General features: G+C 43.3%; 5 protein-coding genes across 5 annotated transcripts in view; 3 read left to right on the top strand and 2 right to left on the bottom strand.

Annotated features, from left to right (window-relative positions):
- Positions 1-14,515: 14,515 nt before the first annotated feature.
- Positions 14,516-67,543, bottom strand: si:dkey-103g5.4 (uncharacterized). The gene is made up of 33 exons (XM_029714441.1): positions 66,704-67,543; positions 66,285-66,508; positions 65,426-65,587; positions 64,054-64,233; positions 63,235-63,355; positions 63,040-63,129; positions 61,783-61,960; positions 61,338-61,500; positions 60,945-61,133; positions 59,423-59,597; positions 53,800-53,939; positions 52,324-52,434; positions 51,836-52,041; positions 46,450-46,607; positions 45,684-45,911; positions 45,130-45,465; positions 40,213-40,611; positions 39,311-39,481; positions 39,030-39,187; positions 38,661-38,801; positions 38,213-38,360; positions 37,762-37,913; positions 37,362-37,487; positions 35,938-36,127; positions 35,768-35,842; positions 35,381-35,542; positions 35,214-35,273; positions 34,747-34,863; positions 32,820-32,971; positions 32,536-32,622; positions 32,117-32,263; positions 15,870-16,031; positions 14,516-15,643 (listed from the first exon to the last, which is right to left on the bottom strand). Exons 1-33 carry the CDS (start codon positions 66,849-66,851, stop codon positions 15,485-15,487), a joined length of 5,415 nt encoding a protein of 1,804 aa, XP_029570301.1. The 5' UTR covers positions 66,852-67,543; the 3' UTR covers positions 14,516-15,484.
- A 10,941-nt stretch (positions 67,544-78,484) lies between these two features.
- On the top strand, positions 78,485-80,257 carry zgc:162608 (apolipoprotein A1/A4/E family protein). Its single transcript, XM_029714439.1, has 3 exons — positions 78,485-78,692; positions 78,849-78,948; positions 79,178-80,257. The coding sequence occupies exons 1-3, from the start codon at positions 78,644-78,646 to the stop codon at positions 79,989-79,991; spliced, it is 963 nt and encodes a 320-aa protein (XP_029570299.1). The 5' UTR covers positions 78,485-78,643; the 3' UTR covers positions 79,992-80,257.
- A 192-nt stretch (positions 80,258-80,449) lies between these two features.
- Positions 80,450-84,698, bottom strand: LOC115162921 (zona pellucida-like domain-containing protein 1). The gene is made up of 11 exons (XM_029714438.1): positions 84,619-84,698; positions 84,225-84,332; positions 83,674-83,900; positions 83,034-83,224; positions 82,822-82,894; positions 82,454-82,551; positions 82,151-82,234; positions 81,848-82,019; positions 81,494-81,593; positions 81,277-81,303; positions 80,450-81,155 (listed from the first exon to the last, which is right to left on the bottom strand). The coding sequence occupies exons 2-11, from the start codon at positions 84,322-84,324 to the stop codon at positions 80,995-80,997; spliced, it is 1,233 nt and encodes a 410-aa protein (XP_029570298.1). The 5' UTR covers positions 84,325-84,332; positions 84,619-84,698; the 3' UTR covers positions 80,450-80,994.
- Positions 84,699-100,599: 15,901 nt separating this feature from the next.
- On the top strand, positions 100,600-106,933 carry laynb (layilin b). Its single transcript, XM_029714437.1, has 7 exons — positions 100,600-101,004; positions 101,799-102,096; positions 102,932-103,089; positions 103,643-103,687; positions 104,244-104,330; positions 104,908-105,022; positions 105,341-106,933. Exons 1-7 carry the CDS (start codon positions 100,929-100,931, stop codon positions 105,666-105,668), a joined length of 1,107 nt encoding a protein of 368 aa, XP_029570297.1. The 5' UTR covers positions 100,600-100,928; the 3' UTR covers positions 105,669-106,933.
- Positions 106,934-108,292: 1,359 nt separating this feature from the next.
- The window catches only part of sik2b (salt-inducible kinase 2b), a 61,259-nt gene continuing 36,849 nt past the window's right edge, over positions 108,293-132,702 (top strand). Inside the window, exons 1-3 of the mRNA XM_029714436.1 lie at positions 108,293-108,717; positions 118,786-118,902; positions 120,616-120,679. Coding sequence (XP_029570296.1) covers positions 108,580-108,717; positions 118,786-118,902; positions 120,616-120,679 — 319 coding nt within the window. The 5' untranslated portion in view covers positions 108,293-108,579. The remainder of the gene's footprint in view (positions 108,718-118,785; positions 118,903-120,615; positions 120,680-132,702) is intronic.

Below are 132,702 nucleotides of genomic sequence, written 5' to 3'. Positions count from 1 at the left end.
CGAGGCACCGAAGAGTTGTCCCCAGGTCTTGATTGGCACGCTCCGGCTGGCCGTTGGATTGGGGATGAAGAAAACAACCTTCAATCATTACTCATCGTCTGTATGTACAGGGGAAAATGGGGGCTCATCGAAAGTTGGCATCACCATCCTCTGGAGGATAAGAAATATAAGGGCACAAGGCGAGACCCAGCTGCAGACACGGGAGGTAGATGTTTTGAGTCTTTGATATTTATTACATCCAAAAGGGGTAGGCAAGAGAATGGTCGTGGACAGGCAAAAGGTCAAAACCAGTTCAGAGGCCAGGAGGTACAGTGTGGCAGGCAGGGTACAGAAAACAGGCAGGTGGGTACAGAGTCCAGAAAACAGGTAAGGGTCAAAACCGGAAGGACTAGTAAAAGAGAATAGAAAAGGCAGGAGCACGGGAAAAACACGCCGGTTGACTTGGAACATACAAGACAAACTGGCACAGAGAGACAGGGAACACAGGGATCACAAGCAACACCCGGAGGGGGTGGAGACTAACAAGGACAGGTGAAACTGATCAGGGTGCGACAGTACCCCCCAGGGACGCCACCTAGCGTCCTACCTGGGTGCAAACTGTACCTGATTGACCGGGGTGTAGGCGGTGGAAGTCAGTGATGAGGGCTGGATCCAGGATGTCTCTAGCGGGAACCCAGCACCTCTCCTCCGGGCCGTAATGTAGGAGACGTCTCACTGTGTATTCCGGATGGCCCTCGATGACACGGGGAGGGGGGGGGGTGGGCCTCAAGACAGAAGACAAAGGACTATGAGACACAGGCTTAATCCTAGACACATGGAGCGTTGGGTGAATACGGAGGGTACGAGGTAACAAGAGACGGACAGCAGTGGAACTAAGGACTCTCGAGATGGGAAACGGACCAATGAAATGGGGGGACAGTTTGCGGGACTCTACCCGAAGGGGCAGGTCCCGTGTGGACAGCCATACCCCCTGCCCAAATGGGGTAGCAGGGAGCCGGAGTCCGGCCCGCTTGTTGACAATACCGGGAGTTGATCTTGAGAAGCGCTACCCAAACTCTTCTCCAGGTACGTCGACAGCAGCAGACGAACATCTGGGCCGAGGGTATGTTGACTTCTGGTTTTTGTTCTGGGAAGAGCGGAGGTTGATACCCCATGGAGCACTCAAAAGGGGAGAGTCCCGTTGCTGAACAGGGAAGGGTGTTCCGGGCATACTCCACCCAGACCAGTTGTCGGCTCCAGGTAGTGGGGTTGGTTGAGACCAGGCATCTTAAGGTGGTCTCCAGGTCCTGGTCAGCTTGCACAAACTGGCCGTTCGACTGGGGGTGGAATCCGGAGGATAGGCTGGCCGACGCCCCAATTAGGGTGCAGAACGCCTTCCAAAACTGAGATGAAAATTGAGGACCCCGGTCGGAAACCATATCCACCGGGAGTCCATGGATCTGGAAGACGTGCTACACCATGAGCTGGGCCATTTCCTTGGCAGAGGGAAGTTTGGGGAGAGGGATACAATGAGTGGCTTAAGATAACTGATCCACCACTGTCAGAATGACGGTGTTGCCATCAGACGAAGGAAGCCCAGTGATGAAGTCCAGAGAGATATGGGACCAGGGACAATGAGGAACCGGTAGTGGCTGAAGAAAGCCAGAAGGAGCTTGCCTTGGAGTCTTGTTCTGGGCGCACACTGTGTATGCGGCGATGAAGGCAGAGACGTCAGGAACCATTGTGGGCCACCAGAAACGTTGTTGGAGGAGTGCTAGGGTACGGCGGGAACCTGGATGACAGGTTAGCCTGGAGGAATGAGCCCATTCCAGGACCGGACTGAGTTAGGGACAAACAGCCGGTTAGCCGGATCCCCTTCAGGTCCAGGCTGGGAGCGTTGTGCCTTGCGAACCAGGGTCTCAATACCCCAACCCACTGTGGCTGCAAGGCATGAGGTAGGGAGAACGGTTTCGGAGACTGAGGGTGTGCCAGAGGAACTGTATAGGTGGGAGAGAGCATCAGGATTAACATTTTTGGACCCTGGGCGGTAGGAAATGGTGAAGTTGAATCTCGTAAACAAGAGAGCCCACCGAGCCTGCCTGGAGTTAAGGCTCTTGGCTGTACAGGGATATTCCAAATTTCTATGGTCAGTCCAGACCAAGATTGTCTGTTCTGCTCCTTCCAGCCAGTGCCTCCACTCTTCTAACGCCATCTTGACTGCCAGGAGTTCTCGGTTGCCCACGTCGTAGTTCTTCTCTGCAGGATTAAGATGATGGGACAGGAAGGCACAGGGATGAAGCTTTTGATCCTGGGCAGGATGGCCCTCACTACAACATCAGAAGCATCAACCTCTACCACAAATTGACGAGACGGGTCCGGATGAATGAGGATGGGTGCTGTTGTGAACTGATGCTTCAGGTCCACAAAGGCTTTGTTGACAGCTGGAGACCATGTGAACGGTACTTTGGGAGAAGTGAGTGCCGAGACGGGGGCTGCCAGGGTGCTGTAACCCTGAATGAAACGGCGGTAGAAGTTAGCAAAGCCTAGGAATCATTGCTACTGCACCCTGGACGTTGGTTGAGGCCAATCCACCACTGCTTTCACCTTTCCAGGATCCATCTGGACATTACCCTCAATGACATATCCCAGAAAGGCGATTGTAGAGCGGTGAAACTCACACTTCTCAGCTTTCACAAACAATTGGTTCTCCAGGAGGCGCTGAAGGACCTGCCTGACATGAAGAACATGTTCTTGGCTGACCGGGAAAATAACAGGATGTCGTCAAGGTAGACAAACACAAAACAGTTTAGCATGTCCCGGAGCACATAGTTTACCAAAGCCTGGAAGACCAAATGGCATGATCTGGTACTCATAATGTCCGCTGGCTGTGTTGAAGGCTGTTTTCCACTCATCCCCTTCGCGTATCCGAACCAGGTGGTAGGCATTCCGAAGGTCCAGCTTGGAAAAAATGGTGGCCCCTTGGAGAGGTTCAAAAGCCAAGGAGAGGAGTGGTAGGGGGTACTGATTTTTAACCGTAATGTTATTCAGTCCCCGGTAGTCAATGCACAGACACAGGGTCATGTCGTTCTTCTCCACAAAGAAAAACCCTGCGCCGGCAGGAGATACAGATGGACGGACGGCCCCAGTAGCCTGAGACTCCTTTATGTACGCCTCCATAGCCTTTGTCTCTGGCCCGGATAGAGAATATAGCCGACCCTGAGGTGGCGTGGTGCCTGGAAGAAGATCAATGGCACAATCATAAGAACAGTGCGGGGGAAGGGAAGTAGCACGTGCCTTACTGAAAACTTCAAGGAGGTCATGGTATTCAGTGGGAATGGCAGAAACACCAAAAGCCTTGCTAACATCCTGAGGAAGACGTCTCAGGGAACGCTGTGCAGCTTGAAGACAGTGGGAATGGCAAAATGGGCTCCAACCCAGGATGGAGCTTGTGGTCCAGTCAATAACAGGGTTGTGTTTTTGGAACCATGAAAATCCCAAGACAACCGGAACATGGGGAGATGCAATGAGGAGGAACTGTATGGTCTCACTGTGGTTACCTGAAACCCGTATATGAACGGGCACAGTACTATGGGTGACTACCTATTGAGCGGCAGTCCAGTGCCCTAGCATTCCTGGGAACCAAGAGAGGTTGAGTGGGAATACCAAGCTCAGGAACAATAGTAGCATCCATAAAACTTTCATCAGCCCCAGAGTCAATGAGCACTCGGGGAGACTTAGATTGGTCTCCCCACAGCAAAGCACAAAAAAGGTGTACCAGGAAGTCAGAACAGAAGTCAGTCAGCCCTATTAAGTGAGTGTTTTCCTGCACCTTTAACAAATATCCAATAACAGGTGGGTTGTGTGTGGGTGCTGGCATGTGTGTGGCAAAAATCGTAGGATAAACACAAACAAAATGGCCAGGGCTTGCTTAATTTGGGAGGTACAGCTGGATCCTGGCACTTTTAACTGCTCTCCCAAGGCACCTGCCTCAGGAAGCCTTTCAAAGGAAGAGATACAGAATCATTGATAAACATGAAATAAAAACTAGGTAGCGGACATTCCATCAGTCCTGGAAGAAAATAAACTTGTACTTAGTTTTCACTATGCTACATTTAATCAGTCCTAAAAATTCAACTCTTGTAATCATAATATTTTTGACCTGTTGCATTGACATACAATTCTGTACAAACTGTCCCTAATTTCCCCACTGTGTCTATTGAGTTCAGTGTGTACTGGCAGCTATCTATTGTTACAAAGGAAAGTTCTCTAATCCAAACAACAGATGACTTAAACACGAGACCAGTGGACCACGCCTTGAAGAATGAGCAGCCTCTAATTTAATATCAGTCCCAATGCTCAATCCCTCTGTCTTACTCCTTAAAATTGGATTGCTATCTAAAAGCCGTCATTCACTTTGTTACTTTCACTAGTCTCTATAATCTGTTTCCTTCAACTAAAACCTTTCGACTCTTTCCAGTAGAAAAATACATTCTCAATCAGTACTCCTTGTAATGAACACGAGGGGAGACAGAGAGCTGGTTTCAAGCGCAGGGCACAGCAGGTGTTTATTGTTACCTCCTCCTGTGGTCTTTTTCAAGACCACAGGAGGAGGTAGGTAGCTGGGTCCAGGGGCACGCAGAAGGTCATACACAGGGGGTCCAAAAGGGTAACAGTACAGGCAGGGAAAAGGCTAGTAATGTAGTCCGGGAGATCAGGCAATAGGTAGGTAACGGAAAATCCGATAGGCTAAAGTACAGGCAGGGAATAGTCAAAAGTTGTTGTTAGTCGGTGATGAGGGCCGGGTCCAAGATGTCTTTAGCGGGAACCCAGCACCTCTCCTCCGGGCCATAACCCTCCCAGTCAACCAGGTACTGAAAACCCATGCCCTGTGGTCGAACCCTCAAGAAGCGTCTCACCATGTACGCTAGATGGCCCACGATGACACGGGGGGGGGTCCTAGAAACAGAAGACAAGGGGCAGTCAGACATGGTTTTGACTCTAGACACAGAAAATATAGGGAAAATATGGAGGGTACAGGGCAACAGAGGATGAACAGCAGAGGGGCTAATGATCTTGGAGCGAGGGGGACAGGTCTCGGCTTCCGGGGGTGTAGCCGCGGCCCTATAGTGTTGTGCCAGTGCCTCAGACTTGACCTTCTTGGATCCCGGTCGGTGCTGCAGAAGCGAAGTGGCTCGGGCCATACTGAATCCCTCCCGGAGGTCCTGGTACTCAGTGGAGCTGGCAGAGAGGTCCGGGGCAATTTCCAAGCCCCCAGGAAGACGTCCTAGGGCAGGCAGAGCTGACTTCAGGCAAAGAGTGTGGCAGGACGGGCTCCAGCCCACAATGGCACCCAAAGCCCAGTCAATAGTCACTTTTCTTGGGCCACTATAACTAACTATTTTGCCAACTTGGACAGGTCCCCCCTTCCACACGGAACCCCACTAACCCACAGACGGAAACGCACGAGGCGGCTAAAAACAGACCTCCCTCCCATCTTCCACCAGCTTGCTACCTATGGCCCGGCTAGCTGTCTGATTCTCACTGGACCCTTTGATCACTCGGCTAAGCATGCCTCTCCTTAATGTCAATATGAATTGTCCATTGCTGTTCTGGTTAGTGTTTATTGGCTTATTTCACTGTAGAGCCTCTAGCCCTGCTCATTATACCTTATCCAACCTCTCAGTTCCTCCACCCACACATGCTATGACATCTTCTGGCTTCAATGATGTTTCTAGAGACAATATCTCTCTCATAATCACTAAATGCCTAGGTTTACCTCCTCTGTACTCACATCCCACCATACCTTTGTCTGTACATTATACCTTGAGGCTATTTTATCGCCCCCAGAAACCTGCTCCTTTTTCTCTCTTTTCTGGACGTCACAGACGACCAATTGTTATAGCTTTTAGCCATACCCTCATACTTATTCTTCTCTGCTCCTCTGGGGATGTAGAGGTGAATCCAGGCCCTGCAGTGCCTAGCTCCACTCCTACTCCCCAGGCGCTCTCTTTTGATGACTTCTGTAACCGTAATAACCTTGGTTTCATGCATGTTAACATTAGAAGCCTCCTCCCTAAGTTTGTTTTATTCACTGCTTTAGCACACTCTGCCAACCCGGATGTCCTAGCTGTGTCTGAATCTTGGCTTAGGAAGTCCACCAAAAATTCTGAAATCTTCATCCCTAACTACAACGTTTTCAGACAAGATAGAACGACCAAAGGGGGCGGTGTTGCAATCTACTGCAGAGATAGCCTGCAGAGTTCTGTCCTGCTATCCAGGTCTGTACCCAAACAATTTAAACTTCTACTTTTAAAAATCCACCTCTCCAAAAACAAGTCTCTCACCGTTGCCGCCTGCTATAGACCCCCCTCGGCCCCTAGCTGTGCTCTGGACACCATATGTGAACTGATTGCCCCCCATCTATCTTCAGAGCTCGTGCTACTAGGTGACCTAAACTGGGACATGCTTAACACCCCAGCCATCCTACAATCCAAGCTTGATGCCCTCAATCTCACACAAATTATTAATGAACCCACCAGGTACAACCCCAAAGCCGCAAACACTGGCACACTCATAGATATCATCCTAACCAACATGCCCTCTAAATACACCTCTACTGTTTTCAACCAACTCAGCGATCACTGCCTCATTGCCTGCACCCGTAATGGGTCAGCGGTCAAACGACCTCCACTCATCACTGTCAAACGCTCCCTGAAACATTTCAACGAGCAAGCCTTTCTAATCGACCTGGCCCTGGTATCCTGGAAGGATATTGACCTCATCCCGTCAGTAGAGGATGCCTGGTTATTTTTTTAAAATGCCTTCCTCTCCATCTTAAATAAGCATGCCCCTTTCAAGAAATTTAGAACCAGGAACAGATATAGCCCTTGGTTCTCCCCAGACCTGACTGCCCTTAACCAACACAAAAATATCCTGTGGCGTTCTGCATTAGCATCGAACTGCCCCCGCGATATGCAACTTTTTAGGGAAGTTAGAAACCAATACACACAGGCAGTTAGAAACGCCAAGGCTAGCTTTTTCAAACAGAAATTTGCTTCGTGCAACTCCAACTCTAAAAAGTTCTGGGACATTGTAAAGTCCATGGAGAATAAGAACACCTCCTCCCAACTGCCCACTGCACTGAGGATAGGAAACTCTGTCACCACCGATAAGCCCACTATAATTGAGAATTTCAATAAGCATTTTTCTACGGCTGGCCATGCTTTCCACCTAACTACCCCTACTGCATTCAACAGCACTGCACCCCCCACAGCTACTCGCCCAAGCCTCCCCCATTTCTCCTTCTCCCAAATCCATTCAGCTGATGTTCTGAAAGAGCTGCAAAATCTGGACCCCTACAAATCAGCTGGGCTTGACAATCTGGACCCTTTCTTTCTAAAATGATCTGCCGAAATTATTGCAACCCCTATTACTAGCCTGTTCAACCTCTCTTTCGTGTCGTCTGAGATTCCCATAGATTGGAAAGCAGCTGCTGTCATCCCCCTCTTCAAAGGAGGTGACACTCTTGACCCAAGTTGCTACAGACCTATATCCATCCTACCCTGCCTTTCTAAGGTCTTCGAAAGCCAAGTCAACAAACAGATTACCGACTATTTTGAATCCCACCGCACCCTCTCCGCTATGCAATCTGGTTTCAGAGCTGGTCATGGGTGCACCTCAGCCACGCTCAAGGTCCTAAACGACATCATAACCGCCATCGATAAGAAACATTACTGTGCTGCCGTATTCATTGACCTGGCCAAAGCTTTTGACTCTGTTAATCACCACATCCTCATCGGCAGACTTAGTAGCCTTGGTTTCTCAAACGATTGCGTCGCCTGGTTCACCAACTACTTCTCTGACAGAGTTCAGTGTGTCAAATCGGAGGGCCTACTGTCTGGACCTCTGGCAGTCTCTATGGGGGTACCACAGGGTTCTATTCTTGGGCCAACTCTTTTCTCTGTATACATAAATGATGTCGCTCTTGCTGCTGGTGAATCTCTGATCCACCTCTACGCAGACGACACCATTCTGCATACTTCTGGCCCTTCTTTGGACACTGTGTTAACAACCCTCCAGACGAGCTTCAATGCCATTCAACTCTCCTTCCGTGGTCTCCAACTGCTCCTAAACACAAGTAAAACTAAATGCATGCTCTTCAACCGATCGCTGCCTGCACCTGCCCGCCCATCCAGCATAACTTCTCTGGACGGTTCTAACTTAGAATTTGTGGACAACTACAAATACCTAGGTGTCTGGTTAGACTGTAAACTCTCCTTCCAGACTCACATCAATCATCTCCAATCCAAAGTGAAATCTAGAATTGGCTTCCTATTTCGCAACAAAGCATCCTTCACTCATGCTGCCAAACATACCCTCGTAAAACTGACCATCCTACCAATCCTCGACTTCGGCGATGTCATTTACAAAATAGCCTCCAATACCCTACTCAACAAGCTGGATGCAGTCTATCACAGTGCCATCCGTTTTGTCACCAAAGCCCCATATACAACCCACCACTGCGACCTGTATGCTCTCGTTGGCTGGCCTTCAATTCATCATCGTCGCCAAACACATTGGCTCCAGGTCATCTACAAGACCCTGCTAGGTAAAGTCCCCCCTTATCTCCACTCACTGGTCACCATAGCAGCACCCACCTGTAGCACGCGCTCCAGCAGGTATATCTCTCTGGTCACCCCTAAAGCCAACTCCTCCTTTGGTCGTCTCTCCTTCCAGTTCTCAGCTGCCAATGATTGGAACGAACTACAAAAATCTCTAAAACTGGAAACACTTATCTCCCTCACTAGCTTTAAGCACCAGCTGTCAGAGCAGCTCACAGATCTCTGCACCTGTACATAGCCCATCTATAATTGAGCCCAAACTACTACCTTTTCCCCTACTGTATTTATTTATTTTATTTATTTTGCTCCTTTGCACCATATTATTTATATTTTAACTTTTAACTTTCTTCAAACTACAAATCTACCATTCCAGTGTTTTTTCTTGCCATACTTTATTTACTTTGCCACCATGGCATTTTTTGCCTTTACCTCCATTATCTCACATCATTTGCTCACATTGTATATAGTCTTATTTTTTTCTACTGCATCATTGATTGTATGTTGTTTTACTCCATGTGTAACTCTGTGTTTTTGTATGTTGTCGAACTGCTTTGCTTTATCTTGGCCAGGTCGCAATTGTAAATGAGAACTTGTTCTCAACTTGCCTACCTGGTTAAATAAAGGTGAAATAAAATAAATAAATAAAAAATAGAGGGATTGTGTCACTGGAGCCAAGAGAATCACAATACCATGGGAATCTACGGAGACTCCACCAGCAGGAATTGGATAGCCTCGCTGTGGTTCCCCGACACTCGTAGGCTGACGGGGGTGGTCTGGTGGGTGACCTGGCCTATAGAGCACCCGTCCAGTGCTCTAGGGGTTGAGGGGTTGAGTGGGGATGCCCAGCTCTGACGCCAGGGTAATGTCCATGAAACTCACATCGGCCCCCGAGTCGATGAGTACCTGGAGAGACTTGGACTGGTCACCCCACAGCAGGGTGGCATAGAGATGGGGGCGAATAAGGGGAGAAAAACTATTATCTTTCAGTGTACTCACTGCAACGAATGAGCTAGCTCTCTTGAAGGGACAAGTAGACACAAAATGACCGGCAATACCGCAATACAGACAACTCTGGGTCTCGAATCTGCGTATGCGTTCGGCTGCATCGGCTCAGGAAGAGGTGAATCGGCAGTCTCTGGAGGCTCTTGGAGGGACTCGAGTAGGCACAGATCCTTTCTGGGATGTAGATTCCGGGGACTTCCTGAGTTTATCAGCTGCAAGGAGGGATCCCTGAGTGAACGATTGGTACCGCAATCGAACCTCTTCTCCCTCATACGTTCCGATAGCCAAGCATCAATCCGGATGGTTAAAGCAATGAGTGAGTCGAGATCCGTCGGTAGTTCTCGTGCTGCCAGCTCATCCTTTACCTTCTCCGATAAGCCATGCAGGAACGTGTCGAACAGCGCTTCTGGGTTCCAGGTGCTGCTAGCGTGTGGAACTCCACCGCATAGTTTGCCACACTGAGGGTGTCCTGCCGAAGCTGGAGTAGCTTCCAGGCAGCCTCTCTCCCGGACACCGGAGCTTCTCTCCTGAACACCTTTCTCACATCCGCCACGATTACCTCCAGACTGAGGCAGATGGCAGATTGTTACTCCCACACCGCCGTGGCCCAGGCGAGTGCCCTCCCAGACATCAGTGTAATGGGGTTCCCGGTAAAACAGGGTTGACGGCGCTGCTACCAGCCGGGTTACAGAGGGGCTGGGAGGTTACCGTCATGGTCGGCTGCCTAGTAAGCAACCCACGGACTTGCTCCCGCAAAATGTCCACAACTTGCCGCGAAACAACTCCTTGTGCCTACCAATGGTGGCTCCTTGGGAGAAGATGGCATAGCGGGGCTGGGTCAGTCATGGCTGGGTCAGTCATGGCCAGTTCATACTATCAGGAATCAAGGTAAGACCCAGATGCAGACTGTCAGAGTAACACTGTTTATTGTATGAACAGGGTCAGGCCCTGTACCCGCCCGCCTGACCTCTCTGCCTGATGCTAAGCCTGCCTGCCGCCCTGTACCTTTGCTCCACCTCTGGATAACTGAACCCTGCTTGTCCCTGTCCCTGAGTCCACCTGCCATCCTGTACCTTTGCCTTTCCCTGGATTTTCGACTCCTGCCTGCCTTGACCTGTCTGAGGCAGATGGCAGATTGTTGCTCCCACACCGCCGTGGCAAAGATCAAAACCGGGAGGACTTGCAAAGAGAGGCTGGGAAACAATAGGAGCTGACAGGGAAAATGCTGGTAAGCTTGAACGAGCAAGACGAACTGGCAACAAATTGACAGAGAACACAGGTATAAGTCCACATCTGTCACATCCTGACCATAGCAAGAGGTTATTTTCTATGGTAGAGTAGGTCAGGGCGTGACAGGGGGTGTTTTGGGTGGTTTTCTATGTTTTCTATTTCTATGTTTTAGGTCTAGTTTTTTAATTTCTATGCTGGGTTTTTTGAGGATGATCTCCAATTGGAGGCAGCTGGTCCTCGTTGTCTCTAATTGGAGATCATATTTAATTAGGCGTTTTTCTTCCTGGGTTTTTGTGGGTTATTACATTTTCAGTAGTGTTTGTTTCTCTCTGCGTCACGGTTTGTTGTTTTGTCAATTTAGTTATTTATGTATTGCAAAGTTTCACGCATTTAATAAAATGTGGGACTACAACCACGCTGCACTTTGGTCCGATCCTTTCGACAGCTGTGACAGAATAACCCACCACAAAAGGACCAAGCAGCATGGTAAGGAATGAAGAGAAGAGATTCTGGACGGTAAAGGACCCGGGAGGCAGGCTGGGGAGTATTGCCGCCCGAGGGAGGAGATTGAGGCAGCTAAAGCAGAGCGGCGTCATTATGAGGCGCTGTACCAACAACGAGGCAAGTACGAGAGACAGCCCCCCAAAGAAATTGGGGGGGGGGGGGCACACGGGGAGATTGGCAGAGTTAGGTTGGAGACCTGAGCCAACTCCCCGTGCTTTCTGTGGGGGGCGAGTGATCGAGCAAGCACCATGTTATGCTGAGATACGCACTGTGTCGCCAGTGTGCAGCTACAGCCTGGTGCGCTCGGTGCAAGCTCCTCACAGGTGCCGTGCTAGAGTTGGCATTGAGCCAGGAAGGAGTATGCCTGCTCAGCGTTCCTGGTCTCCGGTGCGTCTTCTCGGCCCAGGTTATCCTGCGCCAGCTCTACGCACGGTACCCCCAGTTCGCCAACACAAACCTGTGCAACCTGTCACAACGCCTCATGCTTGTCGGGCTACGGAGGTTATCCAGCCAGGACGGGTTGTGCCAGCCATAAGCTCCAGACCTCCAGTGCGTCTCCACGGCCCAGTATACCCTGTGCCTGCTCCGCTCACCCGGCCTCCAGTGACGTTCCCTAGTCCAGAAGTCTCAGCGACGTTCTCTAGTCCGGTGAGACCTATTCCAGCTCCACGAAAGAAGCCTCCAGTGATGATTTATGGTCTGAAGCCTGTAGGGATGATCCATGGCACAAAGCCTCCAGTGATGATTTATGGTCTGAAGCCTGTAGGGATGATCCATGGCACAAAGCCTCCAGTGATGATCCATGGCCCGGAGCCTGTAGGGATGATCCATGGCACGAAGCCTCCAGAGATAATCCATGGCCCGGAGTCTGTAGGGATAATCCATGGCAAGAAACCTGTAGGGATGATCCATGGCCCGGAGCCTGTAGAGATGATCTATGGCACGAAGCCTCCAGTGATAATCCATGGCCCGGAGCCTCCAGTGATGATCCATGGCACAAAGCCTCCAGTGATGATCCATGGCGCGGAACATGTAGTGATGATCCATGGCTCGGAGCCTGCAGCAACGGTCCCCAGTCCAGAACCTCCTGAGACGCTCCCCAGTCCGGAGCCTCCAGCGACGCTCCCCAGTCCGGAGTCTCCACTGACGCTCCCCAGTCCGGAGCCTCCAGCGACGCTCCCAAGTCCGGAGCCTCCAGCAACGCTCCCCAGTCCGGAACCTCCAGCGACGCTCCCCAGTCCGGAGCCTCCAGCGACGCTCCCTAGTACGAAACCTCCAGCGACGGCCTGCAGCCCAGAGCCTCCAGCGGCGGTCTGCAGCCCAGAACCTCCAGTGGCGGCCTGCAGCCCAGAACCTCCAGCAATGATCTACAGTCCGGTTCTTTCGACGACGATCCACGGTCAGGTGGTAATAAAGCAGAAGGATCAGCGGGTGGAGCCGGGAGTACGCCCCGAACCGGAGCCGCCTCCTCTGCTGGAGGTTAAGGTTACGTGGACTGCATTTGAGCCGCCATAGATAGGAGTAACCCACCCACCCACCCACCCAACCCTCCCTTTTGTTTTTGTTTATGTTTTGTTTGGTAGCATTCGGAGTCTGCACCTTTGGGGGGGGGGTACTGTTATGTCTTGACCATAGTAAGAGGTTATTTTCTATGGTAGAGTAGGTTAGGGCGTGACAGGGGGTGTTTTGGGTGGTTTTCTATTTCTATGTTTTAGTTCTAGTTTTTCTATTTCTATGTTGTTTTTTGGGGGTTGATCTCCAATTGGAGGTAGCTGGTCCTCGTTTTCTCTAATTGGAGATCATATTTAAGTAGGTGTCACACCCTGACCTGAGAGAGATGGTTTGTTTCTCTATTTGGTTAGGTCAGGGTGTGGGGTGGGCATTCTATGGTGTCTATTTCTTTGTTTTGAGCCGAGTATGGTTCCTAATCAGAGGCAGCTGTCTATCGTTGTCTCTGATGAGGAATCATACTTAGGCAGCCTTTCCCCACCTGTAGTTGTGGGATCTTATTTTTGTACTGTTTGTTAAGCCTACAAGACGTTATGGTCGTGTTCATTGTTTATTCCTCATGTTTGTAGTGTTCTGAGGTAAATAAATTCAACGATGAACACTTACCATGCTGCGCTTTGGTCCACTCCTTTTGACAGTCGTGACAGTAGGGTTTTTTGTTCCTGGGTTTTTGTGGGTTATTATATTTTGAGTAGTGTTTGTTTCTCTCTGCATCACGGTTTGTTTTGTCAATTTAGTTATTTATGTATTGCAAAGTTTTACGGATTTAATAAAATGTGGAACTACAACCACGCTGCACTTTGGTCCGATCCTTTCGACAGCCGTGACAACATCCCACAGTCCACACCCCCTCAATAAAGATCTGTTGCTCCCCAACCCCCATCACTTATTTGGGACAGGCCAGCTCCAGCTCCAACTTGGTTCACTATAGTACGTCCAACTACATAAAAACAGAGACAATGGAAGGAACCCAAGCCTGCACCACAGTGCCATCTTACCTGGGATGGTCTATTTTCAACACTTTATGCTGCTGTCTCCCAATTGGAATTGCGGCAATAGTTTGCTCATGCAGGGTAAGATATCCAAAATTCAGACTCAAACAATTATTCAACAATTATAAAGGTATTTACAAACGCATCTGCTGATTAACTATTGAATAGCTTGTGTGATTTTTGAGATGGATTCTATGGTTATCTAAGTGAAAGTGGGATAATGCATTGATTATCCCCCATTGTGTGTTTGAAGGCGGATAATGCAAACGCAGTTGGAGAGGCAACAGTGGCTGCAGAGGCGTCCAGGATGGCCAAGATCCTCAATATCGTTGGATTTGTTGTTGGGATTGTGTTGCTCATCATTGTTGTTGCACTGAAACTCACTATTCGGGAGTGAAAAAGGAGAATATGGTTTTGTACCATCTTTTGCCCTTTGCATTCCTTTTTACGACTTCATACAACACACCAGCCCAGAAATACCCTGATGAGGACAAGCTGTGCTCTAACTGAGCCCCAGTGTTAACAAATGCCTTGAAAGCAATTAACTAACCAGCTCTTGCGCTCCATGCTCAGAGACATCTAGGTAGAACTTGACTGTGGATGTTGCAGTTGCTGGTTTGAGAAAATATATGAAGCTTCCTGACTGTCAAATGTAATAATAAACACATGAATCCGCCATAATTCATCGTCTTTGTTTATTTCCTTCCAAGCACTTCTGAGACATAGAATTGTTGATACAAGCAATACAGGCATAACGGTTTACATCAAAAGTACAGACTGATCATTGCAAAAAGTTGATAAATCAGTCTTAGATTTTTGAAACATTTTTAATACTTATCTGTCCTCCTACAGTGTCCTGTGTCAATACTGTGTATACCAATTTTCTAAAACTCAAAACCTCTACTACAATCTAGATTTGAACACCACAATGTTTCAGCCCCACAGCAGCCGCTGCCATTTAAGCAGGGAGGTGGAACTGAAGAAATTCAACCACTGTCAAATTCATACACTCAGCTATGGATACAAGGGTTATCAAAAAGATTGATATGATAGTTTTAAACATACACATTTCTTTAAATTATACAATTAATAACAAAAACTAAGATGACAAAAAAAAGCAAAAACATGGACCATTGCAACCTATATTTTGGATTATGATACTAAGTTCATAAGGCATTTATAAGTTATATTCCTCAAGAACCAATGGGTATTCATTGATATGACCATTGAACAGCAGGAAATATCACAGATTGTGCCTGCAACTGACTACAGCAACTGATGATCCTAAAAATAATCTCAACACACAAAGGGTTGAAGGACACCTCCTGTGCCACCCTCCCAGCATTCTAGTCCCAGTGGGTAAACCTGATTGCAGTGATGTCAGTCTGATCTTTTTTATGACGTCATGGTCAGTTTGTATACAAATTGTAAAATGATAGGTGTGTGTGTGTGCATGAAAAACCTCTCCGTCACACTTCCAAGGAGAAAGTTTTGGTCTTTCATCAGTTGCCAGTTCATACACAACTGTGTTTTTTCCAAGCAGATCAGCCATCCTTAATTGTACTCAGTACTGTATGTGATGGGCTCTCAACATTTTCCACTCCGACGCTTACTAAAATGCTTTCCCAAAATCCGGGGACCCCTAAATCATGTCATAGGCCCCCCTGGTTGAGAATCAGTATTTTCCTCCTGGGCTTTGTGACGCACTTCCATGGTTCGGAGCCCCAAACTCTTCTCTCTCAACAGCCTTTCAACATGGAGGAACACCAAATCCTCCCTGTGCTTCTGCAGGAGTCCCTCCACCTCCTGCTCAAGAAAAAGACACCAAACAGGAATGGAACATGATAATTGCCAAAGACAGTTGTTTTCCATCACCATCGTGTGGAATACTTTAGAAATAAACTCCGCATCACTTTATTTTAAAAGACCAAAATATATGGTTTCTTTATTGTTTCTAGCTATCATAATCGTTGAGGTGAAACGCCAGCAAGACATTGTGCTAATGTCGATTCCCCGGAGAGGAAGAACGTACTTCCTGTGAAAGGAGCCCCCGACTGGGCCTCTGAAGCCCCTCCAGCAGGGAGGTGGGGTGGGAGTCCCATGGCATGGAGCTCTGTGGAGCAGCACATTCCATACCCATTGAGGAACTCCGTAGTCGGGCCTGGAATAGCTCACCCAGACATGCTTGCAGCAGCTAAGAAAGAAAAACAGTAACATATTACATATAATGCTTTATAACTTCTTATACGCACAAATTAGTCTTTAAAAAAGTATTATAACTTGCGGTATCACTTTACTTGACGCACCTTCTTATGAAGACTTAGATATCCTTGTAAACATATTCATACTGTAGGACCTTATAGATGCAGTCATAGAGCATTATGAAACTATGATAAATCTAATTGTCTTGAGTGTGTATAATCCCTCTATAATGTCTTATAATAACCTTATAATGATCATAACATATTATAAGCCTTGTTATAATAGAATGAGGAATTGGCGTGCTCCTGTGGCGGTCGGCGTCATTTAAGATGAGCATGGTCTTATTTCTATTACAGCATATTGGATGACTGTCATTCATATTCCATTCACCCAGCTCAATGTAACATCAATAAGTTTAGGCTACTACATGATGCTCAAATGTTCCCTATACCCATCATGAGGTTGTGTCACGTCCTGACCAGTGAAAAGGGTCATTTGCCATAGTAGTATGGTCAGGGCGTGGCAGGGGGGTTGTTTTGTGTGTTTTGGGGTTTTTGGTTCTAGGGGAATTTGTTCTAGTTTTCTATTTTCTATGTTTCGTTTTCCATGTTTGGCCGAGTATGGTTTCCAATCAGAGGCAGGTGTCTTTCGTTGTCTCTGATTGGAAGCCATACTTAGGCAGCCTGTTTTCCTTTGGGTTTTGTGGGTGGTTGCTTTCTGTTTAGTTTGTTAGCATACCTGACAGAACTGTTTGGCTGTCGTTTGTTTTTTCTTTATTAAGTGTTTTCATTAAAAGTAAAAGATGAGCACTCAACACGCTGCGCCTTGGTCTCTTCAATACGACGCCTGTGACAGGTTGCTTACAACCTAGCCTATAAATTAAAGTTTACAACGTAGGTGGACAGGTCTGGATAAATTTGAGTAACCAAGGTGACAGACATTGACACATTCAGTACTGCATTGCACACTCTTGCCTGCATCTACAGTAGGCGATCTAGGATGTAATTATTAGTCCAACAGTTGCAAACAAGAGTTTCTATTGGACAAATGTAGGTATTTTTAATCCCTGTTTTTTTCTGTTTGCTTCCGTTTAAGAAACATTTTTTCAACAGAATCGGTGGAATGAATACACCCTTAATCACATGCAAACACAGTTCACTTTCATAGCAGCCACACACAACAATAAAGGGGTTCATGCTGTTTGTATTCGTTCTCGCATCTACATGCTCCCCTCCTTCCACCTTTTCCCCTTCGCTTGTGAACTTCAGTGCACAACACATCAGCTTTCAGTGACCAAGCGAAAAAACCTTTCGAAGCCAAACCTTCATATCATAACCGTTAACCGCAAAACACAGCCCACATCGTTGTCACCATATTAACATCATTGTCAACATAGCTAGCTACTAGAACTAATGCATTAGTAAACCTGTTACAATCATGCAGTACAGTGTACAGCCAGCAGTTTAGCAGCTACACCGGTGGGCCAATGTGGCAATAAATTAATAATCATCTCATATTGCTCAAATAAACAGCATACCTGCTTTCAAAAAACAGATAAAGCAACACCTCACAGCACAACGCCTCTCCCCTATTTGACCTAGATAGCTTGTGTGTATGCATTGATATGTAGGCTATGTGCTGTGATAGAAAAATTACTTATTTACCTGGTTTGTTTATATTAATAGTTAGCAATTAATACTTAACAAACAGGACATTTCTGTTCTGTTTAATTCTGTGTTTTCATGTGCTCCACTCTAGATCCCTGCTGCTAATCTGGGCGTATGGTCACTGGAGATGGCTTGAGCTGACAAATGAGTTAAAGACTGCATTACATAGACAAGAATGTGTTTTACTAGAGATAGCTTAGGAGTAGAACAATCCTTCATTGTCTCAAAATCAAACAGCTCTCCAAACAGGTCAGGGACAAAGTTGTGGAGAAGTACAGATCACAGTTGGGTGATAAAAAAATATCAGAAACTGAACATCACACAGAGAACCATTAAATCCATTATTAAAAATGGAAAGAATATGTCACCACAACAAACATGCCAAGAGAGGGCCACCCACTAAAACTCAAGGACCAGGCAAGGAGGGCATTAACCAGAGAGGCAACAAAGAGACCAAAGATAACCCTGAAGGAGCTGCAAAGCTCCACAGCGGAGATTGAAGTATCTGTCCATAGAACTGCTTTAAGCCGTACACTCCACAGAGCTGGGCTTTACGGAAGAGGGACCAGAAAAAAGCCATTGCTTAAATAAATAAATAAGCAAACACATTTGGTGTTCACCAAAAGGCATGTGGGAGACTCCCCAAACATATGGAAGAAGGTACTCTGGTTAGATGAGACTAAAATTGAGCTTTTTGGCCATCAAGGAAAATGCTATATCTGGCGCAAACCCAACACTTCTCATCACCCCGAGAACAACATCCCCACAGTGAAGCATGGTGGTGGCAGGATCATGCTGTGGGTATGTTTTTCATCGGCAGGGACTGAGAAACTGGTCAGAATTGAAGGAATGATCGATGGCGCTAATACAGGGAAATTCTTGAGGGAAACCTGTTTCAGTCTTCCAGAGATTTGAGACTGAAGTTCACCTTCCAGCAGGACAATGACCCTGAGCATACTGTTAAAGCAACACTCGATTGGTTTAAGGGGAAACATTTAAATGTCTTGGAATGGCCTAGTCAAAGCCCAGACCTCAATCCAATTGAGAATCTGTGGTATGACTTAAAGATGTCTGTACACCAGCGGAACCCATCCAACTTGAAAGAGCTGGAGCAGTTTTGCCTTTAAGAATGGGCAAAAATACCAGTGACTAGATGTGCCAAGTGTAACCGATGTGAAATGGCTAGTTAGTTAGCGGTGGTGCGCGCTAATAGCATTTCAATCAGTGACGTCACTCGCTCTGAGACTTGAAGTAGGGTTTCCCCTTGCGTTGCAAGGGCCGCGGCTTTTGTGGCGCGATGGGTAACGATGCTTCATGGGTGTCAGTTGTTGATGTGTGCAAGGGTCCCTGGTTCAAGCCCAGGTTGGGGCGAAGAGAGGGACGGAACCTACACTGTTACATTGATGCTGTTGACCTGGATCATTGGTTGCTGCGGAAAAGGAGGAGGTCAAAAGGGGGGTGAGTGTAACCGATGTGAAATGGCTAGTTAGTTAGCGGTGGTGCGCGCTAATAGCATTTCAATCAGGGACATCACTCGCTCTGAGACTTGAAGTAGGGTTTCCCCTTGCGTTGCAAGGGCCGCGGCTTTTGTGGCACGATGGGTAACGATGCTTCGTGGGTGTCAGTTGTTGATGTGTGCAAGGGTCCCTGGTTCGAGCCCAGGTTGGGGTGAAGAGAGGGACGGAACCTACACTGTTACACAAGCTTATAGAGACATACACAAAGAGACTGTAATTGCTGCAAAAGAATACATTTACATATATACGTCATTTAGCAGACGCTCTTATCCAGAGCGACTTATAAATTGGTGCATTCACCTTATGATATCCAGTGGAACAACCACTTTACAATAGTACATCTATATCTTTTTTGGGGGGAGGGTAGGGGGGGTTAGAAGGATTACTTAATCCTATCCCAGGTATTTAAAGAGGTGGGGTTTCAGGCGTCTCCGGAAGGTGGTGATTGACTCCGCTGTCCTGGCGTCGTGAGGGAGCTTGTTCCACCATTGGGGTGCCAGAGCAGCGAACAGTTTTGACTGGGCTGAGCGGGAATTGTGCTTCCGCAGAGGTAGGGAGGCGAGCAGGCCAGAGGTGGATGAACGCAGTGCCCTTCTTTGGGTGTAGGGACTGATCAGAGCCTGAAGGTACGGAGGTGCCGTTCCCCTCACAGCTCCGTAGGCAAGCACCATGGTCTTGTAGCATATGCGAGCTTCAACTGGAAGCCAGTGGAGTGTGCGGAGGAGCGGGGTGATGAATAGTTATGCACGCTCAAGTTCAGTTTTTTGTCTTATTTCTTGTTTGTTTCACAATAAAAAATATTTTGCATCTTCAAAATGGTAGGCATGTTGTGTAAATCAAATGATACAAACCGCCAAAAAAATCTATTTTAAGTCCAGGTTGTAAGGCAACAAAATAGGAAAAATGTGAAGGAAGGTGAATACTTTCGCAAGCCACTGTATATATAGTACTCTGCATTTGTGTAAAGGTTAGGTTACTTGGTCCAACACTCAAGGGTGGGGTGGTCGACCAGCCTCATTATTGCAATAATTAATCAATATTAAATAAGATTAAATAAGAAATGACCAAGTCTCTCGCAGTACTGATTTTCCACAACAGTGTGGAAAATTCACGCGCACCATAATACTAGAGTCCTTCTGAGTGACACTTAGAAAGAATATGAATACTTCTTAATTTAAAAAAAAACATTGAACAATTTCTAGACTGTTGACATCTAGTGGAAGCCATAGGAATCTGGGTCCTAATAATTCGGCTTTCCCATAGAAAAGCATTGGAAAGTCAATTGCCTTAAAAAACTTTTTCCTGGATGGATTGTCCTCAGGGTTTCGCCTGCCGAATCTGTTCTGTTATACTCACAGACATTATTTTAACAGTTTTAGAAACTTTAGAGTGTTTTCTATCCAATACTACCATATGCATATCCTAGCTTCTGGGCTTGAGTAACAGGCAGTTTACTTTGGGCATCTCAGTCATCCAAACTTCCGAATACTGCCCCCTATCCCAAAAAGTAAAAAATGTATGTAGTTCTGTCTTTGAGCTGTTCTTATCTATTGATGTTCTGTATTATGTCATTCTGTATTATGTTTCATGTTTTGTGTGGATCCCAGGAAAAGTAGCTGCTGCTTTTGCAACAGCTAATGGGGATCCTAATAAAATACCAAATAACAAATAAAACCAAAAGCTTACCTTGGCTTGGAAGAGTTCCAGTGTTGAATAGCCATAACCAGCTAGCTAACATAGCATCCCTCTCTGTTTGAGCCAGTTTGAGCCAGGTGTTTGAGTTGGCTAAACTAGCTGCATTCACTAGCCAAGTAAGTGAAAGTGAAAAGAAATCTCTCTCTCTCTCGCTTCTTTAATTAATTAAACTGTTCAACTATTGTCTTTCTCTCTCTTTGAGTCAGCTACTCACCACAATTTATGCACTGCAGTGCTAGCTAGCTGTAGCTTATGCTTTCAGTACTAGATTCATTCTCTGATCCTTTGATTTGGTGGACAACATGTCAGTTCATGTTGCAAGAGCTCTGATAGGTTGGAGGACGTCCTCCGGAAGTTGTCATAATTACTGTGCGAGTCTATGGAAGGGAGTGAGAACCACAAGCCTCTAAGGTTTTGTATTGAAGTCAATGTACCCACCAAGAGGAGAACGGAAAGCAATTGTATCCAGCTACACCATTGTGCTACCCTACAGTACTGGTGAGGCTACTGTAGACCTTCATTGCAAAACAATGTGTTTTAATAAATTATTTAGTGACGTGAATATATTTAGTATGTTTTATATAAAAAGGATAACTTTAGAGCCTCCACTGGCGTGCTTAACTCAAGAGTTTATAGTAACAAAAAGTATTTGAGTGCCAGGTTCAAAAGGCATATATACTGGGGAAAAGGGAAAACCCACAATCACTGAAACATTCTTCAAGTTTAAATGTGTTTTTAAGCAGCAGAGGTCAGAGCAAACGGACATGTTTTGGCGACAGCCTTCATCAGCATTTGGAGAACAATAGGCATTTACCCACAGCCTTCAGAAAGTATTCACACCCCTTGACTTTTTCAACATTTTGTTGTGTTACAGCCTGAATTTTAAATTGATTCATTTGAGATTATGGGTCACTAACCTACACTCCATAATGTCAAATATTAATTATGTTTTTTGAAATGCTTACAAATTAAGAAGAACAATTAAAAGCTGAAATGTCTTGAGTCAATAAGTATTCAACCCCTTTGTTATGGCAAGTGTCATGACTCTTCTGTGAAGATCTGAAGGATCGGTTTACAGTGGGTCTGCTCTTCAGCGCCTTCTCTCTCCGGCAGAGGGGGAGAAAGGGGTGAAGTTGGCAATTTTATGATGGTTGTAAATACCAGCAGGAACTCGCTTTCTCCCACCCAATGAAAAGGGAAGTTAAAAATCCCTTTGTTACAACAGAGAGAGATTTTGTAGTACTGTGACATCCAGGTATGGATAATTAAACAATATGTCTGTAATCCAAACAGTTGGAAGAGTCCGTGGGTACTTAAAGAACAATTATGTCAGATCAGTTGTTGTTTTGGGATCTCATTAAGGCCGGTATAACAATGTCACTGTATCTCTGAATGTGTACATTTCACAGTTGTCAGGTTCACAGCTAAATGTTCAGGAACTTATATAATTAAATATGAAGCTATTTGTGAGATGTAATGTGATGTTAGCCTTCTAAATGAGAGAATTGTTTTTCATTTGAAGTCTTAACCAGTCAGTCAGTGACCACACCCACGTGAACACAGACATTATGTTAACGTCATGGAACGACCCCTTTTTCCAGAATGCATACCCCCCCCCATCGTGACCCAATTCACATTAGACCATAAAGCTGTGGCTACATGTTGAAATGGTTGGCAATTTAAATACAGACCAGTTACGTGCAGTGCCAGCTGTACACGTTGAAATGGTTAAGAAAACTACAAGACTACACATTCACAGTCTGCAGCTGTGCATGTACAATAGTCTAGTAAACTCGACCGAAAACGAGAGACAAAGAACAATTTGCTCTCACCACTCTATTCTAACGAACAGAACCCGCTGAACAAGCTACAACTACGAAAGACTTCGAGACTTCTGTCGAATTACTCCCCAGACAGACCGCCGATTTCAACAAAAAGACAACAAAGACATACAAGCGTAAATATGTGTTGCATTTCAAAATCCGAATGAGCGGTTGTTAGGGTGCTAAATATCCATATTTACGGTGGGCGTATTTTCACATGTACGTACAATAAGCCCACTCTGTCTCTCCCACTCTGTCTCTCCCACTCTGTCTCTCCCACTCTGTCTTTCCCACTCTGTCTCTCCCACTCTGTCTCTCCCACTCTGTCTTTCCCGCTCTGTCTCTCCCACTCTGTCTCTCCCGCTCTGTCTTTCCCGCTCTGTCTCTCCCGCTCTTTATCTGTCCACACCCCTTTCCATTGTCTACCAAGGCATCATATCGGGTTAGTCCACCAGGGATCCTGTTTGTGTGTTTATGTAATTCTGTGTGATTATTTTGTTAGTTAGTAAATAAATAAGCCAATTTGTATATCGCTGATTCATAATTTATGCTACAGTTCGTGCAGATATCCAAGAGTTTTGCGACATTCAGAATGAGACTGATAGAAGGTAACAATTCATGAATGACTGTTTGATGACTGAAATGTAAGAGATCTTTATATCTTTAAGAGTTAATTCGGAAAACGGTAACTCGTTAAATAAACTTTTTCCGTGATGCCCCAAGATTGCTAATGAGTTAATTGTTACAGGATTAATTGAATCATTGTAATAATTACACATAGTTAATTGATTTGATCAAATAATCGTCATCGCATAATGATTATAAAGACACAAGCCTAAATAAGTTCAGGAGTAACAATTTGCTTAACAAGTCACATAATAAGTTTCATGGACTCACACTGTGTGCAATAATAGTGTCCTGAATGACTACCTCATCTCTGTAACACACAAATAAAATTATCTGTAAGGTCCCTCAAGCGAGCAGTGATTTTGAAGCACAGCTTGAACCACAAAGAACAGGGAGGTTTTCCAATGCCTTGCAAAGAAGGACACCTATTGATAAAATAATTACACTTTGGATGGTGTATCAATACACCCAGTCACTACAACGATACAGGTGTCCTTTGTAACTCAGTTGCCGGAGAGGAAGGGGATTTCACCATGAAGCCAATGGTGACTTTCAAAAAAAAGAGTTTAATGGCTGTGATATGGGAAAACTGAGGATGGATCAACAACATTGTAGTTACTCCACAATACTAACCTAAATGGCAGTTCATTTCGCAAGGAAGCCTGTACAGAATGAAAATATTTCAAAACTAGCATCTTGTTTGCAATAATGCACTAAAGTAAACCTGCAAAAAAAATCCAGAATACAAAGCATTATCTTTGGGGCAAATCCAACACAACACATCACTGAGTACCACTATTCATACTATCAAGAATAGTGATGGCTGCATCATGTTATGGGTATGCTTGTTATCGGCAAGGACTATGGAGTTTTCTGGGGATAAAAATAAACGTAATAGAGCTAAGCACAGTCAAATTCTTAGAGGACAACTTGGTTCAGTTTGCTTTCCAACTGACACTGGGAGACAAATTCACCTTTCAGCAGGACAATAACCTAAAACACAAGATCAAATATATATTGGAGTTGCATACCAAGACCATGTTGAATGTTCCTGAGTGGCTTAGTTACAGTTTTGAATTAAATCCACTTTGGCAAGACTTGAAAATGGCTATCTAGCAATGATCAACAACCAACTTGACAGAGCTTGAAGAATTTAAAAAATAATAATGTACAAAAATAGTGTACAATCCAGGTGTGCAAAGCTCTTAGAGAGTTACCCAGAAAGATTCACAGCTGTAATCACTGCCAAAGGTGTTTCTAACATGTCATGACATGTGAATACTTATGTCAATTAGATATTTCTGTGTTTTATTTTCAATACATTTTCAAAAATGTTTAAACACATGTTTTCACTTTGTCATAATGGGGTATTGTGTGTTGATGGGTGAGATTTTTTTTATTGAATCCATTTTGAATTCAGGCTGTAACACAATAAAATGTGGAATAAGTGAAGGGGTATGAATACTTTCTGAAGGCACCGTAGATGACGTCACAATGTAGTACTGCTTCTTTCTTTTTCACAATCCTTATTTACACAAATAATTTATATACTGTTTTGTATATTGTTTTACTTGTTTTTTTACAAAAAAAGAAATGCACACCTGTTGCTCACAGGAAGTAACCTAACAGAAATGTTTCATTCAGGCCTCTAGGGCTCTGTTTGTAGTGCACGGATATAATATGCCTCTCTGCAACAGCAATTTCTCTCTATCACCTCCTCTCTTAGGTGGCTGTACAACTTCTATGCCAAAAAAAACTTAGTTGGCACACATAATGTCCCACAGCATTAACACTAGAACCCACCCAGCCTGGAAACGTCTTTCTAAAATCTAAGGATCCAAATCACGTTCTGCGCATATGTTATTTTACACACACATTCAAATATCGCTCTTTACTCACCCTCTTCTGAACCCTCAACCAATTTGATCAATATGATGATGTAGCCTATGTCTGTGCCTCATATTTCTGAACAGCTGCGATTTGAATGAACATTAAAAAAATATATATGAAGGCTACGACTATGTCTGTGGTAACGGATAACGCCGTAGGCACAAGCAAGACGCAGTCTACACATTGTGTTGGGGCAAAACAATTAGTGTTTTGTGTGATGATTATGGTGCGATATAGCCTCCTGTTTAGCCAATGTTTGCAATGATGAAGAAAAAAATAACATTACATCGTTGTTGATTGCCTGTCTGTGTCTTGCTTGTTTGATATGCTGTGCAGGCTACATACTGTAGCTGCATCTAAATACCTGCGTGTAACTCCCTTCCTGAAAAAATAACATAAAATTGCTAGACAACCTCTTTATGTTGTGCTTATGTTTGCAATAGCCTACTTTTACAACAGACAGAGAACTAAGTTTGTTCGAAATGTAACTGTCGTTGTGGACTATTTGTATAATTGCTTTAAGAGAGAGTGGCCTTGCCTGTCTTCCCTGACTATTTAAGGAACCTTACTTGGCCCCAGTCTTAGTGTGTCATCTATAGTTTGAAAGGTGATGAACTCTTACAAGAGCAGCAAGTATATTTTTTGATTCAATAAGTAGCAGTTGGTGTTGTTAGGCCCATTGAAATTAAGTGCTGTCTTTTCCCTAGTAGCCTAGTTAATCACTGCTGTTTGAACTGTCTGATTGCTCAGTAACTGTGATTGTCATTGTGGCCTTGGATTAGTTTCAGGCCAATTTGTGTATGCCAATTTTCTGTGTCCTGGCACCCCAATGGTGGAACAAGCTCCCACTAAAGTCAGGACAGCGGAGTCCCTGCCCATCTTTCGAAGATGTCTGAAACCCTACCTCTTTGAAGAGTATCTTAACTCTCACGCGCCCCCAACGCTGAATAAAACATACAGCGTGGGTTGCTCACAATGGCAATCCCAAACAAACAAATGGACAAAGAATTTAGATGAGCTGGAGTCGGATGGAGATCGGATATTGAGCTTGAAAGCAGCATTGCTGATGAAGAGTCTTCACCTGATTCTGATGTTGACTTCAAGCCTCCGCCTCCGGTACCTGAGTTTTGCCAACTGAGACGGTAATCCCAACTGCCACGGTGGAAACAGAAGTCTGGGAGGGATGGCATGGTTTGGGTAGAAAGAGTGACCAGAACGCAACAGGAAGGCGGCTTTTCCGGAATATTCTCACAGAGAGAGCAGGCTCTACACCTCACGCAAAGAGACAAATTGCCAGCGCACTCCACAGATGTCTTTGCTTATGTGACATTCAGATGTTGTAGCACATCAGAGATTGCACTGTCACTCATGCGCACAGGAAAGTAAACAGTATGTGGGTGGGACATGCCTTTATTGCACTCTTGTATATCTGTGGGGCATACGGCGGAAAAAGCAGGGCTGTGGAGTCATTTTTGTCTGATAGGTGTGCAACCGCTTCAGAAGCCCTGTTTATACCTGGTCCTAACCTGCTTCCTTTGCCCTGTTCTTGTCCACATTCTGATTGTGCCCAGAATTTTTGACAGGTGTAGACGATTAAAAGACACATTGTGATCTGATTGTGATCAGATCTTACTGACCACCTACAGAGGTAGTCAGGGATGCATTGTGCCCAGAAGTTTGGACAGGTGTAGACAATTAAAAGACAAATTGTGATCTGATCTTCCTGACCACCTCCAGAGGTAGTCAGGGATGCATTGTGTCTGGATATCTTACAAGTGTACATGGATCTGGACAGTGAAACCATGTAAATCATAATTATCCTGCCCTCCAAATGAAATCACAGGTGGCACCATTGACTTATGGCATCAATATTTGTCTTAAAATACATTGATGAATATGCATCCCATGGAAAATGGCGCCGACAGAGATGGTCACCTCACTTCAGGTCCTTAGAAAACTATGCAGTTATTTGTTTTTTATGTATTATTTCTAACATTGTTAACCCAGAAAATCTCAAGTGTTATTACATTCAGGGATATAAAAGCGAACTTACCATCATTACGACCAGGAATGCGTCTTTCCCGAAGCAGATCCTTTGTTCGGACCTCCACCCTGGTCATGCGATCTTATCCCAGAGGCCGACCCAAAACAACGCAGTCGCCGCAGGAGAGGCAGACGGAGCGGCCTACTGGTCTGACTCAGAAGGCGAGCACACCATCCACCACTTCCGAGCATATTACTCGCCAATGTCCTGTTCTCTAGATATCAAGGTGGACGAAATTAGGACACAAGTTGCCTCCCAGAGAGACATCAGAGATTGTAACATTCTCTGTTTCACGGAAACATGGCTCACTTGGGATATGTTGTTAGAGTCGGAACAGCCACCCGGTTTCTTCATGCATCGCGCTGACAGAAACAAACATCTATCTGGTAAGAAGAAGTGCAGGGTGTATGCCTTATGATTAACGACTCAAAGTGTAATCACAACAACATACAGGAACTCAAGTCCTTTTGTTCACCTGACCTAGAATTCCTTACAATCAAATGCCGTCCGCATTATCTTCCAAGAGATCTCCCTTCGATTATAGTCACAGCCGTGTATACCCCCCCCCCCCCCCCCCCATCCTGAGGCTGCATAAATTGTAGATGGGGATTTTAACAAAGCTAACCTAAGAACAATACTTCCTAAATTCTATCAGCATATCGAATGCGCGACACGAGCTGGTAGTATTCTGGATCATTGCCACTCAAACTTCCGCGATGCATACAAAACAGTCCCCCGCCCTGCCTTCGGCAAGTCTGACCATGACTCCATTTTGTTGCTCCCAGCCTATAGACAGTAACTAAAACAAGAAACGCCCGTGCTCAGGTCAATACAACGCTGGTCTGACCAATCGGATTCCACGCTTCAAGATTGCTTCGATCACGTGGACTGGGATATGTTCCGGATAGCCGCAGACAACAACATTGAGGAATACGCTGACTCGGTGAGCGAGTTTATTAGCAAGTGATGTCGTACCCTCTGTGACTATTAAAACCTTCCCTAACCAGAAACCGTAGATTGATGGCAGCATTTGCACAAAACTGAAAGCGCAAACCACCGCTTTTAATCATGGCAGGTGACCAGAAACATGACCTGAATACAAGCAGTGCAGCTATTCCCTCCGCAAGGCAATCAAACAAGCAAAGGGTCAGTATAGAGACAATATACAGTCACAATTCAACGGCTCAAACACGAGACGTATGTGGCAGGGTCTACAATCAATCCCAGACAAATTAAACAACTTCTTTGCTCACTTTGAGGACAATACAGTGCCACTGACACGGCCCGCTACCAAAGCCTGTGGGCTCTCGTTCTCCGTGGCCAACATGAGTAAAACATTTAAATCGTGTTAGGTCCCGTGTGGCTCAGTTGGTAGAGCACGGTGTTTGCAACGCCAGGGTTGTGGGTTCGATTCCCACGGGGGACCAGTACAAAAAATAAAAAATGTATGCATTCACTACTGTAAGTCGCTTTGGATAAGAGTGTCTGCTAAATGACTAAAATGTAAAAATAAATTGTTAAACCCCGTAAGACTGCCGGCCCAGATGGCATCCCTAGCTGCGTCCTGGCTGGTGTGTTGATGGACATATTCAACCTATCCCAGTCTGATGTCCCCAAGAAAGCTAAGGTTACTAAACTAAATGACTATTGCCCCATTGCACTCAATTCTGTCATCAATTCTGCTTTGAGAGACTAGTCAAGGATCATATCACCTCCATCTTACCTGATACCCTAGACGCACTCCAATTGCTTACCGCTCCAATAGGTCCACTGATGATGCAATTGCCATCATACTGCACACTGCCCTATCCCATCTGGACAAGAGGAATACCTATGTAAGAATGCTGTTTATTGACTACAGCTCAGCATTTAACACCATAGTACCCTCCAGACTCGTCATTAAGCTCGAGACCCTGGGTCTTGACCCCGCCCTGTGCAACTGGGTCCTGGACTTTCTGACGTGTCACTTTAAATAACGCCACTTTAATAATGTTCACATATCCTACATCACTCATCTCATATGTATATACTGTATTCTACACCATCTACTGCATCTTGCCTATAACGCATACCATCGCTCATCCATATATTCATATGTACATATTCATATTCATCCCTTTACATGTCTGTATTTGTGTGTGTAAGGTAGTTGTTGTGAATTTGTTAGATTACTTGTTAGATATTACTGCATAGTCGGAACTAGAAGCACAAGCATTTCGCAACACTCGCATTAACATCTGCTAACCCTGTGTATGTGACCAATAAAATTTGATTTGAATATTATTTTGAAAAACTATATCTGTCAAATGATTTGCATACAGGGAAATTTGATCACAGTGCGGACACGGTGGATGGGTAAGAGACATTTTAATACCATGTGTAGATGCAACGGTTTATACGTGGGCACAATCAGAATATGGACAAGATCAGGACAAAGGACGCATGCTAGCCGCAGGTATAAACGGGACTAGAGAGATTATTCTAGTTTTGATGACAAGGAGACAAGACCAATATGTGTGCAGACAGACAGGTTCGCCGCTCTCAGACATCTGGACAAGTTCTGTAAAGAATTGCATTACTTGTTACAAGCCAGGAGAGAACATAACTGTTGATGAGCAACTGTTCCCAACCAAAGCTTGTGCCGTTTTACCCAATACATGGCCAACAAACCAGACAAATGTGTATTTAAGTTATGGTTATGCCAAAACCAAGTACTTGCTCAATGGCTTTCCATATCTGGGGAAAGATTAAACCAGGCCAGCGGGTGAGCGACGGTCTGAGACTGTGGTTTTGAGACTTGTGGAGCCTTACATAGGCAAAGGCAGAAATGTGTCTATGGACAACTTCTTTACATCAATTTCCCTGGCAGCCAAGTTGATTCATAAAGAAGACCTGCTCGGAAGAGTGAACAAACAGATGGGAGCTGCATGGTCCTCAGCACCATGCATCCCACTGTTGCCATTGGCATTGACCAGAAGAAGAAACCGGAGACGGTGACAGATTACAATCGCACAAAGGTAGACTATATGACCAAAATCCCAAATCATGGGCATTAATAGGGAGTTGATTCCCTTTGCTACTATATCAGCCACCACTGTTCTGGGAAGGCTTTCCCCTACATGTTGGAACATTACTGCGGGGACTTGCTTCCATTCAGCCACAAGAGCATTAGTGAGGTCGGGCACTGATGTTGGACGATTAGGCCTGGTTTACATTCGGCTTGCCAATTCATCCTACAGGTGGGGTTGAGGTCAAGGCTCTGTGCAGGCCAGTCAAGTTCTTACACACCGATCTTTACAAACCATTTCTGTATGGACCTCGCTTTGTGCACGGGGGAATTGTCATGCTGAAACAGTAAAGGGCCTTCCCCAAACTGTTGCCACAAAGTTGGAAGCACAGAATCGTCTAGAATGTCATTGTATGCTGTAGCATTAAGATTGCCCTTCACTGACACTAAGGGATCTAGCCCGAACCATGAAAAACAGCTGCAGACCATTATTCCTCCTCCACCAAACTTTACAGTTGGCGCTATGCATTGGGGCATCCGCCAAACCCAGATTCATCTGTCGGACTGCCAGATGGTGAAGCGTGATTCCATTCTCGAGAGAACACCTTTTAACTGCTCCAGAGTCCAATAGCGAAGAGATTTACACCACTCCATTGCTCATGGTGATCATAGGCTTGTGTAAAGCTGCTCGGCCATGGAAGTCCCTTTCATGAAGCTCCCGACTAACAGTTCTTGTGCTGATGTTGCTTTCAGAGGCAGTTTGGAACTTGGTAGTGAGTGTTGCAACCGAGGACAGACTATTTTTACACTCTGCATTCCTGTTCTGTGAGCTTGTGTGGCCTACCACTTTGCGGCTGTGCCGGTGTTACTCCTAGACGTTTCCACGTCACAATAACAGCACTTCTAGTTGACCGGGGCAGCCCAAGCAGGGCAGAAATTTGACGAACTGGAAAGGTGGCATCCTATGACAGTGCCACGTTGAAAGTCACTGAGCTCTTCAGTATGGCCATTCTACTACCAATGTTTGTCTATGGAGATTGCATGGCTGTGTGCTCAATTTTATACACCTGTCAGCAACAGATGTGGCTGAAATTGCCGAATCCACTATTTTCAAGGGGTGTCCACATACTAATGGACAATAAAGTTGTAGTGTTTCCACTGAAACTAGAGATCCTTTTGACACAAAGAATCACATAAATTCTGCGAGGATTCAGTTCTCAGTATGTGGCGGGCTGACTTTTTTAGGGGAGAAAACAATTCTGTGGAAAGCAACTAAGCAGTTTTTGAGATTTCAAAATAGATAGATTAAAACAGACAGGAACAGCTTCCATTCACACTGAAAGGTCCCTTCTGAGCAGTGTGGCTCAGCACAGCTTTCAAACATCTGCCATTTCCGTATGTTTGAGGCAAACACCTGCAGCTCACATCTTGACATTAGAAGTCATGCAAAATATATTCAGTTGTGTTTAAGAATGTAACGGAAATCTAAATACATGTTTTAAAATGTAAATTGGGGCTGATTACAGTTATTTAATTTTTGTAATGTGATTACCTAATCCCTGTTACAGGTTATCCGTTACTACCCAACCCTGTTCACGATACAGTCACACTTGTCACACACAAACAAAGACATTATGTCATCTCCAGACAGTTTTTTGGGATATGACAGAGGTTGCGTCTCAAATGACACCCTATTCCCTAATATAATGAACTCTTTTTGACCAGGGCCCATACGGCTCTGGTCATAAGTAGTGCACTATGTTGGAAATAGGTTGCTTTCTGGGACGCAGACAGAGTTTGGCAGCACCTTGAAGAAAGCCCGTTGGAAGGCAGGACTTGAGTCGACGGTCATGTCCCCAACAGCGACATGTGACAGACAGTGCAAGAGGAGCAGAGAGAATCCTCCCACTGACTGCAGTCTCTGGCGACGCACAAACACCGTCTTCTCAGCCTCCTACCAACACACGACATCAGTTAGTAGCAAACAGATGTGGCACAGATGTTAACATCACAAACATCAGATGCTAAACTGCAAGATTCAGAGCTGTCATTCAATCCTAAAGGGAAATAGATTTTATTGATGTTGATTATCGTGTCAACATGCACACGGTTCCCCAATGCATATTTTATTCCAAAATAGAAATGTAGTCTCTCTCCATCCCTTCATCCCTCCCTCCCTCCCTCTCTCTCTAGCTCATGCACACACAGCGGAAATTGGGACATCACCTGATAAAAGAAGGAATTTCGGAAGGCATTGTATTTGTAGTTATTGGATGGAAGACTAGTTGCTATCTGGAGTGACACTGCTGGAGTCTATGGAAGTAATAGTATTAACAATTGGTGCTAAGAACATTCACACTGACAAAGAAAAATACTTTTAGACAGACAGTAAAGACCACATGTGATTAATTCATCTCCTTTTGATAGGAAAGACGAGTTAAACAATGCTTTGAACTATGACTCCTTCACAAACCTCTCTCAGTATGTGGGAGAGAAAGTGAGTGACTAACCAGTTCGAGAGTATGTAGTGTTTGCAGTAGGAATAGCCCATGGTGGTAGACCAGGAACTCTCTGGGATTAAGACAATCTGTGTCAAGAAGGAGCAGCTCTCCTTCACACTCCCACTGTGCATCCAGATAGTCAATAAAAGAGCTCGCTCTGCCTGAAATACAGAAAGAATCTATAAATCCAGTTGCCCATTTCTGCTTGCTGGGTTATCAATTCACACTTCACGTAGCACAAGTAGTCTCGGAACTCTAAAAAGGCTGTGTATTATCACAATTGAAAGCATACATTTTAGGTCAAGTAAAGTTGTATTGAGTGTTGTGGGTGTGACATTTGGTAATAATTATCAAAGCACCAAAGCAGTCGTTAACAGGGGATTGTATTTTTGGCAACGGCTATTTTGTCTTTTTTACTTTTGTCTTTTGCTTGTTTTCACTTTGATTCAGATCTTTTTCTAGTTCCTTCACAACCACAGCTGGTAGAGATTTTCCCTGAACAAGTGGTCCGGTTTTGGCCTTTTAGTTGCATTTTGGTTGTGTAATTTTGTGACTAATTTCAGAGTCAGACTGAAACAAATCATATTATTATGAATTCTATGTATTTTCTATGGTTTTCTCACCTTGTCTCACATAGCGATCTTAAGATGAATGCCCCAACTGTAAGTCGCTCTGGATAAGAGAGTCTGCCAAATGACTCAAATGTAAATGTAAACAACGAGGGCCAAAGGGAGGGGAATTATGACTCCCGGTGTTGCGAAACCTCGGAGGATAAGAAGCAGCTGTGGTGTTATATGTCAGCCATCTTAGCTGCTTTTTTCCCGTGATGGTGGGGTGATTTGATTATGATGGATGGTCAGTGTTAGGGAAGCTACTCTGAAAATATAGTTTACCAAGCTACCAATTACTTCACACTGGAAGAAGTTAAGCTACGCTAATGCTACCCTTAAACAAAAAGTATACTTTACTTAACTAAAGTTACTTTCAGAAAGTAGTTCACTTCATCTAAACTACAGTACTTAGTGAAAAATGATCATATGTAAATCATCAGACTACAAATTCCAAGAACAGATCACTTTGGGGTCAAATGGTAACATACTGTAATGTGTAATTTAGCTTATTAATCACAAAAACAATGATTCAAGTGAGAATAACGCAGGCCTGATGGCGAAAAAGAAAGACAATTATTACATAGCTCCAGTAGTTAGCTACACCGCAACATGGGAAAAAAAGTAATTAACTAAGTTGAAGTTAGTTCAAATACCAGCAAGATACTGCAAAATGTAGTTAAATTACTAGTTGAAATACATGTAGTTCACTACTTCCCAACACTGTGGATGGTAATCCTTATCTAAGAATTACGTTATTTGTATAGTGCATACCATGACAGTTTGTTTCAAAGTGCTCCTCACAAAAATTATATCTAATCTCTAATCTCCCAACTGCCTTCCTTCCTGTCCCGTTTCTCTGTTTAGACTTTTACTGTTTCTGAAATAGTCTTCTTAATGATTCCTTATTGAACGTCAGAGTTGGTCTCAAATATTAACTACTACCGTGTCAAATTGCATTTGTGTTGAACAAGGACTGGCTGAAAGAGTCCCTCACAAAGCCTTTTAGTTCAAAGAGGTGGTACACTATGTTCTTACTCAGATCTTTCTCCATGCCAATGTCATCCTTTACTTCCTCTTTGGGGGGTTTGGTTATTGATTTTGGTACAAACTATTTGGTGACTAAAGGTTTGCCACAAGAGAAGTACATATAAAAATAAACATTGTTCGGTTTGTTATTGTGTATTGTTCGGTTATTATATATTGTGGTACGTGGTGGAGCAATCGTGTGTGTCAGGGTCCTCTTTAATCTCTACAATTCTTGGCGCAAACACATCACAGGACGTTTGTAATCTGCGTTTTACTCTACAGGCTATTGCGTAACCCACCGTCGAGCTCCCCCCTCAGGAGCCCTGCATCTCGCGCTGGGCCCCTCAGCTTCCTCTCCACACCCTTTAGCAGCTGGAAGAGTGGGGAGAGCTCCAGCAGTTTATCCCACTCCACCTCTGTATGGGAAACATCATCACAGACTTATACCGTACACACACACTGTACACATAGAGCAGGTCACACATAAACATTTACATGCCATTATGAGACACTCATAACTTATCTCAGAGCTACTTTTACAACAAGTCATCCTTGTGATCTTGTTTGAGAAGTTCTGAAATTCGTCCAAACACTATATGTAGTCAATGTGTTACCCACAAGGTGGAGACATAGTCAAAGCACTTGAGTAGAATTGAAACGAGATGAGATTACAATTTCTCTGCACACAGTTATAGTGAAAACAAAAGAATAGTCTTGTTAAATCTTTATTTTGTAATAAAGAGCACATTTCAATGTTGTTCTTTACCTGACAGTGTGGGGACACAGACATGTGACTGCTGAACAGATTCTTTCATAGGCTGGCCCTCTGTGAAGGAATGGGACATCATTAGGACTCTTCATAAATATGATCAGCAGAGCCTATGATGAAGTAAAGGTAATTAATTTATTAAATCATTAATCAATTAATCTTACCTTGTGAGTGTATGTCAGAGATTGCAGTTTTTCTGTGAGCTGTCTGTGAATGAGTAGGACTGGGCTGGGGGACACTGGGGCCCTTAGAATCCTGGTCCTGAGGCTGAGCCTTCATTGGTTCTCTCAGAGACTGGGTGGAGATTCCTTCATAGATATCTCTCACTGTTAACAACAGTAACTCATCAAAAATAGATCCCTTTTTACTAGATAAGGCAGTGTTATGAACAACGAGCAACCGCAGTAGAATGGTTCTATCACATAGAACAGTGTGATCATTTAGCAGAGTCTAAGTCTATCTGTGACAACCCACAACACTAGTGTCGCCAGTACCATGCTCCAACCAACCGAGCCATCTGAACCACTAGGACCACTGTCTATTGCGCCTACCTTTAACCACAGGCACGGACTCTGTCCATGCACGAGAACATGTCTCCAATCCAAACGTCTGTTTTGTTGACAAACCTACAAACACACATTTGACAAAAAAGCTATATAAACAACATTCTTATCAGAAAAAAACAAGACTGAAAAATGCAACGTAATGCTTGCTGAGGTACCAGAGATGCGCTGGCGGTAGGTGCTCGGGGAGAGACTTGGCTGTTTGTTCTCCTCCAGTAGCTGAATGAGTCGCTCCAGGAGAGGCACAGCTTTCTGCTGGGTCAATGACACCACCTTTAGAGGGTTACTGGGGACCATCAGCCTGGCCAGCCCAAACTCCTTGTACCAGAAGGAACCTGATAACACAGACTGGATAGAAAGATACGCTCATTGGCAACACTAGTCGACTATATTAAAGGGATAGTTCATTCAATAACAAATATGCAGTGAGCTCCAAAAGTATTGGGAACCTGAACAATTGTTTGTGAAATTATACAATGACTATTAGGTCAAAGAAATTACAGCACTTTTTGTACATAGTCCCCACAATACCAAAGGTATTGCTAGACATTCACTTACAGTATACACTACTGGTCAAAAGTTTTGGAAAACCTACTCATTCAAGGGTAAAGCTGGTTGAGAGAATGCCAAGAGTTAAGTATTTGTTCCAATATGCATAGCACGCAATGACTACATCAAGGATGTGACTCTTCAAATTGTTTGGATAGATTTGCTGTTTGTTTTGGTTGTGTTCAATTGCTTTTGTACCCAATAGAAATGAATGGTAAATAATGCATTATTGTGTCATTTTGGAGTCACTTTTATTGTAAATAAGAATATAATTTGTTTCCAAACACTTCTACATTAATGTGGATGCTACCAAGACTAAGGGCAATCCTGAATGAATCGTGAATAATGATGAGTGAGAAAGTTAGACGTACAAATACCATGCCCCCAAGACATGCTAACCTATTTATTACAATAAAAGTGGAGGATAATTTTTGGGGGGGTGTATGATATTTGTGCTTCTGTAACTTTCTCACTCATCATTATCCGTAATCATGGTAGCATCCATATTAATGTAGAAGTGTTTAGAAACATATTCTATTCTTGTTTACAATAAAAGTGACTCCAAAATGACAATACATTATTTAACATGAATTTCTATTGGGCACAAAATCATCTGAAACGCAACCACAACAAACAGCAAATGCATCCGACCAATTTGTAGTCACAAGCTTGATGTTGTCATTGCATGCTGTGAATATGGGACCAAATACTTAACTTTTACTACTTTAATACCCAATCCTTTTGGTCCCCTAAAATGGGGGGGGTGGGGGGGAGGTACTGTAATTTCTAAATGGTTTACCCGATATGGATGAAAATAAAGCTGACAGTTTGCACTTTAACCTCATAGTCATGGTATCAAATCCAAAGTTCTGGAGTACATAGCCAAAACAACAAAACATTTGTCACCTTCCCAATTGGGCTCCCGAGTGGCGCAGTGCATCTCAGTGCTTGAGGCATCACTACAGACACCCTGGTTCGAATCCAGGCTGTATCACAACTGACCGTGATTGTATTGCTTTCTGCCTGTGCTTACCTGCGCTGTATCTGCACGGAGCTGGCAGAGTTCTCGGACACAGCGCAGCTCTATAAGAGCAGCATCTAGTTCTGCCTGCCTGGAGTTTAGCTGCTCCCATATTTCTCTCTGTCTCAGTTTCCCATCCTGGGAGACATACAAGAGAGACTCAAAACAACACATTTCTATATTTGTGAGTCACATTCATTTCTTGTACATTAACATGCTTTCATCTGCAGATTACAATCCATCTCCCCTTAATAAATTATACAATTCATCTTCACCGTAAAAGGATTTTGTTTTTCTAGTGAGCAAGCTTTTTAGTCTAGGACTAAGCTTAATCTTTGTCCGGGAAACCGGCCCCTTGTGTTTACTTGATCTATATGTTTGTGTAATCGGATTGAACTATGCTAGATCTGACCATGACATGGATTGATGCGGTCTGCTCTCCTCTCTGTGCTGTCCATCTTTCCTGGTCCTGCTGCAGTTTCTCCACGCACACGTTCACCCTGTCCAGCCCAGCCACCAGCTCTGTCTGCCAGCAGCACTGCTGCTCCCACTCCTTATCATCACCTAAACACAGTAAGACACACATAGACACGTGCTGAGTTGTGGTAACACAGTATAAGCCACATTTATGATTCCCCACCGGAGACCGGGGCTCAATCCCAGCCATCACTTTTTCCACTGTTACTCTCCTCCTCTGAATTCCTTATTCTAAATAAAGTTAAAATCCATAAAATATACACACGCATCACAAGGTAGCCTAATATGCAATCAAAAGTATATTACAATATAGCTTTGAGCTATGGATAAGCCTATCCAAATCCACTCTCTAACGATTAACTGAAGTTATGCCAGACTTGCAATACCTTGAGTGAGGATGAGCAGAACGCGAGGAGGCAGGAGCAGAGACAGGTCTGAGAGCTGGGATGCTCTCCTCTGGGCTTCTGACTGGCCAGCCTCATGAAGCTCCGCTACAGCCTCCCTCAGCTGCCTCTCGGTGTCCACCCAGTGGGCCTACAGTGCACGCACACACACACACACACACACACACACACACACACACACACACACACACACACACACACACACACACACACACACACACACACACACACACACACACACACACACACACACACACACATACAAAGAATGGATAAGGATCTCCATTATACAGTAATGCCACTAGGGAGATGAACATAAATCAAAATGACATGTATGCATTCAAACAATTCAGCAGAAGACAAATCCTTTCCTGTTTGTTGAGGACTGAGCAGCCCCATCCATCTGCCTGCCCAGCCTAGTTCAGCGTACCTGCTCAGAGTCCTCCTGAGTGGCCACAAGGACACAGTGCTGCAGAGCTGCATCCAGATCCCCAAGAAGCTCCTCCTCCTTCTGTTTCTCCTCTTTCCAGTACCTGTTCCTCAGACACCACTCCTTCCGCAGGGCCTCCACCTGGCATGCACAACAAGTCAACAAGAGATACGTGTGATTTATCCTATGGAACTCAGTCACTGTGTGTTGATGATGTTAGTTGTTTGAACAAGGGACGGAAAAGCACTCAAACGCAACATGTTGGAGCCATTGTGTGCTTAACCTGTCATTTTGGGAACATGTATATTGACAATGGCCAAGTTGAACGTGTTGAAAAGAAAAGCAACCAATGTAATTTATCTTTCTTACCAGCACACTGTCAGTATTATCTCCCAGAGCCAGGCAGTATGAAGCCGTAACAGGCACAACAGTCTGTCTGGACACATCCAGGCGAACCCCCACAACAGGAGCCAGCACCTCTGTTACAGGGTCCACTGTCAGGGCCCCAAAACGAATCGCAACTAGTCCTGTCGAATAACATACAGTAGCACAGAAATACTGATATGATACACTATAAGTGTATGGCAATCAAATATATTAAATGTACTTCTGTATCAGGCAATCAGTCAGTCCATCCATCACCCAATCACCTTTGCCATCTGGGTCCTCCATGGTTCCAGCCAGGGGGACAGTGAGTCCTGACACAGGGTCCATTTGAGCCCCCAGGACGGGGACCGTTAGGCCAGAGCCCTGTGGATCAGGATACTCCATCCCAGGCAGTGCCGGGAGGGACAGATCAGCACCAGGGAGATGGATTTCTCCTAATGTAGTAGGATACAGATGTCAGGTCCCCATAACTCTTAACCCTTTTTACCCCGAAAGCAGTGGGAATAAGGGGCGGCCAGGAAGACAGTGGCACTTTTTGACGGACAAAAACGGATTGATGTATTTTTTCAGCCGTTTTCATCCGCCACTGTCTACCCCGGCCTAAACTTGGCCTTCCATTCGCTCTATTTCTAAACATCTGGATTGGGAGTAAGGATTCAATCAGATCATCGTTAACCTGCTGTAACCGACAAACGCATCGCTTATTATTGCTCTTGTTAAGACTGTGTTGGAGCTGTCAAATCCATCAGCGGCTAATCTTGCGGTCATTGTCACAAAACCATAACCATCCCGACTCCCACTCGTGTGAGAAGTTCAGAACAAGAAAGCGTAGGCTATATAGAAAATAATGACACTTAAATTGAAAATCATTAAACAAAATAATAAGGATTTATATCAGCCTAAATGAGGTGTAGATTACATCACAAATCCCAGGGTTCAAACTGCATGGGATTTCTACTAATGCGATGGCAATGTCCACAATAGGTATAATGCTGGGTGTCGCTTGTGGATTTGATCCTTTCAATGCATTTACACCTCCGACACGCCTAAACAAAAGCAATGATAAGCAATGCATTTGTTGGTTACCGCGGGTTAAGGCTGATCTGATTGAATCCTGGACAAAAATAACTGGCAAAGTACACAAGCACGTGTGAAAACAACCTACCTTGGACGCCACCATCTTGGGCAACGCCCCAGGCCCAGTCCAGCAGGGTCTCCAGCCGGCTCAGCAGCTGCAGGTGACAGTGTAGCCCTTTCACCCAGGCCTGCTCCAACTCCTTGGCTGCAGCCTGGATCCGTCCCAGCTCAGTCTCCTTCCTCTGGGCCTGCAGACCCCGCAAACCCATCTCCCCAGAGCCCCAGTCCTCTCTGAGCCCACGCAGAAGCTCCACCAGGCGGATACGGGCAACCAGAGTCTGGCTGTTCAGTAGAGCCTGGAACCCCCCGGCATGAGGCACCAGCTTCCCAGCCCGGATGCTACCGCCACCCACCCGGACCACCATGCTGCTCAGGGGCTCGACGAAGGACTCACCCAGGAGGAGGCCGCCTACTGGAAGCACCGCTCCTAGAGAGAGGGATATGACATTATGTGTAGGGCCAGGAGTTTGTCCTTACCATTTGACCTGACCAAGAGAAACTTAGTGTCCTAGTTATAGTTTTTCCTGGTTCAGGTCAAGTGGTCAGGGAAAACTCCTGGTCCTAATTATGATTAAGTCACCAGTAGATAGGCTATTGTCTTTTTTGCAGAGCTACTTTTAACTTTCCTTCAGCTAGATCTTAAAACCCCCAAAAATTGGTATAACATTGTTTAGTATTTCAAAACACCAGTACGGTGCCCGTATTGGGACTGCATCAAACATCCATGGAAGTTGGGTAGTCCCCACATAAAAATATACTAAAGCTTACTATAGAATACTATAATACTTACTATAGAATTCTATAGAATTATGTAGTAAACTGTAGTATTCTGTAGAATCCTATACTCCACACTGGAGTATCCCTAGATAATGTAGTGCTTACTATAGACATTTGTAGTATACTTTAGAATACTATACTACACACTGTACTATCCCTTGGCCATGTGTAATACTTACTTTAGAATGTTGTAGTATACTGTAGAATACTAGACACTGTAGTATCCCTTGATTATGTAAGGCTTACTTAGAATTGTGTCGTATACTGGAGAATACTATACTACACACTGTAGTATCCCTTGATCATGTAGTGCTTTCTAGTGTTGTAGTACTCCAGACCGGTCTCGAGTCAGGTCTCAAGACCACATATTGAGTGTCTTGGTCTTGTCTCGGTGTCGGAAACATTTGTACTCGGTCTTGACTTGGTCTCGGACAGTGAGGACTCTTAATTTCTTCCCGAGACCAGAGGAGTAAAAAAATCTCAGAATCCTCAGCTTCCATTCAGTCAGCGCATAAAACCACTTCACCAGGCCAAATATATACACTCCTTTCTTGAAACATTAATACGGTACCTTAACAGCCTTTATATCTATTATAGACAAGTTTGCGCAGTGGAGAACCTATATGCCTTCAGTGTGTGACAGGTTCGTGAATCCGAAAGGACAGCAACAGGGACGTCACTTGACATTCAGAACATCGGGGCTCAGACCTGAAGACCTGACTCAGAGGGGGGTCCCTGCCCAGCCGAAATGAAGCGCCCCGTACTCTTGGCCTCCCCCCAACCAGAAGTGAACATTTTGCAGAAACAACGCGATGTCGCATATCTCACCGCTTTCTTCCATGCGCTGTGCTCTCCTGAAGCCAAACTTCCTAATATTAGTTTAATGGATTGTGGTCAGTAAACCCATGGAATATATTGTTAATAGTACAAATTACAAGTGCATAAATATTTCGTAATGTTCCATATAGACAACTTGTTGGAAAAGGTATATATTATTTTGGTTGCAATGTTTTCATAAACAATGTCCAATATTTGATTGAAAAAACAACTCATGATGTTGGTCACAACTAATGTGAGATTGTCATGCTTTGCGCACTGTGCAGTTCCAACATAATCCAAAGGGTTATGCCATCCTTTACATTAGCAGTAGGCTTGTATTACAACTGTAGAGTGGAGGGGACCCAGAAAACTTTTGCAGATAATATGTACAAACTCATGCACCAAACACTTGAAAATCATGATTTTATAATATTTGTGGTAATAAATCCGATTCCAAGGTCAATTGGCTACAGGACAATATTTCTACCTATTTAATTAAACAAAAAAATGATATATTGCCTATTTGTCCGCTGAAAACGACTTTCCTGTTGAGGGTAGCATCAAGCTATATTGCCTATTTGTCAGATTTTCCAAGCGTGTTAGTATGTATATCTACGTCAATTATCATGATGCATTCTATCTTAGGTCATTGGGCTCCTAAGCAGGTACGTAGACATCTTAATAAACTGAAAGAGCTCTCACAGCTGCAGCTGCTAACTGGAATGGTCAGCGCGGCCTGTATGATTGCCTTCAGTGATGGGAACATAAACATGACCAGTATGTGGACACGTGCTCGTCGAACATCTCATTCCAAAATCATGGGCACTATGCATTGGGGCAGGTAGTGTTCTCCTGGCATCCGCCAAACCCAGATTAATCTGTCGGCACTGCCAGATGGTGAAGCGTGATTCCATACTCCGGAAAACGCTTTTCAACTGATCCAGAGTCCAATAGCGGCGATATTTACACCACTCCATCCACCACTTGATATTGCTCATGGTGATCTTAGGCTTGTGTAAAGCTTCTCTGCCATGGAAACCCCTTTCATGAAGCTCCCGATGAACAGTTATTGTGCTGAAGTTGCTTCCAGAGGCAGTTTGGAACTTGGTAGTGAGTGTTGCAATCAAGGACAGACGATTTTTACACTCTGCATTCCTGTTCTGTGAGCTTGTGTGGCCTACCACTTTGCGGCTGTGCCGTTGTTGCTCCTAAACGTTTCCACGTCACAATAACAGCACTTATAGTTGACCGGGGCAGCCCAAGCAGGGCAGAAATTTGACAAACTGGAAAGGTGACATCCTATGACGGTGCCACGTTGAAAGTTACTGAGCTCTTCAGTAAAGCCATTCTACTACCAATGTTTGTCTATGGAGATTGCATGGCGGTGTGCTCGATTTTATACGGGTGGGTCTAATCCTGAATACGGATTTACTAAAACTGCATTCCAGCCGGTGTCTATTCTACCAGCTAAATCTGATGTTAAAATGCCTATTTACTCTGTTCCATCTGACTGCTCAATCCACTGTCTCATCAACCCAGCCAGGCACTTTATAAACTTGATCTCCACTATAAAAAGCCTCTAGTCATTATCTCACATTTCTTTTAGACTAACATTTAGTTAACAGCGGAGAATTGTATAAACCTAGCTGCCTGTCTCCGACATTTGCAACATTATAGTTAGTCAAGAACACAGTAGATAACATGTAAACAGCCTAATCAGCTCTGCTCCGGTGAGTAAAATGGTCAGAGTGAGGTGTATGGGATCAACATCATACCAAATGTATTCGCAAATTCGCAATCCACCAATATAAATCACTTTCCACAAATGTAAATCAGCAATCCACAAACGTAAATCACCAGTCCACAAATGTAAATCACCAATCCACAAATGTAAATCACTTTCCGCTGTCACGACACCTGCCGAAGTCGGCCCCTCTCCTTGTTCGGGCGGCGTTCGGCGGTCGACGTCACCGGCTTACTAGTTGCCACCGATCGATGTTTCACTGTTCGTTTGGTTTTGTCTTTATTGTGTACACCTGTTTTTGATTTCGCTAATTATGTTCATTATTTAACCTCTGCATTTCCTGTTTGTCTTGTCGGTGATTATTTCCTGTTTTGTGTGTAGTTGGAGGTGTTTCTCCAAACTGTGTATTTTCCTATGAGAAGATTTATTGATATTTTTAGTAAACACGTTTGTTTACATTTATCCCTGTGTCCTGCGCCTGACTCCTCTACTTCTCTAAAGAAAACCACTACATCCGCAAATGTAAATCGCTATCCACTGCGGTGTCTATTAATTGTCCAAACCCATGGCCGCTTTCTCACTTTCTCACTCTATATTGATTGCTATAACATTTTCACAAATGCCTTAGTATACGTAATTCCCAAACATTCTAAGAATTTATGAAAACATGAAAATGACCAAATTGGTCACTTGTCAGATTATTATTTATTTTTTTCAGTATCATATTCTTCATGGGGGTGTATATGAACAGATTTTAATACATTTTCATGTTGCTAAAATGCTGTCAGTTCCACGTTATATGCAACAATGTTTCATACACATGAGTTATTTTCAAAGAGATGGCTAACAACCGCAAGCACGCTGCAATAAAAAACACAGTCCCACTCATCAGATGATGATAATTTGAAAATTAACTTATTTTTGAAAGTTATTCTTGAAAAAGGAGAAGCTAACAAATGAGCAACAACATCCTGTTTGATAACACCTGCTGCAGCCTCTGCAAACTAGCCTGCAACAAAAGCTAGCTAGCTGGACCATAGGAAAACTACTGCTCGCTATTGCTCAGTGACTTGTTGGCCTTCAAGAAGGCAGAAGTTTCCATACGTTTTTGTAAAGTTGAATTGTAGATGCCTTTAGCTTCTGATGGCCTAGCCAATGGCTGACTTAGCTAGCTAGATGTATATCCCCAGAGACCAGCAAAGAAAAATCCTGATTTAAAAAAAAAAGATTAAATCAGAAAATCATTGAGAATAACAATAGAAATTTTAATTATTTTGATATTATTATAATCATTATTTTATGAATCCATACTGGACATTTAGAACTCTTATTATGGTGGTGATTTGACAAAATTACAATCATGGTATTGACTCAGACTCGATTTGCTCCAGTCAACAATTTCACTAGAAAACTAACCTACAACTAGACACCAATGCGCAACCAATCCATACGTTAATGACAGGCTATACGCTAATGACAGTAGGCCTATAAGGTGACCGCAAAAACACTTTAGTAAAGCCTGTAAAACACTACAGTGAATACTATATAAATATAGTAATACTACAGCATTTATGTGGGTAATTTGTTCACCCAGGCAGTACTGACCTGTTATTGGATCTAGACTGACTCCGGCAGTCAGCACCACATTTCCTGTCATGGGGTCCAACATGGGAGAGCCCACCTGGATGGGCTGGGGCAGTCGGGTGAGGGGGCACACATGCACACCTCCCAGGGGGTACACCAGCCCAGTCTGAGGGTGGATGGTCACAGCTAAAATGGGCACCAGGACGCCTGTGTCAGGGTCACACATGGGTCTCCCTAGCAGCAGTCTTTGTCCAGGGCGGAGGCCCCTCAGTTGGGTGGTCACGGGCTGGGCTGAATGGCGGGAGAGGGGGTATGGCACAAACGGCAGGAGGGGAAACTCCCACTTTCTCATATCCCCTGATAACAAGGAGCAGGACATTTTAAGTGTCTACAACCTTATCTAAATCATACATTTTGGATTTGAGTGAATATAAATCATTACTATGCCTTTTAAAAGTGAAAGAGTGTGAATTGTTTGTATGTGAACTTGTTGTACGTAAACTTACAAAGTTAAAGTCGTAATGCATGTACTATCGATCTCTAGTTGTGGTTACCACACAGCGCACTTGACTCACCTGTACATGAGTCTGTTGTGAAGACTAGGGTAGAGCTTGCTGGGTCATAGCCCACGTTGCCAGCTACGGGCAGCAGTCTTCCAGTCTGAGGGTGGAGGAAGAAGTCAGGGGGCACTGGCATACTGTGCCCGCTGGCCAGGAGCATGTGGGTGTGGGGTTTGGGTAGTATGAGACCTGTGATAGAGTCTGCATGGACCGCTCCACAGGCACGCACTGACCCGTCAGGGGCTGGAAGAAATGAAGTTGGAGAAGGATTTGATCCACCTCATAGGAAGCAATGTGTCAAACGTTATAACAATATTTCAGTAAATCTGGCTTAAGTCTCTTACCACAGCCAATGTGTCTATGAAGCAAAATTAATCTGACTTGAGCGTAGGCTGATTTACATTATATATTGTCCCTTTTGTCCCATTGACAAATACATAACATCTTTCTACCACAAGGTGGTGTCATTTCCCTCGCTACAGCTTTGGAGTGAATGAAACACAAATCAGGGTGACTCCTGTGTGTAACTACTATATATTTATCTTCATTCATATAAAATATGTATTTCTCTGAACTTCTCAAATTTAGCAGGGACAGATTATAGAGCCTAGAGTGTAACCTATTATCTGTCGTATAACCTATTATCTGTCTAGGGACAGATAATAGATTCTAGAATGACTGTTTATTGCAGTCGTGTGCCTGTACTGTAAGATACTGTATCCGTTATTTAACGATTAAGCCTTCGGTTTCAAGCCTGGTGCAGTATGGTAAGAGGTCTCACCGATGATGTCCTCCTTGCTAAGGACTGAGCCAGTGTCGGGACACAGAAGCTTCGCCCCTGTTCCCTCTCCCAGGGTCGCCCATGCCCCCTGCCGCTGGCACTCCCCCGACACCTGCTCTGCCATCTCAGATGCCAGTGACGCCACCCTCTGAACAACACTGTATTAAAGATCATAGGGCCCAGGTCACATTGTCAGGCATTGGGAAAACTCAAGGTTCTAACTGTGTACCACAAAGCATAGCAAGGTCTATCTAACTTGGCTGTATAGCTCCTGTTTTCAAGAGCTGCTGTATTCCTGATGGTTTTCATTTCTCCTTTGTTGTTAATTGATCCTAATATAACTGCTGTTAAAGGTAAGGATAAACAAGCTCATCACCGAGCTAGGGATCCTGGGACTGAACCCCTCCCTCTGCAACTGGATCCTGTACTTCCTGGCGGGCCACCCCCAGGTGGTAAGGGTAGGCAACAACACATCCTCCACGCTGACCCTCAACACGAGGGCCCCTCGGGTGTGTGCTTAGTCTCCTCCTGTACTCCCTGTTCTCCCACGACTGCATGGCTTCGCATGACTCAAACACCATCATCAAGTTTGCTGACGACACAGCGGTGGTAGGCCTGATCACCAACGGCGATGAGGTCAGAGACTTAGCAGTGTGGTGCCAGGACAACAACCTCTCCCTCAATGTCAGTAAGACCAAGGAGCTGATTGTGGACTATAGGAGAAAGAGGGGGGAGCATGCCCCCATCCACATCGATGGGGTTGTTGTGGAGCAAGTCAAGAGCTCCAAGTTCCTTGGCGTCCACATCATCACATACACCCACACAGTCGTGAAGAGGACACGGCAGCCCCTCTTCCCCCCCAGAAGGCTGAAAAGAATTGGCATGGGCCCTCAGATTCTCAAATGTCTACAGCTGCACCATCAAGAGCATCTTGAGTGGCTGCATCACCGCTTGGTATGGCAATTTCACCACATTTCACCACATACCTCGTACTGCTGGTACTGGTACTCCGTATATATACAGTACCAGTCAAAAGTTTGGACACACCTACTCATTCAAGGGTTTTTCTTTATATTTTTACAATTTTCAACATTGTAGAATAATAGTGACGACATCAAAACAAGGAAATAACACATATGGAAGGATTCATGTAGTAAACAACAGTGTTAAACAAATCAAAATATATTTTATATTTGAGATTCAACAAAGTAGTCACCTCTTGCCTTGATGACAGCTTTGCACACTCTTGGCATTCTCTCAACCATCTTCACTTGGAATGCTTTTCCAACAGTCTTGAAGGAGTTCCCACATATGCTGAGCACTTGTTGGTTGCTTTTCCTTCACTCTGCGGCCCAACTTATCCCAAACATTTCAATTGGGTTGAGGTCGGGTGATTGTGGAGGCCAGGTCATTTGATGCAGCACTCCATCACTCTCTTTCTTGGTAGAAATAGCCCTTACAAAGTCTCACAAGACACAGTGGTTGGATCCAAAAATCTCAAATATGGACTTATCAGACCAAAGGACAAATTTCCACTGATCTAATGTCCATTACTTGTGTTTCTTGGCCCAAGCAAATGTCTTCTTCATATTGGGGTCCTTTAGTAGTGGTTTCTTTGCAGCAATTTGACCATGAAGGCCTGATTCATGCGGTCTTCTCTGAATAGTTGATGTTGAGACATGTCTGTTACTTGAATTCAAGCATTTATTTGGGCTGCAATTTCTGAGGCTGGTAACTAATGAACTTATCCTCTAAAGCAAAGGTTACTCTGCATCTTCCTTTCCTGTGGCGGTCCTCACTAGAGCCAGTTTCATCATAGCGCTTGATGGTTTTTGCGACTGCACTTGAAGAAACTTTCAAAGTTCTTGACATTTTCCGCATTGACTGACCTTCATGTCTTAAAGTAATGATGGACTGTCGTTTCTCTTTGCTTCTTTGAGCTGTTCTTTCCATAATATGGACTTGGTCTTTTACCAAATAGGGCTATCTTCTGTATACCGCCCATACCTTGTCACAACACAAATGATTGGCTCAAAAGCATTAAGAAGGAAATAAATTCCACAAATTTACTTTAACAAGGCACACCTGTTAATTGAAACAAATTCCAGGTGACTACCTCATGAAGCTGGTTGAGAGAATGCCAAGAGTGAGCAAAGCTGTCATCAAGGCAAAGGGTGGCTACTTTGAAGAATCTCAAATATTAAAAATATTTAGATTTGTTTAAAAAAATGTTAGTTACTACATGATTCCATATGTGTTATTTCATAGTTTTAATGTCTTCACTATTATTCTACAATGTAGAAAATAGTAAAAAAATAAATAACAAAAACCCTTGAAGGAGGAGGTGTGTCCAAACTTTTGACTGGTACTGTCGCTCCATTCTTGTGTATTTCATTTTTGTTGGTTCCTCTTTTATTTTGTAATATTATTTTTAAACTCTGCATCATTGGGAAAGGTTCGTAAGCAAGTGTTTCACTGTAAAGTCTAGATCAGTTATATTTGACACATGTGGTAATACAATTTGATTTGATTTGTTGTGCTGCCCTCCAGGAGTCAAGCTTGACACCCCTGATCTTAACAGACCAATGAGAGGTGAGTTATTTTTTTTAAATCATATACAAGCAATTTTTGGGTCTGTATTGAAACGTATCAATAACAGAACAGCAATGATCAAATTCTTAAAATACATTTACAGAACGTCTTATTTCCTTGCCTTTGGATCTGACTTGCATATCTTAGACCAACTTTTGCTGAACTTTAAATACAAATGTAATCTAAGTGTTTTGTTGGCCGAATATTAACACATATTTTCATCGGAAGAGAAATGTGTTCACTCTTTCTGGCAATAATGTCACATCCTGACCATAGAAAGCTGTTCTTTTCTATGGTAGAGTAGGTCAGGGTGTGACGGGGGTTTTCTAGTTTAGTTTTTCTATGTTATGTTCTAGTTTTGTATTTCTGTTGAGTTTGGTTTTTGGTTTGGGTTTGGTTTTTGGTTTGTTTGATCTCCAATTAGAGGCAGCTGGTCATCGTTGTCTCTAATTGGAGATCATACTTAAGGAGGTGTTTTTCCCACCTGGGTTTGTGGGAGATTGTTTCTGAGTTAGTGTATGTTTCACCTCTGCGTCACGGTTTGTTGTTCTTTAGTTTATGTGTATCTATTGCATAGTTTCACAGTGAAAATAAAATGTGGAACAACACACACGCTGCACTTTGGTCCGCTCCTTCCTACGACAACCGTGACAGAATCTCCCACCACAATATGACCAAGCAGTGTGGTGTGGACCAGTGGACTTTTGAGGAGATTAGGAGGAGTATATCCTGGACTTTGGAAGGAATAGTGGCAGGAGACAAGAGCCTGCCAGGGAAGCAGGCAGAAGCAGCGAGGGAGGGACAGCTATGAAGTCGGGAAGGAAGGCCACAGAAACCCCAAGAAAATTTTGGGGCGGGGCACATGGAGCAGTCGGCGGAGCCGAGGAGGGAACCAGAGCCAATCCAGGAGAAGAGAGATATGGGAGAGTTGTTGAGTTGGTGGAAGATGCACAGATTTTTCCCAAAGGAACTTTTTATCAGTTTGGTGCCACCTGAGTCAGCTCCCCGTACTCGCCCTGAGGTGCGTGTTACCAGTCTGGCGCCACCTGTACCTGCTCCACGCACCTGGCCTCCAGTGAGTCTCTCCAGTCCGGTGTGTCCTGTTCCTGCTCTCCATACTCGCCCTGAGGTGCGTGTTACCAGTCTGGCGCCACCTGTGCCAGCCGCACGCATCAGGCCTCCGGCGACAGTTCCCAGTCCGGAGCTTCCGGCGACGTTTTGCAGTCCGGAACCTCCTGAGACGGCCCGCAGTCCGGAACCTCCTGAGACGGCCCGCAGTCCGGGTCATTCGGCGACGATCCGGAGTCCGGTGACACAAATGCGGAGGGATCAGCGGGCGGAGCGGGGATTATGCCCCGAACCGGAGCCGCCTCCTCTGCTGGAGGATCCGCGGGATGAGAAGGTTCTGAGTACTGCACCAGAGCCGCCATAGACATTTGTCACCCTCCCTTACCCTCCCTTTTTTTTGTGTGTTGGTGCGTTCAGAGTCCGCACCTTTGGGGGGGGGGGGGGGGGGGGTACTGTCACGTCCTGACCATAGAAAGCTATTATTTTCTATGGTAGAGTAGGTCAGGGCGTGACAGGGGGGTTTTCTACTTTAGTTTTTCTATGTTCTAGTTTTGTATTATCTCCAATTAGAGGCAGCTGGTCATCGTTGTCTCTAATTGGAGATCATACTTAAGCAGGTGTTTTTCCCCACCTGGGTTTGTGGGAGATTGTTTCTGAGTTAGTGTATGTTTCACCTCTGCGTCACGTTTTTTTTGTTGTTCTTTAGTTTATGTGTATCTATTGCATAGTTTCACAGTGAAAATAAAATGTGGAACGACACACACGCTGCACTTTGGTCCGCTCCTTCCTACGACAACCGTGACAAATAAGTAAATACTATTGCATTAGACTACTAAATTCTAAATCACGCTATCAGTGTCATACCATGTACAATATAGGGAAATATCTAGACAATAGGGACACATGTTTTTTTTGTTTTTTTTTTACAATATTGCAGACATGTATAGAATGAAGTTGGGTTACTTCTAAGTCATCATCTCCAACATTGTGACCTTCCATTTTACAGCTTTGCTTTGGTGTAGATTGAGGCCTGTACATTCATAGAAGTTGTATTCCTGCAATGCATTAACATTTCCTTATTTCTATTGTGGATTGTGTTTCTGTGTGCCAATGGAAAATCTACAAAACTATGCACTAACCAGGCTATGTATTGAATACATGGATTTGGATAGTGATGATACCAATGAATGAATCCTGCACACAATGTGCTTGTTTTTTTATTTTATGTGTATAAAATTGTTTGGTGAAATATGCATAAAAGGAGAGTAATTACCTATAATTATGCACCTTTGGATAGTTGTTCTTCCAATTTTGACCATCATGATTTAGTGACTACAAAGAAAATGTGTTAATCTACTGGAATTTTTAAAGAGACAGACTAACTTTCTCTTTTGTCTGCTTGGACTCGATAAGTATGTTTGCGTTAATCTTTTTGCAGGCAGTCGTGGTCTTTTGATGAATTTATTACCATTTTGACAGTATAATATAGTTTTGATGAATGTCTTTATGTTTTGAGTTTTGCAAAAGGACACCGCATTCCGTGTTTTGTGGACTTTGTTTTGTAAAACGACAACATTGGTCCAAGACATGCTTGTACGGGATTGAGGAAAAACTGTAACATTCTCATTAAAACCCCTGGCCAATTAAAAACAGCTGTAGTTCAAAGCTCTTTCCAGGACACACAGGCATGACAGGAAGAGACAAGGGACACAGATTCAGACATTACTGTTGTGGGTGTTCATCCCAGAGAGGGTGGTCAGTGTTGTCCACTGCTTGGCCCAGTAGCCTCACACATTCCCTGAGATGGGCCCCGAAGGTCCTGTGCACCGTCTGCTGGGCCATCAGCTCCGTCCTCAGGACCCCGAGCTGACTGTCCAGGAGATGTCTGAGCTGCTGGGCCAGGGACCTGCGTCTGATCACCTCCTGCTCCACCTGGTGATGTTTAGTGGGAGAGATGGAGGCAACAGTGGATGACAGTGGCACATGACAATGCCCTCTTATGGCAACAGGGGGATAGCATCTAGTATTGCAGTACTTTACTTACCACAATGTTAGTATAGAATGCAATGCATGTGAAACAATGAGACCTGGGTCAAATACAAGGTGCACTTAATTTAGCTTGATGTTTGCACTTCTGGGACTATTTCATTAGCTCCGTTGGTATTTGTACAGCGCAAGTAGCATGTGTTTGATTCAGGTCAGGGCAACACACACCTGCCTCCGCAGCCTCTCATAGCCCTCCTTGGTCTTCCCAACTGCAGACCAGCCCGGCTGTAGCTGGAGCCCCTTCAGCTTGCCCATCACCCCCTGATACAGGTCCTTCACCTGCAGACACACACACACACACACACACACACACACACACACACACACACACACACACACACACACACACACACACACACACACACACACAGTAGAGCATAGCACGTTTCTGTCTCCGAAACAGGGTTCACAAAGACTTGCAGGGTCCACGCTGCTCATATTACTGTACATCGTTATCAGCCCAGCTCCCCAGAGAAGTGTAATAATCTTAACCACTCTCCGATACTCTAACCACAAACAGGAAAGACCAATACGGTCAGGGTCGGCCCCAGGCATAAGCAAGATAAGTGATCGCTTAGGGCACCTTGGCACTAAGGGGCCCCAGACCCAAAAATAAATGTTCAACTTACTGTTGAGTTATAAAAGCAGAATACACAAGGTGCAATTTGGTTGTGCATAAACATACATCCGTTTTTCTCTTGTTATGTCAGTCACTGACAGTCACTCAATTGACCCATGTCAACAAAACATTTCTAGATTGGTAAATTAGTTTAGCCAGCTATCTAAACTTGTACTAATCATGGTCAAATTACCAACCAGGCATGCAGGGCACTTGCGCAGGGGCCCTGATCTCCAAAGGTTGCTGGTTCAAATACCCGAGACAACAAGGTGAAAAATGTGCTGATGTGCACTTGGGCAAGGCACTTAACCCTAATTGCTCCAGGGTTGCCGTTGATAATGGCACACCTTGGCTGTAACCCCACTCTCCGAGGAATAAAGGACATGGCATAACTCATGGAAACATTTGTAGAATTGCAGAAAATTCTTTAAAACTACAAAAATGTATCTCCACTCTATGGCAAAATGTGTAGAATTGATGGAAATGAGCGATAAAACTGCATATTTTTCTCTCTGCCCCAAAACAAAATGAGTAGAATTGCATAAAATATTTTATAAAATTGCTAAATCTTCTCCAACCCATGACAAAATCTGTGGAATTGCAGCAAACTTCTTTTAAAACGTAATTTTCTTCTCTCCAATTTTAAAAGTGGGGCCACTAAAATGTTTTGCCCATGAGGTGCTTAGGGCCCCAAAAAGGCTAGGACCGGCCCTGAATACGGTGAAAAACGGGTGTAACCCAAAAAAAACACAAGCATTCCAATATGTCATACAATATGAGAAGACTATACAATATGACATTGTCTCAATTTACTTGGACTTTACGTTCGGGATATTTGAGGCTTGGGAAGGTGAGAGTGAGAGGTTTGGTGCGAGGTTTGGCTTACCTATAGAAATACATGTACATACAGTATATGACAAATAGCTGTGTGTTTGTGAGATCATGTTGCTCAATCTATAAAAAAAATCTAATCCTATAGAGTTACATTATAATACTATTGTTATTCCATTTCTGCAAGGTTATACCTCTCCTCTGAGCTGGCTCAGTCTAGCGGTGACAGACACACTGTGTTTTAGTAGGATGCTGTAGAAGGTGTTAGTGCTGAAGGCCTCCAGGTCCACCTGATGCTCATAGTCCCAGAACTCATCTGCCTCCAAGTCCAGGGCTACCACAGAATTAAATAGAACACAGAATGTATAGCATGAAGTCTGGCTGTGGATTCGATTCCCGCTGACGCCACCCATATGTAAGTCGCTTTGGATAAAAGCATTTGCTAAATCCCACTGGGAACAGACGTCAAGTCAACGTCTATTCCACGTTGGTTTAATGTGGAAACAATGTTGATTCAACCAGTGTGTGCCCAATGGGATGGCATATATATATATATATATATATATATATATATATATATATATATATATATATATATACAAAGATAAATATTCAACAAGGGAGGTTATCCTGAATAGGTATTTTGTTTTATTAGCTTATCACTTAAGCCAAATCCTAACTTGAGATCCATGCTCTTAACTCAAATTTAGTCTCAAATTGATATTCATGTATGATATACATGAAAGTCAGAGTTACGTGCACAGATCTCCAGTTAGGATTTGGCCCACTGTGACTAACTGATATCTGTATTCAGAGGCATGTGTTCATGAGTGTCAAAGGAAGCCAGGCTTTAGTGTATCATACTTTTCCTTTTCCTTTCACATGACTGGGCTGGGGCGCAGCCAATGGGTGGACCTGTGAGAGCATAGGCCCACCCACTTGGGAACCAGGCTCACCCACTGGGGAGCCAGACCCAGCCAATTGGAATGAGTCTTTCCCCACAAAAGGGCTTTATTACAGACAGAAATACTCCTCAGCCCCCCTCCCCTTCTCAGACAATCCAGCAGGGAAATAAAAGCCAGATGTGGAAGTCCTGGGCTGGCGTGGTTACAAGGGGTCTGCGATTTTGAGGCCGGTTGTATGTGCTGCCAAATTCTCTAAAATGATGAATTATGTTGGAGGCGGTTTATGGTAGAGAAATGAACATTCAATTCTCTGGCAACAGCTCTGGTGGACATTCCTACAGTCAGCATGCCAATTGCACCCTCCCTCAAAACTTGAGACATCTGTGGCATTGTTGTGTGACAAAACTGCACATTTTAAATTGGCTTTTATTGTCCCCAGCACAGGTGCACCTGTGTAATGATCATGCTGTTTAATCAGCTTCTTGATATGCCACACCTGTCAGGTGGATGGATTATCTTGGCAAAGGAGAAATGCTCATTAACAGGGATGTAAACAAATTTGTGCACAAATTTGAGAGAAATAAGCTTTTAGTGCATATGGAACATTTCTGGGATCTTTTCTTTCAGCTCATGAAGCATGGGACCAACACTTTACAAAACAAAATGGACTACATTCTCATTCATATTATCAAGACTTGAGGTGAGTATCAAAATAGTTTTAAGATGACCTTGCCTTAAAGTTGAACCTCGGGTAGATCTTAATAGAATAATAGCCTATAGAGTCAACTCAAAATATGGTATTCTGTATTTTTGAAATAGCCTACATTTTCCATATCATAATGAGACTAAATGAAACAACATAAGCCAAATGGATTTGGTTATGTTTTCTTATTAAATGGACATATTAGATTTCAAATTTAGGGGGATGTACAGACATTTTACATAAACATTGTATTTCTGTGGCTTGAATTTCATCATTTTGTTTCCAGACGTTTTCCTTTGGTAGTCTTACCCATGTGTCTCTCCTCACTCGGAAAGCCTGCTCACTGATGTCGACACCAAAGCTCTTAATTGTGACTTGATTACATTTAAATGATGTGAATAATGATAATGAGGATGATGGTGAGAGCCCAGTATACTCTTAGAAAGAAAGGTGCCATCTGTAGAACCAAAAAGGATTCTTCAGGCTGTCCCCATAGGAAAACCCTCTGAAGAACCCATTTTGGTTCCAGGTAGAACCCTTTTGGGTTCCATGTAGAACCGTTTCCACGCAGGGTTCTACATGGAACCCAAAATGGTTCTACCTGGAACCAAAAAGGGTTCTGCCGCAGAACCATTTTGAAACCCTTTTTTCTAAGAATGTATACCCTAACTTTTTAATCATAGCCTATTGTTACTCTCTGTCTCTAAAATCACAATGTTTCAGTTTCTATAGTCATGAGACAGTATTATTTAATTGAAACGTCCAAATGTCGGCCTTTTACAGATACATTTTTTTCACATGGAATGTTCTATTTTCATAACTGATAAAAATGTGTTCTACTATAGCCTATAGATAATATTCTACTATAGCCGATAGATAATATTCTGCCCATATGAAGACATTTATTTTAGGCCATGAAAATTAGCAAACAGACAGAACATTGTTTTGCATTCAGGCAATAGGCTACAAGGAAACTCAACATATCTTGACAGACGTTGAGTGAGGAAGGGAGTCTTTGCGCTGTGTAGTACCTTCCACAAATCTAGGCCTATCTGATGCTGTCTGGTATGACGTTTCCGCCCATAGTATTGAATGCGAGGGAAGCCATTGAACTCAAGGGAAGCCAGCGAGCATTTGGCCTCCCTTGATAAAATAAAGTATAAAATAATAGCTAAACTGACTGACCTCAACTGTGAACGGTCCTGGCACACCAAAAAAAGGGTCAAGTGAAGCCAGTTTGGATTTGGCTTCACACAATTCACATTACATCGAGAGCAAAACATCAAAATACAGAAAAAAATTGAATTGTTGCATCTCATTGTGTTGTTGCCCTTTGGAGGCTAGCTAACTAGCTAAAATTGTCCCTTTCATAACTTAGGGATTTGGACTTGTGGGTTTTACTTAATTCTCCGTACTAGCCAATGATTTTAATGGTGATTCTGATCCAACCATAAAGTTATCCTTTGTGCCCCTGGCCTGAGAGGATAGAAGTTCAATATGTAGCTAGTTGTAGTACGCTAATGTTAACAAGCTAACGTTGCCCATGAAAGGAAGTTAGGCTAGCGAGCAAGCATTTTAGCCAGGTAGCCTAGGATAACAAAAACTAAAAGTGTATTGTATGACCGAGTTAGACTGTTTCGTCTCATGGAAGAGAGGGGGATGGCATTGGCGTTACTCTACAAACTGGGTGAATCAACATGTTTTTTCCTACTTGCACGCATACACAGAGAAATCAGAACCATGGACAGCCAAATCATATTTAGCTTATGCTGATTGGACTAAATAGTTTTTGGTATCTTCTAGTTGTCACTGTATTAGACTAAGCGTAGGTGATTTCATGATGTTGAAATATTGAAGTTGAAATGGTGTTGGAAAATTGGAGGCAGCTCCTGTTTTCTTTGGGACTTGCGGTAACTCTCTGTGGTTCTAAATCAATAGTTGTTTAGTGGTACGAAAATGTAGGAAACATTAACTTGCCTGACTATGCTGTAGGTCATGTAACTGTTTGTAACATGTAATATGCTTTGTGGACAGAGGTTGCTCTCCGGTTTTGTGATGAAACAAATGTGTGGTTGAATTTATTCTGCCACAGTGTCTTCTTATTGTCTCGGCCTTAGGCCTATATATCACGGTAGCAAGCCATAAGAACTACCTACCTATCTTTCCGATTTGGTCCTGCCGTACATACCTACACGTACGCTACGGTCACAAGACGCAGGCCTCCTTATTGTCCCTAGAATTTCTAAGCAAACAGCAGGAGGCAGGGCTTTCTCATATAGAGCTCCATTTTTATGGAATGGTCTGCCTATCCATGTGAGAGACGTAAGACTTGGTCTTTACCTTTAAGTCTTCATTGAAGACTCATCTCTTCACAGTAGGTCCTATGATTGAGTGTAGTCTGGCCCAGGAGTGTGAAGGTGAACGGAAAGGCACTGGAGCAACGAACCGCCCTTGCTGTCTCTGCCTGGCCGGATCCCCTCTCTCCACTGGGATTCTCTGCCTCAAACCCTATTACAGGGGCTGAGTCACTGGCTTACTGGTGCTCTTCCATGCCATACCTAGGAGGGGTGCGTGACTTGAGTGGGTTGAGTCACTGACGTGATCTTCCTGTCCGGGTTGGCGCCCCCCTTGGGTTGTGCCGTGGGGGAGATCTTCGTGGGCTATACTAGGCCTTGTCTCAGGATGGTAAGTTGGTGGTTGAAAATATCCCTCTAGTGGTGTGGGGGCTGTGCTTTGGCAAAGTGGGTGGGGTTATATCCTGCCTGTTTGGCCCTGTCCAGGGGTATCGTCGGACGGGGCCAGAGTGTCTCCCGACTCCTCCTGCCTCAGCCTCCAGTATTTATGCTGCTATAGTTTATGTGTCGGGGGGCTAGGGTCAGTCTGTTATATCTGGAGTATTTCTCCTGTCTTATCTGGTGTCCTGTGTGAATTTAAGTATGCTCTCTTTAATTCTCTCTCTTTTTCTCTCTCTCTCGGAGGACCTGAGCCCTAGGACCATGCCTGAGGCCTACCTGGCCTGATGACTCCTTGCGGTCTCAGTCCACCTGGTCGTGCTGTTACTCCAGTTTCAACTGTTCTGCCTGCGGCTATGGAACTCTGACCTGTTCACCGGACATGCTACCTGTCCCAGACCTGCTGTTTTCAACTCTCTAGAGACAGCAGGAGCGGTAAAGATACTCTGAATGATAGGCTATGAAAAGCCAACTGACATTTACTCCTGAGGTGCTGACCTGTTGCACCCTCTACAACCACTGTGATTATTATTATTTGACCCTGCTCGTCATCTATGAACATTTGAACATCTTGGCCATGTTCTGTTATAATCTCCACCCGGCACAGCCAGAAGAGGACTGGCCACCCCTCATAGGAAGAAACCTAGAGAGGAACCAGGCTATGTTCTGGCCTTTCTAGGGAGTTTTTCCTAGCCACCGTGCTTCTACACCTGCATTGCTTGCTGTTTGGGGTTTTAGGCTGGGTTTCTGTACAGCACTTTGTGACATCAGCTGATGTAAGAAGGGCTTTATAAATAAATTGGATTGATTGGTTGATTGAACTAACAGGTTATACAGCAAACAATGCGATTATCACAACACATAGGTTGTAATATGGCTTTTTTCTGGCTTGTCTTCCCCAGTGATTTTACCCACACTACTGGTATTGCTGTAACATTGTGTCCCTATTGTACTGTCTTGCACTGATTGTCCTGTCTATGATGTCATTGGTTCACATAAAACAAGCTTTCCATTCTATATTATGCTGAATCGGCTACTGAGCATATTTTTCTGTATATTGGTCTTCTTCTTACACCACTGCAATGATTTCGTTGCAATGTAAATTGAAAAAATATAAATTGCCAAAATGTAAATATAACAAATCTAAGCGTATTTGGGCTGATTGTCCAACTTGATCAAGATTGTTTCAGTTGTAGTATGTGTGGCTGTTGATATTGCGTGAGCATGCATGTGAATGGGGGTATTTTGCAAGCACCACACCAGTGTGATTGGTTGTAGCTTTTGGGTGTCTAAGGGTCAGTCTCCCTATTGTGTAAACAGGGTTGTGTAAGGTAGTAAAAGGGTACAGGTGTGAGCTGTTATACTATGGTCCGGTCCCTGGGAATGTTGTATAATAAGGTGTTTGGGTAGCTTGCTTGCCTATGGGCTATGGTGGGTGAAGAGTCAGTGGGAACGAGGAGGATATATTATACTGTACCGGGTTGTACAGAGGACTCTGTCATCCTGGCATGGAGGTTTCTGTGGTACTTCTTTAATGTCGTCACCCTGGAACCCTTCGAGGAGTAGTCTTCCATGGGGTACTGGAGCTGGAGTATACGGTACTGGGCTCCGGTGGCCACTTTCTCTGGCCAGCCATACTCCCGAAACAAGATCTACACATGGGAACACAAATCTGTCTGACTTCTGTGTAAAAAACAGAATTGTGTGTACAATGTGCATGACCTTTGCTCCACTAGAATCTAAAAGGCAGTCAACAGCAGCCCGAGAGGCTTGCAGGAAGTCAAAACAAAAAAAGGAAGTGAATTTGTCACCTGCTACAGAATCATAGTGTTCACAGAATGTCATCAATACAATAGAGCAGTGAATACTCAGTGTCCTTGTACCTCCATTCTGGCTGCAATCAACAGATATGAGAATAATCCATTACATTCAGTATCAAGGTCTAGTGACCATCAACCCGCACCTTGAGTGTCACAAATAGAACACTGAAAAATCATGTGCAATACAGAAAGGAAAGATACACTGGTGGAAAAGTAAAAGTAAAGGTACCTTAATAGAAAATTACTCAAGTTAAAGTGAAAGTCATCTATTAAAAGAATACTTCAAATTGCTTATATTAAGCAAACCAGACGGCACAAGTTTCTTGTTTTTATTTTATTTTATGGATAGCCAGGGGCACACTACAACAGGCAGACATAATTTACTAACAAAGCATTTGTGTTTAGTGAGTTCACCAGATCAGAGGCAGTAGGGATGACTAAGGATGTTCTCTTGATAAGTGCGTGAATTTGGCCATTTTCCTGTCCTACTAAACAGTCAAAATGTATTGAGAACTTTTGGGTGTCAGGGAAAATGTATGGAGTAAAAAGTACATTATTTTCATTAGGAATGTAGTGAAGTAAAAGTAAAAGTTGTCAAAAATATAAAAGTACAGATACCCCCCAAAAAACAACTTAAGTAGTACGTTAAAGTATTTTTACTTAAGTACTTTCCACCACTGCCCCACAGCAACCATTTTTACTATATTAGCCCACACAGCCACACAGATGCACTTTCATGCTTGGTTTAGGACTGCATATACTGTATAAGCTTATAGAGTCTCTAACTGTATAGAACAGTATTACAATTATCAGTTTTGGCTTAGATGCAAGCATCATGAAAGCTATAACACAATACATTAATCTGACTTTGTGAAAAACAGTTTTTTGAACCTGACTTGCTTACCACTTTTCTTTATTTTTTTATTCCTAAATATTTGGTCACATGATTCATTTTATGTATAGTTTCCTAGAAAGAGGGGGTGACTCAACTAACCCTTTGGCTCGACTGACCCCAATCTCCACTACGTTCTTAACTGTTACACATATGCACATTCTAAACTGAAATTTCCCCATTATACTTGCCAATAATGTTTATGGACGTGTGTGTGCGCTTGCAATCAAGGCATGCCTGTGAGGACGCATGTGTGTGTGCCTGTCAACGCCAAGAAGTGCTCTCACCAGCAGCGTCACACACAGGCTGAGGATGACCACAGCACCAAGCAGCAGTCCTCCTGTCACCAACCAGTCAGGGCGTAGAAGCAGGTGTCGTCTCTTGGCGATGCCCATCCTTGTCAGATGATGGGGGACAGTGGGGAAGAACGGTCCAGCCTCATAGCACTGTCCACCTGCTGGCATTACCCTCACATACTGTAAGAGGAGCACGTGAGCATATTGGCTTTAGATATTGGGAAAGTTTATGGATTTCACTTTTATCAGTTTAAAGTTACTCCATAACACAATTTTCAAAAATGAAGAGGAGCAGGGCATTACTATAGAACGATTGCATCTTTCGCCCATTTTGTTCATTAGGTAAGAACCTCTACGGCCCTGTACGAACAAACAGGGTAATACCATGTGTTTGTATTGATGGTCACTGAGTTTGAAGGCGTACACCCCAGGTTGAGTGAAGACCAAGGAGAAGAGTGTCGGTGGAGTCCTGGCCAGTGTCAGGTCCTCAGCCAGCAGCCTCAGAGAACCCCAGTCAAAGTCACTGTTGGTATTGTACAGGTTCTCTCTGGACAACAAGACAGGAAGCTTGAAGCTCAGTAGTAAAAAAGGATAAAGAAAATGCTGCTCATAGAAAGATACCCACGCAAAGGCCAAAATAATTGTTGTAGATGGTGGCTTTTCCATACTGCACTTTCAGAAGTGCGTTGGATTTGCAACGGCACCCTGTCCCAGATGAAGAGGTTTGACATTTTATAAAAAAATCTTCAAGTCCTATGCAAATTAAAAAACACATTTCTGAGAGCGAAGTGTAGAAAATCCACTATCAGGAGCAGTTTGATTGACTTACACATCATACTGAGGGTAGTGTTGTCTGGTGACAGTGAAGAGCAGTGTGTCCCCTAGGTGTAGACATGCAGTAGGGTTCAGAATCCCCACAGAGCTGGAGTTCATGGTTCCTCCCCAGATGGTCGATCTGCTGGACCAATCAGACCCAGCCCCTCCTTCCTCTCTGACACCAGAGTCACCTGGTAGAAAATAGTCATGGAGGGAGGGATGGATGGATGGTTGAATGAATTAATGAACAAATTAACAAACGAACAAAGAAACAAACGGAGGAATGGATAGATGGATGGATGGATGGATTAATGAATTAACCACAGAGATAATATTTGATCAGTAAGTGTGTTGGGACAGTAAAATTAGGATAACATGTACAGTGCCATGAAAAGGTATTTGCCCCCCTTTCTGATTTTCTCTTATTTTGCATATTTCTTTATACTGAATGTTATCAGATCTTCAACCAAAACCTAATATTAGATAAAGGGAACCTGACTTTACAAATAACAAAAACGATGCCTGGCAAAAACCAAACACTGCATTCTACAGTAAGAACCTTGTACCAATGGTCAAGCATGGTGGTGGTAGTGTGATGGTTTGGGGAGGCTTTACTGCCTCAGGACCTGGATGACTTGTTTTAATAGAAGGAACCATGAATTCTGCACCAGAGAAATCTACAGGAGAATGTCAGGCCATCCATCTGTGAGCTGAAGCTGAAATGTAGCTGGGTCATGCAGCAAGACAATGATCCCAAAACACACAATCAAGTCTACATGAAAATGGCTAAAAAGCAGCAAATTTGAAGTTTAGGAATGACCTAGTCAAAGTCCAGACTTAATCCCAATTGAGATGTTGTGACTTGAAACGAGCAGTTCATGCTTGAAAACCCACAAATGTCACTGAGTTAAAGCAGCTCTGCCTGGAGAAGTGTGCCAAAATTCCTCCACAGCGATGTGAGAGACTGATCAACAACTACAGGAAGCGTTTGGTTGGAGTCACTGCAGCTATAGGTGACACAACCAATTATTGAGTGTAAGGGGTCAATTACTTTTTCAAACCAGGGCATTGTGTGTTGCATAACTTTGTTTATGAAATAAATCAAATAAGTATATAATTGTCGTGTTATTTGTTGACTCAGGTTCCCTTTATCTAATATTAGGTTTTGGTTGAAGATCTGACAACATTCATTATAAAAAATATGCAAAAGTAGGGAAAATAATTTTTGACAGCACTGTAGGTTTTGTATCATTCTCTGATGATAGGTAACCTGTAGAGATGTGCATTCCTATGCTTTTCTCTGGAAATAACTTCTGAATCGCCGCTGGGACGTCATTGAGGAGACCAAGGAATCCTGCATCTTTAAAAAAGCAGACACACACAAAGACAGTCATTGTTATTATTGGTCCTACCGTGTATTAAGGGCCTATTGTAACTGGGCCCTCTCTGTATCCGAGGAGCTCACCATTTGTCTGCACTGTGTACACAGGAAGGGAGACATTGTGGCGACCGTCACACTGCAAGGTCCCCTGGGAGTCCCAGCGTTTGAACACGGCCTCCAGCAGCACACTCCCGGAGACGCTCACCTGTTAGAGAAAACACAGGGCCGTTTACTGATAACTATGTCGGGTTGTTACTCTACGTGGCTGTCTATGATGTCCAAGCATATGATATCCAAGTATGGGATTTCCAAGTATGTGATTTCCAAGTTTATTCATTGCATCTTCTGTGCATTGTCTGTGATTGTACAAGCTACGTTTTAACCCAAGCTAGTGTACAGTATACCCATACATTTTTCATTAAAATGGTGCTATGGATGTTGGTTAGAGTTAAGGGGACAGGATCAAGTGTTTGTAATTGAAGAGTTTCATTCCAAAATGCTATATATCCATGTTCAGAAATGTTGGTAAATTTGCTTTTATTGTTTAAAGATATTATGAAAGAGATTAGTGTGCTTTTTCACTATCTAATCATTGCATGGGGTTGTTCAACGACAGACATCGCTTGATGGTTGAATTTCAGAGAGACAAATAATCATACGTACGTGTGTGTGTGTGTGTGTGTGTGTGTGTGTGTGTGTATCAAATCCACGTTTTTATTGGTTGCATACGTGTGTGTGTGTGTGTGTGTGTGTGTGTGTGTGTGTGTGTGTGTGTGTGTGTGTGTGTGTGTGTGTGTGTGTGTGTGTGTGTGTGTGTGTGAGTGGTGCGTTGTGTGAGTATGTGCGCATAATGTTTCTGCCATGCAACTCTTTCCTACACATGCTCAAGTCATCATGGCTTACCTGGCCTTCAGAGTTGCTGTATACCAGCTGCAAGTCTACAGCAGCACACACTAAATGCAGTGCCAGCTTTGGCCTGCTCCTACACCAGCCCCCACACACAGCTCTCTCTGGGGGTTCCCTGCACAGACACAGGCCCAGAGCTCCATCAAAGCCCTGGTAGTCCCCTGGAGAGAGACACACCTGGGAGAGGAAGAGAGGAACACTTGGGATCTGTTGACCTACAGACTAAAGGAAAAGGATGGGACTGAGCGGTAGCCAGTCAAGGGAAAAAGGTTACACATTAAGTTGGACTCAATTATGTATATAAACCCTGGATTGATGATGCTATATATGGGCCAATGACATGATAATAGAATAAACGTGCCAACAAAAACGAATGTAGACATTAATAAAGGCATTTCGATGGTTTCCAAAATATTTTTTACAATGGTGGGGGAGTGTGAAGATGGAGGCGCGGTGGCTTCAAAACAGTGCCCCCTGTCATTCATGTAGTGCAGGGGTTCCCAAACCTTTTCACTCAGGCCCCTCTTCTAGCATTGGGGAACATCCCACGCCCCCACTGCGCACGTGTACATGTGCCACATTTATTTCTATGGGCACAAGCACTGTTCACACCCTCTTGTTGGTGGAGAAAACATTTTGCAGGTTTAACGCTTATTTTCTTGCAATTCTAGACATTTTGCCTATGTCTAATGTGTATTCATGTGATATGAGTGTCTCAAGCATTACAACACAATCTATGGGATAAAAAAACCTAGCTAAAAATTGTTAGCTGACAATGGCTAGTTGATCTGGACATTTCTGACAAGTTAGAAATAGCTCTCTAAGATACAGTATGCAACGACTGACAAGGAAAACAGATCATGCGCTACAGCGTTTCAAAATTGCATCTTGTGCGTTCTACTATTACAACTTTCAAGAGTAAGTTGAAAGCTGGACTGATTTCCTTAAAAAAAAAATATATTTAAACTCGCGACCGCGAGCCCCACAGTTCGGGATCCACGGATCTATTGTATAAATAAATGATTGGTTGGACTAGTACAGAGTAGACACCCATCTTGCCACAGTTCCATCTGTACATTGTCTATGATTGTACACAGAATAGAATGTAACAATGGAAACAGTTTCCACGGTTTTTGTATGCATGTCTTGGTAAAACAAATCGCGTTATTAAAAAAGTACTATCAACACACCTGTACTGCACACAGTACTTTGTTCAATGAACTACAATACGTTGTTCAATTAACCATTGACACAGAATGTAGAGTTTCTGTGTGTGTGTGTGTGTGTGTGTGTGTGTGTGTGTGTGTGTGTGTGTGTGTGTGTGTGTGTGTGTGTGTGTGCATGCATGGGTGAGTTATCTTCTCCTAACCTGCTGGGTACAGTGCTGTGCCCACTGCTGCCTGTCCAGACAGGTTCCATGTTGTGTCCTCGCTCTCCCATCTCTACAAATATCATACACACTGTGCAAACAAGTGTCCCCTTGGCCCATGAGGCGGTACCCTAGGGCACAAGGGCACTGCCCATCACTGGCCTAAATTGGCACATGCACACACCCACACACACCCACACACACACAAACACATACACACACAAATACCAACACATACACACAAACACACACATGCACACAAATAGACATTAGACCTTTTGCAAAACTCGTTTGACTCGAAGCACACACACTGGACTCTCCCCACGCACTTGTTTACGAAGCATGTGACAAATACAATTGGATTTTGATTTGATTTGACATTAAAACGCTTAGATCAACACCCAATACCTGGAAGTCATTCAGAGTACCTAGAGTCATTTCCCCTTTGAACATGAGCTGCTGAGTGGAAGGCTCAACAGTCACTGGGTGACTGACACGGACGGAAATTAGACTCCGGCTATGTTGAAACTTGATATGAAACATTCTGAGCCGCGGGCTACAGATTGAACCCATGAACCAAGTGGATATACTGCATATTGTGTTAACTGTTGCATGCAACCTGTGTGCCTGATACTACGGAAGACTGACAGGACAGAGTCATTGATACACAATACAAAACATAAAAGAAGGACTTTGCACCCACACACACACACACACACACACACACGCACACACACACAAGAACATACGTAAACACACACACACACACACACACACACACACACACACACACACACACACACACACACACACACACACACACACACACACACACACACACACACACACACACACACACCTGGAAGGTTTGCCCTTCTCCAAGACACACACATCTGTCCTGGCCAGGTAGGGGCTGCTCTGCCCAGGCTCCACAAGGTATGCCGGAGGTCAGAGCAGGTCGTGGACAGTAGTGGTTGGTTGGGCAGCTGAGACAGCTGTCCATGGAACTAGCACCAACCGTCGGCCCAAACGTACCCTTCGGACATGGCACTGGTGTGGGACTTCCCACTGGACAATAGTATCCTGTTTGAATAAATAGAGTTTTACCACAAAATGGTAGTGGTAGTGTACCACCAAGGGTTTCCATGTGCTGTCACAAGGTGACATAGTCAGGTTTTGTCTCTCATGCCACACACAGCTAAAACACAGTAGCCTCACAATAGGATCATAATTATTCTCAGGTCTATATAAGCATGCAGAGACATACAGTGTGTCTACCTTGTTCACAAAATGGCCTCTCCATCTCCCTGGTTTCCACAGTTCTGTTGTGGCCATAGACAGTGTGTTCCTCCACAAAGACGTACAGGCACCAAAGCAGCAGGGTTGGCCACCTGCAGACTCCTGGCCCTAACTTCCTTAGCATCATCCCGGTCCTGGACGATCCTGCTACTGCTGTCCTAGACTCAGTGGGGGACTGGAGACCAGCACTTTCCCTGGCCTACTGAATAGTTGAATAATTGATGGGGCCTGAGAGGTAGGGTAACATGGGAGGCTGGTGGGTTGAAAATGGCAACCCTATGCGTCCAGGTCAGATTACAGGCTTTGTCCACATCAATCCTACCATGGAACTGATATTGAATTGATAGTGATTTGGCTCTCGTCACATCATCACAACTTTGCTTTACGGTTCATTGCAATTCTCCCAAAATTCTAGAAATGTACTATTTATTTGAATTGGATGTTTAGAATTAGCAAATTGTTTTTCAGATGGTTTCTGTTTGCCGTTTTGCCCAGGTCAAAGAGTGGTCGTGAGAAATGAATACTTTGTTTTGCTGCTTATCCAGTCAAACTTTGTCCTGTGTACTGAAAGGCTGCCAGTTTGTGTTCAAAATCCAAGGTAACATCTTCACTCTTTGCTTCCTCATGATAACGGGCCTGTCCTGGCTTTTATCAAGTGGTACACACACGCATACACATGTACTAAATCAATACCACATACCAAGTAAATATCAATGAAAAAAAGTAGCAGTTTGAATATAGGTCAACCGCCTAGAAACCACAATACAAAACTAAAGTGTATAATGCAAAGCTCTGTGTGTGTGTGTGTGTGTGTGTGTGTGTGTGTGTGTGTGTGTGTGTGTGTGTGTGTGTGTGTGTGTGTGTGTGTGTGTGTGTGTGTGTGTGTGTGTGTGTGTGTGTGTGTGTGTGTGTGTACACTAGGAATGTGCATGCACATGGGTATGTGTGTGTGTGTGTGTGTGCTTGAGTGTGAATGCACTTGAGTGTGTGCCTGGGATGTGTAATATTTTATTTAATTTATTTAACTTTTATTTAACTAGGCAAGTCAGTTAAGAACAAATTCTTATTTACAATGACGGCCTACCAAAAGGCAAAAGGCCTCCGACGGGGACGGGGGCTGGGATTAGAAATAAAAATAAAGAGAGACCTAAGACAACAATATAGCATGGCAGCATCACATGACAACACAGCATGGTAGCAACACAACATGACAACAACGTGGTAGCAACAGAACATGGCAGCAGCACAACATGGTAGCAGCACAAAACAGGGTACAACAATTATTGGGTACAGACAATAGCACAAAGGGCAAGAAGATAGAGACAACAATACATCAAGCAAAGCAGCCACAACTGTCAGTTAGAGTGTCCATGATTGAGTCTTTGAATGAAAAGATTGAGATAAAACTGTCCAGTTTGAGTGTTTGTTGCAGCTTGTTCCAGTCGCTAGCTGCAGCGAACTGAAAAGACGAGTGACCCAGGGATGTGTGTGCTTTGGGGACTTTAAAAAAAATGTGACTGGCAGAACAGGTGTTGTATGTGGATGATGAGGGCTGCAGAAGATATCTCAGATAGGGGGGAGTGAATCCTAAGAGGGTTTTATAAATAAGCATTAACCAGTGGGTCTTGCGACTGGTATACAGAGGTGACCAGTTTACAGAAGAGTATAGAGTGCAGTGATGTGTCCTTTAAGGTGTCACGCCCTGATCTGTTTCACCTGTCCTTGTGATTGTCTCCACCCCCCTCCAGGTGTTGCCCATCTTCCCCATTATCCCGTGTATTTATACCTGTGTTCTCTGTTTGTCTGTTGCCAGTTCGTCTTGTTTGTTAAATCAACCAGCGGTTCCCTCAGCTCCTGCTTTTCCCCCCAGTCTCTCTTTTTCTCGCCCTCCTGGTTTTGACCCTATCCTGTCCGGACTCTGAGCCCGCCTGCCTGACCACTCTGCCTGACCCTGCCCCTACTCTGGATTACCGACCTCTGCCTGACCTGAGCCTGCCGTCCTGTACCTTTGACCCACTACTCTGGATTATCGACCCCTGCCTGTCGTTTACCTGTTGCTGTAATAAACATTGTTACTTCAACACAGTCTGCACTTGGGTTTTACCTGAAACGTTATATAAGGAGCATTGGTGGAAAATCTAATGGCCGAATGGCAAAGAACATCTAGCTACTTGAAAACACCCTTACCTGCCGATTTATAAATTACATCACCATAATCTAGCATGGGTAGGATGGTCATCTGAATCAGGGTTAGTTTGACAGCTTGGGTGAAAGAGGAGCTATTACGATAGAGGAAACCAAGTCTAGATTTAACCTTAGCCTGCAGCTTTGATATGTGCTGAGAGAAGGACAGTGTACCGTCTAGCCATACTCCCAAGTACTTCTATGAGGTGACTACCTCAAGCTCTAAACCCTCAGAGGTAGTAATCACACCTGTGGAGAGAGAGGCATTCTTCTTACCAAACCACATTACCTTTGTTTTGGAGGTCTTCAGAACAAGGTTAAAAGGGCAGAGAAAGCTTGTTGGACACTAAGAAAGCTTTGTAGTATAGCATTTAACACAAAATCCAGGGAGGGGCCAGCTGAGTATAAGACTGTATCATCTGCATATAAATGGATGAGAGAGCTTCCTACTGCCTGAGCTATGTTGTTGATGTAAATTGAGAAGAGCGTGGGACCTAGGATCGAGCCTTGGGGTACACCCTTGGAGACAGGCAGTGGCTGCGACAGCAGATGTTCTGACTTCATACACTGCACTCTTTGAGAAACCAGGCCAAAGACCCCTCAGACACCAATACCCCTTAGAATGGAATGGTCTACCGTATCAAAAGCTTTGGCCAAGTCAATAAAAATAGCAGTACAACATGGCTTAGACTCAAGGATCACTGAGGACCTTTAATAACCTGTTTGGGATAGGGGGCAGTATTTTCACAGCCGGATGAAAAACGTACCCAAATTAAACTGGTTACTACTCTTGCCCAAAACTGAGAATATGCATATTAGTAGATTTGGATAGAAAACACTCTGAAGTTTCTAAAACTGTTTGAATGGTGTCTGTGAGTATAACAGAACTCATATGGCAGGCAAAAACCTGAGGAAAATCCAACCAGGAAGTGGAAAGTCTGAGAATTGTAGTTCTTCTTTTGAATCTCTATCGAAACTACAGTGTCTGTGGGGTGACATTGCACTTCCTAAGGCTACCATTGGCTGTCAACAGCCTTCAGAAAGTTCTTTCAGCATTCTCCTGTCACTGGGCAGAGAATAGTAGCTCAGTCACTGAGTGGACTGCCTGGGGACAAAGGGATTGGATATGCGCAATCGCGCGAGCTCGCCGTTCCTTCTTTTTCTTCTTGAATGAATATGCTATTGTCCGGTTGGAATATTATCGCATTTTTACGTTAAAAATACCATAAAGATTGATTTTAAACAGCGTTTGACATGCTTCTAAGAACGGTAATAGAACATTTTGACTTTTCGTCTCTGGTACCGCGCTCGCGAGTTATGCCTTTGGATAGTGCTCTGTACGCACAAACAAAACGGAGGTATTTGGACTTAAATATGGATTATTTCGAACAAAAACAACATTTGTTGTGGAAGTAGCAGTCCTGGCAGTGCATTCTGACGAAGATCAGCAAAGGTAAGAGAATATTTATAATACTAATTCTGAGTTTAGGTGACACCGAACTTGGCGGGTGTCTGTATAGCTTGCTGTGATGGCGAGCTATGTACTCAGAATATTGAAAAATGTGCTTTCTCCGTAAAGCTATTTTAAAATCTGACACAGCGGTTAAATAAAGGAGTGCTGTATCTATAATTCTTTAAATAATTGTTATGCATTTTGTCAACGTTTATGATGAGTATTTTTGTAAATTCACCGGATGTTTTTGGTGGGAATACATTTTCTGAACATCACTCGCCAATGTAAAATGCTGTTTTTGGATATAAATATGAACTTGATTGAACAAAACATACATGTATTGTGTAACATGATGTCCTATGAGTGTCATCTGATGAAGATCGTCAAAGGTTAGTGCTTCATTTAGCTGTGTTTTGGGTTTTTGTGACATATATCCTTGCTTGGAAAATGGCTGTGTGGTTATTTTTGTCTATGTACTCTCCTAACATAATCTAATGTTTTGCTTTCGCTGTAAAGCCTTTTTGAAATCGGACAATGTGGTTGGATTAAGGAGAAGTGCATCTTTAAAATGGTGTAAAATAGTCGTATGTTTGAGAAATTGAAATTATTCGATTTTTGAGGTTTTGTATTTCGCTCCGTGCTGTTCCATTGGATGTTGGCTAGGCTGTCCTCAACAGGTTAAGGTTGCAGTGACACATCCATAATCTGAGCGGAAACCAGATTGCATACCAGAGAGAATAGTATAGACATCAAGAAAGCCAGTCAGTTGATTATTGACAAGTTTTTCCAACACTTTGGATAGGGCAAAATAGAATTAGGCCTATAACAATTAGGATCAGCTTGATCTCCCCCTTTAAATAAAGGATGGACTGTGGCTGTCTTCGAAGCAAAGGGAACCTCCCCAGAGAAGAGAGACAGGTTAAAAAGGTCAAAGATAGGCTTGGCGATTATAGGGGCAGCAACCTTAAAGAAGAAAGGGTCTAAACCATCTGACGCAGATGTTTATTGGGGGTCAAGTTTAAGGAGCTCCTTTAGCACCTCGGACTCAGTGACCGCCTGCAGGGAGAAACTTTGTAGCAGGGCAGAGGAAAAAGAGGGAGGAGCATCGGGGCTAGTCGCATTAGACCCACAGAGAGAGAACTGCTTCTTAAAGTAACTAACTTTGGCCTTCCGGATAGCCTGAGTGCACTCATTTCTCATTTGCCTGAAGGAGAGCCAGTCAGCCTGAGTATGCGTGTGCCGAGCCTTTCGCCAAATGCAATTCTTGAGTAACTCTGCCAGATCACGGTTGAACCAGGGGCTAAACCTGTTTTTACTTCTCATTTTCTTTATGTAATAACCTGCAGTATGTTCAGAAGTCAACCTTCTGCACAAGCATAAGCAGGTGGCCTTAATCCACCGCTGGTGTTTCCCCCTCCCTATAGCATATGAAGTGATGGCAACAACAAAAAAGTCGAATTACAGGAAATTAGCTTTAAAAATGCTAAATCCTCCTCCCTAGATAGCATATGAACTGATGGCAAAAAAAAGTTGAATTACAGGAAATTAGCTTTAAAAATGCGAAATTCTCTCCGCCTCATTGCAAAATGTCAATAATGACATATTGCCCAATGGCAATATGTGTAGAATTGCAGGACATTTGCTTTAAAAAAATGAGCATTTTCTCTTTGCCCAATGGGGAAATGTGTAGAATTAGAGGATGTTAGCTGTTTCCCCCCTTGCTCAGACCTTGCGATACACTGTTATCTGCTCTCGAGGACATTTCACGTAATATATTTTTCCACTTTATTTTTTAAAGAAGAATGGACTTTGGCTACATGGAATAACCTACATAATTCACCACAGAAGCTCTGGACTATGCCCTGTCAATGACAATGCCCTTTCAATGACAACTAGCTAGTTACCTAAGAGAGTTGTGGTGACCTTTTACACACATACAAGCAGGATGAGATGAGTGAAGGATGTGTCCTGGCTGCAGTCAATGGTTAAACCGTCTGTGTTGGCATGAGGTCTGCAGATCATGGACATTATGACTGGTTACACTCATTCATATTTAAATAGGTATGACTCGTGTAGAGATATTGCAACAGATGAGCTCAAACGAGGTGAGAGTAATATAGATCGGTGGGTTGTTAACCAATAAAACCAAGATATGCACAACGTTGAGGCAAAACAGACAGGCTTGGCTTACAATCAAAGGAATACTGACCAGTGGAGGCTGCTGAGGGGAGGACGATTCATAATAATGACTGGAACGGAGTAAATGGAATGGCATCAAACACATGGAATCCATAGCTGTGTTCGAATACTCATACTAACCGCACTAACCATAATAGTTGTGACGTATTTTGAGTATATAGTATGCTTACTGGTCACAGTATGGATATAGTTAGTATGCCAAAAGTTCCCGGATGTCGTACTACATTCACCAAAATACTAAGTAAACAAGCAGTGGACACTATTTCCCTGCTTTTAGGGCCCATAATGCAATTCTTTAAAAAAGGGGCGAGGCTTCACAACGTTTTAAGATTTGAAGAAAATGGCAAAAAATATGCAGCCCGAAGTCCAACAAGAGCGGATACCAATTAATTGCCTTATCTGATTATGACAAATGTTCAGAAAATGTTTAGCAATGTAATAAAGTAATGACTTTTCATTACTTACACGTTATATTGGCTGAATATGGCTGGTGTCAGCAAACGTTGGCAAAAAAGCGTAATTAAATTGTTGCCAGCAACACAGTTACAATCACCAACGCTCTGGACAACATGAAAACAGCCTAACCAGCTCTGCTAGAGCGAGTAAAATCGTCAGAGTGAGGTGTTCTCTCATTTGTGTGTGGAAGTAGCTAGCAAGTTAGCCAGTTAGCTTGGGTGCTTGACTGTCGTTGTGCGCTCTGAACGCTCCGAGAGGGAAACGCTCTGAATTTACAAACAGACAATCTGACAATGCTCTGAATTTACGAACGCCCAGAGCGCACTCTGAGCACACTTTGGCACTCCAGATTGAATTGAATAATACACCTGAAGTCGTAAAACGTCTAGCTAGTAATTTGTTAAGCTAACAAGCTAGCAAGAGGTTGCATAGCAACAGCATCAACTTCCAGTAGACAGGCAAAGCTCTAATACGCTCAACTGAAAGGATACCGTTCATTTACAGTATACTAAAATAAACTAATAGTATATAGTATATACTCATTAAGTATGTAGTATACAGTATGTTAGAATGGGTATTCGAACACAGCTCATGTTGATGTATTTGATACCATTCCACCTATTCCGCTCCAGCCATTACCACGAGCCCGTTCTCCCCAAGGTGCCGCCAAACTCCTGTGATACTGACAACATGTAAACTATATTTAGTCTGCAAATGTTTATTGAAAACATATATACATATGCCCAATAAGCACTTGTTGTCTCTCAAATACATTGTTACAGTTGTTGGTTACATAACTAGCTAATTTTAGCCATATTAGCACAGACGTGAGAAGTGTAAAAACACGTCAAAACAAGATATGGTATCAAGAACAAGAAGAGCCGGCCTTAGCCTCAGAAGGCATTTTTTATGATTATGTCTCAATAAGGCTACATTCACAGACAATAACACTAGTCTGTGAATGTAGCCTACTGCCTCCACCCACCATGATCCTGAGTGTTCCATTAAGTAATCCAGAACTGATTAGAGAACTCAAGTCAGATGGAAACATTCAACGAAGTTCAGCCGGATCCTGATAATATATACTACCATTGTTTTCAGAGGAGGAGCATATAGTGTGAGGTCTTTGACAGAAGTCTATTTTCCATGTCTGTGTACTCTTCGTGTACCCCAGACTGAGGGCATTCAAGCCAAAATCAAGAATGTTATATAATAGGTTATAGAATGAACTTCAGTATAGAGTTTTTCCAGGCTCACCCAGTTGTTGATTTGAGCCTCATGACAGGGACTGGCAGGAAGCAACCATTGAGCTTTAGCCTAGTTGGCTTCAGTATTCTATATCTGATAGTGCCGCTATGTGCCTGTCACATGTTGCCCTCCCTTGTTTTTCCCCCAATTGGAAACCAGCCCTTTTTGTGTATATTTTATATTTATTTAGAGCTTGCAGTGACCTTTATCATCATTTGTGCACTTTACTCTATGTTACATTATTTTCAATGGTTTGCTGTGCCTCCCCCTCCTTTTTTTATTTTCTGATTGATTTATTGTAGACTCCTCCCCCTTGGCTGGTCTCCTTGGATACTGAGTTGGCCCAGGTCTGCCACACCTGGGCATGATTGAAATAACGAGCTATCACACTACTGAAAAGGGAGCTTGCAGGTCCAGTTTGGAGATTGAGTGGAAATGGAGTCCCAGAAAGCAAGAACAAAATGGTCGTCAGGAGTAGTGCAGTATTATTGTCAGGAGATGTATACTTGGAAAAAGGAGGAGGGGAAAAAGAGAGGTCTAAGAGAGAGAGGGAAGAAGAGGGTGAGCTTGAGTTGGATAAAAATTGTGGAAAAAAGGGACATGGTTTGTTAAAGAATGGTGTAAGTAGAGGGAGCCGGAGACAGGAGGAGAAATGGAAGTGAATGAGGGTGACATATCGGAGGTGGTAGATGTGGTGAAGTTATCGAAGACCGAGGTATGCACCGAGGGTCAGGAAAAAGATGAGTCTGTGACAGTAGGAGTGAAGTTTATGGAAAAAGTGGACTTTTGGCTGATCCATTTGTGGTTTCATGGTGGGTGAAAAAAGAGTTGGGTAATGTGGAATCGGTGAGGGTAACCAGAAGTGGTCTAGTGATAATTATTTATGTCGGTCCGAGGGAGAAGGCGCTCGGAATAAAACAAATGGGGGCAAGAACAATGAATTGTTTCGCTCTCAATGAATGGAGTGGTAACTGGGGTAGCAGTAAATATAAAAGTTGACCAGCTGAGGGGAAAGGTTTCCGCTGTATGTGATGCTCGTAGTTTGATGCGACACAAACAGGGTGGCAAGAGTTGGGAAACCGAAGAGTCATTGTCTCTTTTGAGTTTTGAAGTTGAGTCTTTGCCCGACAAAGTGAAGCTAGGATATATAAGTTATCCTGTATGAGCGTATGTGCCGAATACATTACGTTGTTACAGGTGTCAAGCTTATGGGAGCAGTGGAACAGACTAAGGGCAGGTATCTATTCCAAGTACAGAGGAAAGTCAGGGAGGATGGCAGGAAGAGAGGAAGCTATTTTTACAAGATTAAGGATTAAATAAGACTTTAAATGTGACAGGAAAGTGTGATTATTGCCAGGAAATATAGCTACTGGAGCATGTACTAATACAGTGTGGGCAGTATGAGAGGGAAAGAGGCTGAGATCCAGTGTGAGGGAGAAGAGGATACAGGAAATTAGTTTAAAGACCTTACTAAGTAGAACATGATTAGATACTGTCTGAAATATATATAATTTAAGATTAACTGGACTGGCAGGTAGGCTTTAGTATCTCTGGCCCACACTCGTACAGTAGGTGGTGGTAATGCACAATAATGTTGGATGCCAATTGCTGATAAACCCCACTGAAGATTGTTTGGGGACTGCTTCTGTAGGGAGAACACACCAATGCTAAATCCAGTGCTTAATTTGATCCGGTACCTCTAAATTTGGAACGTTTTGTTCCGGAACCCATTTGTCAGAATCCAGTACATCTTGTGTCATGAACAAAATATTTCTACTGTTTGCAATTCTAATCAAATTCATTCAACTTGATGCCTCTAATTTTCTTGCCCCTTAAAAAAAACGTAATGTGAAACGTGCCTAATATTCTAAGAATGGATTCATGTTGGGTCAGTCCAGGTTTATGGTTTGCGCAACATTGTAGCTTATGAACAAGGTGTGGTCATTGCTCTCCAGCGTTGCACTTCATCATGCGGTACCCCTGATAAATGACAATAATTCAGAATAATACACCAGGAGTAGGCCTGTATTATTTAAAAAAAAAATAGCTTAGCTGTGGATTGTGTGTAGCCCAATCACATGGCATGCAGTTGGGAACGTGTGGTAAATATCTCAGTGAACAGAGAAGACTAATCTGTCTGTAGGCTACTAAATATGTTATCAACTTCCAAATAAGCCTATTGAGCGAACAGCATTGTTTTGCAAAAAGTATAACCGAGGCTTTAGGCAGAGCGCATCATTGGGGGAAACTGGAAAGCTGTTTTAAGACTATAATTTCCTCATGTTGTACGAGATCTCCACACACCTAGGCTATTAACGGATTCAAGACGAGGACGTTTTTATTGATCTCGGTTTGTCAGTTAAAGTATACTGTCATTTCGATCATTTGTGAGGTATTAAAAAACGATTCTGCTAAAGTCTCAAATCATCTAAAATGATGTAGAATTGCATGAAATGCTCTATGCTCTTATGCCAGCACACAAAGCAATGATAATGCATGCAATGCTGTATTATAAAGGTGACATTTTTTTAATGCATACCTCATAGGCCTCCAGATCACCCCCCCTGTCGGCTCACTTTTTGTTCCGGCACCTCTCAATTTACAAATAAAGATCTGGCGAAACCGTTGCTGCCACCACAACCAGCATTAGTCACCACGTCACATGCAGCCAGAGCGACCTGAGTCGACAACGCTCTATACTGCAGATAAGGGATGGTCGAACCCTAAACATGCGAGTGTGGTCAAAAACTTCTGTTCAGAATGTCTCATGCACGTCTTCCCCTGTCGCCAGCATGGAACGTGCCATGGGCTTGGTGCCACAGACACTTGTTGACAACGGACAAAGAGGAATGACTGGCAACCAACGACCGATAGACAAATGCTGGATGACTGACGGTGATGGCGAAGGCCATCTTGAGGACCTCTAGCAGCGTAGAGAGTATTTTGGGACTGTGTGTGTGAATAGTGTGAAGCCCCCTGATACTGTTGAAATCAAATAAAAAAAATGTTAACTATATAGCCTTGTCTGTGTGGTGGCCTGGGATCTCAGAAACCTGCAAGTTGACATACACTAAAAGTATGTGAACACCTGCTCGTCAAACATCTCATTCCAAAATCATAGGTAATAATATAGTGCTGCTTCGGGCACTGATGTTGGGTGATTAAGCCTGGCTCGCAGTTAACGTTCCAATTCATCCCAAATGTGTTCGTTGGGGTCAGGGCTCTGTGCAGGCCAGTCAAGTTCTTCCACACCAATCTCGACAAACCAATTCTGTATGGACCTCGCTTTGTGCACAGGGGCATTGTCATGCTGAAACAGGAAAGGGCCTTCCTCAAAGTTTTGCCACAAAGAAGCACAGAATCGTCTAGAATGTCATTTGTATGCTGTAACGTTAAGAATTCCCTTCACTGGAACTAAGGGGCCTAGCCCGAACCATGAAAAACAGCCCCAGAACATTATTCCTCCTCCACAAACTTTACAGCTGGCACTATGCATTGGGACAGGAAGTGTTCTCCTAGATGTTTCCACTTCACAATAACAGCACTTAGAGTTGACCAGGACAGCTTTAACAGGGCAGGAATTTGACCAACTGACTTGTTGGAAAGGTGGCATCCTACAACGGGGCCACGTTGAATGTCACTGAGCTCTTCAGTAAGGCCATTCTACTGCCAATGTTTGTCTATGGAGATTGCATGGCGGTGTGCTCGATTTTATACACCTGTCAGCAACGGGTGTGGCTGAAATAGCCTAATCCACTAATTTGAAGGGGTGTCCACATACTTTTGTGTGTATATATAGTGTACTTTTGGCCATGTAGTGCACCTAAGGGGATGAATTTAATAGTGCATTTAAATATAATTCAAAGTGTTGTTTTTTTAAATCATTTGTCCCCATGGTAGTTGAATTGATCTCTTGACCCGCAAACTCTTTCTGATATTGACCCTTTCGCCCCACATGACTCCTTTCATGACCACAACGCTTTTACAATCTTACCCTTATTACAGGATGACATCATTTGAAATTCTTTAAACCGATGTCGAAAGGAATGTTGGAGCTTGTGCGGTCTGTGACAGTGAGTGTTTTTGTGCGTTGTGTTGGGTGCTATTCGTTATCAACATGACCCTCCACGTGTTGTGTGTTGACACAGGCAGAGTTAAGGACAACCAATGATAAGAAGGACCCATCCCTTTATAAGCACGGTCTTGATGAAGAGTCATTTTGTCAAACCTAGTGCATAGGTAAGGACAGGCCACTCTCTCACTTATCGATCTTCAGCTACTTCTGTTTGTGTGGTCTATTTAGTCTGAAGATTCCTGTTAAAAATCCTAATTCATTTTCCCATTTCTCCTCAGTGTAAAAAAAACAACAACAAAAAAACATGCATCTCAAAGTAGTGATCTTCGCCTTGTCGTTTTTGACAACCACAGGTTTGTGCTTTCTTTCCTTTCCATTAAAAACATCATTGCATCTGCTGTCGAATAGTGTTTATAATATAGAGCAGACGCAACGATGTATTAAAGAGAATAATAGGATTTAAAATGAGTTAATGTATCAATGGTGTTAACTTCTATCTTCTACTGTAGCATACCCACTCCACCGTACCAGCAGAGAAGCATCACAGGTCCTACAGGACATAATGACCAATCAGGCTCATGAGAAGACAGACCTCAACAAGGATGCCAAGTATGTCCTCATACAATATATAACATAAATAATTAAATCATGAATCAGAAATGCATGTATACAGGTGAGCCTTTTAACAGCCTTCTAACAGTCCGATAAAGCCTTATAACAGTTCCATAACAGGCTTATAACAATCTTTTAACAGCTTTGTAATGGTATTATAACAGTATTTTAACAGCCTCATAACAGCCTTTATAACAATGTTTTAACTGATCCTGTATGTTAACAGTGGGATGTGGAAGAGCCATGTGGAGAGCAGCAACCTGTACACCCAGGACAGCCCCAACCCCATGGTGAGCGAGATCAGGCACAAGCTTACCCTGGAGTCCGAGAGGCTGCGCGCCCGCCTTCGCCAGGAGCTCACGAAGTTGAGGGAGAGGCTCGCCGTGTACCCTGCCCACCCCCAGTCCAGCGAGTCCACCCTGGCCAGCGTGAGAAATCGCCTGGCCCCCCTGACCAAACAGCTCCAGAGCGCCGTGAACAGCAACAGCCAGGAGCTGTGTAGCCACCTCAGGCTCTACTTTCAGGGATTGGAGGCTGCGGAAAGCCAGGCAGCGGCCGGACCCGCTCTATACCTGGAGGCCGTGCAGTGGATCAGCCAGACCTTGGATGACAGCAGTGCCAAAATGACCTCCATCATCCAGGACTTCAAAACCAAGACATCCAGCATGATCAGGGAGCTCAGTGGTACCTTCCAGGGGGACTTCTGGCAGGAGGTGAATGTACGGCTGGGACAGGATGTGCAGGCATTGAGTCTGGAGGTCCAGGGCAGGGTGGGGGTACTGAAAGCAAAGCTGGTCCGTCTCCTGCTGGCTCCACACCCCCTCAGGGCAGAGGTGTTCACCAGCATGGAGCAGTTCTGCCAGAGCGCCACCTTACAGGACCAGTTGTTCCATGCCAGAATAGAGAAGCACCTTCTGGGGCAGGAGTCACAGGCTCAGAGCCCCAGCGAGCCGCCCTCTCCACCTCTGGGCTTATTGGAGGATGACTTCACTGCAAAACTAAGCGCTCTCCTGCAGGACATTCTGCACACTGTCCAGTAAAAGCAGAACAGAACTTTCCTCATAGCAAAATGAGAGAGAAAGAACATGGTGTCCCATTATAGGGTACATTTAAACTATATCGTTGTTTCTGCTCCTTGTGCTTATATATATAAACTCCTCTACCATTGTATATACAGTACAGTAAGTAATCCATGTATATTTATGTTTTTGCTGTTTATTTCATGTGGATGATTGTTGTAAGGCATTTTATTTTGTCAACTGTAAATAAAGCTTGTGTGAAGTTTACAGAGTAAACGGCTAGTTCATATGCAGTGCTTTATTGTATTCTCATAAAAACAGACACCATTACACAACATTGAATTCATGTTCAACTTTATTTAGTATTTTTTCCAATAATGTACAGAGCAGTAGTCTGAAATTGGAGCATGATTGACACGAAAACTGGGTTGCTAAACCCAGCCCACTGGGGGCTTGCTAAACCCAGCCCCCAGCCCACCAGGTTACAAGTCAACTGTATTGAGTACAGTATATATCAAAATAAAATCACCAAAACCCATATCATATTATAGCATTGTGGAGGACTCCGTGCATATATCTATGGAGTCGTAGGCAACGCTATTATTAGTAGTCAGATAAATGCCATAGGTAATATATCAGTTCCCACATTCCAGAATAATTGTTCAAATTCAGAGAAGTATTTATGTTGCCTCATCTAGTACACTATTGCTCAAGCATTTAACATACTTTCAGAAATTCTTATATATTAGTACAAAAGGTGAAGTATTGCGATGGTTCAGGCGGTTACACATTTTCCTTCGTAACCGGTAATTGATATTGATTAACTTAATCTAGAAACAAAAGGGTAATTAGACACTAGTGTCCACTTATTTTCTTAGGACACACTCAAGGTCTTCTAGTAGTATTTGGCTACAAAATGAATGACATCATGAGAAATCTAAAACACACCCTATTAGGCGAAGCAGATTGGGTAGCTCGGAGGTGGACAGGTTGGTTGGTAGATGGTCATTGGCCAAGACACCTTTCAGTCAAAGGAGTGGGACGGACCGCCTGCCCAGTAGAACTTCTTGAGGACAAACCAGCTGCCTAGGACAACCAGGGCTATGGCTGCAGTGCCAAAAAGGATCCCTACCACCAGCCTTGTGATGTTAACCCTGTCACCTCCTGACTGTACCCCTCCGCTGCCTGGATCACACAGAGGAAAAGTAGAGCATAGTTTTGGGCGTGCTTTGAATGACAGGTTTATCCTCCCACCTAGACATATTCACTATTTGACGCTTTAATTTAGCAAAAACATTTAACTCACTATATGCCAACGCAGCAGGTCTTTCCTCTGTAGGAAAAACAACAGGGAGAGAAAACATATTATTCATCGAAATGGAATTTGAGTAGCAGTGGTACTAATAGCAATTATCTCTATAAACTCCAGTGAATGACTTGCTACCTGTGATCATTATTACTGAATATCAGAATCTCAGACATAATGTTGAACAAAATCGTTAATGGATGACTCCAGGTCTCACCATCTCTGCTAGTATAGAGTGGTCCCACAGAAACAGTGGCTGATTCCGCTGACTCGGATCCAAAAGGCTCCAGTGATCTCTTTCTCCTGCTATTACAAGCCTGTAACAAAGACAAGTTCTTATGCTTATATGAACCATTTATGGTATTGCAGCGAATTCAGGGGGTAGCGCCGACCGGAACTTGGAACCCGGGTCCAGTGACTGTCAACCCAACAAGTTAGCCACTATACCAAGAGATCCGATCTCTTGACAAGGTCACTGTGATGGGTCAAGGTCAACACTGTTTTATCGATGGTGCTAATTGTAAAGAACAAGATACTTTAAGAATGGTGTAGGTATGTGAACTCCACTTACATCAACCAGTTTCTGACACTTGCTGGGCTCACACAGTCGAAGGATGCAGTGCAGGAAGATACTGGACTTTTCCAGGTTATTGTGTGTCACAAAGCGAAATGCCTCAAAGGAGAATCGGGAATTCTTGGAAATCCCATTCTGTGTGACTGATGAGCGTGAATCAACAGTGCATCTGTGAATAAAGATTATAAGACAACGCTTTGTCATTTTGCACATACTTATTGTGATCAATATTTTGGCCTATAATTTATCACTCATATATCTCTATATTTGAAATTGACGAGAGGATGGTTTTTGTCAAACCCTGTGAAGAAGTCATGCTTCTCATTGTTTGACATGTTGTACGCTGATGGGGTTGCAAAGCAGTGGTCAAGTAAAAGATTAAAACTGTTTTAGAGAGAGAGAGAGAGAGAGAGAGAGAGTCATGTCAATTTGTTAGAAACAGAGTGTACACCATTCACAATAATGAAAATATAGAATATACAACATAAATAGGAATATAATGGATATGGCAAACTACAATGCAAAATACCGTACATGAAATGAGTGTGGACTCCTTGACATTTGAACCAGTAGATAAGTTAAGAGACAAAAAGGTTGACTTACTTCCCAGTGAGGTTGATGGCCTTGACCTCCACATAAACCTTGGAACGCAATTCAAGTCCTGTCGGTGGAACCACCAATGGGTAACCATAATCCGTGCCCTACACAACAAGCAGTAGAGAAGAGAAGGAGTTGTGAGGAAGATCACAGGTGAGATGTATTTTGTAAATATCCAAATCAAAAGACTAATAGTAGAGTAAAATAAGAGTAAGAGTAAATGAACACTTCATAATATGACGCTAAGATATAGTTACATTATGATAACATTCTATAGGCAGGTACAGTGTACTTGAGATATTCTATACTTCTCAGACAGCTCTGACCATTCGTGGAGGCTTTTTTATACATAAGGAATTGAATCCTGCACTCACATTAAAAACACTCATACTCAAGGTGTTGATGAACGTGCCATTGTTGTCACTGGTGGCCACTGAGACTGACGACCTAAGATAGAACGAGTGGGAGAACGAGTGGGAGAAAGCTGGCGTTAGAGAAGAAGGAAAAAGTGTCACTTAATATATACCTCAGTTGACCTGACGAAGATACATTTTTACTGATAAACAGTTAGAGGACCGAGACTCACGCTACAATCTGTGTGTTGTTGAGAAGATACTCCAGTGGGTAGCGACAGGAGAAGTGATAGTACAGGTCAGTAGCGTAACTGATGATCCCCACAGAGGACTTGGGGGTGTTAAGGTAGCCCGTGATGATGACCGACTGGATGCTGGAGAAAAAGTTGAAAGGACCAGAGGCATCCGGGGCCTCGTCCAAGATCTAGGCTCAATCAACACAGCGATGGATTAATGAATTGATGATTGAAAGGGAAAGGGGTAATCTAGTCCAGATTGATTGATATAGGATCAACACGTTGTTATTAGACATTTAGCTAGTACACAAACACAACCCATCAATACTAGGTTTGTTTTACATTCGATTCTATAATAATGTAAAGTAGTATCATTTTACACAATTGAACAGTTCACAGTAGGCTACACACAATTTTCCTTTTTCCATTAGCTATTTCCCAAATAACCACCAGAGGGCTAGTCTTGGACACAGTTCACATTACATACAGTAAAAAAGCCCATATCCTAATGATGTCCTAATTTACACCGTAACTAAGGCACTCTCTCATTGTGCATAAACTGTAATATGCAGATTTCCTAAAATGTACACCTTACCTAAGGCACTCTGTCACAGTGAATGTCAAGTAACCCTCTCACCTGCAGTGACTGTCGACAGGGGTTCGCCTGGCTGTGATTGACAGGCAGCTGGTAGCGGATGACAGGCGGATCCACGCTGGTGTCAATCAAGCCCTGGCACTGGCTCTTGTTGTGCTCTCCATTCAGAGCCAGAACGGCGGGGTCGAAGCCTGCCCACTGAGCCGTACACAGGTTCACCTTCAGGTTGATCATACTGGCCCCGCAGTCCACCGTCAAGTCACTGTTGTCTGAGGGGCCACAGAGGAGAGGGAGTGGAGGTTAAAACATATACAGAAAAATGACTAGATGACAGTAGCTGCTGGGGGAATCACTCAGTGATCTTACCACTGTTTTTTCAACGGGTGAGTCTAATCCTGAATGCTGATTGGTTAAAAGTGCATACCAGCCGGTGTCTATTCCACAAGTTACCACCGGCTAAATCTATGACGTTAAAATGCCTATTTACTCTGTTCCACTTGACTGCGCAATCCACTGTCTGTTGTTCCCCCTGAGATTTTCACATGGGGAATTCCACCCCTGAATAGCCACGAGGTTCAACCCTCAGGACTTACCTGGGACCCTCTTGTACAGAGCAGAACAGTTGTAGGTAATGGAGAAGGCAGGCTGGAGGAAAATAGCCATCACAGCAGAGACACAGCACAGGGAGAGCATCTTAACTACTGTGGAGAGAGGATGAGAGACACACCCAGAGGACATTCACAGAACAGAAAGAACCACAGTCGGCATCCATGATCAGAGTGCAAAGCAGATGATGATGCAGAGATGGTTGTGACACTTGCTATCCCATATAGGAAATAAACATGTAAAATGTACCACTAAAGAAAATCTGTTACATGTCTAAAATGATAAACTTCCCCCCAAAAATGATTCCCTATTCTAAATAAGTTTGGTTTGACCTTTCAAAACTAAAGCAGGAGAGCTGAGTCTCAAGTCATCCCATCCTACCTGTGAGGTTCCTGAGGAGGTGTTTGTGTGAGCAGGTGGTGGTGGGATGTGTCTCATATACTGCAGGTGTTAGACCTCCCTGACATCTAATATCACATGGGAGTGAAACACACATCCATCTCATCAACAAACACACACACACACACCAAGGTTTTTTAAAAAGTGAAAGCCATCAAACAACCACTAAGATGACTGTGTCAGTGGGGTTTGACATAGATCTCAAAGGTTAACCTGCACAGGATATTTCATATTTCTTGGAAACAAATAGGGGATATCTTAAGAACGATTGAGCGTTGTTGCTTTTCAGGGACATATTGTACACTGTATTCATATCTGTTTTAAATATCATATTGGATTCATTCCATTCAGCATCAGGATTTTTTTTTACATTATAAATGAACCCACTTGAATGCAATATTCTTCAGTGATTTGCTAATTGTGGAAACAATTAGTTCTAACTATATATCACTGTTTAATATACAGTACCAGTCAAAAGTTTGGACACACCTACTCATTCAAGGCTTTTTCTTTATTTTAACTATTTTCTACATTGTATAATAATAGTGAAGACATCAAAACTGGGAAATAACACATATGGAATCATGTAGTAAACAAAAAAGTGTTAAACAAATCAAAATATATTTTATATTTTTCAAAGTTTGTCTTGATGACAGCTTTGCACACTCTTGGCATTCTCTCAACCAGCTTCACCTTGAATGCTTTTCAACATATGTAGGAGTTCCCACATATGCTGTCCAACTCATCCCAAACCATCTCAATTGGGTTGAGGTCGGGTGATTGTGGACTCATCAGACCAAAGGACAGATTTGCACCAGTCTAATGTCCATTGCTCGTATTTCTTGGCCCAAGCAAATCTCTTCTTATTGGTGTCCTTTAGTAGTGGTTTCTTTGGAGCAATTTGACCATGAATGCCTGATTCACACAGTCTGTGAATAATTTATTTGGGCTGCAATTTCTGAGGCTGGTAACTCTAATGAACTTATTCTCTGCAGCAGAGGTAACTCTGGGTCTTCCTTTCCTGTGGCGGACCTCATGAGAGACAGTTTCATCATAGCTCTTGATGGTTTTTGCGAAGTTCGGATTGACTGACCTTCATGTCTCAAAGTAATGATGGACTGTCGTTTCTCTTCGCTTATTTGAGCTGTTCTTGCCATAATATGGACTTGGTCTTTTACCAAATAGGGCTATCTTCTGCATACCACCTCTACCTTGTCACAACACAACTGATTGGCTCAAACGCATTAATTCCCTTTTAACAAGGCACACCTGTTAATTGAAATGCATTCCAGGTGACCAGCTCATGAAGCTGGTTGAGAGAATGCCAAGAGTGTGCAAACCTGCCATCAAGGCAAAGGGTGGCTACTTTAAAGAATCTCAAATATAAAATATATTTTGATTTGTTTAACACTTTTATGGCTACTACATGATTCAAATCAAATTAAACTGTATTTGTCACATGTGCCGAATACAAGTGTAGACCTTACCGTGAAATGCTTACTTATTCCATATGTGTTATTTCATAGTTTTGATGTTTTCACAAATATTCTACATTGTAGAAAATAGTTTTAAAGAAATAAGAAAAACCCTTGAATGAGTAGGTGTGTCCAAACTTTTGACTGGTACTATAATTGTATTTTTTATTTGATAGGTTGAGATATTGTGTAGAATATGCAATAATATGAATTCTGAGCCAATGAGATGATCCAGAAAATCTATACGAAATTCTCCTTTGAGCATGGTTTTTAGCCCAGGAACAGGCTTAACCTCTGTCTAGGAAAGAGGCCCTTAGAGCTTCACGGGTTGGGCATGCATTGGCATTTCATTACAAAACCTTGTTTGGAACAAGGGTGGGTCGGTTCAAATTTTATAAACATTAATCACCACACAAAACCTATTCATCAAAATGCCATACAATCCCCGGGGTTCCTTTTGCATTTCTTATCAAACTTCCATCTAAAAGTGAGAAGTTAAGTCTATACGAGAGACAAAGCGGTCTTTGGGATGTCCTATGCAGAAGAGTGGATTCATGTCTTGAGAATGAAACACTATGAATGCTGGAAATGTGATAACGGAAGCCACAAGGTAAGAAACACACAGAATCAAAAATAGGCATTGTTAATTTCACTTGCATGTCATCCCTCTATTCTATTTTGTTCTAAGAGCTACTTTGAAAGTAGCCTTTGCTATAGGCTACAACTGCTACTGTGAATGCCTATTGTTCAGCGTGAAATATAGAATCAAAACGACCAGATATGCTTCTGCCAAAAGCCCCTTGGCGAGAGAAGAGATTTGTTACACTATACGGATGCATCACTTGGTGACAGTCCCTTCACTTTTTGTCTCTGCCCAAGATTTCTCCAATGACAATTGTTTAGTGTTCAACACGGGATGTATTTTTATGTGGTCTAATCACATTATCAGATTCCAATCATCCTAATGGCCGCTGGGGTCACTCAAAGGGACAATTCCAGATTATGCAAAACTCTGGACCCTTGTAGTTTCAAGCTAAGCTGTTTACTATTACTTAAATCAATGGATAATCAAGGTTGATTGATTCTGAAAATGAATGAAAAAACAGTATTGTACATGTGGAAATGCCATAGTAATAAAATGCATGTTGCTTGCCTTGTTATATGATGCGAAGAAAGAAATGAACAAGCTAGATAAAAGGAAACAATTTAGCATGTGTATTTTGCTATATCATTTGTGGTTTGAGAGAGGGAACACAGATATGACAAAGGAATTCAGAACAATTCACTCAAATGTAAAATGAAAAATGAATGGGTTGATAATATACTGAACAACATGTAAATACAAAAGCAATATCCCATGTTCCATGAGCTGAAATAAAAGATCCCAGAAATGTTCCATATGCACAGATGTATTTACATCCCTGTTAGTGAGCATTTCTCCATTGCCAATATAATCCATCCACCTGACAGGTGTGGCATATCCAGAAGCTGATTAAACAGCATGATCATTACACAGGTGCGCCTTTTGCTGGGGACAATAAAAGGCCACTCTAAAATGTGCTGTTTTGTCACACAACACAATGCCACAGATGTTTGAGGGAGCGTGCAATTGGCATGCTGACTGCAGGAAGGTCCACCAGAGCTGTTGCTAGAGAATTGAATGTTAATTTCGCTACCATAAGTCGCCTCCAACGTAATTTTAGAGAATTCACCTGCGGGATGGTCTGAGGGGGGAGGGGGTGTTGAGTTTTCTGTTTTTTGCCCTTTTGTGGCAAAAAAAACGAATTCTGATTGGCTGGGCTCTGGCTCCCCAGTGGGTGGGCCTGGCTACCAAGTGTGTAGACCTATGCCCTCCCAGGCCCACCCATGGCTGCACCCCTATCCAGTCATGCAAATCCATAGATTAGGGCCTAATGCATTTATTTCTATTGACTGGTTTCCTCATATGATCAGTAACTCAGTAAAGTCTTTGAAATTGTTGCATGTTGCATTTATATTTTTGTTCAGTGTAGCTGTTAAACGTGGAATCTTTCTCTATTCAGTTTTAATAATACAGGTCCAATCCATCCAATCACCAATACAGGAAACCTAACATTTCACAAAGTTAAACATTGCAACTGTAACCTTCACCACTGAAAACAAGCTAGAAAAAGTCCCAGACAGACATGACCAGTGTAAAAAACATCAAGACATGTCAGCCAGGATCATACTGTAGTGACAACATACTCCAACATTACCATTGTGCTTCTTTACAATATCCATTCTTAGGGCTCAACAAAGGTGGCAGATATTTGATCTCAGTCACAGCAATAACCAAGGGCAATTAGGGTTGTTTTAAGATGCTGATTTGAATTGGGAAAGAAAATATGCTGGGAATAGGCAAGGGAATGATACTGTAGACTTTAGAAGGTGTGACGGATCAGCTAGTCCAAAACCCCCTAACACAGGTGGGAGGCATGAAATGAACAGACCGGAGGCAGTGGTTGTGGTTCCTTATCTTTCGTATTGTCACTAAACAGGTTCTTTCGCCCGAAAAAATTGTTCCTGTACAAGGTAGCATCTAACGCTGAAACAGTGTGAAAAGCTCTCTCGCCCTCCATTTGACAAATCTGACCATAATTCTATCCTCCTGATTCCTGCTTACAAGCTCGGTCTATAAAAAAGTGGTCAGATGAAACAAATGCTAAACCATAGGACTGCTTTGCTAGCACAGTCTAGAATATGTTCCGGGATTCTTCCGATGGCATTGAGGAGTACACCACATCAGTCAATGGCTTTATCAATAAGTGCATCGAGGACGTCGTCCACACAGTGACTGTATGTACATACTCCAACCAGAAGCCATGGATTACGGGCAACATTCACACTGAGCTAAATGGTAGAGCTGACGCTTTCAAGAAGCGGGACTCTAACCCGGAAGCTTCTAAGAAATCCCGCTATGCCCTCCGACGAACCATCTAACAGGCAAAGCGTCAATACAGGACTATGATCGAATCTTACTACACCGGCTCCGATGCTTGTCGGACGTGGCAGGGAAGCACAGCCGAGAGCTGCCCAGTGACACGAGCCTACCAGACGAGCTAAATAACTTTATGCTTTCTTCGAGGCAAGTAACACTGAAACATGCATGAGAGAGTCAGCTCTTCCGGACGACTGTGTGATCACGCTCTCCGCCAGCCGATGTGAGTAAGACTTTCAAAGAGATCAACATTCACAAGGCCGCAGGGCCAGACGGATTACCAGGACGTGTACTGAAAGCATGCGCTGACCAACTGGCAGGTGTCTTCACTGACATTTTCAACCTCTCCCTGTCTGAGTCTGTAATACCAACATGTTTCAAGCAGACCACCATAGTCCCTGTGCCCAAGAACACTAAAGTAACCTGCCTAAATGACTACAGACACGTAGTACTCACATCTGTAGCTATGAAGTGCTTTCAAATGCTGGTCATGGCTCACATCAACACCATTATCCCAGAAACCCTAGACCCACTCCAATTTGCATACCGCACCAACAGATCTACAGATGATGCAATTTCTATTGCATTCCAATCTACCCTTTCACACCTGGACTAAAGGAACACCTATGTGAGAATGCTGTTCATTGACTACAGCTCAGCGTTCAACAGCATAGTGTCCTCAAAGCTCATTCTTAAAGCTAAGGACCCTGGGACTGAACACCTCCCTATGGAACTGGATCCTGGACTTCCTGACAGGCTGCCCCCAGGTGGTGAGGGTAGGTAACAACGCATCCACCCGCTGATCCTCAACACAGGGGACCCTCAGGGGTGCATGCTCAGCCCCCTCCTGTACTCCCTGTTCACTCATGACTGCACTGCCAGGCACGACTCCAACACCATCATTAAGTTTGCTGATGACACAACAGTGGTAGGCCTGATCACCGACAACGATGAGACAGTCTATAGGAAGGAGGTCAGAAACCTGACCGTGTGGTGCAAGGACAACAACCTTTCCCTCAACGTGATCAAGACAAAGGAGATGATTGTGGACTACAGGAAAAGGTGGACCGAACACGCCCCCATTCTCATCGACGGGGCTGTTGATGAACAGGTTGAGAGCTTCAAGTTCCTTTGCGTCCACGTCACCAACAAACTATTATGGTCCAAGCACACCAAAACAGTTGTGAAGAGGGCACGACAAAACCTATTCCCCCTCAGGAGACTGAAAGATTTGGCATGGGTCCTCAAAAGGTTTTACAGCTGCACCATCGAGAGCATCCTGATGGGTTGCATCACTGCCTGATATGGCAACTGCCCGGCCTCCGACCACAAAGCAATACAGAGGGTAGTGCGTATGGCCCAGTACATCGCCGGGGCCAAGCTTCCTGCCATCCAGGTCCTCTATACCTGGCGGTGTCAGAGGAGGCCCTAAATATTGTCAAAGACTCCAGCCAGCCTAGTCATAGACTGTTCTCTCTGCTACCACACAGCAAGCGGTTCCAGACCGCCAAGTCTAGGTCCAAGAGGCTCCTAAATAGGTTCTACCCCCAAGCAATAAGACTCCTGAACAGCTAATCAATTGGCTACCCAGACTATTTGCATTGCCCCTTCCTCCCTCTGGAATGCTGCTGCTACTCTCAGTTATTATCTATGCATAGTCACTTCTTTAATAACTCTTCCTACATGTACATATTGCCTCAATTACCTCGACACCGGTGCCCCCGCACATTGGCATTGACTCTGTATCGGTACCCCCTGTATATAGCCCCGCTATTGTTATTTACTGCTGCTCTTTAATTATTTGTTATTCTTGTCTCTTACATTTTTGTTGTATGTTCTTAAAACTATATTGTTGGCTAAGGGCTTGTAAGCATTTCACTGTAAGGTCCACACCTGTTGTATTCAACGCAGGTGACAAATACAATTTGATTTGATTGAAAAGAATAAATAAACTAAGCAGCTGACCAAAAGGCCGTGGCCAAAAAGGGAACGCATAACAACAAACGGCTCCCCTTGTCTTTAGACTATCGTCTTAACATCATATTTACAGGGGGAATTCTTCCCTCTATCTATAACCTGCCTTGTTTAACATAGAGCCAAGGTGCGTCAGATGAAGCCGCTTTCTCTGCGGTAGGAGAGTCCGACGTCCTCACAGGTCCCCGTGTCTGCTCCCAATCCACCCTGAGCTCCTCTCCTGTTACACCTATATAGAGGGAGACACCGAGCCAATTAGTGGGCCCAGGTGTATACTAATTGGCTTTACACTGAGTACCTATCCCCTGAGGAGGGTGCTGCCGTGTCGTCTTCCTCCGGCTGATCACTGGACTCTCACAAAGGGTATAGTGGAGAGATCAAGGATTCATTATAGTACCTGTCTATCAGAGTTGACATCCCCTGCGTCACGCAACTAGTTTATCTCTCCTTTCTCATCATGCCAGCTCGCAAGGTGGACCTATTATAGAGTACCATAGTATGAGTCATAATACCCATACAACCTAGAGGTCAAACGTGTGAATGGTTCCAATCGTATTTCCACCATTCATTTCTCCCATAGGGGATTTTAGAAACACTTAAAAGAATGGCTGTGTTTTTTGTAGGCTCACCTGGTGTGAACTTTTGATAACCATGCAAATATCTCTTGACTTTTATCAATACATTCAACTGTATTTACCCCTCCAAAATTGAAATGCTAATTATGTGGCTATCATAAAGAACTACAAATACCATGATGATCTGGACGAGACTGCTGACTCGAGGCAAGGGTAGGAATCTCTGGGTTATAACTATCTAATGTCAGCTAAATGTAGTAATTAATAAAGAGGATAGATTTCTTTAAATTGACAGAATTCTGTGAACTGTCTTGTGCAAGTTTGAAATTGACATAATACATACTAGCAAAGGTATCAAGAAAATATGAGGAGCAGGAGCTTGCAGGGATTTGTAGTTTTGCATGACGTCTACTTTGATGCTAATTAGATGTTTTTTTTTTATAATCTGAAAGTAAATAGAGACGAATATATTGATAAAAGTCACCTTGTCCGGGAGAGATTAACTTGGTTATCACAACGTCACGCCAGGGTGAGGCTACACGAAACACAGCCCTTATTTTAAGTGTGTCTAAAATGGTGGGAAAACTGTTGGAACCATTTCCCTGTTTGACCGCTAGGTTTTATGGGTATTATGACACCCCACTGTGGGGCTCTATGGCCATACAAGGGCCATTATTTAAATGTTATGGTACATGGTGTGTCCTTGAGAAGACTCTTGTGTGTTGGAGATGTTGGAGCAGAACTAGTGTGAAAGTAGAAATAGCATGATTATTGGTCACTGTCATTGCTTGAATAAGACAATGCAATGATGGTCAAGACATGGTGATGAGTAAAAAAAGATTGTCGTAAGAGTAGTAGTCTTTTGCTGTCATCTGCTGGCCAAGTTTGGGTTGTTATCAGTGCTCGTGGACCAAAGTATACAAAACATTCGGAACACCTGCTCTTTCCATTACATAGACTGGCCAGGTGAATCCAGGTGAAAGCTATGACCCCTTATTGATGTCACTTGTTAAATCCACCTCAGTCAGTGCAGATGAAGGGGAGGAGACAGGTTAAAGAAGTTGTTTTTTTTTACCCTTGAGACAATTGAGACATGGATTGTGTATGTGTGCCATTCAGAGGGTGAATGGGCAAAAAAAATATTTAAGTGCTTTTGAACGGGGTATGTCAGTAGCTGCCAGGCGCATCGGTTTGAGTGTGACAAGAACTGCAACGCTGCTGGGGTGTTTCACACTCAACAGTTTCCCTTGTGTGTCAAGAATGGTCCACCTCCCAAAGGACATCCAGCCAACTTGACCCAACTGTGCCTCTTATTATTTGGAAATACCTGCAAATTCAAATATGATTATTAAAAATGACCAAAATGCAGTCCCAAATCACAGACTTATATCAGCTTTCAGTAAGACCATATTTAACATTATATAACATACATTGTTTCCCTGTCAAAAAAATCAAATGATGAAGTGAAAAAGGCCTATTCCCTTCCTGAGTTACACCAGATGTGGACCCCCTCACAGAGAGACAGTGCATGCCTTTGCGTGACTTGAGTAACACTACCCTGGCCTCACTCAGATTACGACCCTCTCATGGGGCCAAGACTCGTGTCACTAATAAAGGGACATGATAGAGCGTTACATTCCAGGAAGACGAGTAGTGAAACTCTGGCCCAGAGCCAGCCAGACAGCACAAAAGTGCCTCACATAAAATGACTGTGTTGTGGAACACATCCCGGCTTGTCTGAGCTCTTCATTTGCTCCCAGAAAACATATGTTGCAGGGTTTACCATCTGCTGATGACTTATTGAGACAGCACGAAGAGAGGCGATGAGTCTCGGACTTGTGGCTGACTTGTGGCTGACTTCTGTGTGTGCTGGGCCAAATAGGATAGTATTTTCTATTTAGATGTAAAAAAAAAAAAAACGGATTTGTTATTTATTTGGCATAAATTCCCCTCCATTTATTGATAAAGGCACATGACTCTAGAACCAACAAAAGTCATTAAAAAAATGTGTGAATGTCCATGACTAGTCTACATGGAAATGTATCTGAAAATAAATGCATTTATTTATTTATTACAGTCTTGTCCCATCGCTACAACTCCCGTACAGACTCGGGAGAGGTGAAGGTCCTGAGGAGCCATGCGTCCTCCGAAACACGACCCCGCCAAGCCGCACTGTTTCTTAACCCGGAAGCCTGCCACACCAGTGTGTCGGAGGAAACACCGTACAGCTGGCTAAGTTAGCATGCATGCACCCGGCCCGCCACAAGGAGTCGCTAGATCGTGATTGGACAAGGACATCCCAGCCAGCCAAACCCTCCACTAACCCGGACGATGCTGGGTCAATTGTGCACCGCCTCGTGGGTCTCCCGGTGACGGCCGACTGCGTCACAGCCCGAGATCGAACTCGGGTCTGTAGTGACACCTTTACCACTGTGATGCAGTGCCTTAGACTGCTGCGCCACTCGGGAGGCCCGCTATTTGATTATTTCTCAAATCAAAAGTCTACTTTTTGTAGATAATAGGTTTTTCCATTGGCGCAGCAGTTTAAGGCACTGCATCTCAGTGGTAGAGGTGTCACTACATACCCTGGTTCGATTCTAGGCTGTATCACAACCAGCCGTGATTGGGAGTCCCATAGGTCGGAGCGCAATTTGCCCAGCGCTGTTCGTGTTAGGTTTGGCCGGGGTAGGCCGTCATTGTAGATAAGAATTTGTTCTTAACTGACTTGACTAGTTAAATAAAGGTTAAACAATAATGAAATAAAAATTCCAGGACACCGACAATGCTATATATGGTATATGAGAAAACGTATGCTACGTCTTCATTCATAGAAGATTGTATTTGTTCTTTCATGATTCTGCTTGGGCATAATCTGTCATTGACAATATTGCAAAAATTATGTTCTGACTACACTAGGCTATATGTAACTAATATTATTAGTTGAGAGATGAGCGATATTTGCTGCATGGAATGTGTATTATACTGTTATTGATTACTCTATTTTAAGCCTTTTAAAGCCTCTACATTCTTCTTCGTATTCTTCAATAGGCCTATGCATCATTTTTCTAGAGAGAAAAGGGAAATTAGTGGAAGTGCCTGAAAAACAAATGAGAAGGGACAGGGACAGGAAATATGGTGTTGAAAAAACAGCTCTTCCCTTTCCTCCTTTCTGGCTTCCTGTCCGGGACCAATGCTTTGCACACTCCTCTGAGCCCATGAACTCACTGCGATCACCTCTCCCGAGATCAGCATGATACACATGCTGCGCTTTGGTCGACTTCATCCTACGACAACCGTGACACATACACATGGTTAGCAGATGTTAATGCGAGTGTAGCGAAATGCTTGTGCTTCTAGTTCCGACCATGCAGTAATATCTAACAATTTCACAACAACTACCTTATACAAAAAGGTGTAAAGGAATGAATAAGGATATGTACATATAAATATATGGAAGCGATGGCCCAACGGCATAGGCAAGATGCAGTAGATGGTATAGAGTACAGTATATACATATGAAATGAGTAATGTAGGCTATATAAACATTATATAAAGTGGCATTGTTTAAAGTGACTAGTGATACATTTACATCCAATTTTTAATTAATAAAGTGGCTAGAGATTTGAGTCAGTATGTTGGCAGCAGCCAATCAATGTTAGTGATGGCTGTTTAACAGTCTGATGTTCTTGAGTGGAAGCTGTTTTTCAGTCTCTTGGTCCCAGCTTTGATGCACCTGTACTGACCTCACCTTCTGGATGATACCGGGGTAAACAGGCAGTGGCTCGGGTGGTTGTTGTCCTTGATGATCTTTTTGGCCTTCCTGTGACATCGGGTGGTGTAGTTGTCTTGGAGGGCAGGTAGTTTGCCTCCGGTGATGCATTGTGCAGACCTCACTACCCTCTGGAGAGCCTTGCAGTTGTGGGTGGTGCAGTTGTCGTACCAGGCGGTGATACAGCCCGACAGGATGCTCTCGATTGTGCATCTGTAAAGGTTTGAGTGTTTTTGGTGACAAGCCAAATTTCTTCAGCCTCCTGAGGTTGAAGAGGCGCTGTTGCGCCTTCTTCACCACGCTGTCTGTGTGGGTGGACCATTTCAGTTTCAGTTTGTCCGTGATATGTACACCGAGGAACTTAAAACGTTCCACCTTCTCCACTACTGTCCCGTCGATGTGGATAGGGGGTGCTCCCTCTGCTGTTTCCTGAAGTTCATGATCATCTCCTTTGTTTGTGTTGTTGACGTTGAATGTGAGGTTGTTTTCCTGACACCACACTCCAAGGGCCCTCACCTCCTCCCTGTAGGTCGTCTCGTCGTTGTTGCAGGTGCTCTGAGGATGCTAAGGATACCTTCTGGGCCAGCAGCCTTGCAAGGGTTACCACGTTTAAATGTCTTACTCACGTCGGCCACGGAGAAGGAGGGGGGGTTGCAGTCCTTGTTAGCTGGCTGCGACGGTGACACTGTATTATCCTTAAAGCGGGCAAAGAAGGTGTTTAGTTTGTCTGGAAGCGAGACGTCGGTGTCCGTAACGTGGCTGGTTTTCTTTTTGTAGTTCGTGATTTCCTGTAGACCCTGCCACATACAGTGGGGGGAAAAAGTATTTGATCCCCTGCTGATTTTGTACGTTTGCCCACTGATAAAGCAAGGATCAGTCTATAATTTTAATGGTAGGTTTATTTGAACAGTGAGAGACAGAATAACAACAAAAATTTCCAGAAAAACGCATTTAAAAAATGTTATAAATTGATTTGCATTTTAATGAGGGAAATAAGTATTTGACCCCCTCTCAATCAGAAAGATTTCTGGCTCCCAGGTGTCTTTTATACAGGTAACGAGCTGAGATTAGGAGCACACTCATAAAGGGAGTGCTTCTAACCGCAGCTTGTTACCTGTAAAAAAGACACATGTCCACAGAAGCAATCAATCAATCAGATTCCAAACTCTCCACCATGGCCAAGACCAAAGAGCTCTCCAAGGATGTCAGGGACAAGATTGTAGACCTACACAAGGCTGGAATGGGCAACAAGACCATCGCCAAGCAGCTTCGTGAGAAGGTGACAACAGTTGGTGCGATTATTTGCAAATGGAAGAAACACAAAAGAACTGTCAATCTCCCTTGGCCTGGGGCTCCATGCAAGATCTCACCTTGTGGGGTTGCAATGATCATGAGAACGGTGAGGAATCAGCCCAGAACTGCACGGGAGGATCTTGTCAATGATCTCAAGGCAGCTGGGACCATTGTCACCAAGAAAACAATTGGTAACACACTACGCCGTGAAGGACTGAAATCCTGCAGCGCCCACAAGGTCCCCCTGCTCAAGAATACATATACATGCCCGTCTGAAGTTTGCCAATGAACATCTGAATGATTCAGAGGACAACTGGTGAAAGTGTTGTGGTTAGATGAGACCAAAATGGAATTCTTTGGCATCAACTCAACTTGCCGTGTTTGGAGGAGGAGGAATGCTGCCTATGACCCCAAGAACACCATCTCCACCGTCAAACATGGAGGTGGAAACATTATGCTTTGGGGGTGTTTTTCTGCTAAGGGGACAGGACAACTTCACCGCATCATTTGACGGGGCCATGTACCCGTCAAATGATGCGTGAGAACCTCCTTCCCTCAGCCAGGGCATTGAAAATGGGTCGTGGATGGGTATTCCAGAATGACAATGACCCAAAACACATGGCCAAGGCAACAAAGGAGTAGCTCAAGAAGAAGCACATTAAGGTCCTGTAGTGGCCTAGCCAGTCTCCAGACCTTAATCCCATAGAAAATCTGTGGAGGGAGCTGAAGGTTCGAGTTGCCAAACGTCAGCCTCGAAACCTTAATGACTTGGAGAAGATCTGCAAAGAGGAGTGGGACAAAATCCCTCCTGAGATGTGTGCAAACCTGGTGGCCAACTACAAGAAACGTCTGACCTCTGTGATTGCCAACAAAGGTTTTGCCACCAAGTACTAAGTCATGTTTTGCAGAGGGGTCAAATACTTATTTCCCTCATTAAAATGGAAATAATTTTATAACATTTTTGACATGGGTTTTTCTGGATTTTTTTGTTGTTATTCTGTCTCTCACTGTTCATATAAACCTACCATTAAAATTATAGACTGATCATTTCTTTGTAAGTGGGCAAACGTACAAAATCAGCAGGGGATCAAATACTTTTTTCCCCCACTGTACGTGTCTGAGCCATTTGTCCCTATACCGACATTTTGTTTGTTTGATTGCCTTGCGGAGGGAATAACTACACTGTTTATATTCGGCCATATTCCCAGTCCTCTTTCCATGGTTAAATGCGGTGGTTCGCGCTTTCAGTTTTGCGTGAATTCCGCCATCCATCCACGGTTTCTGGTTAGGGTAGGTTTTAATTGTCACAGTGGGTACAACATCTCCAATGCACTTCCTTTTAAACTCACTCACACAGTCAGCGAATAGATCGATGTTATTCTCTGAGGCTGCCCGGAACATTTCCCAGTCTGCGTGATCAAAACAATCTTGAAATGTGGATTCCGAATGGTCAGACCATCGTTGAATGGTTCTGACGTGGTCTTCCTGTCTGGGTTGGTGCCCCCCCTTGGGCTGTGCTGTGGCGGAGATCTTTGTGGGCTATACTCGGCCTTGTCCCGGGATGGTATGTTGGTGGTTGGAGATATCCCTCCAGTGGTGTGGAGGCTGTGCTTTGGCAAAGTGGGTGGGGTTATATCCTACCTGTTTGGCCTTGTCCGGGGGTTTCATCGGATGGGGCCACAGTGTCTCCTGACCCCTCCTGTCTCAGCCTCCAGTATTTATGCTGCAGTAGTTTATGTGTCGGGGGGCTAGGGTCAGTCTGTCACATCTGGAGTATTTCTCTTGTCTTTTCCGGTGTCCTGTATGAATTTAAATATGCTCTCTCTAATTCTCTCTTTCTCTTTCTTTCTTTCTCTCTCTCGGAGGACCTGAGCCCTAGGACCATGCCTCAGGACTACCTGGCTTGATGACTCCTTGCTGTCCCCAGTTCACCTGGCCGTGCTGCTGCTCCAGTTCCAACTGTTCTGCCTGCAACTATGGAACCCTGACCTGTTCACCGGACGTGCTACCTGTCCCAGACCTGTTGTCCCAGACCTGCTGGAACCCTGACCTATTCACCGGACATGCTACCTGTCCCAGACCTGCTGTTTTCAACTCTCTAGAGACAGCAGGAGTGGTAGAGATACTCTCAAAGATTGGCTATGAAAAAGCCAACTGACACTTACTCTTGTGTTACTGACTTGTTGCACCCTCGACAACTACTATGATTATTATTATTTGACAATGCTGGTCATCTATGAACATTTGAACATCTAGGCCATGTGCTGTTATAATCTCCACCCGGCACAGACAGAAGAGGACTGGCCACCCCTCATAGCCTGGTTCCTCTCTAGGTTTCTTCCTAGGTTTTGGCCTTTCTAGGGAGTTTTTCCTAGCCACCGTGCTTCTACACCTGCATTGCTTGCTGTTTGGGGTTTTAGGCTGGGTTTCTGTACAGCACTTTGAGATATCAGCTGATGTAAGAAGGGCTATATAAATACATTTGATTTGATTTGATATATCCTGTTTGAGTTTCTGCCTATTGGACGGTAGGAGAAAGATGGAGTCGTGGTCGGATTTTCCGACAGGAGGTCGAGGGAGGGCCTTGTTGCATAGCAGAAGTTAGAGTAGCAGTGATCGAGTGTATTGCCCGCGTGAGTGCTGCAATCAATATGCGGATAGAATTTAGTTAGCCTTGTTCTCAAATTTGCTTTGTTAAAATCCCCAGCTACAATAAATGCAGCCTCAGGATATTTGGTTTCCAGTTTACATGGAGTCCAATGCAGTTGTTGAGGGACGTCGTGGTGTCTGCTTGAGGGGTTATATACACAGCTGTGACAATAACTGACGAGAATTCTCTTGGGGGATAATATGGCCTGCATTTGATTGTGAAGGAATTCTAGGTCGGATGAGCAGAAGGACTTGAATTCCTGTATGTTGAATATGATTGCCCCATGAGTCGTTAATCATGAAGCATAGAGCCCTTCTTCTTCCCAGAGAGGTGTTTATCTCTGTCGTCACGACGCTTGAAGAAGCCCGTTGGCTGAATCGACTCCGACAACATATCCAGAGAGAGCCATGTTTCTGTGAAACAGAGAATGTTACAATCTCTGATGTCTCTCTGGAAGGCAACCCTTGCTCTAATTTCGTCTACCCTTGTTGTCAAGAGACTGGACATTGGTGAGTAGTATACTCAGAAGCGATGGGCGGTGTGCACACCTATGGAGCCTGACCAGGAGGCTGCCCCGTCTGCCACTTCTGTGGCGACGTTGTTTTGGCTCAGCTTCTGGGATTAGATCCACTGTCCCGGGTGGGGGTCCGAACAAAGGATCTGCTTCAGGAAAGTCGTATTTCAGGTCGTAATGTAGGAAAATTGACATTGTTTTCTGGGCTAACAATGTAAGAAATAATACTTTAAAAAAAATACTGCATAGTTTTCAAAGGACTCAAAGCGAGGCGACCATCTCTATCAGCGCCATCTTGCAGTTGGTAATCACGAAACAACCTCACAAAAAACGTCTTGTATTGTCTGGAGTTTGCTGCCTGGAACACAGTCTCACCAAAGGTTTCCATGTTGCAGCCTCATTACTGGCTAAATTAACACCCACCACCCGGCCCTAGAATTTCCTAATTTCCTCAAGTGAAAGAACACAATCTTCTCCTCAGGCTGATGCTTGACCTTTACATAATTAATTCCCAATTTTTCTCTCAACTGTTTTATTTCTCATTTCCTGCCCTGGTTGTCAAATCTTTCCCCCAGCACACAGTAGATCTAGGCTATAATAGCAGGAACATTTGTATATGAATGTTTGATATTCAATGAAAGTAGTTTGTGTGTGTGTGTGTGTGCGCGCGCGCGTGTGCGTGCGTGTATGAAATAGACGTTTGCTGAACATGTACATTTCTCCTGCTCAGTATAGCATATCACTCAAAGACATCTATTCAGTCTCTCTTCCATTCTTATCAAATAAATGTGACTTTGATTAGATTATTGTGTGGGTGCAGCATGGAGTAGCCTCATTTCATCATGCCTATTAGTGCAACAAAAAAACATAGCAAGGTATGACAAGCATTGCTTCTTTAAACTTCTATCTTCGGTGGATTTACTCAAAATAATGAGCCAGTCGCAGTGAGAGCGGTTTAAAAAACGCAAAAATACTTCGACCTAATTCTGATTGGACCATATACAACTTTTCCCCTCTCTCAGGCTTTGACGGGCGGTTACGGATTTTCTCGAATTTACACGAAAGTTTAGTGAAGATGAAGAAATGGATTTTGTTAAACTGCTCGGGACTGTTATCGCCGTTTTCTGCCACCCAGGATTCACCCAATTTCAACACAATGGTGAGTGTTGACAGGGAAACAATGTCAAACTTGTCAAAGCCCGTTGTCAAAAAGTTACGGTATGAACTATTGCATTGCAATATTGCGCTCTTTTGATTGTGCGGAAAAAAATCTTATTATGTAGTACCCAACGAAAGAAGAAAGATTTTGGAACGTTAAAATGTTTAAATAGAAACTTCAAATGTCACCTAAAATACGGGTGCTTTTGTAAACTAGATGGCAAAAACAGTCACCGCAATATTTCTCTTCAATAGGCCTAGGCATTGCCCAGAGCAGGCTTTTTGTTTTGGTTTGTGTGTTGGGAACCAATGATTCGTTTTGAGATGGGCCATTATGCTCAGAAGTAGGCTATATGTAATAGCCTAGGTGGTGCAAAAATCAAGGTGGGCCATATTACTTTAAAGCTTATTCACTGTGGTTTGCAACATTATTAATAAAGGCCCTAATAATAAAGAAAATAAGACAGTAATAATAAATAAATAATAACATACAGCCTATTCATAGTGTTACATGCAAGCACTTATGAAAAACAAAACAACGTTTCTTAAGCTTATGGCAATTGGTCTACATAAAATCAAGAGATCTTGTACATAGGCCTATTATCATGTAATCCATGTAGGCTAATACATGTGCCTTATGTCCTCACAGTTTACATAACAACTTGCAATGTTATTCCACCGAATTACCATTCTGATTTTACGTTATTTATTACCCATGTTTAGATTTGCGTTTTTTTCCAATTGAATTTGCAATTTGATTTGCAATTTCTTGTTTTCCAATGCGATGCACTGTAGGCCAGAGGATCTGCCGGCGTGGCACAGAGCGACCCTGCTACAGGATCAACTACTTCCAGGACCCACGGCGGAGGGTGACCTTCAATGATGCCAGGCAGGCCTGCAGGACGGATGGGGCAGAACTCCTCAGTATTGAGACTGACAATGAGCAGCGTCTGGTCGAGAGGTTCATCCAGCAGTTGCAGGCCACTGATGGGGACTTCTGGATCGGGCTGAACAGAAGCCCACGCCACTGGGTGACTACCATAGGATGCCCTTCGCAGTACTACTGGCTGGATGGCAGCAAGGCCAAATTCAGGTGTTCTTGTGTTTTACTTTGGTTTCAAGTCTAGGAGATCCCTGTAGCAAAAAAGTATTGGAGATCCCTGCAGCTGTTGGCATGCACACCACAGGAAAATACAGGGCCATAGAGATACCTCACAAGACTCACAGTAATCTGAGAGTCATCACAGAGCATTGTGGATTAACATATGTTGGTGTCTACATGCTTTGAGGGTCATTGCTATTTTATCGGTACAATTTGTATTATCATGAATGTTGTGGTATTGGCAGTGTTGGGGAAGCTACTCTGAACATATAGTTTACCAAGCTACCAATTACTTCACACTGGAAGAAGTTAAGCTACATTAAAGCTACCCTTAAAAAATATACTTTACTTAACTAAAGTTACTTTGAAAAAGTAGTTCACTTCATCCAAACTACTTCATGAAAAATTATCATATGTAAATCTGAAATGTCATAGACAACAAGTTGCAAGAACAGATCACCGTTGTCAGATGTTAACAGAATGTAATTTACCCTATTACCCTATTAGTGTAATTTACCCTATTAATCACAAAATAAAATGCTTCAAGTGAGAATTAGGCAGGTCTGAGGCCGAAAAAAGGATTGCAAAAAGAGTAGTGTGTAGTTCCAGTAGTTAGCTACACCACTACATGGCAAAAGTTATTAACTACTGAAAACTCTACCTTGATTTGAATTTAGTTCAACTACCACCAAGCTTCTGCAAAATGTAGTTAAATTACTAGTTGAAATACATGTAGTTCACTACTTCCCAACACTGGATATCAGTAGGATGAGAGTCCCATTTTCAGAGGCATACAGTTGACCTATGGAAAACACGCTTGTTGCAGAAACTGGCATTGGGACGAGCCATCGTGTGGCAACGAGATGTGTGTGGTGCTGTACCACCAGCCTTCTACCCCCCCTGACGAAGGGGGACGCTTAATGTTCCAGTGGAACGATGACAACTGCAACACCAAGAACAATTTTGTCTGCAAGTACTCCGAAGGTGAACTGTACCCTGGACACGTTATAAGTAGGCAAACGTTGTGGAACATTGCAGATAGAAATGTTATGAATAGAGTTGACATGATTTGTTATTCTACATGTCAGAGACTTATGTTTGTTTCACATCATGTTTTTCTATCTGAACGTTCCACAACATTGTGCCCTGCTGAACATGGCCCCGGTGTCCTTGATAGTGTCCATATTTAGACATGAACAGATTTAAAAGGGTTGTATTCAAAGGACAGCAAATGGACGGAAAGGGACCAAAACAGGGAGGGACTATACCTGAATTTGTCCAATTAGAATCTCTCGTTTTTGTTGACAATTCTTTTTGTTAAGGATTGCAACAGTGTGCACTAATGAATTCGGCAATGTTACATTACATTTATCCTATCTCAATCCTGTAGTTTATCTCCGCTGAAGGAGATAATATTGTATGGTATGATTTTGATTTAATACCAGTTTATCAACAAGGAACCATAGAAAATATAATTCACAGTCAATATAGTCCATATTCTTTTGCAGCTGACGATGTCTCTTTCTCTCTCGTACAGAAAAGTTACCAGTGTTTACTGTGGTGTGGAATTCATTATACACAGGTAACCCCACCCCTGCAACTAACATTTAGATTTTTTTAAGGTCAAATATTTGAATCCTTGAGATGAGTGCGTTGTTGATACTGAGATCAACAGCTTGAACATTGTTATGACATCACCATTCTCAATCGCCGAAGTGTCTATGTATAGGATGACATCTAGTGGTAAAGATTTATGAATCACAATATAATATAATAGGAGAGAATATAATAGAAAATAAAAACTTCATCAGTGTCATTGAATCAATCCTCTTCCCAGATAATAGAGGCTATGCATGACAAATACAGTAGGCTATAGTACAGTTACAGATGACCAGTGAAGCTGCTTGAAATTGTTGTTCAGATTGAGTTCATTCCTAGGGAGTTTATTTGCATATTAGTCATACTGTACTTGTCTACACATTGCTGCATCACACATGCTCAATCTTTCTTCTCTGATGAAGACAAATGTTGCTTATTTTTGGTCTGCACATTTATTTGGGCAATATGACGTTTTTGTATATCAATGCAATTTACAGTGTCTGTCTATTTACAAGTTTTGCTCATTATCTATTTTCCAGTTGCACCAATTATATCTTTAATACCAATCCTCCCATCAGCTAAAGTGAGTGATGAGAAGACAAAACTAGGACTGTCTGAGTCATCAGGTAAAAAAAATCTGCTCTCTTCATGTCTATCGAGTTTGATCCTTGGTTATGAAATATTGTACATTATGAACTGGGTGGTTTGAGCCCTGAATGCTGATTTGGCTTACAGCCATGGTATATCAGACCGTATACCATGGGTATGACAAAACATTTGTTTTTACTGCTCTAATTACGTTGGTAACCAGTTCATAATAGCAATAAGGCACCTCTGGGGGTTTGTGATATATGGCCAATATACCACGCCTAAGGGCTGTGTCCAGGCACTCCGCATTGCGTTGTGGGTAAGAACAGCCCTTAGCCGTGGTACCACACCCCTTCATGCCTTATTGCTTAATTGTGTCCCAAATACAATAAATGATCTCCTCATTTATTTTCCAAAGTTTCTTTCCAAAAGTATTCATAGTGAGGTGCCAACTTACTGTCATTAGCCTCGTCCCAGATCTGTGTGCTTGTGCTATCACGTCAGCTCCTTTTCATTGACAATGAGTGACACGGAGTTGACATGATAGCGCAAACAGATCTGGGACCAGGCTATAATGCCATTGTCTTACCTCTGGTGTTTTTTTTCTCCCTGCAGTATCTCTTTCAGATAATGCCCTGTATGTCTCCTACATTCTATTTGCTACCATCCCTATTCTACTGCTGCTGCTTGTGGCTACAGGAGTCTTCTGCTATAAACGGGCTGCCAAAAGGTAATACTTGTTCGCTTCATTGAATAATAACAGGTAATAATACATGTTGTATGTTAGGCACCTGTCAAGGTCACCTAACATTATTTAAAAGTATGTAAAAAAGAATCTGTAAGTAAAAAATGACACAGATAAGAGGGGCAAAACAGAGGAAGCTTGCAAGGGGGCTTGTGAAACATAACCAACATCAGACGTCACAGAGCATAAGAGATGTTTTGTTTTGAGGTGGGTTTAAATGCCATATTTGAAATAAGCAATGCTGGAGGTGTTTGTGGCTCGCTACATGCCTCTGTAACTGATAGTGTAACTGTCTTTATGCAGGAGAAAGTCTCAAACAGACAGCTACCCTAAGCAAGAGCAATGGGGTACAATGTCCACTGCGGCTTGCAACATCCAAGGACCCTATGCCTACCGGGACATCACCAAGCTTCAACCAGCCGATCTGGAGAGCATGGCACCTGCAATCAAGAAGATGTCCTTCTGTGCCTCCTCTTTTGATTCCCAGTGTGATGATTACGAGAATGTTTCAAACAAGGAGACAGTGACAGAGAGTGGCTTTGTGACCAATGATATCTATGAGGCCTGCCAAAACCAGGGTCGGCACTATCTCAACGAGACTGGATGGGTGGAGAATGAGATCTATGAGTAATGTTGCAGCCCTGCAGTGCCTCTCTCTTTACCACATGTCCACTGGGCCATCTGGGCATCTGACTCTTTTTGTCTCCATTCATCTTTCATATCTCCTGCTGGTGGGTTGTATGGCATCATGTGATGCGAGACAGGACGGACAGATCCTGTGTGGTATTATAAAGTGTTCGCTTTAGGGTACGCCCACTAACCGTACAAAGACGCCTATGGTGTCACCCCCATTTGAGGTTTCCTGTGTGGAAGTTGATGTCAGGGAACAGGACAATATCTTCGGAAATTCGGATAACAGAAGTCTGACTCCACGATACCTCTGAGCAATGGCCGCCTGCGAGAGATGATCCTCCCAGTGATGTTTACCAAAGCCTCCACTGCTATGACACCAGTTTGAGCTGGCTGGATAAAGTCACAATGTGCCTTTTCATGGCTACACCAAAGTCCTGGTTGAATAACAAGAGTGTGGCATTTGTTTATTTGCCTATTCCTTTGTCTTCGTCTTATAATCTTGTATTTATCACAATGTTGTGAAGAAAATCAAGAAAGGACATGTTTTGCGTATATGGTAGATTCAAGTGGGCCTGACTAGAGTGTTGTGAAAAAGTAGTCTAACGAGCTAAAGCTGAGTGTTCTTGGAGGATGTCGGACAGGAAATACCAAAAGCACATCTGGAACTTGCACATACAGGAAATCTAACAGGGACAGCAAATGCTTTTGGGGTGCTGCGCTCAACAGTTTTCCATGTAAGGCTGTCACGATAGGTTAATTAACAAAACATGTACTCGCTGGACCTGTAGGCCTATATGGGTAATATTTCAAATATCGTGCACCGCTCTGGCTACAAATAAATGTTTTGTTTTTAGTTTTTTATAATAATGTGCCTTTATTGTGTTTTTGTGTACAAGAAGAAAGAAAAATAGACAATTTATAAGCCGTAAAACCTTTGGTAAGATATAGCTTACTTTACTGTACTATTGCAAACAGTACTTACTTATGGCTTCCATATTGTTTGTTTGACCAGCAGATGGTACTGTTTCATGTAATATTTTAACTGTCTTTCCATTGGTCTCTAACTCCAGCAGTTTCACTAAAATTCTATGTTGATCGCAAGATGTGCAATGGGTATGTTAAAAAAAATGATAATATTGTGCTAATATTCTGTCATATTATTGTATTATTCTCAAACCAATTGATTTGGCTTAATAACCTGTATCTAAAATGTATACTGAACAAAAATATACTGAACAAAAATATAAACGCAACATGCAACAACTTCAATTTCAACAATTTTACTGAGTTACAGTTCATACAGTATAAAGAAATCAGTCAATTGAAATAAATTCATTAGGCTCTAATCTATGGATTTCACATGACTGGGCAGGGGCGCAGCCATGGCTGGGCCTGGGAGGGTATAGGCCCACCCACTGGGGAGCCAGGCCTAGCCAATCAGAATAAGTTTTTTTCCAATACAAAAGGGCTTTAATTACAGACAGAAATACTCCTTAGTTTAATCAGCTGTCCGGGTGGCTGGTCTCAGACGATTCCACAGGTGAAGAAGCAGGATGTGGAGGTCCTGGGCTGGCATGGTTACACATGGTCTGCGGTTGTGAGGCCGGTTGGAAGTACTGCCAAATTCTCTAAAACGATGATGAAGGCGGCTTATGGTAGAGAAATTAAGATTCAGTTTTCTGGCAACAGCTCTGGTGGACATTCCTGCAGTCAGCATGCCAATTGCACGCTCCCTCAAAACTTGAGACATCTGTGGCATTGTGTTGTGTGACAAAACTGCACATTTTAGAGTGGTATTTTATTGTCCCCAGGACAAGGTGCACCTGTGTAATGATCATGCTGTTTAATCAGCTTCTTGATATGCCACTCCTGTCAGGTGGTTGGATTATCTTGGTAAAGGAGAAATGCTCACTAACAGGGATGTAATCAAATTTGTGCACAACATTTGTGAAAAAAATATACTTTTTGTGCATATGGAACAATTCTGGGATGTTTTATTTCAGCTCATGAAACACTTTACATGTTTTGATTATATTTTTGTTCAGTGTACAAACCTGAATTGCAGAACACACACCATCCAGCATAATCCATATTAATGTTTGCCGTTTTGTGCGTAGCTGGGAAACCTGGCAAGCATCTCACACTCTCTTCTCAAACTGTATGATTAATTTACCACAGCCTTAAAGGGCAATTGCAACCAACAAAAGTCATAATAAAATGTATTAGGGGTTGCATTACTTGCATGCATCCTTTGCTTTGTGCATAAGCATGTATACATTACATAGTCAGAGCCCAGCTGCACACACACCTTTACACATCAAAACAACATGCATGCATGGATTAATGTGCTAGTATAAATGTACATAAATAATGCACCAGTCCAATCCCTGCACTTTGACTCAGAGTAACAAAAGCTTTTTCTGTGCACCTGCAGGTCAAACTTCAAAGTCAACCCTCCACTCAGGGCGGCGAGCAAACAGATATCAGAATAGCAATGTTACCGGTTGACGTAAGAGGTGGGTCCGGTTGGCTTGGAAACGAATTGGCACTGAAGCGTGGAGGCCCGCCCCCTGTACAAATACCCCCATGGCTCTGACGTCAATGTACGTCAACGAGAGAATATGATGCCTGCTGCAACTCAACTCATGTACTTTAGCTAATATAGGTAGCTAGCTGAAATATTATAGCTCTATTGTATTGGGGAACGTGGCGTGACAGCCGTAAATGTCTTCTGTCGTCTCGTTGGTCTGAAGGCTCGTTAATGTTCAAACTGGCTGGGCGACCGAGAAATGTACTTTGTCTATTTTGAATAGACAACATTTTAGCGGGCGGTTTGTTTTCCCTTTCAACATCTGTAGGCTCAAGTCGCGAGCCCCTAGGTCCTCACCCCAAACCCTATTTAATAAAGCATGGTCATGGCTGACAATCACCAAAAACCGATGGTCCGGGGTCCTGTCCGAGTGGGCTTCTACGATATCGAACGTACTCTAGGAAAGGGTAATTTCGCCGTTGTGAAGCTGGCTAGACATCGCATTACCAAGACCGAGGTGAGTGCTGAGAATGAGCTAGCTGGCTGGCTAGCATGCTATTTAACAGTGAGCTAAGCGTGTGATTCTCTTGCAAAGGGCACTAACCTTGTCTTTTAACTAACAAGCTAGTAGTTACTTGCCCCCTGCATTGCAATTGTAAGTTAGCTAGTTATCTGAAGTTATATTTGCACATTTATTCTGTAGTTGTCTCATTCTGTTCACATTGACATGTTTAGACCATTTCACACCTACCTAGTTTACTATGTTGCAAAGTCTTTTTTTTTTGCAAAGATTTTGACCCGTACATGAAAGTTATAGACTAGTAACTTAACAACTATTATGTAACTTGATAATCAAAACTGTCTATGATTAGCAAAATTGGGTGTCTCACAGTTTTACATTTAGGCAACGTTAGCCTAACTGTGAAGCTGATTCATTCATGTGTGTCCATGCCATGAGATTTACATTATCACATCACTTTGTAACCTCAATGTTGTGCAATACACTGCCTTTCTTTGACCATGGATCAATACCTTGCTTCATTACTCTCCCTAACAATTGTGTGCAGTTTGTATAGTGTTATGTATAATGTGGTCAACAAGACCCCCCCCCAGCACTACACAGCTGATTCAAATAACCTCCGATCCAACATGTCCCAGACGTGCTCGATGGGATTGAGATCCGGGCTCTTCGCTGGCCATGGCAGAATACTGACATTCCTGTCTTGCAGGAAATCACGCACAGAACGAGCAGTATGGCTGGTGGCATTGTCATGCTGGAGGGTCATGTCAGGATTAGAGGTCGACCGATTATGATTTTTCAACGCCGATACCGATTATTGAAGGGCCAAAAACCCGGCCGATACCGATTAATCGACCGATTTTTATTTTGTTTGTTTATTTATTTAGTTTAATTTAATAATAAAAAAATATATATTATTATTCTTTTATTTTTTTCTTTGTTTTATTTTGTAATAATGACAATTACAACAATACTGAATGAACACTTATTTTAACTTAATATAATACATCAATAAAATCAATTTAGCCTCAAATAAATAATGAAACATGTTCAATTTGGTTTAAATAATGCAAGTGTTGGTGAAGAAAGTAAAATTGCAATATGTGCCATGTAAGAAAGCTAATGTTTAAGTTCATTGCTCAGAACATGATAACATATGAAAGCTGGTGGTTCCTTTAAACATGATTCTTCAATATTCCCAGGTAAGAAGTTTTAGGTTGTATTTATTATAGGAATTATAGGACTATTTCTCTCTATACGATTTGTATTTCATATACCTTTGACTATTGGATGTTCTTATAGGCACTTTAGTATTGCCAGTGTAACAGTATAGCTTCCGTCCTTCTCCTCGCTCCTATCTGGGCTCGAACCAGGAACACATTGACAACAGCCACCCTCGAAGCAGCGTTACCCATATAGAGCAAGGGGAACAACCACTCCAAGTCTCAAAGCGAGTGACGTTTGAAACGCTATTAGCGTGCACCCCGCTAACTAGCTAGCCATTTCACATCGGTTACACCAGCCTAATCTTGGAGTTCATAGGCTTGAAGTCATAAACAGCTCAATGCTTGAAGCACAGCGAAGAGCTGCTGGCAAAACGCACGAAAGTGCTGTTTGAATGAATGCTTACGAGCCTGCTGCTGCCTACCACCACTCAGTCAGACTGTTCTATCAAATCATAGACTTAATTATAATATAATAAACACACAGAAATACGAGCCTTAGGTCATTAATATGGTCGAATCCGGAAACTATTATCTCGAAAACAAAATGTTTCCAATGATTCCAATGATTACACATTGGCCAATAGAACGGAGAGCAGTGGGAGATTACTCACTCGCCTACAAATTCTCAGAAGGCAGCCCGACCTCCACCCCCTTTTTCTCCGTCTTTTCTTCACGCAAATGACAGGGATTTGGGCCCTTTCCTGAGAAAGCAGTATATCCTTCGCATCGGACTCGTTAAAGAAAAATTGTTCTTCCAGTTTGAGGTGAGTAATTGCTGTTCTGATGTCCATAAGTTATTTTCGGTCATAAGAGATGGTAGCAGCAATATTATGTACAAAATAAGTTTAACTTCTATGGGCTAGGTACCTGCGGGACACAGCCAGTGAAATATCAGGGCGGATAATTCAAAAACAACAAAATGTCATAATTCAACTTTCTCAAACATACTTTACACCATTTTAAAGATAAACTTCTCGTTAATCTAACCACATTGTCCGATTTCAAAAAGGCTTTACAGCGAAAGCAAAACATTAGAATATGTTAGGAGAGTACATAGACAAAAATAATCACACAGCCATTTTCCAAGCAAGGACATGTGTCAATAAAACCCAAAACACAGCTAAATGAAGCACTAACCTTTGACGATCTTCATCAGATGACACTCCTAGGACATTATGTTACACAATGCATGTATGTTTTGTTTGATAAAGTTCACATTTATATCCAAAAACAGCATTTTACATTGGCGCATGATGTTCAGAAAATGTATTCCCACCAAAACTTCCGGTGAATGTGCACATCAATTTACAAAAATACTCATCATAAACGTTGACAAAATATATAACAATTATAGATAGAATTATAGATAGACTACCCCTGGATGCAACCGCTGTGTCAGATTTTAAAACAGCTTTACGGAGAAAGCACATTTTTCAATATTCTGAGTACATAGCTCAGCCATCACGGTGAGCTATTCAGACACCCGCCAAGTTCGGGGCAACCTAAACTCAGAATTAGTATTAGAAATATGCTCTTACCTTTGCTGATCTTCGTCAGAATGCACTCCCAGGACTGCTACTTCAACATGAAATTTTGTTTTTGTTCGAAATAATCCATATTTATGTACAAATACCTCCGTTTTGTTCGTGCGTACAGATCACTTATCCAAAGGCATAACGTGTGAGCGCAGAACGAGAGACGAAAAGTCAAAATGTTCCATTACCGTACTTAGAAGCATGTCAAACGCTGTTTAAAATCAATCTTTATGGTATTTTTAACGTAAAATTGCGATAATATTCCAACCGGACAATAGCGTATTCATTCAAGAAGAAAAAGGAGGAGGGGCGCACTCGCGGGACCGAGCATATCCAATCCCTTTGTTGCCAGGCAGACCACTCAGTAACTGAGCTCCTATAATCTGCCCAGTGACAGGAGAAGGCTCAAACCACTTTCTGAAGGCTTTAGACAGCCAGTGGAAGCCTTTGGAAGTGCAACGTCCCCCACAGACACTGTAGCTTCGATAGAGAATCAAAAGAAGAACTACAATTCTCAGACTTTCCACTTCCTGCTTAGATTTTTCTCAGGTTTTTGCCTGCCATATGAGTTCTGTTATACTCACAGACACCATTCAAACAGTTTTAGAAACTTCAGAGTGTTTTCTATCCAAATCTACTAATAATATGCATATTCTACTTTCTGGGCCAGAGTAGTAACCTGTTTAAATTGGGTATGTTTTTTCATCCGGCCGTGAAAATACTGCCCCCTAGCCCAGACAGGTTAAAAAATAAGTTACAAACAACGCGTAAAAACGAACAAAATAGCACAATTGGTTAGGAGCAAGTAAAACGTCAGCTATCCCCTCCACCCATTCTTCACGCCATATCTCCATGTTACAGCGCTTGTTATTCTACCCCCCAAGCCATAAGACTCCTGAACAGCTAATCAAATGACTACCCAGACCAGGCCCACCCATTTACTCTGTACTAGTACCCTCTGAATATAGCCTCACTATTGTTCATTTACTGCTGCTCTTTAATTATTTGTTACTTTAATGTTTTATTTTTGACTTATCTATTTTTTGACTTAACCAACAATGCAGTTAAGAAAATTAAGGTTTTATAAGTAAGCATTTCACTAAGGTCTACACGTATTGTAGTCGGCGCATGTGACAAATAAAATTGTATTTGTTTATAGAAAACAGACGGAAGACGAGACGACCACCTGTGCTAATTAGCTACGGTATCTAGCATAATCCGAACACGTGTGTAACTCGGGAAGTGTAGCAGAAGTGACATTTCATTGGATAGAGGCACCCATAGCTTTATTGATCTGTGCAAAATGTATACATGGCTGAAAACTGTAGGGAGAAGGCAGAATGCCGCCTAGAGTTTTCGAGAGCTAAGACGCTAACTGCTTTAGCGCCTTTTGACGGTAGAATCTAATGAACGGGGGAGTTTTTTGTTGAGCCCAGACGCTTGCTCTAAACGTTAACACGCATCCTTGCAGGTACGGTTTTGTAAACATAAGGAACTTATCTTTCATATCGGCAATAAATAATTTTCAAAAAACAAAAGGTTAAATTACTACACCTTTTTATAGGGTTAGGGTTCATACATGCCCATATTTCCATGTTACATTGCTTGTTTACGGAAACAGACGGAAGACGGGTGGATTAGGGAGAGGCTGTGCGGACACACCTAGTGCCCAAATTGCTGACATGTTGAGAGTCGGGTGGAGCTTAATGGATTCGGTTCAGTCAGTCCTCTTGATGAGCCCTTCCCAGCTTATTAGTTTATGCTTGCTAGCTTGCAAAAAGAGCAGCATGGTGCTAGTTAAAACTTGTAAAATAAAGTAATGATTGTTTCGATGGGCGAGGGAGAAATAACTTGTTAGGGCTTGCACAATTATCGTAGAATCGCGTAACCGACAATTAAGGACATTAACCGTGAACAAATTTTTTTGTTGTAGTAATAATCGTCATACAACTCTTTTCTGGAGGGTGGATTCCATGTTTTATTTAGTAGATATAGTTTACCCAAGAACACTTTAAAATGAAATGGGTAAAGCAATGAATAATTTTACGAGCAGAATGGCACAGTCGGGAGGAGAAGCATCATTTCTAAAAGTTCCAAGCGGTCAACACCATTCGTTTTTGAGACAGGGGTGTCACCAAAGCTGTGTTGTATTTAGGGCTGAGCCCATTTAGTCGATTGTTTGGTCGATAGGCTGTTGGTCGACCATTGCGGAGGCCGCGGGATGGCACACCAGTAGTACATGTACTGCTAATTACCATAATTGCTCATCTATAACGTTTGTTTGGTTAGTTAGGGCAATTTCTGTTAATGCATTCAATATATACTGCTCAAAAAAATAAAGGGAACTCTTAAACAACACATCCTAGATCTGAATGAAAGAAATAATGTTATTAAATACATAGTTGAATGTGCTGACAACAAAATCACACAAAAATAATCAATGGAAATCCAATTTATCAACCCATGGAGGTCTGGATTTGGAGTCACACTCAAAATTAAAAAGTGGAAAACCACACTACAGGCTGATCTAACTTTGATGTAATGTCCTTAAAACAAGTCAAAATGAGGCTCAGTAGTGTGTGTGGCCTCCACATGCCTGTATGACCTCCCTACAACGCCTGGGCATGCTCCTGATGAGATGGCGGATGGTCTCCTGAGGGATCTCCTCCTAGACCTGGACTAAAGCATCCGCCAACTCCTGGACAGTCTGTGGTGCAATGTGGCGTTGGTGGATGGAGCGAGACATGATGTCCCAGATGTGCTCAATTGGATTCAGGTCTGGGGAACGGGCGGGCCAGTCCATAGCATCAAGGCCTTCCTCTTGCAGGAACTGCTGACACACTCCAGCCACATGAGGTCTAGCATTGTCTTGCATTAGGAGGAACCCAGGGCCAACCGCACCAGCATATGGTCTCACAAGGGGTCTGAGGATCTCATCTCGGTACCTAATGGCAGTCAGGCTACCTCTGGCAAGCACAAGGAGGGCTGTGCGGCCCTCCAAAGAAATGCCACCCCACACCATGACTGACCCACCTCCAAACCGGTCATGCTGGAGGATGTTGCAGGCAGCAGAACGTTCTCCACGGCGTCTCCAGACTCTGTCACGTCTGTCACGTGCTCAGTGGGAACCTGCTTTCATCTGTGAAGAGCACAGGGCGCCAGTGGCGAATTTGCCAATCTTGGTGTTCTCTGGCAAATGCCAAACGTCCTGCACGGTGTTGGGCTGTAAGCACAACCCCCACCTGTGGACGTCGGGCCCTCATACCACCCTCATGGAGTCTGTTTCTGACCGTTTGAGCAGACACATGCACATTTGTGGCCTGCTGGAGGTCATTTGCAGGGCTCTGGCAGTGCTCCTCCTGCTCCTCCTTGCACAAAGGCGGAGGTAGCGGTCCTGCTGCTGGGTTGTTGCCCTCCTACGGCCTCCTCCACGTCTCCTGATGTACTGACCTGTCTCCTGGTAGCGCCTCCATGCTCTGGACACTACGCTGACAGACACAGCAAACCTTCTTGCGACAGCTCGCATTGATGTGCCATCCTGGATGAGCTGCACTACCTGAGCCACTTGTGTGGGTTGTAGACTCCGTCTCATGCTACCACTAGAGTGAAAGCACCGCCAGCATTCAAAAGTGACAAAAACATCAGCCAGGAAGCATAGGAACTGAGAAGTGGTCTGTGGTCCCCACCTGCAGAACCACTTCTTTATTGGGGGTGTCTTGCTAATTGCCTATAATTTCCCCTTGTTGTGTATACCATTTGCACAACAGCATGTGAAATTTATTGTCAATCAGTGTTGCTTCCTAAGTGGACAGTTTGATTTCACAGAAGTGTGATTGACTTGGAGTTACATTGTGTTGTTTAAGTGTTCCCTTTATTTTTTTTAGCAGTGTATTATTATTCTATTCTTACCATTGTTGTTGTAGGTGTGGACACGTTGTTTTTAGAGCGCACAACCTACAGTAGACTACACTTGTGATAATTATGATTTCATTCCATTTACGACTTGTCAATTGATTCATTGTCTTTTTGTTTGGAGCACTCCTGTCAGTCTTGAGGAAGGACACGCACTTGATTATTCATAGAAGTAAGTAAGCGGCCAACAAGTGCTCAGCATATGTGGGAACTCCTCCAAGACTGTTGGAAAAGCATTCCAGGTGAAGCTGGTTGAGAGAATGCCTAATGTGTGCAAAGCTGTCATCAAGGCAAAGGGTGGCTACTTTGAAGAATATAAAATATATTTAGATTTGTTTAACACAAGCACTTCCCTACACCTGCAATAACATCTTCTAAACACATGTATGTGACCAATAAAATTTCATTTGACATTTTTGGTTACTACATGATTCCATATGTGTTATTTCATAGTGTTGATGTCTTCACTATTATTCTACAATGTAGAAAATAGTAAAAATAAAGAAAAACCCTTGAATGAGTAGATGTGTCCGAACTTGTACTGAAAAAAAAAAAAATGTATGAAATGTATGCATTCACTACTGTAAGTCGCTCTGGATAAGAGCATCTGCTAAATGACTAAAATGTAAAATGTAGCTAATTAGCACAGGTAGTCCACTGGGAGAGGCTATACGGAGACGCCTGGTGCCCAAAATGTATGACGCATGTCATGCAGCAAGAGTTGAGTGGGGACGAACAGATTCGGTTCAGTCAGTTGTGCTAATGAGCCCTCACCAGCTAGCTAATTCATTCTTGTGACTTCAACGAGAATTAGAAACTTGTCTGCCAAAGTTGGGACTTGAGAGAGTCATTCCATTTCTATCAGGGTAATTGTTTATTTTTATGTAGATATTAATGCCGTAGTTGTACATTTTCGGGGAAAATCACTACAATAAGTTCGCTTTAGCTGTCATCCTGGCATGATATTGGCCACACGATCTAGCTACTTCCCTCTCCTTACTGCAGGGCAGCAGTGCTCGGCATTAGCCGGCAAGCAGGAAATAAGGACACACTGTGCCCCGTGATGTTGTGTTGCCTGCTTGCATCGCAAACTCTCATTGAGCAGTAGACTGTATCACGGTGACTACCAATACTACAAGTTAATTCTTGTGTAGGCTGCTATCCTACTCAAAGTATAATCAAGTGGGATGGAACAAATTGGCTACGTTAGCTGCTGCCAGCAGCATGATACATCTGCCCGGTGAAGCAAAACAGTGGGAAGAACCTCGATACAACCTCGTTACGTTAGCTAATTGGCACGTCAAGGTGACATCCAGATGGTGACAAATGTTTCCATATATAGACACACACCCTATATTTGAATAAAGTCAACTATATGTAGGCTACTGAGCTTGTCTGATGCTTTAATAAGCACAGCGACTTTGAAAAGACATACAAATTACAAAAAAGAGGGAGCCAGAGATCATTATAGACTAACCAGAAGAAAGAAACCTGTTCTTGACCAGACCCCCCCTCCCACTTCGCAGATTGTGCCCCTGGTAATAGACTTCACCAGCGGTCTGCAACCTTCTCCATTTGGAGTGTCAGGTTATCATACCATTTCTACTGAACTGCGTGCAAGTTGTGATTTTTCATATGCACGTTTTCGTGGAATAGTTTCATTTAATTTATAATAAGTCTTCATATCTCAAAATCAATGTCGTGGTTAATCAATATTCCATCTAAATGATACAAATCTAAAAGGTTCTTTATTGCCATTATTTAATAATAGGTTACATAGCTTACAAATATATTTTGATTTGATTAACACTTTTTGGGCTATTACATGATTCCATATGTGTTATTTCATAGTTTTTTTATGTCTTCACTATTATTCTACAATGTAGAAAATAGTAAAATAAAGGAAAAACCCTTGAATGAGTAGGTGTCCAAACTTTTGACTGGTACTGTATATGCGTCTCCAAACACCTGTATGTAAACAGAAGACGGACGCCACAAACGTGTTGTCAATGAAAAATACCGCTGGCTGCAGCTGTGTTATCTGTGTAGAGTGTATGTGTGCTGTTTGCGTTTGTGGAATTATTTTGATGTGATTTGAAAGTAGGGGGATTTATGTTTCTATAACCGTACCGCATTTGAGAATCGATTCACGTTTAGATTGGGTATTTGTCTGTTTTGGCTTCCAAAGCCATTTCGCCTTTAACTAGAACATTTTAAGGTCCTTGGATTATAATGAGCAACGTTAGGCTCCTTTAGTCCATTACGGGGCTACTCTGTACATAACTAGTAATTGCAAAGCAAATCCGTCAGCCCCTGTTTAGTGTTTACTGCTTGGATATGGTATTAGCAGCAGCCCACTGTCCTGGATTCTTGACTTTGCAAGATTTAAAATCTCTCTCGTTACTCATATCGTCTTAGTGATCTTGTGATCAGTAGGTCCTCAGTTCAAGAATGCCCCCGAACCTTACTTGACCTCCTTGTAGGGGCTGGCAGTAGGCCTAACGCCTCATCACACCGAAAGCGTCTTTTGTGTTTTGGTACACCAGAAGTATATTCATTTCCAATGGAACACTGCGTTTGCCTTGCAGCATTGCGTTGCAGAGGTAGTTGCAGTGCGTTCTGTGTGGTGCATAAATTGGAAATATTGAACGTATGCATCAAACAATATGCGTAGACGGCTTAACAGAAATGGTAGCAGAAGGTGAATGTTGAACTTTTGTTGCACACATATCTAGATGATGCTGCGTACCATTTTGCGCAATGACGCTGTAGGTGTGATGGTGTAAATGTCTTCTGTTCATAACGAAGAGGGAGGGGAGCATTAGTGCAGTGATATGGATGTAATCAAGCATTGTATTGGGTAAGATTAGAGTAGAATGATTAAAGGCCTCCCCTCGCTTTTGTTAAATGCTGATTATGAGAGAGCTAGACTTGGGATATTGCATGTTATCATGACATGGACACTGTTAATCAACTCTTGCAAGGATGAAGAAATTGCCTGTTTTCCAGCAGCTTCTGCTAGTGTCTGCCCCCCTTACCTCTCACCCAGTGTGGATGGCAGAATATAAAAGCTGTTTATGATTTCTCCTAGCAAACAGTTTTTTGTGCAAAGGATAGTGTTTGAGGTTTATTGTCTGTGCTCGCCTTGCAAGAACTTAGAGTGCTGTGGAATTATATTAGGGAGAGATAGGCCTACTGCTTACCACTTTTGCCTTTGGACTTTCTTAGAATTATCTGCCTCAGTCTTAGCAACACTTAAATGTATGCCTACACACACACATATATATATATATGTGGATTCCCTTGAGGTCTTTTTGTGTAAAGGAATATATCAAGGGAATCCTTTTGAATGTTTTGTCCAGGGACTCATCACTGTATTCTGTGTTCTACAGGTTGCCATTAAAATCATAGACAAGAGCCAACTAGATGCTGTGAACCTGGAGAAGATCTACCGGGAGGTACAGATCATGAAAATGTTGGACCACCCGCACATCATCAAGTTGTACCAGGTAAACCGCTCCTTTTAAAACACCAGTCTACAAAATATAATCCATTTTTATTTGTTCCTCTGGGTTTTTGGATAAATGTGCAATGCCTATGGTCATTCAGGACATTTTCTAATGGGTGAGCAAACATCTCCAATCTACCTGGCCTTCACAGTCCTAGACCTTCATAGATATCAGAACTGACGTCTGACGGAGTTAATAACTAACCAACCAGCCCTCTCCAAGCAACGTGTCAAGGTGCTTAACAAAATTTCACCTAAACTGTACTGTAGGATTCAGCCTCTTGTGTTAATAGCAGTGGGGGGAAAAGCAATGTTCAGCTGTCAAGCTCTACAATCAGAAGAGGTCCTACTAGTCAACCTGAAAATCCCACCCCAGACTTCACTTTTCTTACATAAGACTTTAGGTCACTTTGGTTGTTGGGAATGTGAATAGCAGTTAATTATTATTACACAACCAAATGGCTCTGGTCCAGGCTTTGCTTTGTAATCATTGTGTATCATTATTTCCAACAGCTCTTCCATACAAACGGCATGGGTCAATTAGTCATTTCCTTTCAGGCCTCATAAACAGAGGGCAGCAGGCTTGGCATCGGCTCTCATCTCCAAACAACCAATCCACCCCCCCCCCCCCCCCCCCCCCCCGTTCAGTTTGTCTTGGGGTCTCTGCTTCACAGGATGCCCGCTCAGCGGACTCAGAGGCCCAAGTTTTCCACAGTCACATACACACACACACACACACACACACACAGCTCTTCACGGTTTCCAATGAACTTGTATGGCTATAATGTTGACATTTGCATGGGATAACAATCCATGTAATTTCCCCATTTGCATCGTTGACCAAGTACTGTGACAGAATTTGGATACTAAGTGCCATGTGATCGGCATGTTATGGAAAGCACTGGGGAAAGTGACATTGATTATCCCTACAGGGTTTTTGGTAAAATCATGGAGACAGGGGCATATTGGTCAGAAATGGTGCAGAGTAAAGCGTACGTTTGCCCAGATGGGAATTTACATGAAATAACCACTTTGTAGGATTCCTATGTGAATGTATCTGATTCATTAATGCGTTTATTTTTTATCTCTATTCATCCCTTTGTTTTCTTTGGCTAATTCTAGGACACGTCCCAAATGACATCCTATTCCCAATGTAGTGCACTACTTCCCATAGGGCCCTGGTCAAAAAGAAGTGCACATAGGGAATAGTGTGCCATTTGGGATGCTGTGCACATAGGGAATAGTGTGCCATTTGGGATGCTGCCCTGGTGTCCTCCCACACACACCGCTGGCACTATCAGTACCGTCTCTCTACTGGGAATAGTGGAACTGTTCAACCAGAACATCGTTCCCATTCTCTCATGTCTTCCATATTTGTGTCATTTTTGTAATTCCAAAAAATAAAGCATTCTTTTATTTTTGCTGTGAGCAGCAAATATGAGCCTTTACGGTGTGACATTTGCAACATTTACTCTGCTGATCAATGCAAGTTTGTATTAATTCATTTGTTCTTTTATGATCCTTTCATTTAAGACTGTTCTGCTGTTCTCAGTACACCCACGTCAGCCAGCCTAATACTGTTCCAGGAATCTATGCACGAGGATTATCAGATGAATTTACATTTTAACAGCACCAAGGTCATTGCTGAGGTTGGTCTTAATCTGTTTTGCTGTGTGCTTATTGCTTACTCATTGTTTCCTTCCCTTTTTCACAGGTGATGGAGACCAAAAACATGCTCTACTTGGTGACAGAGTATGCCAAAAACGGGGAGATTTTCGGTAAGTGAAGCAGACGTACCACGTGAATTTGTACCCGACTGGAAACAATGTCAAACAATTTTAGCTGAAAGATTTTTTTGTCATGTGTTGTCACCTCTCCTCTCCTGTTAGTTATATTGTGTACTTGCCTGCTGTAGCCTATACGCTGTGTACAAAACATTAACAACACCTGCTCTTTCCATGTCATAGACTGATCAGGTGAATCCAGGTGAAAGCAATGATCCCTTATTCATGCAACTTGTTCAATATATTTCAATCAGTGTAGATGAAGGGGAGGATTTTAAGCCTTGAGAGATTTGAGACATGGTTTGTGTATGTGTGCCATTGAGGGTGAATTGGCAAGACAAAAGATTTAAGTGCCTTTGAACCGGGGGCATGGTAGTGCAGTGGTTCCCAAACTGTGTTGGCGGGGCTTTCTTGAAAGTTGTAATAGTAGAATGCACAAGGTGCAATTTCAAAATTGGGTAGTGCGTCATCAGTTCCTCTTGTCATGTCAGTCATTGCATACGTTCGAGAGCTTTTATAACTTGTAAGAAATGTCCGGATCAACTAGCCCATGTCAGCTAATGTTTTTTAGCCCATAGATTTTATTTGTAATGTTTTAGTCACTCAAATATCACATGAATACACATTATACATGGCAAAATGTATAAAATTACCTAAAGATTTGCTTTGAAACTGCGGAATGTTCTCTGCAGCCCATGACAAAATGTGTAGAATTGCTTGAAATAGGCTTTAAACCGGCAACATTTTCTCTCCGCCAACCAGAGGGGTGTGAATAGTTTTGTGTCATGAACCGTGCTTGTGCCCATAGAAATAAATGTGGCACGCACACAGGGGTGGCGCAAAATGTTCCCCAATGCTGGAAGGGTGGCCTGAATGAAAAGGTTTGGGAACCCCTGTGGTAATGGGTGCCAGGTGCACTGGTTTGAGTCAAGAACTGCAATGCTGATGCGTTTTTTTTCACGCTCAATAGTTTGCTGTGTGTATCAAGAATGGTCCACTACCCAAAGGACGTCCAACCAACTTGACACAACTGTGGGAAGTAGTGGAGTTAACATTGGCAAGCATCCCCGTGGAACACTTTCACACTTTGTAGAGTCCATGCCCTGACGAATTGAGGCTGTTCTGAGGGCATTGAAGGTCCTCAAGAACACAGTGGCCTCCATCATCCACCACCAAGACTCTTCCTAGAGCTGGCCACACTGAGCATTCGGGGGGAAAGGCCTTGGTCAGGGTGGTGACCAAGAACCCGATGGTCACTCTGATAGAGCTCCAGAGTTCCTCTGTGGAGATGGGAGAACCTTCCAGAAGGACAACCATTTCTGCAGCATTCCACCAATCAGGCCTTTATGGTAGAGTGGCCAGACAGAAGCCACTCCTCAGTAAACGGCACATGACAGCCCACTTGGAGTTTGCAAAAGGCACCTAAAAGGACACTCGGACCATGTGAAACAAGTTTATCTGGTCTGAATGCCAAGTGTCACGTCTGGAGGAAACCTGGCACCATCCCTACTGGAAGCATGGTAATGAAAGCATCATGCTGTGGGGATGTTTTTCAGCTGCAGGGACTGGGAGACTAGTCAGGATCGAGGGAAAGATGAACGGAGCAAAGTGCCGCGAGATCTTTGATGAAAACTTGCTCCGGAGCGCTCAGGACCTCCGACTGGGGGGCGAAGGTTCACCTTCCAACAGGAGATCGACCCAAAGCACACAGCCAAGACAATGTAGGAGTGGCTTCGGGACAAGTCTCTGAATGTCTTTGAGTGGACCGGACTTGAACCCGATTGAACATCTCTGGAGAGAGCTGAAAATAGCTGTGCAGCGACGCTCTGTATCCAACCTGAAAGAGCTTGAGAAAATCTGCAGAGAAGAATTTGAGAAACTCCTCAAATACACGTATGCCAAGCTTGTAGTGCCATACCCAAGAAGACTCAAGGCTGTAATCGCTGCCAAAGGTGCTTCAACAAAGTACTGAGTAAAGGCTCTGAATACTTATGTAAATGTGATATTTACTTAATTTTCAAAAAAACTTTTTGCTTTGTCATTATGGGGTATTGTGAGTAGGTTGATGAGGAAAAAATCTATTTAAATCAATTTTAGAATAAGGCTGTAACATAACAAAATGTGGGAAAAGTAAAGGGGTCTGAATACTTTCCAAATGCGTTGTATGTTACTGATTGGCTTTTACGTAATCAAAAGGGAAGGCTTCTTTTGTCTGTTGAAGGACGGGCAATAGGGAAAAGGAATGCCTCCACCTGTTGTGAGATGATTTGATTAAATGTTCCCTCGAGTTCCCCACCATTTGCATATCTTGCCCCAAAGCTTACTTTCAGTGAAGATTGATTGTCGTAGGTGAGAACCTTTGTGTTAAACCCATATAATTAGAATTCTATGATTGTGACTCATTCGATAGATAGATAGTCTAGGAAATCATCTCTAAAATCACTATGTTTTGACTTAGTTTGTCCTAAGACCATTGTTTACATTGTTGTGCCACTTGGATGGCACCCACCGGAGCAGGGAGAGGGCAAGGAGGCGGCGCGGGTTAGTAGCGCTTGTCTGGCCTCCATATTCAGTTTAGAAGTCAGTCAAAACAGGCTTTCTTCAATACCCGTCTGTATCTGTACAGAGTTGATACAGGCTTACCTGTCCGTTCTATATGCCCACCATATAAGATGGAATCTAAACCTAAGATAATATCGTATGATATAGGTAAAGATGTGAAAAGCACGTAAGCGAAGTTCGCTTTTGCACAGTACATGGATGTCACAGACAGGCCTTCTTCCCAACGCAAGCCATGTCATTTGTGTATGTTCTCTATAGTTATGTACTTGAAAATGTATCAATTGACCATTTGGGCAGACTTTGAGCAGTAATGCAATGGTTCATTGGATCAGTCTAAAACTTTGCACATACACTGCAATCTAAATTACATCTAGACTCCTAAGTGATATAATGGCATTTATCTTTAATTTCAAAGATGATATTTTATCAGATCTAATGTGTTCTACATTAATTTCACATTTCCACAAACGGTATCAAGAATATGCATATCCTTGCTTCAGGTCCTGAGCTATATGCAGTTAGATTTGGATATGTCATTTAGGCGGGTTTTTTTTTTAAGGGTCCGATCCTCTACACTATTATTGCATGGAACTTATTATTTGACTGTTTAAGCAAATTTGTACTCCTGCACTTATTTAGGCTTGCCATAACAAAGGTGTTGAATACATTTCAGATTTTCACTTTTAATTAATTTGTAAAAATGTCTAAAAACATAATTCCATTATGGGTGGGGGGGTGTGTGTGTGTGTGTGTGTGTGTGTGTGTGTGTGTGTGTGTGTGTGTGTGTGTGTGTGTAGGCCAGTGACCCAACATCTCAATATAATATATTTTAAATTCAGGCTGTAACTCAACAAAATGTGGAATAAATCCAGTAGTGCGAATACTTTCTGAAGGCACTGTATGTTTTTCGTGTTGCATTTAAAAAAAAAAAAAAAAAATGTACACACACACACTTCTTAGGGTGTGTGATTTTGCCTAGTCAGAGTAATGCATGTTTACAGAGGTTCAGGAGGAGGGAAATGTAGCAATGATTTACATCAAGTGGTTGATGCCTTTTGGATGGTCATCACTGTGTGTGGGTGTGCGCACAAAGCAGCGATACTGCACTAAATAAACAAACTGTGTGTTTGACACTGCGTCTCCCCGTGCCTGGGTTATGCCAGGGCCAAGCTCAGAGCTGACACTGGTGTTGATTCTAACAGCCATCTTGTTTTCACCACGACTGATAATGAAGGGTACAGAGTAGGGGCGAGTGAATGGGACAAAGACGACGGCATTGATACCATGGAGTGCATCCCAAATGACACCCTATTCCCTTTTCAGTGCACTTCTTTTGACCAGGGCCCTTAATGTGTGCACTACATAGCGTGCCATTTGGGACTCTTTCTGGGGCTGTATTGGCTTCTGTGGCGCTTGGAAGACTTGTCTTGCAATCAGCCCATTATGATAGAAATAGACTGGGCTTGATTGTGCGCTCAGTACATTGGGTAACTTCGTTTCAGAGAATCCTTAGATTGCTTCGCAGATCATGTCTAGGTATTACAGAACCATTTTGTCCCCACTTATTGTGCTGTAAGTCCTGATTGCGCAATGTAATATGGTTAGGTAATGCATTTATATGCCGTCTCCATCAACATCATCACTGAGATTGACAGATACACAGCAAGCAGCACAATAGCTGACGTAAGTAAACAGGATTATAATGTTCTGTTTTCTTCCACTATAAACAGACATCCCTTCCACTTAACATCAATTTAAAGATCCACCAAGCTACATTTGTACAACTTGACTGAGTAGCTGGCTGTCAAGTAGCGTCATTTAAAGCCCCAGTTCTTTACCCAATCACCAGAAAGCACTTCACCCATCTACGCCTACCCCGGTCAACAGCCCTGCACCCCCCACAGCAACTTGCCCAAGCCTCCCCCATTTCTCCTTTACCCAAATCCAGATAGCCGATGTTCTGAAAGAGCTGCAAAATTTGGACCCCTACAAATCAGCCGGGCTAGACAATCTGGACCCTCTCTTTCGAAAATGATCCGCCGCAATTGTTGCAACCCCTATTACTAGCCTGTTAAACCTCTCTTTCGTATTGTCTGAGATCCCCAAAGATTGGAAAGCTCTTCAAAGGGGGAGACACTCTAGACCCAAACTGTTACAGACCTATATCTATCCTACATTTCTAAGGTCTTCAAAAGCCAAGTTAACAAACAGATCACCGACCATTTTCGAATCCCACCGTTCTCCGCTATGCAGTCTGGTTTCCGAGCTGGTCATCGGTGCACCTCAGCCACGCTCAAGGTCCTAAACGATGTCATAACCACCATCGATTAGAGACTATACTGTGCAGCTGTATTCATCGACCTGGCCAAGGCTTTCGACTCTGTCAATCACCACATTCTTATCGGCAAACTCAACAGCCTTGGTTTTTCAAATGACTGCCTCGCCGGTTTCACCAACTACTTCTCAGATAGAGTTCAGTGTGTCAAATCGGAGGGCCTGTTGTCCGGACCTCTGGCAGTCTCTATGGGGTGCCACAGGGTTCAATTCTCGGGCCGTCTCTTTTCTCTGTATACATCAATGATGTCGCTCTTGCTGCTTGTGATTCTCTGATCCACCTCTACGCAGACGACACCATTCTGTATACTTCTGGCCCTTCTTTGGACACTGTGTTAACTAACCTCCAGACAAGCTTCAATGCCATACAACTCTCCTTCTGTGGCCACCAACTGCTCTTAAATGCAAGTAAAACTAAATGCATGCTCTTCAACCGATCGCTGCCTGCACCTGCCCGCCCGTCCAGCATCACTACTCTGGAGTGTTCTGACTTAGAATATGTGGACATCTACAACTAGCTAGGTGTAATACCTGTAAACTCTCCTTCCAGACTCACATTAAGCATCTCCAATCCAAAATTACATCTAGAATCAGCTTCCTATTTTGCAACAAAGCATCCTTCACTCATGCTGCCAAACACACCCTCGTAAAACTGACTATCCTACCGATCCTTGACTTTGGTGATGTCATTTACAAAATATCCTCCAACACTCTACTCAGCAAATTGGATGTAGTCTATCACAGTGCCATCCGTTTTGTCACCAAAGCCCCATATACTACCCACCACTGCGACCTGTATGCTTCATATTCGTCGCCAAACCCACTGGCTCCAGGTCATCTACAAGTCTTTGCTAGGTAAAGCCCCGCCTTATCTCAGCTCACTGGTCACCATAGCAGCACCCACCCGTGCACGAGCTCCAGCAGGTATATTTCACTGGTCACCCCCAAAGCCAATTCCTCCTTTGGCTGCCTTTCCTTCCAGTTCTCTGCTGCCAATGACTGGAACGAATTGCAAAAATCACTGAAGTTGGAGACTCATATCTCCCTCTCTAACTTTTAAGCACCAGCTGTCAGAGCAGCTCACAGATCACTGCACCTGTACATAGCCCATCTGTAAATAGCCCATCCAACTACCTCATCCCCATACTGTTATTTCTTTTTTTTGCTCCTTTGCACCCAATATCTCTACTTGCACTTTCATCTTCTGCACATCTGTCACTCCAGTGTTTTAATTGCTAAATTGTAGTTATTTCGCCACTATGGCCTATTTATTGCGTTACCTCCCTTATCATACCTCATTTGCACACACTGTATATAGGCTTTTCTATTGTGTTATGGACTGTATGTTTGTTTATTCCATGTGTAACTCTGTGTTTGTGTCGCACTGCTTTGCTTTATCTTGGCCAGGTCGCAGTTGTAAATGAGAACTTGTTCTCAACTGACCTACCTGGTTAAATAAAGGTGAAATTAATTTAAAAAAAATGTTTAAATCACTGTTTAGAAGTTAATTTTATAAGCCTACTGCTCTCGGTCTGTGTCCATCCAGCTTTGTCCCAGACTCTGAGTGTCAACTAGCTAGTTGTCTGGGAGCAGATCTAGTCTGTCCATCCCATAGAATTACTAGAACGGACGTTCCTATACAAGTCAATGACTTAAACCGTTTCAATAGGTCTATTTCTATGATCCATCCATCCCAGCCCTATGGAGTTGGAGTCTGGCAGGGTAGTGGGTGCCGGACACAGTGAAAGGCCATTCCAACCTGTCTGCTGGCTAGTGAGCATCACCCACCCACCCAGCGCTGCGGGAGTGGATCAAACCTGGAGAAATTGGGTCAACCACAAATAATGAGGAGGAGCGGCAGAACAGAACCGCCAGGCAGAGGAGAGGGGGGAGAGAGGAAGGGAATGTCCATTTGAATTTGGAAAGGGGGTGAAAAAATGTAGGCCATGCATATTAAAATGAAAACTGCCAGAGAGTGGGTGGGTTTTATTGACTAGGCCTGAACACATCTGTCTTCTTGATAGAGTGCCCCGGCGAGATTCATTTTGCCTGTCAACTTCTTTTGTCTGCTGCAATAGTTGTCTATGATGTTTTTTTTCTTCGGTTACTCAGTAGGTATCGGTGTTTTTTGTCTGAGCTGAAAAGGCTTGGCTATACTGTTGACTCACCCAGCTGACACTTATCATCTCTTTGCTGGCTTATTTGACCTGGGGCCTTCTCGGTAAGTGTTGAATTGTGTAGCCTATGGGTACGTCTTTACTTCAGCACTAAGTTTCAGGAAAATACATTTTGGAGCTGAGATGTTGAAGGAGGGAGAGTGGGAGAGCATTGTTATTGCCCTTGTTCAGTGGGCAGGCTCTGCTTGGCTGTCTGGATGCTGGCCAGCACAGAAATTTACGGACGCCGGGTCCTGCTCTCGCTCGGCTCTCCAATCTCTTCTAAACCTGAGCAGCTGTTAAGAGATTACACATCTCCCCAACAGACCTGGAACGCGGTGCTCTTCTGAGCTTTTTCCTCATTGTTTTTAACACCTTGTCCTAGATCTGTGATTCATCACTCACACCCCCCCCTTCTCCCCCTCTCTTTCTCCCAAAATGCAACACTTCTTTGACTGAGTACACCTGACTGTGCTGCCATGTTGTCGGTCCTCCTCCTTGCCCCTTCTGACGTTCAAGCAGTGCATTACTCATCCATCCACTGGAACAGATTAGGCTAACATTGAAGCTGAAGGTCTGGTTTGCCAGAGCTGGTTTACCTTCTGGCTAGTACAGTGCCTATAGAAAGTCTACGCCCCCCCCCCCCTTGAACTTTTTTTCCCATTTTGTTGCGTTACAAAGAGGGATTAAAATGTATTTTTCTGTCAACGATCTACACAAAATACTCTGTCAAAGTGGAAGAATTCTAACATTTTATAAAGATTAATAGAAAAAAAACACACAAATACCTTGGTTAGATAAGTATTCCCCCCCCACCCCAGTCAATACATGTTAGAAATACTTTTTGGCAGTGATTACAGCTGTCAGTCTTCTTGGGTAAGTCTCACAGCTGTGAGCTTTGCAGACCTGTATTGTGCAATATTTGCCCGTAAGTCACTCCAGTGTAGATTTGGATTTGTGTTGTAGGTTATTGTTCTGCTGAAAGGTGAATTCCTCTCCCAGTGTCTGGTGTAAAGCAGACTGAAGCAGATTTTCCTCTAGGATTTTGCCTGTGCTTAGCGCCATCCCATTTCTTTTCATCCGGAATAATTCCCCCGTCTTTGCCTATGTCAAGCATACACATACCATGCTGCAGCCTCCACCATGTTTGAAAATAAGGGGGCTGAGTGTTGTTTTTGGATTATTATTTTCTGTATAGGCTTCCTTTTCACTCTGTCATTTAGGTTAATGTGGAATCACTACAATGTTGTTGAGCCATCCTCAGTTTTCTCCCATCACAGCCATTGAACTCTATAGCTGTTTAAAATCACCAATGACCTCATGATGACACCTAAGCAGTTTCCTTCCTGTCCTGCAGCTCAGTTCAGAAGGACGACTGTATATTTTATGTGTCTGGGTGGTTTAGTACATCAGCCACAGTATAATTATTAACTTTCAAAAATCATGTCAACCTCTGATGTGTTTCTCGTAATGTCTATTTCAAAGCAATAGAAAGAGTATGTAACACAGTGAACAACACTTCTATTGTCCAATGTCATGGTGTCAGCTAATTCAAGCCAGACAGATATCCAGGATCCAAAGTCCAGACTTTCTCTAGCGAGGGTTTGGTTAGGTACGATAGGGCAAGAGGCCGCTGTAGGCCTTCTACTCAGTGTATGCAGAGAGGTTTATCGCATAGCTGTGTTGTGTAGCTGCAGCAGCCCTAGCCCACCCAGTCTCTGTATTCAGAGCACCTCGCCACATTCCCATGCCAAGTGCGTTTTTTTCTTTTTAATTAGCGACACGCCACACAGAGAAGCCTCAGTCAAGAGGGGTAACAATATGGAGTTAACCATATGAAGTGAACCATTTATCAGAAGCACTGTCTGTCTATAATGTCACAGTTTCCTGGAACTTTAGCCGTATGCATTCCCATCTGCATGATGAACTCTGTGTATATACGTGAATTATAATTCAGCTTAATGCTTGCTATTGCCCTTGCTCCATCTGTCATTTTTATCCAGCCCTCTTGTTTGAGCACAGGATGGTCAACAGTGTTATTGTGAGGAACATCGACCCCCACCTAAATTACTTGAAATGACACGGACTCTAAAAACCCGAACTCTGGTCGGGCACCTGAAGTGTTCTGTATCGTTAATTTCTTCAACGTAATTCTGCCCTACTGTAGAGGGATATGGGTGCTCATTCCTCTCCGTCTCCTTCCCTCCATGCTATGTGAGGGTGTGAAATACAGAGCTGCATGCACGGCTGCCTGCTGGTTGGAGGTGTGAAGAGTCCGCCATGAAACGTGTTCCCCAGAGGCTGTTGATGAGGCTGAATGGGAAACGATGAATTAGGAATTATTCATTCTCTCCCGCATTATATCTGTTCATGGGCCTGCAGGATTTGAAGGTTGTAATTGGCGGGAGGAAGTCGTAACGAGTTTGATTTGACATTTGCTGATGGTTACAAATTATTTTTAAATGCCACATGCACCGAATACATTTCACCTTAACGTGAAATGCTTATTTGCACCATTTGATTAACTGTTCAGCAGTCTTATGGCTTGGGGATAGAAGCTGTTAAGGAGCCTTTTGGTCCCAGACTTGGTGCTCCGTTACCGCTTGGATAGGGAATTCAGTGTGGATTATACAGCGACAATCATTTTTGGAGTTGCTGTGTGTGTGTGCTCGCATAGACTATTAGCATCATTGAATACTGATTAAAGAAATATGAACAGAATCGAGCCACGATGGCTCCATGATCTTTAGAGATGGACGGGGGGAGTTTTATTTTATTTAAAAAAATATATATATATATATATATATTTTTTTTTACATATAGACTATTCTAGTTGTCAACCAAAACAAGATAAGCCAAGCCCAAAATAGATTCCAAATGTTTGCATTTGTCTCAGGAAAAGGGTGCGTGGCCCAAATTGTTTCCTCCTGTTTGTCCCTCAGAGAGGCAGCGTAAGGGTCAGGACACAAGAGTGTCATACAGCTCTTTGCACAACATTGCAGCAGCCAGGGACATTGGAGTTAGGTCATCTTGGCTCTGACTCGCTCCTTCCCTCCCTCCCCCTCTTATGTGCAATTTTTTATATATCTATATACAGTTGAAGTCGGAAGTTTACATACACTTATTGTAGTCATTAAAACTTTTTTGTTAACAAACTATAGTTTTGGCAAGTCAGTTAGGACATCTACTTTGTGCATGTCACAAGTAATTTTCCCAACAATTGTTTACAGACATATTATTTCACTTATAATTCACTGTATCACAATTCCAGTGGGTCAGAAGTTTACATACACTAAGTTGACTGTGCCTTTAAACAGCTTGGAAAATTACATCATGGCTTTTGAATCTTCTGATAGGCTAATTGACATCATTTGACTGTGGATGTATTTCAAGGCCTACCTTCAAACTTCTTGACATCGTGGGAAAATCAAAAGCAATCAGCCAAGATCTCAGAACATTGTAGACCTCCACAAGTCTGGTTCATCCTTGGGAGCAATTTCCAAACGCCTGAAGGTACCACGTTCATCTGTACAAACAATAGTACGCAAGTATAAACACCATGGGACTACGCTGCAGGAAGGAGACGTGTTCTGTCTCCTAGAGATGAATGTACTTTGGTGTGAAAAGTGCAAATCAATCCCAGAACAACAGCAAAGGAAGATGCTGGAGGAAACAGGTACAAAAGTATCTATATCCACAGTAAAATTAGTCCTATGTCGACATAACCTGAAAGGCCGCTCAGCAAGGAAGAAGCCACTGCTCCAAAACCGCCAGAAAAGCCAGACCTAAGGTTTGTAATGTCCTCTGGTCTGATGAAACAAAAATAGAACTGTTTGGCCATAATGACCATCGTTATGTTTGGAGGAAAAAGGGGGAGGCTTTCAAGCCGAAGAACACCATCCCAACCGTGAAGCACGGGGGTGGCTGCATCATGTTGTGGGGGTGCTTTGCTGCAGAAGGGACTGGTGCACTTCACAAAATAGATGGCATCACGAGGAATGTGTTATGTGGATATATTGAAGCAACATCTCAAGACATCAGTCAGGAAGTTAAAGCTTGGTTGCAAATGGGTCTTCCAAATGGACAATGACCCCAAGCATACTTCCAAAGTTTTGGCAAAATGGCTTAAGGACAGCAAAGTCAAGGTATTGGAGTGGCCATCACAAAGCCCTGACCTCAATCATATAGAAAATTTGTGGGCAGAACGGAAAAAGCATGTGCGAGCAAGGAGGCCAACTAACCTGACTCAGTTACACCAGCTCTGTCAGGAGGAATGGGCCAAAATTCACCCAACTTATTGTGGGAAGCTTGTGGAAGGCTACCCGAACCGTTTGACCCATGTTAAACAATTTAAAGGCAATGATACCAAATACTAATTGAGTGTATGTAAACTTCTGACCCACTGGAAATGTGATGAAAGAAATAAAAGCTGAAATAAATAATTCTCTGCTATTATTCTGACATTTCACATTCTTAAAATAAAGTGGTGATCTGAACTACTAGGATTAAATGTCAGGTATTGTTAAAAAAAATACTGAGTTTAAATGTATTTGGCTAAGGTGCATGTAAACTTCCGACTTCAACTGTATATATGTATATCTTTTTTTTGTCTAACCTTTATTTAACTAGGCAAGTCAATTAAGAACAAATTCTTATTTTATAATGATGGCCAAACCCTCCCCTAACCCGGACGACACTGGGCCAATTGTGCGCCTCCCTATGAGACTCCCGATCACGGCCGGTTGTGATACAGCCCGGGATCAAACCAGGTTCTGTAGTGACGCTTCTAGCGCTGAGATTCAGTGCTTTAGACCGCTGCGCCACTCGGGAGCCCTTTTATTTCCTCATGCACAAACAGGCCAGTTCTGAGTAACCTCCCTCCTAGTTCCTCCTTGAGCTAGCTGATGAGGAAATAAATTGGTCAATCCCTTCATTTTGAATGTATTCTGTTTTCTATGTGTTAAA

Source organism: Salmo trutta, chromosome 26 (assembly GCF_901001165.1).
Source record: "Salmo trutta chromosome 26, fSalTru1.1, whole genome shotgun sequence".
In the NCBI taxonomy this organism is placed as follows: domain Eukaryota; kingdom Metazoa; phylum Chordata; class Actinopteri; order Salmoniformes; family Salmonidae; genus Salmo; species Salmo trutta.
The sequence above is the reverse complement of the archived record's forward strand: the minus strand, read 5'-3'. Positions and strand labels throughout refer to the sequence as shown.

Bases quoted from the DNA above. Each gene is read 5' to 3' on its own strand.
- si:dkey-103g5.4 (XM_029714441.1), bottom strand. From the start codon at position 66,851: ATGATGCTAAGGAAGTTAGGGCCAGGAGTCTGCAGGTGGCCAACCCTG. The intron at 61,961-63,039 runs GTTACCTATCAT...ATTTTCTACCAG, and splicing joins AGGAATGCACATCTCTACAG to GTGACTCTGGTGTCAGAGAG. The intron at 38,802-39,029 runs GTAAGAAAGATA...TGTGCATGCCAG, and splicing joins ATAATACTGACAGTGTGCTG to GTGGAGGCCCTGCGGAAGGA.
- zgc:162608 (XM_029714439.1), top strand. From the start codon at position 78,644: ATGCATCTCAAAGTAGTGATCTTCGCCTTGTCGTTTTTGACAACCACA. The intron at 78,693-78,848 runs GTTTGTGCTTTC...CTTCTACTGTAG, and splicing joins GTCGTTTTTGACAACCACAG to CATACCCACTCCACCGTACC. The intron at 78,949-79,177 runs GTATGTCCTCAT...GTATGTTAACAG, and splicing joins GACCTCAACAAGGATGCCAA to TGGGATGTGGAAGAGCCATG.
- LOC115162921 (XM_029714438.1), bottom strand. From the start codon at position 84,324: ATGCTCTCCCTGTGCTGTGTCTCTGCTGTGATGGCTATTTTCCTCCAG. The intron at 82,020-82,150 runs GTTTGACAAAAA...CTTTATTCACAG, and splicing joins AAGCATGACTTCTTCACAGG to ATGCACTGTTGATTCACGCT. The intron at 81,156-81,276 runs GTGAGTTAAATG...TGTGTGATCCAG, and splicing joins ACCTGCTGCGTTGGCATATA to GCAGCGGAGGGGTACAGTCA.
- laynb (XM_029714437.1), top strand. From the start codon at position 100,929: ATGGATTTTGTTAAACTGCTCGGGACTGTTATCGCCGTTTTCTGCCAC. The intron at 101,005-101,798 runs GTGAGTGTTGAC...GATGCACTGTAG, and splicing joins CACCCAATTTCAACACAATG to GCCAGAGGATCTGCCGGCGT. The intron at 102,097-102,931 runs GTGTTCTTGTGT...CGCTTGTTGCAG, and splicing joins GGCAGCAAGGCCAAATTCAG to AAACTGGCATTGGGACGAGC.